Source organism: Pinus tabuliformis, chromosome 1_2 (genome assembly GCF_031772625.1).
Source record: "Pinus tabuliformis cultivar Carrire ecotype Pingquan chromosome 1_2, CPIR1, whole genome shotgun sequence".
Taxonomy (NCBI): domain Eukaryota; kingdom Viridiplantae; phylum Streptophyta; class Pinopsida; order Pinales; family Pinaceae; genus Pinus; species Pinus tabuliformis.
The window spans coordinates 763,658,742-763,802,920 of record NC_142298.1 but is presented as its reverse complement, the minus strand read 5'-3'; the positions used below and the strand labels follow the sequence as shown (position 1 = coordinate 763,802,920).

Genomic DNA, 144,179 nt, shown 5'->3' with positions numbered 1-144,179 from the left:
GAAAAGACAATATAAAAGACTTCAATTTTGACATTAACTTATTTCATATGTGAATTCTAATTATTTCATATAAATATAATTTATTATAATTTAAAATTTAATCAAATTTAAGATATTATAAATTTATTTTTTATAATTAATTATTATTAAAATTTAATTAACTTTAAACCATTATAAATTTATTTTTTATAATTAATTATTATTATTATTTTATTTTAAATTGAATCACTTTACAACATTATAAAATTATTAAAACGGAACTTCATAGGGTATTTCACATCATAGTGAATAATGAGACACTTTGAATATTGGCATAAAATTATTAAAACGGAACTTCATAGGGTATTTCACATCATAGTGAATAATGAGACACTTTGAATATTGGCATTGACTTACAGGGGGATTTTAAATATCTTTTTGGATTGTGTTTTATTATATTTTAAAAATTTAAGTAATTTTAAAAAATTAAAAAAATATGATTTGTTATAAAAATTTAAATCAAAAATTTTCTTTGAAGGGTATTTTAATAGTGTATTTATTTTTCATTAATTTAAAATTTTAAAAATAATATTATAACAAATTTAAATCATAATTTTATTAAAAATTTCAGGTGACTTTTTTTTTTTTTTTTTTTTAAATCATCAATTTAATTTTAGTTTTGTGAATGAATTATTAGTCAGTTTAAAACGTTGACCAAATCTTAACAATGTAATTAATCTGAAAAAACTTTCTTTTACATTATAGATTACAAAATTCTTAAATCTAACAATACTACAAAATCTTTAAAAACAAAATTTAATCCTAAAAATTTAATATCCTCACTTTTATTTTTAAAATTTAAAATATTACAATTTTTTTAATAAAAATTTATATTTTTAAAATTGTGTAGTTCTAAAATATGACAAAATATTTAATAATGAAAATTTCACATCTATCCACTACTTAAGACCATTTACAAAGTAGCTTTTGATTAAATAAATTAACGTTGCTTTAAGGAAATGTCATACTTTTTAAAAATATAAAAGTTTACGGCTTGCCCCTTAGATTGAGGCATTTTGCTGGTATGAAATACATATATTTTTTCTTGATAAGATATATTGTCTTTTGAATGTGTTTACCAAATTCTAAATATTGTAGGCTAAATTTTTTAAAATTGTGTAATTCTAAAATATTACAAAATATTTAATAATGAAAATTTCACATCTATCCACTACTTAAGACCATTTACAAAATAGCTTTTGATTAAATAAATTAACGTTGCTTTAAGGAAATGTCATACTTTTTAAAAATATAAAAGTTTATGGCTTGCCCCTTAGATTGAGGCATTTTGCTGGTATGAAATACATATATTTTTTCTTGATAAGATATATTGTCTTTTGAATGTGTTTACCAAATTCTAAATATTGTAGGCTAAATTTTTTAAAATTGTGTAATTCTAAAATATTACAAAATATTTAATAATGAAAATTTCACATCTATCCATTACTTAAGACCATTGACAAAGTAGCTTTTGATTAAATAAATTAACGTTGCTTTAAGGAAATGTCATACTTTTTAAAAATATAAAAGTTTACGGCTTGCCCCTTAGATTGAGGCATTTTGCTGGTATGAAATACATATATTTTTTCCTGATAAGATATATTGTCTTTTGAATGTGTTTACCAAATTCTAAATATTGTAGGTTTCTTTTCTCAATTTTTCTTTATTTTTCGTTGTATTTGAAATTTTGATATTAATATTAATATTTAAATTTTCAGGGCTTTTTTAAATGGAACTTTTCAAAGCACTTCATCTAAAGGAGGAGTCGGGGGATTAATATGTTTTTCTCAAAATCATTTTTTAAGATTCAAAGTTAAATTTGGTCAATGTTCAAATAATCATAGTGAACTCACAACCCTAAAATCGGTTTTAATCATTTCTGTTGAAAAGGAGGTATTACTCAAATTCAAGTTCTCAAAGACTCCCTTTTAGTGATCCAATGGATTAATGAGGATTTTGTGATTAGACATTTCATGTGTCATCGACTCTTCCACGACATCAAACATTTACAATTATCTTTTCCTCACATCAATTTTCCTTATTTATATAGGGAGAAAAAACTGTGAAATTAATAGGCTACTCAAGGAAGGCCAACAATTGAAAGAAGGCATTTGGGAGATCAAAGAGTCCCTTCAAAGATGATATTCTTCATATTCATGAGTCATCGTTTTAAATTTCTCATTGTATCTAAGTTGAGTTATTGAACTTCTTACATAAATTTGTTCTTAAAAACCCCCCGCAATGTTTAGACTCTCCAAGATTGAATTTTTAAGCTATGTAGATGTATTGATGCCCTAATGTATTGTTTTGATTGGCTATGTTGTAATTAGATGATACAAAGGGAGCTTAGTGGCCCCCAAAATTGTAATATACTTATGAATTTGGTTTTTCCTCACACCTACATTGGTTATGCATAAGAATTATCAGTCTTGTCAGACACTAACACTGATCCAACAAGAGTTGTTTGAAACACCAATCACATCATCATACACATATAATTTTATTACCTCTAATAAAATTACTTGGTTTTATAAAAAAAATATATATATATAAAATAAATTTAATTTGAGAAACTTCTATTTCGACATTTTCTTAATAAGTGGATTCTAATTATCAATAAAAGAGAGTATGTTCAACCTATCTCTTAACATGAAATTCAATACACCTGACGATAAATCATTATAGAAATTGGTTGGGAAGATGTTAACTTCTCCACTTGTTGCAAGTACAATGTTGATAAGACTTGTTCATTATTGCTAAACTATTTTGTAGGCTCCCTCAATTTCTAATAGATGCCTTGCTCTAGTAAATTGATATCGTGGTGGGATAATGAAGACGATATTCAATATAACAAGTATAATTTTTTTTTTCTCTATTTAGGATTGTAGCACCAAGGTGTGATGAACTTTGGCATCGAGAAACAAGCCTTCTTCCAGCAAAGTCAAAGAAATTTATTAGGAAACTAGGCTCGAAGTTCCATCTTTGAAGGAGGTAAATTATTCACTAGTTTTACATTATGTGCTTGAATGGGGAACTTCAACCTAGGAATTATGTTTTGGGCATAATTTGGATTATAGTTCTCACATGCATAAGTTGGGCATTGTGTAGTTCAGGTGGCCTGTGCCCCTTCTTGATTTTGGACATCCTAAACCTATGACCCTTTGTCTAGAGAAGAAGAATTAGACGGAGTTTTGAGAAACACATCTAACTCTCTAAAGGCACAAGGATGTTATAAAAGAGTTGGAGACCTCCTTTTATTAATTTCTTCACAAATTGGGTTAGCAAGAAATTATTTCAATATCAAGGTGGACACCATTATGAGTGTAATGCTCCAACAAAAGATAAAATTAACCACACAAGAATTAATGGTTCAAAAGTTATGCCATCATCAGGAATTGGCTATAGCAGAGCATCCAAGGGAACCACATTCAATGACATCTCTATCAGCCCAACATTAGGCTCACCTAATACCTAAGATAAACACATAGAGTTGTGCGTAGAAGAAGACCTCCTTCCTTCACCATCAACTAATAAGCACTAGGGATGTAACAAATGGAGGCAAAACTATAGTGGAAGTCCTTCCTATTCTTTAAATCATGTTTATATATGTTGTGTTCATTTTGTATGCTTTTGAAATATGCAACTATTTTTAATATTTAAAACCCTTAGTTTAAAATCATTTTGGAAACTATTTGAAAACATTATATAAATAATCTTTCCACAAAATAATTAATGAAACTTTTAAATCTTACAACTATGGCAAAAAAATCTATATGATATTAAGCATATGCTACATTATCTTTTATTAATATAAATTTCTTAATATCTATTAAAAAATAACAATACTCCTAAAAAATATTAAGTAATACTCTATTCATTTAATATATTATTTTTTGTATTCTTCGTTACAAACATTTGTAAAAAAAAATAAAAAATTATATATTTAAATTATAAATTTAAATATATTTTAAATTTTTATCTTTTTATTGATATAAATTTCTTAATATCTATTAAAAAAAACAACAATACTCCTTAAAAAATATATACTAAGTAATACTCTATTCATTTAATATATATTTTTTGTATTCTTCATCATTAACATTTGTAAAAAAAAAAACGTATATATTTAACTTATAAATTTTAATATATTTTTAATTTTTAATAAATAATATTTAAATCAAATAAATTTAAACCTATTCAACAAGAAAATGATATTTTATTTAATCATATTATCTTGTTATATTAAAAAAAAAATATTTCATTTAATCATATTATCTTGTTATATTATATAAAAAAATATTATTGAAAAATAAGAAAATTTTTTATAATTTTTTATATTAATATAATATATATTTTACTAAAATTTATTTTTAAAACTTTTTGAAAAATCTAAGATCATAACATTTTCATTGGGAAGCAATTAATTATAATATACTTTGTTCAAAAATAAAAAATCCATACATAAACCTACAAAATATCCCAAATTAAATTCTCGAATAATGTGGAAAAACATTGAATAATTGAACGAATCTTCGAATCCAATTTTGGAAAAAATATAACTTAGATGGTACTTATCAATAATGATTAAATAAACAATATATCTTATATGTTAAAATATATTCTTTGGACCAAAATTAAAAAATATGTACAAGCATTTATTATCACGTTAAAGGGTTCCTATCGTTGGAGTAAACATCATATAATTTGAGAGAGAGAATCCATGAACGCATGGAACATCCATGAAATGTGTAAAAGAAAAGCTGAAAGGTCATGTACAAACCTACGGAGCATCCAAGAAATTTCTTTATTCATGTCGAAAAATAGTGAACAATCCGACATTTAAATTTGCCAATTTGAGGGGACTTCAACTTTGACATTGACTTGTTTCCTATGCCAATTCTATAATTATTATATTTTACAATTTAAATAATTTTAAAACGTTATAAGGTTATTTCTTATAATTATATTTTATTATTCCAATTATATTTTACAATTTAAATAATTTTAAAACGTTATAAGGTTATTTCTTATAATTATATTTTATTATTCCTAACAATTTGGATGACCTAATTGTCAAAATAAAACTTGATAAGAAAGTTTGCACAATAGTGAACCATTAAACACTTAGAATTTGTCAATCCAATTTGGGCCACTTTTGACATTGACATATATATAATAAAATAATTTTTTTATAATTATAATTTATTATTTTTTAAAATGGGATAAACTTAAAACATTACAATATTGTCAAAATCAAATAAAACTTCATAAGAAATTTTCCACCATAGTAAATAATTAGACGTTTGAACTTGTCAATGAAATTTGAGGCACTTTAATATTTACGTTGACTTGCTTCATAAGAAAGCTATATATATATGTGTTTTATTATATTTAGATAATCTTAAAATATTATAAATTTATTTTTTATAATTATGTTTTATTATTTTTAATAATTTATTTTTAAAATTGTGTTTTATTATTTTTAAAGATTTAAATAACTTTAAAATATTCAAAACTTTCGCAATTTTTTTTTATAAAAAAAATTATTTTTAATTCGAGGTTATTCAATTATCACATTGAATTATAATTTTTTTTAAATAATTTTAAAATATTACAAAATTTTTAATAATGATAGGAATTTTATACCTCTCAATTATATGGAATCTTTTACTAAATAGGTTTTATTTAAATTCTAAAAATTTATTCAATTCAAAATCAAATGGAAAGAAGATATAATTAAAGTAATTAAATGACATAAAAACACATGCAAAAATTATAATACGAAATAGAAAAAATAAAGATGAGATATTTTATTTTTTAAATATGTTTTTTAAATTTTAGTAGTTAGTATATGTAACTTAATTTATATATAGTTGTTAGTATATGTCACTTAGTTTATATATAGGAAATTAAAATAAAAAATAATAAAAAATTAAAATTATATATATCTCATTTTGAAATAACAAGTCAATTAGAGTGTGTAAGATATCATTTTATAATCTGTTTTTTTTTCAATTTCTATAATTTATTATAGCTCAAATTTAATTAAATAATTTTCATATAATTATATTTTTAAATCAATAAATATTTTATGCATAACTAAAACATATTCTGAATGCTAAGATAAAATGTCCATTAAAAAATTAAGTGAATTATTATGCAACTAAAAAATAATACCTATTCTTTCTTTTGAGAAAAAAATAAAATAAAAATAATATTTCTAATTAAAAGATAAATTCAAATTTAAAATATAATTTATCACTGAAAATTAAGAGAAGCCATTAAAATTGAAGAGAGGAGAACAACTTTTAATAGGGAGGATGGATGGAAGTTAAACTGCTCATAGGTCCCTTCTCTTTGTTCTCTCATTTGTTAGTTTTTATTTATTTATTTATTTGATATATACAAATATATTTTTAAATCTTGATTTTGTTTTTATTTTTATATTTTTTAATTTTTTTTAACATATCATTTTATTTATTCCTTTATTTATTTGACATATATAAATATATTTTTATATGTTTTTTTATTATCCCTTTTTCTTTTTTTCTTTTTCTTTTTTTTTCTTTTAAAAAAATCTAATTAAATTAATTAATATTAATATTATTATATTTATATATATTTAAAGAAATTATAATATATAATTTGTTAGAATCTATTTTTAAAATAAAAAATTCAAAATAAAATAAACTAAAATAAAAAATAAAAATTAAATGATTTGATTTTGATCTTGTAATGTTCACATGTTTTATTTAACCATTGGAATTTACCATTTCATCTCTGAGATTTATATATTTCTTTCTCTGACCCTCTGTTCTCAATGTGACTTTTCCAGAAAATCTAAACAATATATCATGAATCACAAAGTCTGAGAAACTAATAACTTGTTATTCTACTCAAAATGTAAAAGGAATTTTTTTTAAATATATAAAAAAGTACTATTGATAAAACAAATCTTTAAAATATATATCATATAATTAATTTTCTATTATTATAATATTTTATCTTTCTAAAATTTTATATTAAAAATTAGAATAATATCAGTTATGAAGGTTTTGTTACATCAATATTTATGTAGAGAATGTTGCACTAATATACATTTCTAAATGTGTAAAAATAAATATTACAATTCTAAAAAAATTGTAAAAATATGTTTAAAAGTTTGTATGCTATTAGGCGTAAAAGACAAAATGTGTCTCTTCACTTACATAATTTGTAAAAGATATTTGAAAAACACTTTCTCTTGTAAGATTTGAAATAGTGTAAGATTTGAAATCCAAAACTTAGTTCACTCATTGACATTTTGTAAAAATGTTACAAAAACACACTAAGAAATTATAAACCTCATTGTTTTGAGAAAAAAAAGTAAACCAATTTATTTATTTTTTGTAAGATTGATAGTACCTTTCTATTCCATTGTCATAAACATCAACATGCAAGTTTTACATCCAAATCCATAAGGATTAGATGGTCTCAACCGGCCCATTAGGAAACCAAGTTTGTTGGCCATCTCACTGCATTATAAGTTGTTCAAAACTTAAAAAGTTTAAGATTGTCTAGCATCGCTATATACATATGCTTGTCTTTGATTTCCCTATTAACTATATACCTAAACATCAAAATCAGTAGAACCATCATGATGACATCTCAAAATTTTAAAAAGAAACATGCAGATTATCAAATTACTCATCAGATGAGTCTATGGGTGTTGAATCTTTAGTGTTGGAGCCTGGTAGTTCTGTTTGAGGGAGGCACATGATGTGTTTCTCTATGCAGTTGAGGCAAGCATTTTGAAGCTGGATTTGATGTTGGATGAGTTGAAATTCCTTGTGAATTTCCTGCAAGTCTGAAGCATCCTTAGATGAACCAACATAGGAAGCCATCATTGCTTTTGCCACAATATTTTTCATTATCCAGTATAAGTACATTGTCTATTGGAACTGGGTATATCGTCCTCTAGAGTGTCCTAAGTTTGCGATTAGAGTCTCCCATTCTACCATATCCATATCAATATTATTTTCTTGTTGTTTTATATCTATCTTCCACTCAGAAATCAATTATCGAACCTATGCAAGCGTATTGGCCCGGAAAGCCTAAGAAGCCTCTTGGGCCAGACTTGAGATACCGTGATACCCTCATCCCCTAGTCTGTCATGGATGGGATTGTCGAACCCCCTATCTAGCTCCACTGTTTCGGCTCCGACCATGACCCCTTGGCAAGTGGCCCCATTGCGAGAGGGTTGAGCCATGGTACTAAGCAATTGTCCACACAGGTGCCCTTGAACCTGATAACCAAGTAACCACCACACTGTTACCCAGGAGTTCGTCCAAGCTTGAGACCAGCTCGTAGAGAGACGACCTAGCATGGCAGACTTACGTGGATGGGAGTAGAGAAACCTTGTAACAATAATGTAACATAATGCAAAAGGAAAATAAGCAGAAATTTCATGCAACCAATTTTTTCTCACTGAGTTGACCCAACCACGAGATAATAGGTCACCCATATTCACCCTTTGTTTACTTAATATCCTTGAGACAAGGATTGTGGTCACACCATGGGAATTCCTCTTCAAATTACCCCATGGCAGTCCAGACATATAATTTAATATAGAGAAAACCACTGGATGAAAAACCTTTATATGAAAAAATTTGATCAAAACCCCAAGTACATTATGGGTATGCACAAAAATTAACGATATCATGATGTCATATGAATCATGAATACTATAGAAATAGACCATTAAATTTCCAGAATAGTACATACTGTCCCCCCAGATTACTAGGGCTTCTTCATGACTATCTCATAGTGCCATCTGAGAAACATCCCTCCAACGAATTAAGAAGAAGCAGGTAAACATAGTGATAAAGGAAAAGTTGGGGCAAGTGAAACGAGCATACATGAAACCATCACATGCGGCATGAGGAGCATAATCAAGCTAGGAAAAACCTTTCACAATCGCCCTTGAAACTTCAGAGAGGCAACAAATAGATATACTAGACCCGATTGGGTTCTCTGTACCATACCTCGGAGGCGTTACATCTAGTCAGACCTCACACCATCTCTCACATCCATATCTATTGTTTTCCACCTTGCGCATGAAGTGAATTAAATGAGGGCCATCATTTGTCCCTCCTTTATTATGGATCATAATGTCTCTGATCATGGCACAGATCCCATCGCCGCCATTTTACCAGCACTAACCCTAATGGGGGGTCCTAGAGTCGGATCTTGTTGAGGAAGATTGTTATCTCTAGCATATGTTTCCAAGATTTGCTTCATATTTTTCATCTCTTCTCTGTTTTCTGTTGGAGCCCATGGTGAATCCAGTACCCTTCCTACATTTTGGCATCCCTAATTCGCTAAGATATTCGCTACCCTCTTGCCTTCTTGTCTAACATGGGAGGGGATTAAGCAATCAAACTTGGTGATAAGGATTCCAATACTTTTCACTAGGCGACATGTTCTCCAACTGTGACTAATATTTTCACTTATGTGGCCTTCATTAAGTTTTTTAAGAGTCCTGATAATGAGACAAGAGTCTCCTTCTATCATCAATTCCTGGTATGCAGGGCATTGAATTCAGCTTTTTTGTTACTGGAAAATATGCAATCTGATGCATATATTATCTTAATTCGATTACGATGATCTCTAAAAATTCCTCCATACCCTGCATCCCTTGGATTACCTTTGGAGGCCCCATTGAAGTTGAGCTTCAAAAATCCCTTTTGGGGGGTGGGGGTAGAATATTGAACTGGGGAGGATATAGGAAATACCATAATTTTCCATGAGGAATATGCTATTATTTGGGGAGACATATTCAATTGATTAAGGATTCGGGCTTCCTAGGGGGGAGACCTGTCAATCATCCGGGTGCCAATGGTCCGCTAGGATCATTTCCCAAATGTTTTGGATAATTCCTTTCCATATCCCTTCATGGGTTAGACATTGATCCTTGAAAATTCTCCTGTTGTGTTCTTTCCATAATTCCCAAAGGAGAAAACCTATTGCCAGACTCCAAGCCCTGTTAAGGACTTGACTCAAGAAAATTCCTTTTCTCCATATATTAATAGTTTCCTGAATATTGTGTTAATCTATGTCTAAATGGCCAAAGAGAGATTCAATTTGGCTCCATAGTTGTTCCACCAGGGGATATGTATTTAGTAGGTGTTCATGATTTTCTTCCTATCTAATGCATAGCATGCAGTAGGAGGGTCTTTGGATGCCTCTCTTTTGAGGTTGGTCCCAAGTCAAAATTCTTTTTCTGCAGACAAGCCACAGGAAATGAGCTACCTTTGGCCATAGATTTTCTTTCCATATCTTTCTCCACATAGAGCCATAGTGGTCTTGGGTGTCTTCTGCTGCAAGTTTGTATGCATTTTGAACATTAAACATTCCTTTAGTGGAGTACCCCCATGTAATAATATCTTGTCCCTCTTGTTTAGCAATTTTCCTAGACTGTAGCTCTTTTTTCCAACCCTGCCATTGATAAGTAAGATGAAGGTTTACCCAATCATTTTGATCTTTCCATTACCTCCAATTTGGGTCATCCTAAATAGGCTTCCAAAATTTATCAACTAAAGAGAAATTTTGATTTCTCGTGAAGAGGAAAATGTCCCCTAGGTCTTGTCGACTGAAGAGCCTCCCTCTCTGCTGCCAAGAATCTTGCTAGAAGAGTGTGCTTTTCCCATCCGAATTTCCCAAAATGTGTGGTGTCTAATTAGATATATGTTACTAGCAACCAAGTTCTAGGTTGATGATCCCTTAGGGATGGTCATGTGTCTTAATTGGTCCATAGATAAGTTTAGCATGTTGTATTTCCTAGTCCATATGTTCTCTTAAAAGTCAGGGCCTCCCTATAACCATCCCCACTAGAGCTTGACCCCGGGCACCCTGTTGAGGATCTCTGAGTCTCAAAGGCCAAGTCCTCAAGCCATTTTAGGCTTTATAACATTTTTCCAAAATACCAAGGCCCATTTCTTGGCTTGATGAGCTCCTCTCTAGGGGATTTTTCTAAAAATATCTGTCATGGAAAGACAAGTAGATTTTGGGGCAGCTAGACTTGAAGGTTGATAAATCAGAATGGATTGGAGAGAAACTTTTAGAAGCAACACCCTACCTTCTATATTTAGGGCTTCGAACACCCATCCATTGATCTTAGATTGAATATTTTGAAGACGTTCCTTTCAGCTGGTGGTCCGTAAGGAGTTAACGACCAAAGGCATTCCCAAGTATTTGATAGGAAGGGATCCAATATCAAAGCCTAAGGTTCTAGCCAAAAAGGTCTGGAAAATATTTCGGGTGTTCAAAAAGAAAATGTTGGATTTGTCATTATTTATCAGGGTTCCAGATGCTTGCATAAACTCATACAGTATGCCTTTTATCTTTCTAACTTCCCGCAAGGAGAATTTACAAAAAAACATATTCGCATCCACAAATTGTTAGTGGGTAATGGGAAAGTTGTTTCCACAGAGGCATAGACCTTTAATTTGGGAGGATTGGTGATCGATTTAATATATATCCTTAGGCCTTCAACAACGAGGATAAAGAGGAAGGGAGACAGTGGATCTCCTTGACGAATTCCTCTTGTAGGGTTAAAAGTTCTTGAGGGTGAACCATTGATTAGAATTGAGAAAATAGGGGTAGAGATGAGGGAGGAAACCCATTGAACCCATATTGAGTCGAAACTAAAGGCCTTCAAGGTACTCAGAATATAGGGTCAACTAAGATGGTCATATGCCTTGGATAAGCCTAATTTTATTAACATTCTGGGTACTTTTAGTTGTTTCAAGAAATGGACAACTTCTTGAGAGGTGATGATGCCATCCAGGATCTAACGACCTTCAACAAAGCTAGTTTTCTCCGGGGATATGAGCTTGGGGATGAGAGGTTTAAGCCTTTTGACAATAACCATGGCTATAATTTTATAAATAAAATTATAGAGAGCAATTGGTCTGAACCTAGATGTATCCTCTGAATGAAAAACTTTTAGAATCAACGTAATGAAAGTAGAGTTAAGTCCATGATTTACCTTTTGAGTCCTTCTTTATTCTTCAACCACATTCAAAATGTCTTTGCCAATGAAGTGTCAAGTTGTTTGGAAGAAATGGAATATCTCTTGGTGTATCATTTCAAATCTCTTATGTCAGAGATGATTCCAGATAGATCAAAGGAAATACAGAGAATAACCAGACATATCCCACAACTAGTCAATAGAGAGCAGAACCTAGCTCTAATGAGGGTGGTCAATAGGGAGTGTTGGAGAGGTAAATCCCCTCTACGGATAGAGGCGATCCCTGCTAGCCCAGAATGGGTCTAGCAACAATCAATCAATGCTACTATGCACGCTCCTAATTGCAAACAAAAGGTAGGCAATGAAGACCTACTTGGATTCCAGCGCTAATGTTTGATGAAGAGACGTCGTTCTCGCTCCTTCGCTTTGGCCGGCCACAATCCTCCATGATCTCCGTGAATAGACACCTGCACACACGAAGAGAAACACAAACACGAGCATGAAATCTAATAAATGCAATTATACGTCAGTCAGAAAGGACATAACTCACATTAACCATTACAAAGACAAATGAGAGTGGAACCATAATAGTAGTCATCTATTATTAATCAATAACAGAGAAGAGTACAACCAAAGTTCTGACGTTGAATCCTTCTCAAGAGGGTCCAGCCAGCAAGTCTCTTAAGCATTCACCCTTGGAGGTAGATCTCCCAAGACAAAAACTCTCTCTCACACAAGCAATACTTCACAACCTTCCTTAAGCTCTCTAGCAATCCCACACTTGTCACACCAACTACCTACTAGCAGCAGCACTCTGAGCACTATCAACTCCACACTCCAAAAACTAGCTGCTCATGGCAATGGTAGAGGCTAAAATAGGAGAAGGAGTCTCCATGAATGGTGGGAGGATGAGCTTATCTCCAAGGAAGGTGGCTCAAATGACCCACTTTGCCAAAGTTTTTCCCATCATCGCGACTATTATTAAAATAACCGCGCTGACTCGCGCCTCATAATACAACGGATGTGCTGCCAGCGTGGAAGCACACGTGTTTCCCGCGCTGGTTGGATTTCATGAACCAACGCATCTTCTATTCATATCGGGTCGCGCTGACATATCCTTCCCTGTTATTCAGATGCGATGTCAACGCTCCAGTGCAGTTATACACCCACGCTGATCTTGTTTGGGCAAGTTTGTTCTAACAGTTGGCCTTCCAGATGACTCCAGACCTGGTTGTTGGCCTTGTAAATGTCACCCTCCCTTCTCTGGCATGTCTGTTTCGTCATTTGAGCCACCTTCCTTGGAGATAAGATCATCCTCCCACCATTCATGGAGACTCCTTCTCCTATTTAAGCCTCTACCATTGCCATGAGCAGCTAGTTTTTGGAGTGTGGAGTTGATAGTGCTCATAGTGCTGCTGCTAGTAGGTAGTTGGTGTGACAAGTGTGGGATTGCTAGAGAGCTTAAGGAAGGTTGTGAAGTATTGCTTGTGTGAGAGAGAGTTTTTGTCTTGGGAGATCTACCTCCAAGGGTGAATGCTTAAGAGACTTGCTGGCTGGACCCTCTTGAGAAGGATTCAACGTCAGAACTTTGGTTGTACTCTTCTCTGTTATTGATTAATAATAGATGACTACTATTATGGTTCCACTCTCATTTGTCTTTGTAATGGTTAATGTGAGTTATGTCCTTTCTGACTGACGTATAATTGCATTTATTAGATTTCACGCTCGTGTTTGTGTTTCTCTTCGTGTGTGCAGGTGTCTATTCACGGAGATCGTGGAGGATTGTGGCCGGCCAAAGTGAAGGAGCGAGAACGACGTCTCTTCATCAAACATTAGCGCTGGAATCCAAGTAGGTCTTCATTGCCTACCTTTTGTTTGCAATTAGGGGCTTGCATAGTAGCATTGATTGATTGTTGCTAGACCCATTCTGGGCTAGTAGGGATCGCCTCTATCCGTAGAGGGGATTTACCTCTCCAACAGGGAGGAAGTCAATGAAGTAGTCAAGGGAATGGAAAAAAACAAAGCTCTAACAACTTGACACTTCATTGGGAAAGACATTTTGATTCCATGATTCATCCTTCAGAGGGAAGATCATGATCTGCTACCGATGCTTAATCATGGCCATGTGGAAAAATCTTGTGTTCTTCTCTCCTTCCCCAGGCCATTGAAATATAGATTTCTATTTCCAAAGTATTTCTTCCCATTTCCTTTTTCCCTCTATCTATTTTAGAATCAGACTTTCTTCTACTTCCAGTGCCTCTAAGTGGCCTTCCAGAATCATTTGTTATTGGATCTCCTGTATTTTATCTGGTAGCTGACATTGTTCTGCCATTATATTCCCAAACTTGGATTTGTTCCAATTTTTTATTTGTTGTTTGAGATCCTTCAGTTTAAGCTAAAAGGTATGCATATGATTTCTACCTTGTACTGTAATAGATTCCCAACAGGCCTCCATCCTTCCTACAAAATCTTGGTCTCTGAGCCAAAAATATTCGAACCTGAATGGACGATTTCGGGGGGCTATCTTGAGGTCTAGTTCCAACCTTATCGACCAGTGATCTAAGGCAGAATAGGGAACGATTGAAGCCTCAAATAATATGTCGTTGCTTACCAAATGTTATGAGACAAGAAACCTATCCAGGCAGAAAGCCACTTGGTGAGCCCCTCCCCGACTGTTGTTCCAAGTGTGAGTTCCATTTATTGCAAGGATATCAACTAATCTCAGGTCATTGATCATATCTATGAATGCTTCCATATAACGATTCATATCTATAAATTCCACCATTCTTCTCCTCCATTGAAGAGATATTTTTAAATTCACCTCCTAATATCCACAAATCCTCCATGTGGTGGCTTCTCAGCTTTCCTATATTATGGAGGAAAGCCACTTTTTCTCCTGGAATGTGGGATCCATAAATAACCAATATGATGGCCCAATCTCAAGTTCCAATATGTCAGAATCTCCCAGAAATAATTCTATGGCAACTTACCCAATCAACAATGTTATCTCCATCGGATTCCAGAGGATTTCTAACCCTCCTACGCTCCCTCTTGCATCTAACACCATGACCTCATAATGGGGTGTGAACCCATTGACAATTTCCTTCATCTGAGCTTCATAAACCTTGGTTTCATGTATTAATAAATTACCCTGTCACTATTTTTAACTATTCCTTGAGATAGCGCTCCTTGCCTCAATTGTTGAGTCTTGTCACATTCCACGAGACAATTATCATTTGGAAGATTTATTAATTTGGTGGAACACTACCGAAAGCAGTACTACTCTTCCCAAGTTCACCAAGAGGTCTCCAATCATTTGAATTAATTCTTGTAAATTTTTCCTTCCTCTCTTCTTGCCCCCTTTCCATTGTATTCTCATGTCTTGGCCTGTGTCTGCCTGAGATCCAGGGTTTCCTTGATGGTCTTCGGTTTCTTGACATTTCTTAGCTCGATGCTTCTGGAAGGTGTCTCTGTATAACCTCTTTTGGTATTTTGGAATGAATATTTCATCCATATTTCTCCATTCATTCAAGAATACTTCGAGAACTTCTTCCTCTATGCTCAGATTTCTCCCTGCACGATCAATCTCCATAATCTCCTAATCTTTGACCCTCTCCTCTTCATCCTGATCTATTGGTTCATCCTAAACCTTTATTTTTGTTTTATTATTTCCTTTTGGCGGGGCCATCCCTCCTTCATTGTGAACCATTTGGGTTGGCTCTTTATGTCACTTGTTGTTATCCACCAACACTTCATATCTGTTATTATTGGCCTCGTTCTTGTGTTGTGGTTTCTGGGCATTGGTCAAAGGAGCTTTTTTAGTCTTTTTTTTATTGGTAATGACTTGGAAACCCTTGTTCTTGTCTTGAGTCTTAGGGTTTTCCTTGGGGTCATCTTGGACCATTTTACTCGATTGATTCTGAGGACAATCTCGAAACATATGGCCATATTCATGGAATTTTCAACACCAGAATGGAATGTCCTCATAGTCCAAGGGTTGTTGCCATACTTCATCCTAATATTCTAGCTCAATGAACTCTAGAAGGGGCTTAGTGATATTCATATAGATGCATATCCTTGCATACAAGGTGTAGCATCCTGTTCGTGTAAAATCAACCACTTTAACAAATTGGCCTATTGAGTTTCCAATTCTTTCTAGGATTTCTAGGTCCCAAAAGTCAACTGGAAGGGCGAACAGCCAAACCCAAAGCAAAGCTGCCATGAACTTTTCCTGATCTGGGTTATAGAATTCTTCCCAGAATTGCATAAATAAACCTACACTGTAAAAAAAAGTATGGCCCATTTTCAAAAATCCTCTCCTTTTCCTCCAAGATGGTAAAGATCACAGTAAAAAAACCTCTAGCTCCAAGCTTTAGGTCTATGTCACCTTGCGGTTGCCATTTTAGTTGGATCCATTTGATGAATGTCAAATCCCAATGAATTTATATATTAATGCATGATCGTTCATAAATTTATGGTATTCTTCCAACTTATTATATGGTATCACAAATCTTGGCTTCTTAGTAGCTCTTGACAGGCATTTCCCTCTTATCTGAACCTACCATTGCACTACCATCATGGGGCTTCCATTGGTACTGCTGTCTTAGCTTTTAGCCCCATGAGATCCACCTTTGGTGCTTGATTCTCCACCTATTGTGTTGCTATAGGAGGGGCTCTCCCCCCCCGCTGGTGCACTCATCCATCAGTAGCAAGCCAATAATTGGAGGTGATTCGTTGGTTGTGAGTGCCAGATTCGTTGCAAAATTATTTTGTAGCAAACCAAAAATAAGTTAAACAATAATACCAATAATATATATATATATATATATATATATATATATATATATATATATATATATATATATATATATATATATATATATATAGTATATTAATTTGTTATTATTATAATTTTTATCTCTTTAGAATTTTATTTAAAAAATTAAAATAATACCAATTTTGAAGCTATTGTGGTTTTAATATTATTATGGTAAAAATCTAATCAAGAGTCATGCACACAATCTAATCCATTTATGTGGAATATAGTGCACAAACATACATTTTCAAATATGTAAAAAATTATGGTAGAAAGCTAATCAACAATCATGCTAAACAACTAATCCATTTATGTGGATGACATTGTACGAACATGCATTCTCAAATATGTAAGACTTTAAATACAAAATAAAAAATTAAGATAATACCAATTTCAAGTAAGTTTGTGTTGTTTCAGTGTTAATATGTAAAAAAGCTATTGTCAATTTGAAGTTTGTGTTGTTTCAATATTAACATGGTAAAAGCTAATATATCAAAATTAGATATTTTGCAACTCTAAAAAATTGAAACATGTTTAAAAATTTTGTATATTTCTAGTCTTATAATAAGAAATAAAATTAAGATAATACCAATTTTGAAGTAAAATTTATGTATATCATTAAATTTACAGTGCAAAATAAAAAATCAAGGTAATACCAGTATTGAAATTTATGGTATTAATCTAATCAATGTTCATGAACAAAAACTAAAAACAAGTTTAAAACTTGTGTATCATTAAATTTAAATCCTAGCATAGATACATCTTAAGTACAGATCTAACATGAGTAGAGAGGGATCAAATCAATGTTCATGAACAAAAACTAAAAACAAGTTTAAAACTTGTGTATCATTAAATTTAAATCCTAGCATAGATACATCTTAAGTACAGATCTAACATGAGCAGAGAGGGATCAAATTTCTTCGTGTAAATTTTTTTAGAGTGCAAAATACAGTGTGTTATTTTTCATTGTTTAAATTGTGTTTTTGAATGCTAAATAGAGCATATATGGGACCAAATACAAATTTTAACCATACATACTTTTTTTTTTCTATATATATAAATATATATGAAGTTCATATCGACATAAATTTAAAACTCTTGTTGAAATATTTTTGAAAAGCATAAGATTTAAACCTCTGATTTACACATGTTTTTGGACTTCTAATTACTTTACAACATATTCATTTTTTTAAAATTATAGGTGACATTATTTTGTATTTAGGACATAATTTTTAATTTTTAATTTTATTTTAAAGGGGCATGGATGGACAAACAAACTTACACATCCCCTCATATTGGGCTGTAGAAACTTACTATTTCTCTCAAACTAAAAAACAACTTGAAACTTACGGTTTCTCTCAGCAAAAAAACAACTCTGAAACTTACTGTTTCTCTCAGATACAAAGTGTAAGACCAACCAAATATTAAGCTTTCATTGTTTCTAAATACATGCTTTTATTAAATTATTCCATGTTTATTGTGAAATTAAAAATAAAATCCATCACCATATAAAATGAATAATTACTATTGATTAAAAACAATGACAAATAGGAAGAGACGTTCTCATCCAAATCAACTGAACTACTTAAATATTTCATTTATTCTATCCAAAATTATTTCTAAAGAAAAGTTACTTCCCGTCCATTATTTAAATGATGGCTATTCTAAAAAATAATAGCTAAATTTCTACAATACTTTTATAGAAATTTCACAAGCACTTTGGGTGCAATACACAAAATTGGTGCAATTAATGAGATTTGGACAAGACAAAAGTGGTTGAGGGCAAGTTTCTGCACTACATGTTGCTACACTTGTCGGCATGTTTGGGATAGTCTTGTGAAATGTTTTAGTCCATGGATCTGCAAATAATAAGAAAATACTAATTAATTGAAATCTAAAAATTCGACAATATTGGAAACAAATAAAAAATATTATAGAGATTCCCAACTTTAACTTCTTCTTTTTTTCAGAGAAAAAAAAAACAGCATAGCTTTATATTAAGAGTATATAAAGATCATCAATACATAATTCGAGATAACTGATATGGCATGGATATGCCCAGACCTCTTCATAAAATGCATACAGATTGTCCATACAGGCAGATTATGCCTATCATCCTTAGCAAAAAAACATTATGTCAGACCAGATCAAAAATACACATAAAAGAGAGAAGAGACATATATAATACATCTCCAGGACCAGATGATCAAAAAAAGCTTGACAGAGATGTGTCAAAACTTGACGAGGCTGTACCATATAGAGATTCATACAAAACATATAAGAAAGAGGGGGCAGATACGCCCAGCCTTGGTGAAGAGGATCCAACAAAAAAGATAATGACAATCTGAAGGGAAAAACCTCATGCAGAACCACAAACTCGCGGCATCATATGGCAAAACATGTTTGACATAGTGGAATTTTGATGATAGGAATCATAGCAAGCCAATATACGCTGAAGAATAGCCTAGAGAGGTTCCTTAGAGTCTTGGAAAATGTGCACATTCCTCCAGTTCCACAGATACCAGCATGTGATAATGAACAGTGATCTCCAAGAAGAGGATTGTCTACTCCACCAAAGAAAACCTTCCTGAACAGAAGAAAAAATGATGTGAGGGAAAACAAAATATGTAGACAAATCATACCAGATTATGAGGGACGAGGGGCACTGAAAGAACATATGCAAATTTGATTCCGAGGCATTGAGGCACATGGAGCATCTACTTGGACCCTGCCAGCTTCTCCTTTGAAGAGTCTCCCATGAGAGATTTTTGTTCCGAAATAGCAGCCAAGAGAAAATGATCATCTTCAGCGGGCATGCAGCTTTCCAAAAACATAGAGGGAAAAGCGGAGGAGGACTTCCAGCAACAACGGAAATCATGTCAGCATAAATGTTCTTGACGCTCACAGGTTTATGGAGAGACCATACCAGACTATCTTTTGTGCCCGTTCGGGAGATCCCCAAACAATCAAGTCTCGTTTTTACCATCACCCAAAGGGGAAGCATCGGACGGGGTAAATGCAACTCCTCCCCATCCTTCCAAATCGGAGAGGAGCCAGACCATCCCTTAATCAACTTATCCCACGTAAAAACTCCCAGCCTATGAAGATTACATAACAGTGGATGGGGGAATGTGAAACCCCGACCAGATGAAATAGAATCAAAAGCAATAAAAATGTTAGATCCAGAATAAAAGGTCCAGCGAAAATTTTTTATGAAAAAAGGATGGACTTTTCTCAGGCTTTGCCATATCATCGAGCCACTTCTGGTGCCAAGGGACCGCTTCCTGTACCAAAAATCTACGCTCTTTCCCTTCAGATATTTTGTCTTTACGATCCTGCTCCACGGCCCGTCCTCATATATTCCTCTATAGAGAGACTTGCAGAGAAGGGCATTTCCAAAGGTGCGAATGTCTATCAAGCCCCATCCACCCATCCTTTTTGGTATAGAAATAGAGGCCATCTTGACAAGATGGATTTTACTCTGATATGCGTGACCTCCCCATAGAAAGTTTGCAATCAGCCTATTCATCTGCTTTATAATACTGCTGGGAAGATAGAAGATGTGAGCCCAGTAGACTGATAATTAACATAGGACAGCCTGAGCTAATATAAGTCTGCCAACAAGTGAGAGGAATTTATATTCCCATCGAGCAATCTTCTTATAAAACCTATCCAGTAGCCATTGCCAATCCCTTTTTGTGTAGCCTTTTGCCTTTAATGAAAAGCCCAGGTATTTGAACCCGTGATGAATTGAAAAAGGAGCTATATCCATCAGGTCTGATATCCAATGAACAATATCCAAATTTACATCATTGTGAAACAGGGAAGATTTTTCCTTATTTATAAACAGACCTGTAGCCTTCTGGAATCTTGAAAGAATATCATTTATGCAAGCCCAGGAGGCCCTGCAGAGCATAGCAAAGATGAGAACATCATCAACAAAAAGATTATGTGAAATGGAGATGTTCTTACAGATCTTAACCGGAAGACATCTCTTATCCTCGACTGCTTTGTTAATCTGGAGACTAAGAGAGTTCATCACCAGAACAAAAAGCAATGGGGAAAGGGGACATCCCTGTCGGAGTCCTCTCTCTGCTTGAAAAAAAGCCGAGGGAATTCCATTCACAATCACCAAATATTTTACGTTCTCCACACAAGACATGACCCAATTGACAGCTTGGGACTTTAGTCCTATCTTTGCCAACAGGATTCTCAAAAAGCCCCAATCAACACAATCATAGGCTTTTTGCAAGTCAATCTTGAGGATAGCCGCATCCAGATTCTTTGATAGCATTTTAAAAAGACTTTCTTGTGTCATGGCGACCACGTCCAAGATGAAACGACCCTTTAAAAAAGCATGTTGGTCTCTGGAAATATAGAAATTTAGTATAGGCTTCATTCTCTCCGCAACAATTTTTGAGATAATCTTAAACATGATGTTGCATAGTGAGATAGGCTGAAAATCCTGAAAGGATTCAGACCTATTCTTCTTTGGAATTAGCGCAATGAAGGTTGAGGTGGTTGCCGAGTGAATGTTTCCAGCCAACCGGGAAGCTTCAACCATGCGCAGCAGATCCGATTTGAAGAGGTCATAGAAATGAAGGAAAAACTCAATTGGCCAACCATCGGGCCCCGGGCTTTTATCCTTTTTGAAGGATTTAATGGCCTTTAGAAGTTCATCATCGGAAATAGGCTTTATGAAGTCTTCATTTGCAGCATCATTAAACATTTCAGGCACCAGCTCTACACCCCAAAGGGCGTCTTGGAAGATAACCTCCCTTCTCCTATATTGATTTTGAAAATACCGCACTGCCTCCGACGTGATCTGATGCTGAGATATGAGAATATTTCCCAGATCATCTTTTATGCTCCAGATAGAGTTTTTTTCCCTTCTTGCGCTTGCGAATTTGTGGAAGAACTTAGTATTTCTGTCACCTGATTTTAGCTATATGGCTCTGCTCTTGAGACGCCATGATTCCTCCTCTTTTAGAAGGATCATATTTTTCCTTTTTTTCCAGCTTTCTAATCATGTTCTTCAGATCAAAAGATAGGCAATTGGGGTCTGCCGACTCACAGAGGGAGTCCAGTTCCTTGCGAATGCAGTTTAATTCCTCTTTATCCATTCTCCTTTTATTTTTTTGCCACTCTTTCGATACTGCCTTCAATCTGTTTAGCTTTTCGCGAAATGGCATGAAAGGAGCCATTTCGGACTCTTGTATGCTTTTCCAATTCCCTGATATGACTTCATTAAAAGACTGGTCCTCCAAGTGTATTCTATTGAATTTAAAAGGGTATCCGGATCTGTTTATGTTCCCATGCCAGTTAAGGAGGATGGGTCTGTGATCAGATGAATGATCATTCTCGATTGATAATACAGGCATACCCAAATTTCCAATAATACTAGCATGTATAATGACTCTGTCAATTCTCTTGGCTATGTATGCCTGCCCAGTCCTGCAATTGTCCCATGTGGGCATCATTTTGTCAGGAGCAATGTCCGCCAGGTCCCTGTAAAGTAATTCCTTCTTTATTCTCTCAGCCAGAGAATCAATTTTCCTGCAATTCCCCCAGCATTCATCAGAACTAAGAGTCAAGTTAAAATCGCCAGCTAATAGCAACGATTCAACCTCAAGAATGTGTGATTCAAAAAGCCTTTCCCAAAAGGGAAGTCTGTTTTTATATGGAGCGTAGACATTCAGCAAGTTGAGAGAAAAAGATTGACCCCTGATTGATGCATGAATTAAAATCCCAGCACAGCATTTGTAGGCTTTTGCCATAATCCAGGCTGGATCCCACAGAACCACTAGACCACCTGACTGACCGTTTGCTTCAGTTGCCACCATATACCACGTGGGAAACATTTTTCTAAAGTAAGCTATGGATACAAAGCTAGGATGCATGGTCTCCTGTATGAATATGATCTTTGGATGGGCCATGTAGAAAACATCCTTTAGCGCATTGAATTTGGGGGCTGCGCCCAATCCCCTGATGTTCATAGAGACAAGGAATGTCATTTTGATGACTCACCAGCCACGCATGCTCTAAGGGGCCGAAACTCTGGTGAATCCAAGACAGGGACTTCCACTAAGGAAAAATTTCTCACATCATGCTCAGAAGCTACAGTTCTCCCTCTAAAATGACGACTACCCCCCCTTGATTTCTTTCTGACAGTAATATTTTTTGCGGATTGAGGACTTATAAAGGGAAGGGGCGGGCTAGACGGTTTATGAATGGTCAGTGGCTCAAGTTCCAGCGAGGTCCTATTGAGGAGTCAGTCGATATCACTATCAAAATTATTAACCAGAGAATCAGAGGGAAACTTCACAACTAGTTATTTTCCAAATCTCTAATATTTCAGTGCAAACAATAATGGCAAAAGGTCTTTAAGATTTGAGTAGAATGAAGAATGAGAGATGTGTATATATAAGACAATATAAGAAAATAACACTCAAATTTTGTTTTAATTTTATTAATTTCTTATTTTTGGAATTGTTTTTCACTAATTTAATTATATTAATTCAAATGAAAGTTTTATTGTATAGTAGCTGTTAAAAATAACTATGATTAATGGAATTGGAATTGAAAATAGAGAAAAAAAAGCCATAGAAAAAGACAATAAAAAATATAAGTCAAATTAAAAAGTAATAAAACTAAAAAAAATAATAAAAAAAACCTTTAATTCATGAAAATAGAAATAATAAAAAAGGAAAAAATCAAAATAAAAAAAGTTAACTAAAAAAGAAATAAAACAAAAAAACAAAAAAATAGTAACTAATAAAAAAATAGAAGTTACCAGACTACACCAATTCAAACAATCACCTTACAAATAAATAAATTTAAATAACAAAAAATGAATTTTTAATTTTAAACTATAGATAAATAACAAAAACTTACAATAAAAAACAAAGTAATACACAGTGAAAAGCAAAATTAAAAACAAATATAATAATTCAAGAGTATTTTTTCGATCTTCCTATGTTCCTCATTGTGTTTGGAACTTTGATATTAATAATATTCAAATTCTTTAGGCCTTTTCTAATGGATCCTCTCATGATGCTTTACCTAATATATTTCTTTTTTTTCCAAAATGATTTCCTTGTTTTAAAAGTTGGACATGGTCATAATTCAAGTGTATTTTTTCGATTTTCCTATGTTCGTCATTGTGTTTGGAACTTTGATATTAATAATATTCAAGTTCTTTAGGCTTTTTCTAATGGATCCTCTCATGATGCTTTACCGAAGGAAGGAAGTTGGGGACTAACATGTTTTTTTTCCAAAATGATTTCCTTGGTTTCAAAGTTGAACCGGGTCAATCTTCAAATAATCCTACTGAATTCACAATTCTCAAATCGATTTTAATCCTTGAAAAATGTAGTAGCCAAATTCAAATTCTAATTAGATATTTTGTGTTAGGAAATTTCATCCTTTATCCACGGTTTTGCAATATCAATAGATATTTTGTGGTAAGAAATTTCATCTTTCATCCACTGTTTTACAATATCAAGCAATTACAATCATCTTCTTATATTCATGTTTTCCCAATGAGTATTTTGTGCTAAGAAATTTCATCCTTCACCCATTATTCTGCAATATCAATAGATATTTCGTACTAAAGAAATTTCATCTTCATTCACTATTGTGTAATATCAAGCAATTACAATCATTTTTTTCTTAAAAATAACATGAGATATTCATGTTTTCCCAATGAGTATTTTGTGCTCAGAAATTTCATCCTTCACCCATTATTCTGCAATATCAATAGATATTTCGTACTAAAGAAATTTCATCTTCATTCACTATTGTGTAATATCAAGCAATTACAATCATTTTTTTCTTAAAAATAACATATTCATGTTTTCTTGAGTAATGGGTTTAAATTTCTCATTTTATCAAAGATGATTTCTTGAATTTCTTAAAAATAACATATTCATGTTTTCTTGAGTAATGGGTTTAAATTTCTCATTTTATCAAAGTTGATTTCTTGAATTTCTTCCCAAAAAAAATTCTCACAACATTTTGGACTCTACAAAATTGAATTTTTATAGATATATTGATACACTATATTGTTATTTATACACTATTGTTATGGTTATTGATTTATATTGTTATTGATACACTATATTGTTATTGATTATTAATTATGAATTAGAATGGTTGGTTTTCTCAAACACTAACCCAATAAAAATTGATTGAAATACCAATCATGGTATTGTATTCATATAATTTTATTACACTTCTAATAAAAATTATTTGATTTTAGAATAATTATAAAATATATTTAATTTAAAATATTTTAATTTTTACATTTATTTAATAAATTGATTTTATTAAATATTGAAGAGTTTTAGCAATGCATTATATTAGATATTATTTTTTGATATTCAAATGGGTTAAGTAAGTCATTCATCTATAACCATTTCCATTAATTTATTATCTTTTTATTTATTTTTTTCTTAAAATTTAAATAATTTTAAAATATTATAAAATTTTAAAGAAAAAATATAATGATAAAAATCCCACAGACATCCAATTTGAAAGACTTCAACTTCTAAATTAAGTCAAATACATCATTTTTAAAAAATTTAATAGTATTCAAATATTATAAAATTAAAAAAGCCACTACTATATGTCTTAAAATTTTTAAATTTTTTTGATAATATTGAAATATTACAAAATTCAAGTCTATTAATCACATATATCCAACTAGAGTTACTTTAATTTCTACACTAATTTATTTAACAAAAAGATTTTAATTATTTTTAAAATTAATTTATATAATAATGATAACGACTATCATGAGTTAAGATTAAAATTAATTTATTAACTTTTAGAAAGGAAAAAAAATCATTTTTGTTGTTTAAAAAATGTTAGAGAAAAGCTTTTCAAAATCATCTTAGTTTTGATTTAGTAAGTTAGGAAGATCATTATTATGATAAATATTTTGAAATTGTGATTCATGTATTTGTTTTTTCATTTTTATCTTTCTTAACATCATAAAAATAACATGTTTTTTTTTTTTTTGTTGAGTCTCAGTTTCACTATACAATTAATGAAAATTGGTTCCTATTTTGTCAATGCTCATTTTCTTTTTATATTAATTAAATTTCGAGAAATAATTTTAATATTTGTGCCGTGAGGTGCATTTTATAGCCAAGAGAATTTTCAAACGCATCACTAATAAGGACTAGCACCAAAGCAAGCAAGACTAGACCAACACCCAAGATAGCAACATCAACTTTGTCAGGAAAGATATCTCATTCTAGTGATAATTTTGCTTGCCTTATTACTTTACACAAAGTTGTCTCTTGAGATGTATAATTCATCATTCTTTTTGTGCTAAACCTTGAGTTGACACGTCTCTTTTAAAATAAAAGTAAAATTTCTCTAAATAAGAAAACAATATCGTTATAATAAATAAATAAAATGAATATACATATGTAGTTAGTTTTAATTAAATGAATTATAAAACTTTAATTATGTAAAAAAATTCACTCTCATTTTCAACCATAAATAAAATATTTGGATGTCTATTTGAAGTGACATAATTGTGTTGAGAGACCCTCTACAACCCAGTATGAAGTAGATGTTATCATTTAATGTTACATTAAAAATAATATTTACATTAACAAATTAAAAAATAGTAATAACAAAAATTATAATGTAAGCCATTAATAAAAGAAGTTGTCTTTAGTGCGACTTTTTGGACTTTCCGGTGCCAAAATCCGGTGGAAAAATTTGACGTGAAACATTGATTTGTGTTATTTAAATTAGTTTTTTGACTGTAAATATGGATTCAACACCCTGGAAAACCCCTAGGGCACTTCGATTGCACAAGATTACCTATTAGGCTTGTGATTTCAATAAATAAAGAGAGGAAAAAAAATATTGAAGATAATAAAATATTTCAATACCCAAAGATAAGTTTTTGTTTTTTTGTTTTTGTTTTTAGCTTTTGTTTTTTGTTTTTTTTTTTTAGAAAAATCAAACTTTTTATTAAGTAAATAAAAATTTATAGTTGTAGATGCCTTAAGCATTCCTGAAACTGTGAATCCACAAGGAAAAACAAAAAGAATCTGAGTAAAACCATGACTGTTACTCAGAAAACATGCAAAAACCAAAAAACCATAACTGGGCCTTCCCATATCATGGAGAAAACAACCCACACATAATAATTGTTTATATGAGATTGTAGTCAATATGTCCACCAAAAAGTAAATGTACTAGCAGTGACAATACATCTGAACCGAATACAACTAATAGCACTGCATCAAAAGTAAAAAGATAAAGTAAAATGAGATTGCCAAATCTTATGGAAAAAAACAAATATCATCTGTTATAGGACTGCTGATCGGACACATGGATCCTCCCATCCTATGATTCTGTTATGTGCCATGTTCCCAAATCCTGTTGCAGACCCTCCTTAGAAAGGATTTCTCCCTCTAAGTTTTGATCCCTGTATATGTGGCAAACAAATATAGAATGAAAACACATTTTAATATGTAATATTTCTTCTATGAGTGAAATCAAATTATGGTTTTGACATCTATGAACTTCATTAAACTTGTTTATAACATTTAAAGAATCACCAAAAAAATGAGCTGTATCAATCCTAATTTCTCGAATCCAACATAATAAGTATTTCAATGATTGGAGTTCAACAAAGTTGTTTGATCCCAATCCAAGGCCAACTGAAGCTTTTCAGATTTTGTGGTCATTTATGTGTATTACCATCCCCACCCCACATCTGTTCTATGCATCAGATGCACCATCGAAATATGCCCAAGGAATATGTGGATTGATTTGTTCATCTCTGATGGTATAAGGGGTTTGATTTGTTGATTGGATGGGGATTAAAGAGTAACTTGAAGCACACTCTACTACGATCAGGGAGGGGGATGAGGGAGTGTCCTAAAAGATGCATTCGTTCCTTTCCAACCATAAGATGCCCCATGTGATTATCAGAGGAATATTTCTCAAATTTTCATCTCGTTTTGAATTCCACCAATTTTTCCAAGCTTCCACAATATTTGACCCACTCCAGTTCTGTCTAATTCCAAGGAGACTCAAGGTAGCCTCCCATATTTTTATAATGAAAGGACAATTTAAGAACAAATGGTATACTGATTCTTCTGAGTTTTTGCATAGTATGCACCAACCAGGCCCGTGTTTGTTCCTTTTTTGAAGGTTGTCCCATGTGGGCACCTTGTTCTTAAGGAGACACCAGAAGAAAAGTCTTGACTTCGCTAGGAATTTCAATTTCCATAGTGGTTTCCACCACCAAGACTACACCTCTTGAGCTCTCATGTCCATTTGATAAATGTAACCATATTTTGGGGAGTATTGGCTTGAGGGTGCGTGTACCCATCGGAGTACATCTGGGCGATCCCTTATCCTGACATTTGTGTAATGTAGTTCTCTGATATAGATATGCCAATCAAATCCCCATTGGGGCTCTAAGTGGAGATCTTTGACAGATTTCCAACCCTGATGCCAAGTTGTAGATATTTCTGCATCTGCAATCTGATTCAGAAAGATGATACCTTGATTATTGAGGGATTCTGTTAGCTCCCTTGGAAGAACAAAACCATCGCTGCATCCCACCCATGGATTAATACCTAATCTGAATTTTTCCCCATTCCCTACATGCCATGCAAGACTGTCTTCAATAATGCTAAAGGATTCCACAGTAGCCTTCCAGATAGTAGATATGTTTTGTGTTTTCTTGTCTATCATGCGCATCCATTCATCGATGGGAATAGGGTCAATATATTTCCTTTTCACCACAACAATCCATAGATTATCCATTGATAATATATGCCAACCAGATTTTTCTGCAAGAGAAGATGCAAAAAAGGGAGGTCCTTTATTCCCCAACCACCCCAGGCCTTTGGGAGGGCTATTTTATCCCAAGCTACCTAAGGAAGGACTGCATCCTCCTTTGATCCAACCCATAAAAATCGACCACACAGTTTCTAAATCTAGGACATAATTCCTTTGGGTACCCAAGTGAGGGCAATCCAGTAAACTGGTATAACAATTAGAACAAATTTAATTAACACCAGTCTTTCAACCCTCGATAGCCACTTGAAACTCCAGTGTTTTATTCGTTTTTAAATTTTGGCCAACAACCATTTCCAGTCATGCTTTCTGTAGGAATATGACTTGAGGTGGAAACCCAAATATTTAAAACTGTCCATCATAGGCTTTGCTTCAAAAGGGAGAACCGAAATTACTCTGTTGATTTCAGCCACAGAGAAGCCTTCATGAACTAAAGAGGAAAAGATTAAGGGATAATTTCATCTGTTGAATATCACCTCTGGATCCGTCACTGAACAGGAGAATGTGTCTACGAATAGGAGATGGGTGATATATAGATTTGTGGCTACTTCAATTCCCTTAACCTCTCCTCTTCGTTTTGCTACAAGAATCAATTGGCTCAGTACTTCAACTGCTAGTAAGAAAAGTAGCGGTAATAGAGGAAGCCCTTGTCTGAGCCCTCTCTAATAGTGGAAAAAAGGGGAAGTTGCACCATTAATTAAGACAAAAAAACTCACATTTGATATGCATCCCATGACCCAATTGATAAAACCAATACCGAAACCCAGGTGAGTGAACAAAAGCGCAGATATAACCAACTAATTCTATCATAGGCCTTTGAGAGATCAATTTTTACTATCATACCTTTCCTTTTTCTCTTCTTGATGCTATGCATAGATTCTTGAGCAACCCCTATAGCTTCATGGATCTGTCTGCCATCAAGAAATCCAAATTGTTCCCTAGAAATATTTCTGGAGAGGATTAGTTTTAGGCAGATAGCTATGATCTTTGCAATGATTTTATAGAGACAATTACAAAGAGAGATGGGCCTGAAATCCTCAAAAAAATTTGGATCATCGATTTTAGGGATTAGTGCCAAGAAAGTGGAGTTGAATGGCTCATAAACATAACCTTTGGTTCTAGATTCCTCCACCACCCTAGTAAGCTCATCCCCTACAAGCTCAAAGAAATGTTGAAAAAATTTGACCATCAATCGATCTGGTCCCAGGCTCTTATATTGCTACATTTTTTTAATAACTCCTTCAACTTATTCTTTTGAAATGAGAGCCATGATAATATCATTTTCCTCCTCTTCCACATATCTAGGGAAACGTTGAGCAACCTAGATGACTTATGCAATTGTAGCTTCTTATGGGGCTCTAAACAGGCCTTTGAAATGATCTCTCGCTAAAGTTGAAATCACGTCAAAAGATTTAGCAATACCCCCATCCGCCTATTGCATTTCCTGCATAGTATTTATATTCTTTCTACCTTTAGCATAATTTTGAAAGAACTTAGAGTTTTTGTCCCCAACAGCTAACCAAATAGCTCTACTTTTGAGTCTCCATTGATCTTCTATATCATTAAGAATATTTCTTTTTGAGGATTCCAACTATTTTATCCTCTCCTTTTTCTCTTCTATCTCATATCCATCCCCCTCTGGGCTTTCCAAGATTCAAGAGATTCTTCAATGAGTTTTAGCTCAACTTCTTCCCTAATCCTTTTATCTTTTTCCCAAGTAATTGTTGCCTATTTCATTCTTTTAAGGTTTTCCATAAAAAGTTGAGTTAAAGAAGAACCCTGGTCAGGGGCCTGTGGACTCCAAGTGGCTTTAACTAATTCGTTGTAGCTATGTTCCTTGAGCGAGGTTGGGTTAAATTTAAAAGGAGATCCATGCTTCCTACTGGTCCCTTTCAACTCCAAGATGATAGGAAAGTGGTCTGAATCACCTCCCGACCCAACCCACTGCCTAAAAAGGGATATTTGGTTTACTAGATCTTCCTTCATCAAGAAACGATCTAGTCTCTTAGCCACCCTCATTGCACCCAAGCGCCTATTCCTCCAAGTGGGTCTGGATTTAATCAAATTCACATCGATAAGCTTACTAATCATCAACTTGTTCACAAAGAAATATGCTAAGGGATCAGATTGAGCCAATGCCCCCAAGTTTCAGACATACCCAAAGAGAAATTGAAATCCCCTCCCACCACTAGATTGGAGGAATTCATGAAATATTTAGAGAATAGAGAGTTCCAGAAAGAGGCCCTGTCATGGAACTGACCGTAGACGTTGAGAAGGGAAAGATCCATACATAATTCTGAAGAATAAACCTTAGCCCCCAGTACCAAATCTAACCCCCAAGATTTTAAAAGCTTGACACTGATATCTTTAAATCCTAGAGATATGCCCTTGGATATTCCCTTTGCATCATAGGTCGTGAAAGACCAACCTGACATCATTTTATAGAGAGGTGCCATCACGATCTCTCCATTTCCAAGGGTTTCTTGTAGCATGATAATATCAAGACAATAATTTTTGAATAAATCTTTTAGATCTAGCGTCTTACAAGTGCTATAAAACCCTCTGCAGTTGAAGGATAGAACAATCATTTGTTAACCACCACAGGGGATTGCACTGCTATAAGCACCCCTTTCAAAGAGAGTTGTTTCCCATCCGCTATGTCCAATTTTGATTTCAATTGAGCCTTAGATAAGTTAGATTTCCTACCTTTAGGCTTTCGAGGCATATAAGGCTCCTGGAAACCCCCAAGCCCTCCTATGAACGCTAAGGGGGGCTCTTTCTTATCATGAGGATGCAGGTTATAATGGGAAGCCAAAGAGGAAGAAATAGGGAGGGATAAAAAATCAGGGCCGGTTGAGGAGGACACAGACAAGTTGAGAGTCAGAATATAGGTAATGATATTGTCCAAAGTAAAAGACAAGTTACAACGAGGCGAAACATCATAATACAACAACCTGGAGGGACTAGGCCTTGGGAGAACATCTAATAAAGAGTGCAATGATGTAGATAAAGAGGATAGGGGAGGAAAAAAAGTACCCATAGACTGGGGAGTAGGGTTGATGATTTCAATCTCATCCTAAGCCTCCAATTGTTGAGAATTCTCTAGTATATCTTGGTTCTTGAGGTGCAAATTTTGATCTTCTTCAACCTCCATAGGTTGAGGAATACCAACCTATTGTTCCCTAATCTCCGCATCTTGTACAATTTCTTCCTCCACTACATTTTCTCGAGCTTCTTCTTTTGGAGCTCCCCTTTGTCGCCTTCTTCTATGAAAAATTAGAGGGAAATCATGTGCCAAATTCCCATGTTTATGGCATTGATGGCATCAGAAAGGAAACTCCTATTCGATAATCTAGGAGTGTGAATACCCCTATAACTGAAGTTCAACTTTTCTTCCAAACCCTCTCTTGGATCTAGTTTTACCAAGATTCAGGCCACAATCCTACTCTTGGTCTCCAAGAAAGACATATCAGCTTCAAGAAAACTCCCCAACATGTTCCCAATGGTCCTAAAAACATCCTTCATCCATCACTGCAGGGGCAACGCCGAACCCAAACTGGTATCTCCTCAAATTTTTCCCTATGTGCATCAAAAATAGGTATCCATTTCTTGAATAAAATTAGCGAGATCCTGAAACACCAATTCTGCTCTAGTACCCATTCCAAAGCCTCACACTTATTGAATCTAACCATAAACCACCCCCTCGCCAAAGTGATCACCTCTGCCTGTATTTTTAGAGCCCCCCTCCATGCCTTTACAATCCACTCAGAAATGTAGTTTGTCGAATAATGCCTTCCCTTAGCTCTCCCTACCAAAATTAATTCAAAATATTCCATAGCCTTATCGATATGAATGTTGACCCCAAGGACAAGATTTAGGCATTCCGTTTTTTTTTTATAACTTTCCCTTTCTTTCTCTTCGAGCCTGTGGTCTAGCCATTTCCCTTCTCGACAGTTATTGGATGAAACTTCCCTTCCTAAGCTGGAGCCTGTTCCTCAATATTACGCCCTATACCATCCTCCTTCGACACATTTTGAATGAAGAATTGCCCAATTTTTACATGTTTCCCCTCCACTTCAGGCCTAAAAATCGAAGCCCCTACCATCGCCCCCAAAGGGTTGAGACCCAGAACTTCACCATGCTCAAAACCCTGAAATTCTTGAGTAAATCTGTGACTTCGATCCTTCTCAGAATCCACAGAGATATCTAGAAATGTTCCTGCCTTTAGCAACAAGTTTTCTCGGAAAAGACCTTCCCCTGATGAGACTAAATGACTGCAAATTTGTTGGGTTTTGAGTGCCTCATCCTCCATCTACCTAAGAAAAATTTTACATCCAAGGGTTTTGTTCACTCTTTGAGCCGAGCCCTTTTCTTTTAACTATAGATCCTTGACCAGATAGGACTTAAGTCCCTCATTCCCCCATAAACCACTGCTTTTGACTACATCTTTGAGCCCTCTCGTGAAACTGACTGACTCTGAAAAAACCAAAGGGGTTATAGGACTTACCAAGAACTCCTTCGACACCCCTACAAACCAGAGTTGTCGATTTCGTTGAAACTGCCTGACCTTCCTGAATACCAATGTCAGAATCCCAGCATGCCGCAGTGGAAGAGATGGGTTTTCCTTCCTCCAAGAACCCTAAACTGCCTCCAGAGTTCCATTCTAACCCCGTTAACCCCATCTTACCAGCTAGGGATCTAGCTGGGAGTTTAACCTTGTCCAAATTCCGTTGAGTTGGCTCCAAACCATAGACTAATAAGATGTCTTCCAGATCTAGCTCCAGGTCGACACAATCCCTTGAGTTGACCATTTCTTCTGCCCGATAGTGAAAGTATAAAGTAACCTCTCCTACAATAGTTATCCCCTGGTAAAAGGCACCTGCAACTGAAAAATAGCCAAGAAAAACACTCTGAAGGTTTTCCTCCCTTGCAGCAACGTGGTTTAGGCTCCAACGATTTCTGTGTTGTGCAAATCCCCATAAGCACTCACCTGCTGCCAAATATGGGAGAGGTGTTGACCAGACCCTGCCTCAAAGAGAATAAACTATTAAAGTAAAGGAAAAATCAATTACTTTTTAATAAGAATAAGGATAATAAATAGAAAATATAAAAATAATTTATTTCTTAACATAAAATTAATATGCCACATTTAACAGATATTAATAATAATAATAAAAATAATAATGCAAGTCTTAAATAAAATATTTCATGAGAAAAGGTAAGTAATATTGATGTGTATTTAAAAATATATTAATAACAAAAAATGCATTTTAATGTGAACAACATGGTTTACAAATAAAATATTTCAATATTCATATTAATAAATCTTGGATTTTACTAAATATTTTCTTAGAAATTCTAATTTTATTTTTTATCCCCTCGAACATTTTATTACACCAAATTTTAAATCTAACCATAATTTTAATAATTTTAATCTTTTACCTTTAAATGATATTAAAAAATATTAATAAATCTTTAAAAACAATTTTTTCTTAATGAAAGTCTCACATCAATTTTTACATCAACTTACTTTGCTTTACAAGGAATCTTAATTTTTAAAATGGTGATTTTATTATTTTAAAATTTGAATGAAAATTATAGAAAACTTTAAAAACAAAATTTCATGACGAAATTATAGACATCCAACGAAATTTCGTATCCAAGGGACCGCCCATTTTTGATAATTTTTTTTAATGAAAGTCTCACATCAATTTTTACATCAACCTACTTTGGGGAATCTTAATTGTTAAATGGTGATTTTATTATTTTAAAATTTGAATGAAAATTATAGAAAACTTTAAAAACAAAATTTTATGACGAAATTATAGACATCCAATGAAATTTCATTTCGTATTCAAGGGACCGCCCAGTTTTGATAAAGTCAAAGTCAACTGTAACAATTTATTGCAGAGGCACACATCTGTTACCAACTTGGGGTAGCAAGAATTGCGGCATTTATTAGATAAACGAGAAGCAAAAATCACAGAATTTGCATCTCGTTCATCATCTTATCTCTAACAGAATTCATGGCTCGTCAGGCTTTGGCTTCCTCCTCTACCACTGCAACTCCCAACAGCGGTTCCCGTTATGATATATTCATCAATCACCGCGGGCCGGATGTTAAAAAAGGCTTCGCGAGCCACCTTCGCAATCTCTTTGAACACTGTAAACTCCGAGCCTTTCTGGACAAGGACGCGTTGGAGGTGGGGGAAAACGCGACTTCTCAAATTGAAGGAGCTATCGCAAGCGCGTCAGTCCATATAGCCATATTCTCCCCCACATATGCAGAATCGCCATGGTGTCTTAATGAACTTCTCCAGATGTTAGACTCGGGTGCTCCCATCATCCCAGTATTCTACCAGGTGAAGCCCACTCAACTTCGGTGGACGGATGGCAGATCAGAAGGCTGGTTGGGTCAAGTCCTAAGAGACGGCAGAGATGAAGTGTATGCTATATCCCTGCGCAAACTCAAAAAGAAGAAGATGCGGGACGCTCAAACTGGGAGAAAGAGACGGCAATACGAACCCAGCACCATTGAAAAGTGGAGAGATGCTTTGTCACGCGTTGCAGACATAACCGGCTTAGAGCTGTCGGAGTGTAACGGGTGAGAATTCTAAATTTCTAACCATCCTAGTGCGAGAATGGCTTTATGTTAAGTTGATATATATAGTTGTATTGATTGATCCAATGAATCTTGATTCTGCAGCATGGATAGAGTATTAGAAATATATAGTTTTATGATGTCTTTCACCAGGAATGCGAAGATCTATTTAACCGGTCATATAAAAACTCGTAAAAATTACAAAATACTGGTTTCATTTATTATATTGACGTTATAGTAGAATTGAATTGATTTGCTCTACCCAAGACGCTACTTTAGAAATGCGTGATCCAATACGCCAGCTACCAGAGGTATTAGAAAGAGGCGAGCCACTTTGAAGTTTTTTCAAGATGGAAATTATGATTAGGGAGTTTCCTTCTATAATGAGTTGATGGTAATTGGATTTCAGAGCAACCACCTCTTTCGAGCGCCCATAACTCTGCCTCATTGTTGGTAGTGATGCCTAATTTGTCACCGTAGATGTTGAGAATTTCCCTACACAATTTCCGAAGACATCACCAAAGCTAGTAGGCCGAGGTTTTCCACGGGAGGGGGGACCAAGCTGATGTGCTAATCAACCGGGGGGAAGCGAAGGATTAGAAAAGGAGATGCTTGATGGAACAATTCCCAAAGATCTTAGTATGATTTGCTCGACAGGAGGGCATTCCCAATCCTCGGGGCCCAAAGAAATGAAGCGATGCTCTCTTGAAGCTGAGAAAGAATAGGATGCCATGTAGCCTGCCACAAAGATAAGGTATTTTTAAATATGCAGGCATTTCGGGTTAGAAAATTGAGAGTTCAGAAAGCGATTGATTCCACATAACAAATCACACTTTATATATTATTATTCATCATCTCAAGTACAAATATCTGGTATGGATGATGACTCCATACTAGCTGGTTCGAAAATAGTTGGTAAAATTTTCCCTATGTGGTTTCTACTGAAAAGATTCTTCTTAAGGACATAATACATCGATTTCGACACATCTAGATCATGACTCCAACTCTTTACATAGAAATCAACAACTTCTAGATTGAGGCATTTGAACTCACAATAACAACTACACATGACATCGAAGCATTACTTCCAACACTCCCTTAATGCTTACATCAAAAACATATATTACAAAAACAATATGATATCTCTCTGACTAGTAATCTGGCAAACACTGCTCTTCCTTCACTACCACATCTTCGAGCTGCCACTTGACCTCCATTTAAAACATAATTGTCTTTGATGTACTTTGCAGAATTGACCCTTCTTGACCTCCCAGAGCACAACGGGTCAGTCTTGATATTCCCCAATTATCTAAGAAGACTGGGTACTGAATGTATTTAGAAGTCAATTATACAAAGTGACCTCTTAAACACATTATCAAATTAACCTGTAAACTGATTTTCTTAACTCTACACTATGTCACAAACTTATAACAACTTATACATAATTAAATTAGTGATATATTCTTGTGTCAAAGTATACATAAAAACCACCAATTTAAAAATATGCTAATCTGTTCTATAATTGATGCTTCATTTGATTTTTAGCATTACACTTATACAATAACATACTATAACTTCAATTCATACCACAATCGTAAGAATCGTAAGACATAAAATCAATACTATACCACAAAATCAACACTATATATATCACCATTAATATTTCTAAATTCAATGGCCTCCCAAGATCTTCACCGCCACTTTTCAACATGACGAATTATGAAAACCAAACCAATCTTAAAAACACTATTCTGATGGCAGAACTCAATGCACAACACTATTTTGCTCTTGAGCCCAATGCACAGTACATTGGAATCAGCGGAGAAAACCTCTAGAAATAACCGGTCCCGAGAAGTGTCTCTGGTGCTGCAGAAGTGTCATATATCTACAAATAGTTCTTTTTCCAGTTTGTTATCGCTCATTCCAACTTGGCCCTCAAGATAACATCGGCGGTCAGTTTGTCCATATATTTGGTGATCTCATTTCACAAGGGCCCCATTCATCTACCAATTCTTTGGTAAATTTACACATGATCTCAACAGAGGCCTTGAGCTTCTCCATATTAAAGGCCGCAACCATTTGATTCTGGTAGACCATCATTAACAGCAAACACGCCTTGCCCGAGCACAACTGACAAGAAAATGAAGAAATGAAAAGTCGTATCCGGCAATGACTTTATGACTCAGGGCCTTTTATTACTAAGAACATTTCATATTGAGAAAAAAATGAAGTGTCTTGTTCGCTGATTTCTACAGAGCGTGGCTAAATCTGGTTGTTCTGGTTGTTGCCGTCATGGTGAAGAGCAAATGATAATCATCACCCTTATTGCGTGGTCTGTCAACCTTCAGGTTTATTTGTCGTTGTTGATGTCCAGCGATTGAAACTCGATGAGATTGCAGCCTTTTAGATATTCGCCGCTAGGTTGAAAAATTTAGAGCGCTGGGAAGCCACACAACACAAATGGTGCCATCCTGAGATACAGATCTAAGGAAGCGATTCAGATTTGCCAAAATCTGCCACGCTACTTTTAGTGAGCCATAAAAACCAAATTCCTGGTGACTGTGCATCAAGTCGAGCAACAACAATGAGATCAAAGATTTTACTGAAAGTGCAGACTTGGTTCTACTTAACGCTAGCAAACTTTATATTTTCTTGCCTCCCTCTGGAACCATCAATGCTATGTGTTGTGGTCTTGGCGTCGACGTTTAAATTTGGGCAGAGGAGCTCCCTTCCTTACCCAGAGGAGTTGCGGCAACGATCCCTTACCGTGGTAGTGGGAAACGAAACTTCCCCGCTAAGGAAGTATGGTTCGGATCCTCACCCTTGCTCGCTCTTAGGCACGCCGCCATGGATTTTGACGTCTACTCACCCTTGCTCGCTCCCAGGCATGCCACGGTGGATTTCCTCAACCCTCCCAAGCACGCCACGACTGGGTCTGCATCCTTCAACAACGGTACATTCCAGCTAGATCTTCTAAGTCTGATACCCAAAGTATTTCAAACGACAACGATGGAATGCTGTCTCTCATGGCCTCACCTTCGGCTAATAAAAAAAGGAATCAACCGCTTGCAGATCTATCCGGCTAGATCTGTCGGATGTCATTCACAGATATCGCATCTTTTAACTATGCAGATCTTGATCTGCGCACCACAAAACGACTGAAAAAAAAATAGCTCTCACAAAACCAGATTGCAGGAGCTTTAACGCAACTTAATATCGCACAAATAGGAAAACACAGCGATTTATTTTCGCTATCTATCCATTAATTCTACGAATATAATTACAAGGAATCGTAAACAACAAATCACACTTCATATTATTATTGATCACCACAAGTACAAATATATAAGACATAACACACTGACTTCGACACATCTAGATCATGACTCCAACTCTTTATATAAAAATCAACAACTTCTAGATTTGTGGCTCAAGGCTGACAATGACAACTACACATGACATGGAAGCATTACTTCCAACATTCTGCTCTTTTCACATGTTCTAAGTGATGAAATCGGGGAATAGAAGTCATGTCTTATTGAGGATGGCACTCTTGAAAGGCGAATCTTTCCCATTTGCCAATGTGTCCACGATGGGCTGGGGTACTAGGTTTGATCATTAGAATGATGTTTCCAATTGGTCCCAGAGCACAGGAGAAGGAGCATGTGAGAAATAAATGATTGTGATCCTCCTCCTGAATGTTACATAACATGCATATGGAGGGACCTTGAAAACCCTGCTTTTGAAGCTTGTCCCAGGTCAATGTTTTGTTTCTAAGCAATAACCAATGGAAGAGAGTGATCTTTGGCCAATGTTTGAGCTTCCAGAGATACTTCTAGATGTGGCTTGGTTCAACTAAATGAGCTTGAGCTAGTATCCTACGATTCTCCTGATGGACCATAACCCCATCACAACACATCATTATCCTCTTGAATTGCAATATTTTGATTAGCAAGTTCTGGTTGCATAATTTGATGCTCTTCGAGATGAGATCACGCGTATGTTGGTGTCTGAATTTTCTAGGAGCACCAAGGTGGATCTAATGAGTTGAATATGAATAATGAGCCACCAAGGTTAGCCCTCATTGATGAAAATTGTTTCTAATGTGAAGAGAGTTTACTAGAGAAGAAAGATTGGGCCATTGGTTCCAAAAATCCTCCCAAAATAATATTGTCATGCCATTGCGAATTTCCTAGAAGCAGTGGTCCTAGGTCTGGTCCTAAATCAAGGATTTGTTTTTCATGTTGCATTCTAGATGTGAGATCTGTGGGGAGCTTATGGCATTTGAACCATTTTGGAGGAGTGATGTCCCTATGCGTATTTTTTGGTCTACATTTGACACCATTTGGTTGCAGGGTCTTTGAGCCACCTCCACCATGTCTTAACACTATGATCTAGACTTAAAATCCCTAGATCTCTTAATTTGAGGCCTCCTGTTGATTTGGGAAGGCACGACTTGTCCCATGCCAACAATGCCCATTTTCTTTCAAGGCTAGATCCCCCGCAAAAGAAGGAGCATTGCAAGTTACAGATCTTATTGAGATTAGCTTTAGGAGCAACCAGGGCTAAGAGAAGATAAGTAGGCATAGATTGCAGAATGGATTTCAAGAGAAAGAAACAACTAGCAAGATTCAAGGCTCAGAAGGTCTAACTTGTAAATTTAGCTTCAAATTTAAGAAGGGACTCTTCCCACATCGATAAGCGAAGGGGATTGGCAGTGAGGGGAGCCCCTAGATATTTGGACAGAAGGGAGCTCTTTTTAGAGCCCAGAAGACAAGAGATATGGATTTGAATTACTTGAGGGGTATTGAAGAAAAAGATTTGATATTTTCTTATGTTAATATTAGTGCCAAAGGCTGCATCAAAGGTGTCTAGAATTTTCTTGAATTAGAGTGCATCCTAAGTGGAGGGATAACCTATAAGGAGTGTATCATCCACAAATTGTTGATGAGCAGAACGATGATGGTTAGAGCCAAGAGGGAGACCTTTGAGACAATGTTGAGAGAGTGTGTGGTTAATTGAATGGCTTAGCCCTTTAACGACCAATAAGAAGATATAGGGAGAGATGGGGTCACCCTGCCTTATGCCTTTAGATGGGGTAAAGGTGGAGGAGGGAGAACCATTAACCAAGACAGAAAAGAAGGCCTTGGAAATAAGAGACATAATCTATGAAAACCATAGGCAATAAAAGTGTGAAGAATATACTACCAACTGACTTTATTAAAGGCCTTGGACATATCAAGTTTTAATATCATCCCTAGTTATTTAGAGGTCTGAAGCGAGTGGATATGCTCCTGAACAAGAATAATGCTATCGAGAATTTTCCTTCCCTCTACATAACCAATTTTCTCACAAGAGATTAGAGAAGGAAGAAGTAACTTGAGTTTATTTGCAATGATTTTAGAGATAATTTTGTAAATAATGTTGCATAAGGCTATAGGGCTAAAATGGGCAGGAGAGGAGGCCTTGGTGTATTTGGGCATAAGTGAAATAAAGGTGGCATCAAATGCTAAAAGTAGGGAGGCTGAGTTATGAGAGTCTTCCACAACTTTCTAGACATCCTTGCCAATAATGGCCCAACAAGCTTGAAATAATTATGTTGTAAAACCATTTAGACCTAGGGCTTTGTCCCTGGGCATGCTCATAACAACCTCTTCAACCCCCTAGAAGGTGATCTCCTTAAGTAACAAAGAATTTTAATTCACATTGAAATGTTTAGGAATATGCTACGTGATTGAATTAATATCCTCCCTTCTTTTTAGATTAGTTCATTAAGGAGAGCACCGAAATGGGGAGAGAGGACACACATAATGTTTTCATGGTCTTTAGTGAATTGGTTATGCTCATCAACAATGCGATTTATTCTATTTTGTTGCCTGTAGTTAAGCATTGATTTGTGAAAAACATTTTGTGTTTGTCCCCTTCTTTCTATCATTTCACTCTTGACTTTTTCTGATAGAGGATTTCCTCCTGCACTAATCATTCCTCTAGTTGTTGTCTCAAGACCCCTTCTGTGGTTGTCAACTCTTCAGTTCTACTTCAAATGTATAATAAAAATTTATAATTACACAAAATTTACAATGGAAAGTGAATTGATTTAATAATGGATTTTTTATTGCAAAAAAAAAATTCAAGTGTTAACCATGCTTAAAGAAGAGAGGCACACCACCTCCCACCTTGGGCCCACATGTAAAGGAAAAATTTATCATTAGACTAATGTTGGATTTAGGGAAAGAGGGTGTACCCCTAAAAGACATATTACTAATTAGTTCTCGAACATGTTAAAAAAGGTTAAGGTTGAATTTTGCTAAAGTAAAGTGGGGTGCATTTTGTGGATCCTACATAAAAAGAATTAGTGTTTATCATTATTTCAACTTAGAGCTAATAAAAAAAGGTGACATACCCCTCAAATATTTTTGGTAAATATTTCATGGGAAATGCTAGTGAAAGGATAATGTATTGGCCTAACTTCTAAGAGAGGGACTTAGACCTCTCGAGAAGCCTAGCACTCCACTTAGATTGCTATATATATATGGTTTAGGAAATTATAATTTTGTAAAATTAACTTAAATCTTTCTTAACCCTAACCCTAACTCTATTAAGTGCCATGAGGAATCAAATCCCTTAAGGTGCGAACCTCTTTAAGAGTGTAAAAATTGAGGAAAGGTTTGCACCTCGAGAGATTTGATTCCTCTTAGTTCTTGATAGATTCAGATTTAAGATGGATTTAAGCTGGTTTTAGTCATGGATGGTTACAAAAAATTTGCTAATGATCAACATTATGCATATGTATATGTGCATGTTTAATATTAATATGACTATTTGAAATTTAATCACTTTATTCAGTTGATTGAAAGTATAGATAGTATTATCAAGAATGATCATTGTTAATCTATCTTCTTTGATTTTGATCATAATAACTTAAATGATTAACATTATGTATATGTTTAAGATTTATCTGACCATTTGAAATTTACTTGTTTTCCTCAATTGTTTGAAAGTATAAAGTATTATCTAGAAGGGTTGATGTCAATCTATATTCTTCAGTTTTTGGTATAGTAACACAATTTGTACATGATCAAAATTTGTTTATATGTATGTATTTGTTATTTATTTAATCATTTAGAATTTACTCATTTTCCTCATTTGGTTGAAATTATAGAGAGTATTATCGACAAGGATCAACATCAATAAATTATTTTTAATTTTTAGTATAATGACATAAATTTTAGATGATCAACATTATGTATATGTAGATGCCTAATATTAATCTGATCATTTGAAGTTTACTCAATTTCTTCAATTTGTTGAAAACATAGAAAATATTAAGTTAGAAGCATTATTCAAAAGTTTCTGATATTGAAATGATGAAAAATGTACATGGAAATCAATTCATATACATGGAAATCAATTCCTGATTTTAGTGTACATGGAAATTCCTATTATCATTCAATGTCAATTTTTATTCAATTTTTTATGAATTAATTTCAATCTACATGTCAATTTCTAAATGCATTGATCTAGAAATGATGAAAAATGTACACTGAAAACAATGTGTTTCCCCTGAAATCAAGTTCTCTTAGAATTGGAAATATTCCTTAACTTGCATTATGTCTACCACTAACATGATGATATTATTCTTACAAATCTTAAACATTGGATTTTTAGATGTTAATAAACTAAATGTTATTCATTGGATTTCATAGGATTGTGACTGCGAACAGTGTTAATCTTCCTTTTCAGTCTCTCTATGTGTTTACTATGGTGTTTTTAATTTGTGTAACCCAACGAATTCAATTGGTGGATTGTGTTCATAAGAAAATGGTATTTTTCTAATTATGATTCATTTTCTCATAATTCAAATTCCATAGTGTGGTTTTCATATGAATGTCTCACTTAATCCTCATCAAAGTACTCTATCAATGTTGTAGATGATTGACATTATGTATATGTGTATACATAAATCAATGCATGTATACTAAAATCAATGCATAGATTTCAATCTACATGTCCATTTCTATTTCTATTCAATGCGAATTTCTATTTATATTTGTATGCAATTTTTGATGCATTAATTTCTATGCAGATATCAAATTTTAGACGCATTGATCTAGAAATGATGAAAAATGTACAGTGAAAACAATACATGTCCACTGTAATTTAGTTTTCTTAGAATTAGAAAGACTCCTTGACTTGCATGTCTATGTCTACTGGCATGATATATTATTATTACAAGTATTAAAATAATATTTTTAGAATATACTAACTCATACTCATGGGCTTTGATAGTATTGTGACTACAAATCATTGTTTGTCTCCTTTTTCACTCTCTCTATGTGTCTATTGCAATGTTGTTAATTTGTGCAATCTACTGAATTTGGTTGATGGATTGTATTTTGCATACAAAAGTGTCACTTATTACTCATCAAAGTATTCTATCAATGCATGCACATTAAAATTAATGAGTTGACTTGATTGTATATGTCAATTTCACTTTAAATTTCTTTGTTAATTACTATTTTTATTTATATTACTATTTCTATTTTCATTATGGGAATTTTGTGAAAAAAATTCACGTCAAAACACAAATAATACTAACAAAATCAATGTTAAAAGAACCAACAAGATTTAAGATGATGATGTCATCCCTAGGGATAAATAGTTTTGGTTGGAAAAGAAAAAAACTACTTTTTAATTGTGTTTTTGGTTTATTTCATTATAGGTTTACTCAAGTGTCAATTGTATATACTCGTTGGATACAAAATTAAATCCTGCATCCAACTAGTATTGACTTTGCATATTTTTTTAGTAGACTCACTCTTCAAAAAATGAAAATACATGAAAACTGTTTTTATTTCAAGAAACACATTTTTCATGTATTTTCATTTTTTTTAGTGTGGGTCTACTAAAAAAATGCAGAGTAGATACTCATGGGATACAAAATTTAATTTCACATCCAATGAGTTGATACTCTTGACATTTGTGTAAACTTATAAAGAGATAAGTCAAAAATATAATTAAAAAATAGTTTTCTTTCTCTTCCTTTAAAAATTCATAACTTTTATTTTATTATTTTCCTTATGAGACCTATTTTAGACTTCAAATTTCCCTAATAGTAATATTGATATTATTTATGTACACATAGAATTCTTTAGCTAAACCAAACCCTAACATATGAGCACCTCAATTTCCTCAATATGTGTAAAATTTGTCCTTATTGTTTTCTTATTTAAAGGCTAATGCAAGATAATGCTACCTAATTATGAAATGTTTAATTGCAATGAAAATATGGAAAAACAAAAAATTGATCAATACAAATAATATTCGAGGTACTTAGACAACATTTTAGGACATGGTGTAAAAAGATGAAACAAAGATAATCGAATTGTCTTCCTCATTATATATAGATTTTATTTATGAAAATTTGGTTTTACTTTAAAAAATGGTGTTTTTTAAAGATTGGTATGCTATATTTTCTTTAAAACATAATGCATATGTTTATGTTAGGCCTTGAGTTTGATATGTATATGATGTTTTTTGAAACAAAATTCCATTGTTGTAAATAACATGTAGTTCTTATGCAACGTTAATTTTCCATAATTTTTAATGTTTATTATTGTTATAAATACTAAGAGAGGAGGTGCGGGGGGTGTGGGCTGGGGGGGGAGGGAAGAGGAGAGGAGGAAGGGTAAGGGGTGTTGATTCGTTGAATCAATATTTCAATCAATTATTAATTTTTCCAATTTAAAATCTGTTATAATTACAAAACATAAACCATGCCAAGACACAAGAATTTTAAAATGAAAAAAATATATATATTATAGCTAAAATAATAATGATGAGGACACCAATCCTCTATAAATTCAGGCTCCAATATGTCAAATAAAGACAACAATCCTTTTGTACAATCCTAAGAACCAACCTAGCAACAACATGAGGACACCAATTGTTGGCAAAGTTGTCATTGATGGCAAAGGTTGTTGAACATATGTGTTTTGAAGGTATAGTGATCCAATGATCCAAGCCATAGTTGAATATGTTTGATGCCAAGTCTATATTGTTGCTAGTATGTGTTTCTTGTTGAAGAGGTATCTTGGACAGATATGTTGTAGATGTTGCAGAGGTCAGAATTGAAGAATTTCTTGAAGAAGTTTTGTTGTAAATGATTGTAGTGTTCCTGTGTTAACTAAAGTTTTTCTGATTGTTGGTTGCTAATTTTGCCCACTTTTTACTCACCTTTTTATCCCTTTCCTGTACTCATTTCATGCCTTGTTTTTTGATTTGTATTCTAAATAGTGAAGGTACACCTATTGTCATGTCTTTGTGAATTTTTAATCAATGAAGCGTAGTCGTAGGGGATTATTTCCTAAAGCGACTTTCTAACTTAAGTTTTCATGCAAATTTGGAGGAATGATGATCAAAGGCATGATTTAGCATATGATGACTATTGAGCTGGAAACGCTATCTTTGGATATCAGTTGCAATGGTGGTTCAACCTATCGACCAACACAAGTGCTATCTTTGTATTTTGTTATATCTCAAGAATCGTTATGTATTTGCAGGAAGACAACTGCCATAATATTAAGCACTGTCAGTTGTTAATGAAATGTATAAGTAGTGATTATGGGGCTGGGAAAGCCACTGCTAGGAGATATACGATATTTCTGAGCTATAACAACAGTCCTCTGTAGTAATATTTTGATTAATACAATTGTTGATCTTTGAAGTATTTTATATATCTCGATCTTGCCACATCTCTAATCAAGGAGTTGGGCCCACCCTCCTCACCAGGCGTTGTTGGATTAGATGTGTGCATACGTTTATTTTCTGTTGTGTTATCTCTTTGTTGTGTAATGATTTTAGTGTGTTGCTGTGAGTCTTAACTTGTTGTTACTCTTATTGTTGTTACAGTTATAACTTGTTGTTACACATTGTTATGTTATGATTAAATGTTCAATGTTGGGTAGGGAAACTGTGGCCTGCATATACCTTGCATGATATCCTTGAAATAACTAGTTGAGCCCCGAGTTGACAATTAATGTGGAATTGGGTGAATTGCATGATTCATATCTGAACACCAACATTTTGGCGTCGTTGTTGGGGAGGCTATCAAAGGCACGAAAGTACGACCAATATTGACCATAGGACCATCCTCTCATCCTGGGGAGGGAATTTTTTCACCCTACTCTAGATCTTGAGCATTAGATTGTTTTTTTTCTTTTGTAGGAATGCTCTCCCGTCCTGGGAAGGGAAGTTTTTTTCACCCTGTTTCAAGTCCTGAGCTTAGAATTTTGTGGTCGGTTTATTTTTCCTTCTTTCGCTTTCTTTTTAGGGGCCATTCTCTCATCCTAGGGAGGGAAGTTTTCACCCTGCTCCAGGTCCCGAGCTTTCAATTTTCTTGAATTTTTTCCTTTTATTTTCTGATTGCATGAACAAAGATACAAATAAAAGGGGTAGAGGAAGACCCCCAAAAAGAGGAAGGAAAGAACTAGGCATAATTACTTATATCCAAGAAATTTATTGCAAAAGTTGAATCAGGAGCATCGTCGCGAGCTTCTATTAGGGTGAGATCTCATACAAGATGTAGAGCACAATCAGTTTCACAACCAGAACTTCCCCCAATAAAAGAAGCACAATTCAGGGAAGAAGAAGTATCAAGTAGAGGATCGGGAGAACTGAACAATGTGAGTTAAGAAGAAGAATACTTGAGGGAATTCACTACACCATTTGATCGAGGGAGTGTTGTTAAACAGACTAAACTACAAATTATAGAACAACCAGAACCTGTCGAGATTCCAAGGAAATATTGGAAGATATTCATGGATCCTGCAACTTCTTTGATGGAGTTCCCAATTGGAGATATCAGGGGTGATGCACCTATGAAGCCTATTTCTTTAACAACATTACCTAACTTTCATGGTCTTTATTTCGAAGATCCAAACACATTCTTGTTTTAATTCGACATTGTCTGTTGGGGGTATGACTATATTTCTGATGCTCAGAAATTGAAGATATTCCCCGCTACTTTGAAGGGAACAAATTTGGGATGGTTCATGGGTTTAGTGGGGAATCTATTACTACTTGGGATGATGTGAAGAAAATTTTCCTTGAAAAGTATCAAGACTACTGCAAATCCCGAGATGTTAAGGAAGAAATATTTAAGATTATGCAGAAAGAAGATGAGAACATGGAGGACTTTGTGGAACATTTTAAACACAGTTTGCAGAGATCAGGACATAGTGATCTGGATAAGGACATCTTGATGGTAATTTTTCTCCGGGCACTAAGGGAGGAATATTTGGAACTTTTGAACGTAGTGAAAGGGAGATATATCAAAGGATTATTTCAACACCATCTACGAATTTTGCATTAAGTGTTCACGTGGAGCTGCAAGGCATAGGCAGGGGATCCGAACCCTCAAGACATCCAGCAGTGGAGTTACGAAAGTAGAAATTGGAAACTTGTTGAACAACTTGAGGACTGATATCTTGAGCACATTATCCTCACATCTAGAAGTTTAATAGGTGAAACATAAGCAGATGGAAGAAGAGAAGACTGTGTCCATTTTATGCCCTCAATGTAGGAAGAAGCACCCGCTGAAGGAATGTCCACTGAATACAATCGAGACTTGTGTAATATGTGAACGGAGCCATTCTACTAGCACCTGTCCATCTCTTCCTAGGCTGAAGGCAGTTTTTCAGGGAGAAAATGAAGAAGTAGATTAGCTATACTTCATGGGATCAAGGAGACCATGATAACACGATCACATAACATGAATCAAGGTATGCCTCAAGACCCTTCTCAGTATTTTAATAATTTGAATTTTAGGCCCCATTCTGCACCTTTTTCACCTTTCCCTAAGTTTGGTCCAACTCCTTCATGGTCCCAGAATTGGTGTTGACCTCCTCCTCCTTCAGGATAGTTCTCCCAACCTATGCCACAATAACAGTTACAGTTTACCTCTAATGTCTCCACCAATAATCCTCCTCTTTGTCCACAATTGCCTGTTCAATCCATCCCAAATTTAAAAAATAGGGGGGCTAAACATGTTGAAACACTCAACCTTTTTGTATACAATATTGCCACCACAGAATGCAATGAATTAAATCTTTAGCCCAGTCGGGTGGCAAATACTCAGACTTCACTAATAATTGTTGAACATACTAATGATGAAGTCTCAAAACCAGAACCTAGGAATTTTGCTGGAACAATTGGGGATGAGTCAACACAAATTCCTATGGAACAACAACCCCCTTCTCAAACAATTGTTACTAGAGGATGTCAGACTAGTCCACCTTATCCTAAGAGACTATCCTTGAGAAAACAGAGTCCTCATCCTGAATTTGACTTTTTAGGGGAATTGCAAAACTTATTTGTCAAAATCTCGTTACTTCAGGCTATGAAGGACGTACCGATTTATGCCAAAACAATAAAAGAATATTGCTCTAAGAAACTTGGAAGAAAACCAAAGGATCCACTCACTATTCACGTTATGGGAAAATTATCAGATATAATGTTGGGGAAGTCTATACCTGTTAAGTACGAGGATCCAGGGAACCTGATTCTTACAGTACAGATTAATGGGGTTGATATCCCAAATGTGTTGGTAGACTTGGGGGAAACAATTAATGTCATAACTTCTACAACTGTGATTACCTTGGGCCTGCGAAACCTTAAACCAACTCCCACCGTCCTAGAATTGGCAGATCGGTCTACTATAAGACCAATAGGGAAGTTGGAAGATATAACTATTTCAGTAGACTCATGGCAGTACCTTGTTGATCTTTTAATATTACATACCCAATCCCTAGCCAGTGGGCATCCTTTGATTTTAGGAAGACCTTGGCTTGCGACCGCAGACGCTTACATTGGGTGTCAGTCACAAGGAAAACTTTAGGGGCTAATATTCGCAGGTGGGCTAATTTTCCATGCTTTTTCCAAAAAATAGATTCGCCAATTTCCATTTTTTCTAAAACTTATTAGCCTAAATATTATAGTATTAAATTATTTTATCTTAAAAATTTCCAAAATTATATAGAGACTATATAAAATCATTAGAAATTTGAATATTTTTATAAAATTATAGCCAATTTTTTTACAACTTGCATATTAAGGTCTAGTAAGAATCGCCAAGGTTTCTAAACTTTAAGATTAATTTTCATCCTTAAAATTTTCCTTGGTCGGTCGGGAAATATGGTAATATCCAATGGGGAATTTACAAAGAATCTTATCCTTTATCCCCCTGCAGAACCGAGTTCATCAGATAAACCAGGATTTACCTTAACACAAAAACCTCTACTTGCGAAAGGGCTCAAACCTGAAAATGAAGAAATTAGACCAATTCTTACTATTGGTGAGGCCCTCTGTTTTAAGGATGAAACGGAAGATGATGCCATTAGTACTTTTATCAGCAGCCCCAACTCCGTTTCTGATTCAACCCACCAACTATTAGAATCTGTTATGAGTTGCAATGTTCAGGAAGCCATTGAACCAGACACTGAAGTTGAAAACATTCTTGTAATTGTACCCCGTAACAATATTCCTGTAGAAATTGAACCATGGAAGTTAATCCTAACCTTTCACCTTCCCAGTCTGAACGATTACTGAAAGTCCTTCAAGAACATAAAGAATCCTTCGCTTGGGAATATATAAACATGAAAGGAATCCCTGCTGATTTATGTACTCATCACATATACATTAAAGAAGAATGTCGACATGTTAGGCAACCACAGAGAAGAATGAATCCTACTTTAAAGAACATTGTCAAAGACGAATTACAGAAACTATTGGATGTGGGATTTATTTACCCAATCTCGGACAGTCAATGGGTATCCCCACTAGTCATTGTTTCGAAAAAGAATGGAAAGTGGTGGATTTGTGTTGATTACAGGGAATTAAATAAAGCAACTCAGAAGGATCATTTTCCCTTACCTTTTATTGACCAGGTCCTTGATACATTAGTTGAAAAGAAGTTCTTCTCCTTTCTGGACGGATTTAGTGGGTACAACTAGATCCAAATAGCTCCTAAGGATCAAGATAAAACTACCTTCACATGCCCTTGGGGAAACTTTTCATACTGAGCCCTCCCATTCAATCTCTATAATTCACCTGCTACCTTTCAGTGGGCAATATTGAGAATTTTTTCTAATCTAGTCAATGATAGTGTTGAAATCTACATGGATGACTTCACCCCATATGGGGATTCTTTTGAAGAAGGTCTAGAAAACTTAGAGAAAGTACTTAAAAGATGTAAGAAAACACATGTTTCTCTTAGTACAATAAAATTCCATATGATGATGAAAGAAGGAATAGTGTTGGGACATTTGCTTTTAGTTGCAAGAATTCAAGTTGATCCTACCAAGGTAGAGGTAATATTAAATTTTCCTACACCTAAGACACCGACACAGGTGCGTAGTTTCATCGGTTATGCTGGCTATTATAGACGTTTTATAGAATTTTTTTCTAAAATAACATTTCCACTTTTTCAATTGTTACCTAAGGATGCAGAGTTTGTGTGGACAGATGAATGTGAAACAACCTTTGTGAAAATCAAATAACTAGTTTGCAAAGCTCTAATATTACGTGGTCCTCACTGGAAGCTCCCATTTCATATCTCTACAGATGCTTCTCACACAGTAGTAGGGGAAGTATTGGGACAACATGATCTGAAATGTTGGGAAAACTTGTTAATGCTATGCAAGCTCCCTCATTAGTATCAAAAATGTGTTTAGGATCATCTCATTTTAACCATAATATGAAGGATTATGTGTGTCAAGTATTGTGTCTTTTATGAGTAAATTATAAGATTAATTAAATTTTTAAAACACATATACATCAAGTAAATTGCAGGGAAGTAAAACACAACAAACTCAAAACACAAAGTTGATAAAGGAGTTCACCCCTCCTGGGCTACATCTCCTTGGTCCTGCTTCAATGGCTAGGCCTTCTTTGGATTAATGGTTAATTATATGATTACATACACCTGTAGTGATCCAATGGCTTTGCAACCTACTCCATTGTTCAGAAGACACCCCAAAAATGACTCTCTAAGCTCTGTGATTGGACTTTAGCTAATCTAGGCTTGACCTCCTCTCGTGGTGGCCCTAGGCTTCCTTAAACTTCAACGTAGAAAAATCACATAAAAAAAGTGCCTTTCTGCCTTTGCAACATATTCCATTGTGTTCAGAGCATCCAAATCATCTAAGATTTCTTTTTTTTGATCCCAATTTGATAAAATTTTGCAAAAGTTATGGCACAATCAATTTCTCCTAGGAATTCTCCACTAAAACTGGAGGAACTCTAGTTAACTCCACTAAATCTGGAGTTAGTGATGAATTTTGGGGACTCTGCCAAATACTCCGCCAACCTTAACTGTGCTTAATTAGTTATAATATCATGTTTAATTAGGGACTAACTGATGATTAGCGCATAATCCGTGCAGTTTTGGTTAACTGTTAACCGTTGGCTTGGCGATTAGTTTGGTGTGATCACAAGGGAGGCAGCAACCATTAACGGTTATTGTTTGCATAGCCTCTGGTTCCTGCATGTTTGGTCACATGGGATTTTAAGTTGGCGGTAATGTCACGGTTACAGTTATGGCTTAGCGCCAGCTTCCGGTCCTTTGGTTGTGTTCACATGGGAGGGTGCTGGCTCCGTCCTCCCCCCAACTGCCAAGTCATAACACAATGTATACAATACACGACCATAAACTATTAAGTCACAATGTAGTGGTAGAACAATAAGACATGTGGTTTGCTCGGGTGAGGTCTTGGGTTCGACTTCGCTGACCTACCCCATAATTTTTCCACTGCAGTGCACCAATAACCCAACCTTTGGGGTGGGACACGTGGTGGCCTTCGGGCTTGCCACATGTCCCCTCCTCATTGGTCCACCTCCAACCAATGAAAACGAGCCATATCACCACACCTGCAGACAAATAGAAATGTGCCACTTGGCGAGACCATATTAGACGTTGAAAATCCCGTTGACCTGCCCAATCACCTGCCACGTCTGTAATATGGATTATTGACTGTGCAGTTTGGAAAAGTAGATAGAATGCGATATCTTCCTCATACCAACTCGGTTTTGAGTGAAACAAGTTGCATTGGGATCATATCGCTGAGACAGACGCCTTCGTTCAGGTTGCCAGTGATTCCTAGCAATTTGATTTTTAAGCTAATTTTTGCCCCTAATCCAGATTCTGATCACTCCTTTCCACTGGCAGGATTTTGGACCCACAAAAGAAGGTTATCTGATGAGAGATGAATACTCTTATCCTTCCTAAGTTCTATCAATTGATTCTACTCAGAAAAATCTCCATGACAACCACTTGGGTTCACTGACATGCCTTTCCTTGCAAAAGGCTTGGCACTTCAACCAATGTTCTCCTTTTGCTGCTAACCCAATCCAACAATTGATGGTTGCTTGCTGATTAAACACCCTGTTGTACCAAAGCAATCCCTTGTTGCTTGGGAAGCTGACTGATGGCCTTCCCATTAAGAATCATGTTCCTCCTTTGCAACACATGCATTTGATGCAAGCTTCTCCTTGGAAACCACTTTTCCAAGTTAAGGCCATCTGATGAGTTCCAATATCAGTAATAATAAGAAAATAAATGACAATTATTTTACCTCCACGGTTCCAAATTCCACGTCTGGAAGAATGCATTCACCATCTCTTTCGCTGAATTTTGGCTTTAACACATCAAATCACATTGTAGACCATTTGATATTTTACAAGGGTTTAAAGTTCTTTTGGCATTTTTGTCTACTTTCACTTCTTGATTCCATCATCCTCCAGTATTAACATGTTGTTCATGTCATGATTTGAGAATAAAGGCTAATCATGAGCCTCTTTCTCAAGCGTGGACCTTCCAAATTTCAGTGACATCTTGTCACAATAAACACCATTAACCTTGAAAAGCACTCATGCAAGAATATAACTTGACGACCTCTTCCTTTTGCTTCTTCAAAGCAACAAATGTCACATCATGTGAACATCGCCATGTACTCTTACATCTTGGTGTATAAACTATTGACTAAAAACAACTTGACAAAACATGTTTCTTCAAACAACTGACTTTCAAGTCAAGCAAAAGGATGTACAACAACTTGATGATTTACAACAAGAATTCCACATTCTCATGACACAATTCGTCACATCTCCCTTTCATCTTTGGAGACAAAATCAACTCTTCCAAGTCGATATAACATATATGTAACAATCAATTGACCACACAAGCCAACACTCATGCATGTGCAAATGATCAACATTCTCAAGTTGACATCATACATGTTAACAAAGCAATCAACCAACACAAGTCAATCACTCATGCATGTTCAAGCACAATGAAACTATTAAAAATTCCACTATTCAAACACACAAACTCTCATGCATGTATACAAATTCTCAACTCTCTCACAAGTACACGAACCCCATTGGTGTGTACAAGTACTTAAAGAGCTGAAATGACCAAATTTGTTGCAATAAAGTGAGTCAACATACTCCAGTTTCGAACACATTCATGGCGTAAACATGCAACTTCAAGAATGCAATCATGTGAAAATTTGTAGTTGCAAATTGCCATCTTTGCTACATCTAAGTGAGTCAACATAACTCTACTTTTACAACATATTGCTTCATGCAATATGTAGCATACTTTCAGGAGAAAAGAAATGTATCCAAATAATAAGGAAATGCATCAATAAGGAAATTCAAATCTTGCCTTATTTGCATCAATTATCAAAAGAAATGCAAGGCATTATTTGGTTAAGAAATCCAACCATCTCTTTCCAAACCATTTCAATGTCACTTCTTTCAGCTGCACTTCATCATGCGTATCATCTTGACCCACATCAATTATGAAATCCTCTTTTCTATTCTTACCAAAATCTCTCTCCAACTTTTTCAAATGTTGTGGATGACCTGTTGGATGCAAAGTCCAAAGCTTGCCTACAAGATGACCCTGCTTATGGCAATGAGTGAAAAATAATTGCATCTTCTTTTCAACATGCTTTCCATTATCCAAAGGACCTTTGGCTTTCTGTCTCTTTTGTTTTAAAAGTTTCTTGTGTATGGCTATCCTCTTCCAACACCTCGAAATAGTATGGTTATTCAAACCATAAAAGGAAAATGTAAATTTTCTCCAAATCTTATGTGAAGAGTTACCATGTTTATCATAATCAAAAGAAACTTGATTAAAGGCAGATTTATACCTTGCACATTCACCTTTGTCGCATTCTTGAGGAGGTGAATTTGATGAGGTAGTGGCTCTCTTCAGAATACCAATAATGGTTTCAATGACCTTAGAGCTTTCAACATCCTCTTGTTTCCCATTTCCACTGGTTGCATGCTTATGAGCATTTTCTTGCAAAGTGGGTATAAAACTTTTGCATTCCTCATGAACACAAACTTCACAAGCTTAAGGTAATGAACATGAATTGAAAGTGCTTCTTGGAACACCTTCACGTGCCTCCTTGGCTTTGGAGCATACTCCAAGATCTGATACCGACTCGATCTGAAATTTTGGGAAAACTTTTTAATGCTATGCAAGCTCCCTCATTAGTACTAAAAATGTGTTTAGGATCATCTGATTTTAACCATAATATGAAGGATTATGTGTGTTAAGTATTGTGTCTTTTATGAGAAAATTATGAGATTAATTAGCTATTTAAAACACATATACAACAAGTAAATTGCAGAGAAGTAAAACACAACAAACTCATAACACAAAGCTGATAAAGGAGTTCACCCTTCCTAGGCTACATCTCCTGGGACCTGCTTCAATGGCTAGGCCCTCTTTGGATTAATGGTCAATTACATGATTACATGCACCTGAAATGATCCAATGGATTTTCAACCTACTCCATTGTGTTCAGAAGACCCAAAAACCCCAAAAAAGACTCTCCAAGCTCTGTGATTGGACTTCAGCTAATCTAGTCTTGACCTCCTCTCTTGGTGGCCCTAGGCTTCCTTAAACTTCAACATAGAAAAATCACGTACAAAAGTGTCTTTTTTCCTTTGCAACCTATTCCATTGTGTTCATAGCATCCAAATCATCTAGGAATGCTCTTTTTTGATCCCAATTCGGTCGAATATTGCAAAAGTTATGGCACAATCAGTTTCTCCTAAGAATTCTCCACTAAAATTGGAGGAACTCTAGTTAACTCCACTAAATACGGAGTTAGTGCCGAATTTGGGGGAATTTGCCAAATACTCCACCAACCTTAAATGCACTTAATTATCTATAATCTCGTGTTTAATTAGGGGTTAACTGATGATTAACACATAATCCACGCTGTTTTGGTTAACCGTTGGCTTGGCGGTTAGTTTGGTGTGATCACATGGGAGGTGGTAACCGTTGACGGTTACAATTTGTGTGGCCTATGGTTCCTGCGCGTTTGGTCACATGGGTTTTTAGGTTGGAGGTAATGCCACAGTTACGGTTATGACTTAGCTCCAGTTGCCGGTCCTTTGGCTATGTTCACATGGGAGGGGGCTGCCCCGTGGGCTGGCTCCCTCCTCCCCCCAACCGCTAAGTCACAACATAATGCTTACAATACGCAACCATAAACTATTAAGTCACAATGCAGTGGTAGAACGGTAAGGCATGTGGTTTTCTTGGGCGAGGTTGTGGGTTCAACTCCGTCAACCTGCCCCATAATTTTGCCACTACAGCGTGTCGATAGCCCGACCTTTGGGGAGGGACATGTGGTAGCCTCTGGGCTTGCCACATGTCCCCTCCTCATTGGTACACCTTTGACCAATGAAAACAAGCCATATCACCACACGTGTAGACCAATATAAATGTGCCACTTGGTGAGACCATATTGGATGTTGACCAACCTGTTAAACTTCCCAGTCACCTGCCATGTCAGCAGTATGGACTATTGACTGTGTAGTGACTGTACTATCTTTTAAAAAAATTCTTCTGTTTGGCAAAGCAGACAAAACACGATAACTTCATCATACGAACTTGGTTTTGAGTGAAACAAGTTGCGTTGGGATCGTATCACCAAGACAGGCATGGTTGTTTAGGTTTCGAGCGATTCTAAGCCCTTTGATTTTTGAACTAATTTTTGCCACTAATCCAGATTTCGATCACAACAAGAGGACAATAAAACATACGTGATTTAATATGTTAGTGAGAATTTGACTCCTACTGAACTCAACTATACGATAATTGAAAAAGAGTTTTTGGCTGTTATTTATGTTATTAATAAGTTTTGGCATTACATTACATAGTATCCCACTTTCGTGCAGACTAATCATACAACCATCAGGTATTTGATGAATAAACCGGTTACTCCTGGTCGTATTACGAGATGGTTACTATTATTCAAGAATTTTATATTACCATTTTCAACAAGCCAAGGAAAGATAATGTAGTTGCAAAATTCGTGTCTAGGTTGGATACTAGTGATGAAGGTGCACTCGTAGAGGATAGCTTTCCAGATGAACATATTTTTGCAATTTCTACTCACACTCTGTGGTATGCAAATATTGCTAACTATCTTGCTACAGGAAAAGTACCTCAACACTTACCATACAGAGAGCAACAAAGGATTATCCATCATAGTGCCCGTTATTCATGGATAGAGGGATACCTCTTTTATACATGACTTGATCAACAAATCCAACGTTGCATAGGTGAAGGTGACATCTATGATGTCCTAAAAGCTGATCACGATGGCCCCTGTGGGGTGCATTTTGCAAATAAGAGGATAGGTCATAAGGTGTTACAGATGGGGTATTATTGGCCCTCTATTTTTCGTGATGCAAGGAAATATGTTCGAGGGTGCGATAGCTGTCAGCAGATGGGACAACCTGGTCAGTCGGATGAGATGTCATTACAACCTCAACTAGTTCTTGAGCCCTTTGAGAAATGGGCTATCGATTTCGTTAGGCCATTCAATCCATCCTCACATCAGAAAGTCGACATTCTGGTCTGCACGGATTATGTGACAAAGTGGGTAGAGGCCAAGGCTTTTGTGAAAACAACCGAACAGGGTGTCTCAGAATTTTTATTTGAATAAATTTTCGCTCGGTATGAAGCTCTTAGAGAGATAGTTTTAGATGGAGGGGCATTGTTCACATCACATCTGATAGTAGGACTTATGAAGAAGTATGGAATCAACCACAGGGTGACATCTCCATATCATCCTCGAGCGAATGGTCAATTCGAGAGTACAAATAAAGTGCTATAGAATATCCTTACAAAGACTGTAGCAAACCATCACCGAAATTGGGCTAAAAAGCTTCCTGAGGCACTTTGGGTGTATAGAACAACATGGTGGAACACAATAGGATTTTCACCATACGAGCTTGTCTATGGGAAATCCCCTTTGTTTCCAATGGAATTTAAAATTAAGATTCTCAGGAGAGCCCTTGAAGTAGGTTTAGATCTTTCAGAAGCCCATAAACATTGACTGGAACAATTAAATGAGTTGGATCAAATTCATTTGGTAGATGACTAGAACACTGTTGCAATTCAGCAACAACGAACTAAATGGCATGATAAATTTATCAAGAAAAAGGTGTTTCAAAGAGGATATTGGGTGTTGCTCTATGACTCTCGGTTCAAAGATTTTAAAGGAAACCTCTACTCTAGATGGATGTGACCTTATGAAATTGACACGGTGTTTGATAACGGGACTGTTAGACTCATAACAATCGATGAGGCACATACTCCCCTAATTGTAAATGGACACTGCCTCAGATTATATCACTGTCCAGTTTCCAAAGAATCCTTTATTAAACATATCTATGATAATTTTGGTTTTGAAATTGTTAGTGTGGATATTTCTTCCTCTGCACCTCTGTATATATATATATATACAATAAAATGTCATTACTACTCTATCATTAATTTTCTTGCAGGTACATTGTTAGTGTTGTTATTCCACTAGTGTTGTTACTCCTATGGTGTTGTCACTCCTTCGGTGTTGTTACTCCATTCATCGTGGTTTTGTCTAAGTACACTTGTGGTATTACTCCTCTAGTGTTGCTAGTTCGTTCGTTGTGATTTCATCTAAGTACACTGGTGTTGTTACTCCTCCACTGTTATTATTTCATTCGTCGAGATTTCGTCTAAGTACACTGGTGATGTTACTCCTTTGGTGTTGTTACTCCGTTCGTCGCGATTTTGTCTAAGTACACTGGTGTTGTTACTCCTCCAGCGCTATTACTCCATCAAGGTAAGTCATCAGGTACATCCCCAACTGATTTTGTGGATTTGATTGACATTTCACCTATGACATGACTAGACATGATCGTGGACGATCATCCCTTAGTTGGGGGGAGGTACTATATTAATGTTAAACATGTCGTATTTAATAGCAATGATGATCTGTCATTATTACTATTGAACCTTGCACCAACTCATACATTCCACATCATCATTTTGATCCCCACCATACCTTGCACATTTATCCATACGCATTGGAACTTGAACTATGTACAATTGTATTGAATTACAGTTCTTTCCAATGTGTTGTAATAATTTCCATTATTTACAATAATCCACCATGGACTTTTCCCATAATATTTGCCTAGATTTCCCTTTCACCGCATCCTTTGCAACCACAATCCCTGTCATCACAACTTTACCAACTAATGCTCTCCTCAACGGTTTTGTTGTTACAGAGCAACTTGCAGAATGGGTGGGCAAGCTATTAGGTATGAACCTGAAGACACAATGCAATTCCGATGCCATCCGGATGCATGGAAGGTTTTTCAGAATGCGGGGTGGCATACCTATTTTGAGAGGTTGTAGGGATTCGATGAAGCCGTTATAGTCAAATTCACATTGAACTTGGATGGGAATTATTCTAGAGTTCATGGGCTAGACATTACTATCATAGAGGAAACTATCTCAACTGTTAGTGGGTTGCTGCAAGGTGGGCAGAAATGGTTCACCCGGAAATCGCCCCTACTAGAATTTCCAGAATTATTCTTGCAGGTAGGAGAAACCATTGTTCAAAAGGGAAGGGGATACGATTAGCAATTATCCCAAAAGGTACAAAGAGAGGCCGACAGGATTATTAAATTAAAATTGTTGAATTTCTCTAGAAGAGATGTTGGTTCAAGCTTAACGGATGAGCAATTTGAGCTGGCTAAAGGCCTTCTAATTGTTTTTAATTATTGTAAAATTATATTGATAATTCATTGGTTTTACTTTCAAAAGCTTGAAGGAATTTGAAGAGCAGGTATAGAATTGCTTTGCGGGATTTGATCCCAAAATACTTGATTTGTAGATATATACTCAATGAAATGTTAATTGGTTGAAACCCTGCACAAATGTTTGATATAAGAAAATAAGTCGAAAAGGTTGAAAGGCTTAATTGGTTTGTGGAAAACCTTGTTTTCTTGGACTGGATCATTGTGCAATTACTTTTCTTTAGATGTTTTGTTTATATCTATATTACACAGAACACATTGAGTGTCTTATTTCATTTTAGAGTAAGTTAATTACCCAAAATTAAGAAACCTCTGTAGATGGCCAAGCATCTACAAAGCTTTCTAGTGACCAAGGCAATAACCACCATGACTATCCCCTACCATTTGACAATGCTTCTCTACCCAACCATATTGAATACTTAGGGAGGGAAAAGCAAGCCAATTACACAAACAAATTGCCTTTGGAAAGAATTATGCACATGCATAGAGCAAAATCCAAATACTCTACCAAGAAGAAAGAAAGTTGTCCACACAAATTTTCATTTTTAATTTATGGGAAACTTATGATTCACTATGTTAATAAATCCAAAACATTCTTAATGTAAATACACGTTTAGATGAAAAGGATAAAAAAATAACATTGTAACATATTATAAGCTCACAGATATATCAAAGTTAGAGATATGTATAGAGTACATTACAACATCACCATTGAAACCAAAAATACTCTTATCATGATTCTGCTCATGAATCACGATAAATGTGTCTCCAATCAATATCTGCTCACCATCATCGGCTCATGCCGATATGATGTCCTTCAGACGGGGCTTGAGCTCATGGTTCAAGAACTCACTGTATTCTAGCGTATCCCCAGTGATCTTACAAAACTCCACCAAAAGCATCGAGTTTGTGACTTCAAAAATCTTGGCATCAATACTAAAATGTCCCTTCTGCCCCTGCTCGAACCTCTGCAATTGCGCCTTAAACTCCTTCGCCTTGTTAAATCTGAATCCGAAAATCTTGGCAGCCTCCTCCAGCTTCGTTATTATGGTCGGAGCCGATTGAGTCCCCATGGAAAATGGTTGCGCTGCTATAGCACACTACACCAGAGTCATGCACTACACCATTTTCCCTGACCTGAAATGCTGGGATTTAGATGCTAGGTATCGGAAATCTCCGCTGCTCAATAGCCCCACTGTACAAATGAACGCTGCAACCATGTAAACCAGCGCCTGCGATATGAGAACCACGCTAAAATTTTCCCTCCCTGCAACCTTTTGGAACATGAGTTGCAATAGGGTGAGAAGCAGTCCATAGCTGGTAGAGGCAAGAAGAGTGAACACAAATCCCATAATGAATTCACAAATCCCAAAATGAATTCATCTCTGCTTACTCCCTCTGGTCTTTCGCTCTTGGATTGGATTCCCAAAAGAACAACACTAAAGGTAAGAAACACAATCGAATTAAAAACACAGAATTCACTATCTGAAAGCAAACCGAACCATATTAAAAAAATATGTACAAGGAACGAATGCCACTGTAAATCCTGAAAAGAAACAGACTGGTGCTTCCAGAGATCTGCCGACGTGTTTGTCTATGAGAGACCCTCGTATGTGCTGTAATGCAATCCAATCGTGCACCATAAATGTTCAGTGCTATAAACTCCACGAACTCTCCCGGAAGCTTAGTGCACATATGACAAGTGGAGAGTTTCCTATTATCAAAAACCAAACCAACCGCAAGAGTTGTTTTCAAATTCTAGTTTCCATTAAAAAAAAAAACTTGTGTGCCACATGTCAATCAGAAAATAAAAGTGTAGACGATTGAATTGATTCATAGGAAGGCCTATCGGCCTAACTAGTCTTCCCATCTACCGCGTCTGCGGATCGCACTTCGAATGTGTTAGCCCTATAGTCGATCTCTGATCGAATCCATAGAAGTTTTGAAGCCTCGATGCCCCCCTCCTGCAGGTTGTAGCTTCTTCAAATCCATTGAAAATGAACGGGACTGCAATGCAATGTAATGAATAACAAGAATCGAGTGGGGAGCGCTGCGCTTCCCTGCCATTTTGTTTTGTTCCCTACTTTCCACCACTCATACAGCTGTGAAATTAAATTAGAAAAAATCAAGCTCTAATAATAACAGCGGGCATGCATGCAGCCCAGCCCGTAAACGGAAACAATACCGGGTAATAATAGAAAGCTTCCCACTCCAAGCATTGTGCCATAAACTCCACGAACTCTCCCGGAAGCTCGGCGCACAGATGTCAAGTGGAGAGTTTCCTGTTATCAAAAACCAAACCAACCGCAAGAGTTGTTTTCAAATTCTGGTTTCCATTAAAATAAATAAAATAAAAAATTGTGTGCCACATGTCAATCAGAAAATAAAAGTGTAGACGATTGTTGATTCATAGGAAGGCCTATCAGCCTAATTAGAAATCCTGGCCACAAACATGGGTCGAGGTCGCGTATTTTATGGTGTGATACATCATTTGTGAAGGTCGGCTCGTTACCCTATTCAAATACCATTTTAAAACTCTTGCATGCCTTCAGTTCTATCGTGTGCATTCTCTAGATATGTCATATTTCTTATGGAATAACCTTGAGTTACTGGCACGGTCTTCTCGTCGACTGTGTCAACTATTAGCGGTACTCACAAACCACAGTCTTGTTAGGATGCCCGTGGTGCATGCAATGTCACAGACTTCCGTGGCTTAGCCATAATTCACTGAATTAGCAGAAGAGGAACTTGCAGCCAAGATGCTGGCAAGAGCATAAGAGGAATTAGTGGTAGAGGAAGAAGTCGCAGATGACACTGTTACACAAGAACCAACGTCAGCTGCCGAACAATTGGAAGAATTGGTGATGGAGTAGGTTGTAGTAGAATCGCCAATAGAGGAAGGGGCTGCAGTCGATGCTGTTATACAGGAACCAACATCGACTACTGACCTGGAAGAAGAAGAAATGGAGGTAGAATGGGGTGCAGGTGACGCTGTAACATAGGAACTAGCATCGAACTCTGACCTGGAAGCAGGAGTAATGGAAGTGTAGTCGACGCTATTACACAAGAACCAACGTCGACTACTAAACTGATGGAAGACTTGTCTACCATGGAGGAAATTGTCGGTGATACTGTTACACAAGAACCAACATCGCCTGCAAAAGTGATGGAGAATTGTTAAAATTGGCAACCAGGGAAAAAATTCATGTGGGTCATCTTATTCATGGCTAATAATATTTTTATTAGATTCCTCTCGTCGAGAGGTGTAGGATTGATATAAAGATCATCCAATTCCGATAAGTATTCATGGAGATATGAATTTATTTTGATTATGGAATTATTATCAAGCCGACCTACAACTCATGTAGGCTCAGAAGCCCAACAATCACATCTATTCACCCACCAACGTTGTGTATAAATATAAGAGGACTTTTCCTCATTTGGACTCACTCATCTCATCACATCTCTCTCTCTCTACTGTGCAGATATGAGTCTCTTCTCTACTGCGCTGAAATGGGTCTCTCTCTCTCACACATGTGAAGCCGGAAGCTGTTGAATTTGAAGCTGCAACTGCAGAAGTAAAGATTGACTTGCGTGGCCTAGAAGATCTCCTCTTTGGAACTGCGTTGTAGGTTCATCTGAACCTCCTTTGAAAGCCGCAACTTTTGGTGGTGGAATGAAGTCAATCCGACGAACGGTTTGCAAGATATCGACTGCCCTAGTTTGAAGCCGGAAACTGCTGAAACTGAAGCTGCAACTGCAGAAGTAAATATTAACCTGCGTGGCCTAGAAGATCTCCTCTTTGGAACTGCGCTGTAGGTTCATCTGAACCTCCTCTGGAAGCCGAAACTTTTGGTGGTGGAATGAAGTCAATCCGACGGTCGGTTTGTGAGATATCGTCTGCCCCAGTTTGATAATGAAGCCGCTAATGCTGATGCTACTGATCTAGGGTTTGCTACTACTGATATGAATCAGATTTATTATACTATTTCTCTCTACTGAATTATTGAAGATAAAAGAAGATTTGATCAAAGGGTTTCCCCACACATTGTGGGGTTTGTCCCTGGCTAGCCGCCACATCTTGTGTCTCTTGTCTTGGCTTGTTTTCTGTCGATCGTTTAATGTTCTATCTGCACTTTACTTTATGTACATGTGATTGCTAATCGGTGGAATATAATAAGAAAAAGAAGTAAACTGTTATAAGCATAGAACATACCATAACTTAACATGGTATCAGAGCTGAGGTGAAGACAAAGCCCGAGCAAGAGCAAGAGCAATCATTGAAGAGAAGATTGGCAAGGCTATCCTAAAAGAACTATGGGGTCCTCAACACTCTTTCCTGCCGAAGACAAGCTCCGTGAGAAAGCTGACTATCACGGATGGAAGATGTCTATTGATCTAACCCTTGAAGATCAAGGAGTGCTGGACCATGTAAGAGGCAATATTGTTGAGCCTTCATCAAATGCATCTGCTGCTGCCTGGAACAAATGGAAAAATGGAGAAGTCAAAACAAAGAAGATCATCCGGGACTCTATCGACAAGCACTTGGTGGCCTACATCTCTGATCTAGACACCTCCAAGGAAATCTACGACAGATTGGTGAGTTTATTTAAAGTTAATGATGCAAATCAAGTTTTGTTTCTTAGAAATAAGTTGAGGGAAATCAAGAAGGGTAAAGATGAAAGTATGCAAGCATACTTCTTAAGAATCACTGAGATCAAGAACGATCTCCTATCTATTGGGGAAACCATTACTGATAGAGAAATGGCACTCACAACTCTCGGAGGATTACCATCTGAATGGTATGTGTTTAGGACTACTCTTCTGAACAATAATGTAATTCCTAGTTTCGAGGAATTAATGGCTAGATGCATTCAAGAACAAACAACGGTAGAAGAGCAGGAAATGCCCTTGCCTAAAGGTCCTCCTGCTGCTTTTTCTTCTCATGCTAAGAAAAGAAATAATTGTGGGTCTAAATCGAAAAGAAAGGCTGGATTTAAGGGTGGAAGAAAAGGACGATGTTTCATTTGCAATAAAGCAGGTCACTATGCAAGGGAATGCCCTGATAGAAAGGACTCTCACCGTGACGATGATCAAAATCCCTCTCATGGTAATCAAAGGAATGGAAAATTCAACAACAAAGGAAAAAGGAATGCGGGAAATCAAGGAAGAGGGCAACCATTCAAGAAGGCTAGAAATTCCAGGTATGAATCTAACACTGTTGACGATAAGCAGGCTGAATATTATCTACCAGCTCCTCTATCTACCTCCACTCCTTCGGACTCAATGGGAATTTGGCTCATTGATAGTGGTGCCTCAAGACACTTCACTGGTTACAAAGAAGTACTCTATAATATGGTAGAGAACGAAACTAACCTGGAAATTGTCCTTGGAGATGACATGATATACCCAGTGAAAGGTGTAGGCAATGTTTCTCTTAAACTGAATCAAGGTAATACGATTCACTTACAAGATGTATTATATGTACCTGATCTCAAAAAGAACCTGGTATCCATCTCGGTAATGGAAGACAAAGGCTATAAGGTAACCTTCAGCGATGGTAAGGTACGCATATGGAAAAATAATGTTAAAGATGCTTTCACTCTTGGGTTTCGAGTTGATTCTTTATATCAAGTCGGTGGAAGTCCACTAGGTGTCATGTCTTGTGACACAACGCTTCAGTCCGAACTTTGGCATCGGAGGTTTGCCCACCTTCATTACAAAGCTCTACCCGATGTAAGACAGATGGTAACAGGGATGCCTGAATTCCAAGTAGAGAAAGAAGGTGTATGTCCGGGATGTGCCGAAGGAAAGCTCAAAAGGGGACCATTCCCTTCAAGTCAAAGCAAGACCTCTGATATATTACAACTAGTTCACTCAGACATATCAGGTATGATGCCTGTGAACTCCTTGGGAGGATACTCATATTATCTCACTTTTACAGATGACCATTCTCGAAAGACCTGGATATACTTCTTGAAAAAGAAGGATGAAGTGTTCCCTTGGTTCCGACACTTCAAAGCCCTAATCGAGAATCAAACCGAAAAGAAGATCAAGATCTTAAGAACTGACAATGGGACTGAATATGAATCTAATGAGTTCCATGATTTTTGTAAAGAGGCTGGCATCAAGAGGGAGACTACTACACCATATGCTCCTGAACAAAATGGTGTGGCAGAAAGGAAGAACCGCACAATTATGGAAGCTGTCCGGGCCATGCTACATGATCAAAGTCTTCCTAAGTTTCTATGGGCTGAAGCTGCAAACACTGCCGTATATGTACAAAATCGATGCCCTCATCAAGCATTGGGTTCCAAGACTCCTGAAGAAAAATTCACCGGTAAGAAACCTGATGTTTCTCATTTTAAAATTTTTGGAAGCCCTGTATACTTTCATGTGCCGAAAGAGAAAAGAAATAAATTGGGAGCATCTGGAAAGAAGGGAATTCTCGTGGGCTATGGTGAAAATACTAAAGGCTATAGAATCTATGTAGCCGGTCAAAGGGAAGTCATAATTAGTCATGATGTCACCTTTGACAAAGATATGGCTCTCAGCAAGGTGATCAATCTTCCGACTTTGAGGAGCTCTCAAGAAGCTTACACCAGGGAACCGAAAGAAAAGGATGATGAATCAATGCCTGATGTAGAAGAACCCATGGATCCAATTGATCCTCCTCCATATGAGCCTTCCTCTTCTAGGAAGAGGCCTTCATGGCTTAAGGGGTTACTTGATGATGCTGAAGGACATGCTGCACCCCGAGGAACCTTTCGTGAAAGTAAGAAACCTAATAGGTATCAAGGATACATGACCATCATGAGCACGATCATACAAAATGAGCCTTCGTCATTCTCAGATGCCGTCAAGCATCAAGTATGGAAGGATGCTATGACCGAAGAATATGAGTCTATCATAAAGAATGATGTTTGGGAAGTAGTTCCCATACCCCAGGACAAGACTGTTGTTACTTCCAAATGGCTTTACAAGATAAAGCATGCAGCAGATGGAAGCACGGAAAAGTATAAGGCTCGTTTTGTTGCTCGAGGTTTCTTCCAAAAGGAAGGTATAGACTATGATGAGATATTTGCACCTGTTGCCAGATATACGACCATCCGCTCGATCATAGCCCTTGCCGCTTCACAAGGATGGAACCTACATCAGATGGATGTCAAAACTGCGTTCTTGCATGGCTCGATCAAAGAAGAGGTCTGCGTGGAGAAACCCGAAGGATTCGAGATTTATGATCGAAAATCTCATGTATGCAGGTTGAAGAAAGCTCTCTATGGGCTGAAGCAAGCACCCCGAGCATGGTATGAGAGGATCGATAGCTACTTGATGAAGCTGGGATTCACTAGGAGTGAAGCCGATCCTAACCTTTAATTTAAGGTTGAAGATGACAAGCCTCTCATACTGGTGTTGTATGTGGATGACCTCTTTCTAACAGGTGCAGACCCTCTCATTCACAAATGTAAGAGGGAGCTGGCCTCTGAATTTGAAATGAAAGACCTAGGACTGATGCACTACTTCCTAGGACTTGAAGTGTGGCAAAAGCCAGGAGAAATTTTCCTATCTCAAGGAAAATATGTGGTGAAGATATTGGAAAGATTCGGAATGGTGGACTGCAAAACTGTAACTACTTCGATGGAGCTTGACTTCAAGAAGTTAAGCGGTAGTGCTGCTGGACTTGTTTTACGAAATGCTATCGAGTATCGGTAACTCGTCGGAGCATTAATGTTCTTAGTGAACTCCCATCCAGATATATGCTTTGCAGTCAACACGTTGAGCCAGCATATGGTTGAACCCCACCACATACACTGGATTGGTGCCAAGAATCTGCTAAGATATCTTCGTGGCACTACCACTTATGGGTTAAGATACATTGCTAGAGATGTGAGACTATTTGGATACACAGATGCTGACTGGGCAGGCAATGTGGAGGACCGTAAGAGCACTTCCGGGTGTTGTTTCTCCTTGGGATCTGCTTCGATATCCTGGATGAGCAGGAAACAAAAGTCGGTGGCTTTGAGCACCGCCGAAGCAGAGTATATTGCTGCTAGCATGGCTTCTTGTGAGGCAGTTTGGTTGCGAAAGCTCTTCAGTGAGTTGTTTGGATTCACATTGGATACCACTGTGATCCTTTGTGACAACCAAAGTGGGATTCGTTTGTCAGAGAATCCCGTATTCCATGATCGCTCCAAGCATATTGATATCAGATACCATTATATTCGAGATATGGTGCAACGGGGAGCTATAAGGCTCCATCATATCGGTACAGATGAACAGGTCGCCGACATTCTGACAAAACCCCTTGGGAAAGTAAAATTTCTGACTTTCCGTGAACAACTTGGATTTGTTCAAAGACCCTCCAATGAGGGTCATGTATGATGCATTGAGCTCTGAGAGCTCCAGGGGGGTGCGGGGTGCTTCTTGGAGCAGCATATGACCACAGGATTATTCACTATCCCCTGGTGGTATACATGTACACCCCGTGGCGACATTGTAGCAGGATTGATGTGTTCTCCTGTGAGGCCTGGATTGATGTGTTCTCCATGGCAGCCTGGATTGATGTGTTCTCCATGGCAATTGTAGCAGGATTGATGTGTTCTCCTGTGAGGCCTGGATTGATGTGTTCTCCATGGAAATTGTAGCAGGATTGATGTGTTCTCCTGTGAGGCCTGGATTGATGTGTTCTCCATGGCAATTGTAGCAGGATTGATGTGTTCTCCTGTGAGGACAGGATTGATTAGTTCTCCTGTCGAGGCATCCTACCCACGTAGTCTAGGACTCATGGGAAGTACCTCTCATCTGATCAATGAGCAGGGAAATGAAGTTAGGGACCATAGTAGTACTGATGGACGCATCGTTGTAACTACCGTACTCCCTACGCTAGGATGACCTCCATTGATCTGGGATCAATGATACTGGTCTGGGACTAGTGGTAGGAGTTGTACCATACTATGACGTTGACTTCGGGTCGGTTGAGACTGGTCTGGGATCAGTGGTACATACTCTGAGACTGACTTTGAGTCAGTGGAGGATGATATTGGTCTGGGACCATTGGAGTTGTACTCACTATGACGCTGACTTTGGGTTGGTTGAGACTGGTCTGGGACCAGTGGTACATACTCTGAGACTGACTTTGAGTCAGTATGATACATCCTCGATCATTTCTTCTTCTTCATAATTCGGACAAAAGCAGAGTAGAACAGAACAATGCAAGAGCAGAGCAGAACAGAACAAAACAGTACAGATTAGTGCAGGGCAGAACAAGACAAAGCAGAACAGGAAAAATAGAGCAGAGCAGGACAAGGGTCAGGCTGTACAAGGCAGTGCATTTGATGGATGAATAGTAACGACCGATAGACAGATTGCAGATGAAGTTCTCCATGGTTGAGAGGGAGTGTTAAAATTGGCAACCAGGGCAAAAATTCATGTGGGTCATCTTATTCATGGCTAATAATATTTTTATTAGATTCCTCTCGTCGAGAGGTGTAGGATTGATATAAAGATCATCCAATTCCGATAAGTATTCATGGAGATATGAATTTATTTTGATTATGGAATTATTATCAAGCCGACCTACAACTCATGTAGGCTCAGAAGCCCAACAGTCGCATCTATTCACCCACCAACGTTGTGTATAAATATAAAAGGACTTTTCCTCATTTGGACTCACTCATCTCATCACATCTCTCTCTCTCTACTGTGCAGATATGAGTCTCTTCTCTACTGCGCTGAAATGGGTCTCTCTCTCTCACACATGTGAAGCCGGAAGATGTTGAATTTGAAGCTGCAACTGCAGAAGTAAAGATTGACTTGCGTGGCCTAGAAGATCTCCTCTTTGGAACTACGCTGTAGGTTCATCTGAACCTCCTTTGAAAGCCGCAACTTTTGGTGGTGGAATGAAGTCAATCCGACGAACGGTTTGCAAGATATCGACTGCCCTAGTTTGAAGCCGGAAACTGCTGAAACTGAAGCTGCAACTGTAGAAGTAAAGATTAACCTGCGTGGCCTAGAAGATTTCCTCTTTGGAACTGTGATGTAGGTTCATCTGAACCTCCTCTGGAAGCCGAAACTTTTGGTGGTGGAATGAAGTCAATCCGACGGTCGGTTTGTGAGATATCGTCTGCCCTAGTTTGATAATGAAGCCGCTAATGCTGATGCTACTGATCTAGGGTTTTCTATTGCTGATATGAATCAGATTTATTGTACTATTTCTCTCTGCTGAATTATTGAAGATAAAAGAAGATTTGATCAAAGGGTTTCCCCACACATTGTGGGGTTTGTCCCTGGCTAGCCGCCACATCTTGTGTCTCTTGTCTTGGCTTGTTTTCTGTCAATCGTTTAATGTTCTATCTGCACTTTACTTTATGTACATGTGATTGCTAATCGGTGGAATATAATAAGAAAAAGAAGTAAACTGTTATAAGCATAGAACATACCATAACTTAACAAGAATCCAATGGAAGAAATTACAGGTAATGCTATTACACAAGAACCAACGTCGCCTGCCAAAGCAATGGAGAAACCGGTGTAAGAAGTGGAAGCCGTAGTCGACATTGTTACACAAGAACCAGTGTCAACTATCGAGCAAGTAGCTGAAATGGAAAAACAGGTGGAACAGGTAGAAAAGGAGAAGGAACGTGCAGAACAGCCAGGGGAAGGATAAAGAATTGAAACAATAGGTGAAGAAAGGATGGAAATTGAGGAGGATATCCCCCGTTCTCCACTTTCCGCCTCCCTTCTAAGAGGGGCAAGGAAATTTCACACTCCTAGACACTTGGTGAAAGAAAATATCTCTACCCCGATACTAAAATTTGTGGGGACAACTAAGGGCGCCATCGTCGATATTGTCACATAAGAACTAGTTTCGAATGGTGGAAAAATTGGGCAAATCAAAGGATTGGTGGTTGACACTGTTACACAAGAGTCAGTGTCAAACAAGGGGCAAGTTGAATAAATTGTGGATGGTGTTGTTCACACAGAGACATTGGAAGAAATCGCTGCTATTGGTATAAATCTACAAGGTCCAGAACTAATTTTTGAGCAATAACTAGGAAACAGAGAAGCCACAGGAAAAAGGTGTTAAAAATTTTACTCCACAAGGGCCGGCAGTGGCTCTGGAGTCATTCAGGGAAGGTGTGGAGGTTTCAAGACCTACAGAAGAAGATGTCGGGGCCGCCTTCCGATTTGAGGAACAAAGAGGGGAAATAAGGTTTAAACAGGAACCAGTTGACGAGTTTCGTGACATCAACTTGCAAAATCCAACACCGGTTGCGAGGCCAGTGGAGGAGGTCATTATCAAGCAAGAACTTATTGAACAATGCGCAAAAAGAAGGGCCCCCATCCAAGAAAGATATCGGTCACAATTTAAAGAAAATATGCAATTAAAATTGGAGATTATTAAGTTAAAGAAGCAAGTGTTATGCTTACAGAGACGAGTGATGAAGCATGAGAGGAATGTCGGTCAGGCTGTTGCAAGTCCTGGAGCCGAAACCACTTCAGCAACAGTACAAACTGAACCATTTTTGCATCTATTTGAGTCACAAGAATTCTTGTTCACCGCTGAAATTCAGAAATGGTAGGCTACCGCATCTCGCCTTCAACAAGGGTCTATCTCTTTGGAAGCCCACCAGGAAGGAGTGAGAGGAATTCAAGAACAAGTTGTGAGAGTAGTGACTGATTACATGACCCAGATGGAGAAAGAAAAACAGAAACATGAAAAGAAAAATAAAAGGATTGAGGAACTCGAAGAACAAGTGCAGCTACCGAAGGCTTACAAAGATGAAATGTTTGCTTTGGTGCAACAAGTAATGGTGTACCGACCTCCTACTCATATTTATGCTCTGTTCCTCCATGAAAAATACATGTTCTTCTATTTGGAGAGCATCCATCAGGAGATAAGTCACAAAATCGAAGATCCGATACAGTTTCTGCGGATCCTGAGGGGTCACAATATCCTGAACCAACACTTAATGTGCGAACTCTACATGCATGATTATTTTCTGGGGACCGATCAATCATTCAATCTAGTGCCATATGTGGGGGATATTCAGTTGAGAGCCTTCACCTCCTTCACGATTAACCAGGTTAAGTGGAAGAAAGCCTTCGACACGTTTGAAGAGAACCAAGCGAACAAGCCACTTGTAGTTCGGGTAGAGCATTGTCAGGCTGTGAATATTTTTAACAAACATCGTACCTTCTTGGGAATAAAGGACAGAAGGGTCAGATGCTGGCAATGCAGAAGTGGTGCACTGAAATGTGTAAAAAGAAAAACTTTTACTTGTCAGGAGGAGGTCTGGGCTGACTATCAGAAACGATGGGTGTTGTCATCAAATGCAATAAGGATACGCGAACCTTTTAAGGCCCCTAATTTTGTTCAAGCTTTGGACAGAATAACACGATATATCGCATGTATTCAGACTTGCAGGACCTGATGGATGGGTTTGAGATTTCTTTTTCCCACTGTTTGGTTGCCAACTAAACAATGTACACCAGCTTATGTGGTACACAAGGATTGGTGGAAGGAAGTCCTTCACACAGATGGATACAAGGTTCCCAGAATAGAAATGGCTGCAAAATATGACCTTGCAAAGCTCCATGCTGACCACAGTGGCTCTAACACATATCTGTGCAGGAGACGAGTTGCATGAGGACATGCAAAAGGCTAGTTGGGGGGAGATGTTGGTTGCTAATTTTGCCCACTTTTTACCGCCTTTTTATCCCTTTCCTATACTCATTTCATGCCTACATATACCTTGCGTGATAGCCTTGAAATAACCAGTCGAGCCCTGGGTTGACAATTAGTGTGGAATTGGGTGAATTGCATGATTCATATTTGGACACCAACATTGATCACGTAGTATAATTCATGTTTCCTTAGTTCAATTTCTATTCAAATGTTCATTGATAATATGCTAAGTTTAGTTTGAGTGTTCAATGAATAACTTTTGTCATTAATGTTTCTGAGTATATATTCTTAGTGATATATTGATGTTGCTAAGTATGTTGTTGAGTATGTGATGCTTGTATATGATAGGGGTTTTGGCGTGAATCACATTATTAATCAATTGTCGACGCATTTCGAACCAACAAGTGTGGTTCATCATCAGGACAAGTTGAAGAACCAAATCATGGCTTGCATGTTAAATAGGGAGAGAGAAGATCATCCAACAACTATATTTGACTAGAAACAACTATAATAGACCAGGAAATGGCTATATTTGACTAGACTGGACCAAAGGATAGGGACAACGACTATATTTGACTTGACTCGACCGAGGGATAGGGATAGGGAGAATTAGTTTAGATAATTTAGTTATTTTATTATTAATAATACCAATGAATTGTATTTAATTATTAATAGGAATAATTAAATACAATTCATTGATATTATTAATAATAAAGAATGTGTATAGGTGCATGAAGATGTTTTTATGTTCTCCAAATGTAGCTACATAAACTAACAGTTTGGATGAAATTGGTTTATCCATGGTTTAGGAAATCATTAGATTTGGTTGATGTAAATCTTTTAATATTATTTAGATGATCATTTTTTTTAATATTTAGAAGTTGAAATAATTTGGAAACGAATATGTGGAATGCAAAGAGGAAAGACGTTCACTTCATATTATTGTATGGAATACTAACAATCAATAAATTGTGTTTATAAAAGATGCAATTTTAGAAGTTAGAGTTAAAGAGTTAAAAAATTGATTGAGTTGTGGTGAGACATAGTTCGTGAGTTATCTGGTACAAAGAGAAAGAGGAAGATGAAAAGATGTGATGCAGAAATAAGGAGCAGGAGCCCAAAGATAAGAAATTGTAAAGAGGAGAGAAACATAGTTCATAGTAGAGACAAACTAGGTAAACCAACACATAGAATCTTTTATATATCAAGGGATCATTTGTTGAAAAGTGGCAGCAAGAAATTGCTAAAAATAGAAGTGCTAAAAATAGCACTGCTAAAAATAGCAATTTGGGTACCAGTGCTGGATTGGGCAACAGGGAATGAAAAATGGAAGTGCTAAAAATAGAAGTTCTATTTTTATCAGTTCAGTGTGGATTCCTATTTTAGTCAGTCCCTGGACTAGAAATAGGAAGTAAAATTTGAATTTGATATTAACGACAGTTTGTAAATTAATCAATTAATTCAATTTGAGTTAATTAGTTAAGGAATTATGAACTTGAAGTCTATGTGAGGACATGCAATAGTTTCTCCTTTGATTGAGGGATTTAACCATCAGTTAAAGGATGAGGATGATTTGTAATTAGTTGGCTCAGTTAACTGAGTCAAGTCCAGTTAGATTAATTTAACAAGTTGTTAAATTAATGAGATTCAGTTTGTTAATGCTTGCATGCATGTAACAACTGGTATTTTCAGATAACTGAATATTATAGCTTAAATAACTCATGCATGTTAGTTCTGTTAGAGACCCAGTTGAGATCAGAGAAGGGACAATGTACTATCAGTTGGATGAATATTTTTCCTATAAAGGAAGCTCATCCATGATGAGGATTTATCTCCTTCAGGTTTGTGTAGTTAGATCAAAGGTTAGTGAGTGTGTGAAGAGGCCAATTCACACAAGTGGCAGCACTGGACCCCAAGGAAACTGCACAAGGAAATTGGAGGCTTGGAGGGCAAAGGAGAAGGTTTGTGAGAAGCCTTTGACTGTCTATGAGCAGCAGAGGGATTGTACTGAGAGCTAGATAGCTTCCGAGCTAAGGCTTTATGTAATCCGGACTATATTTCCACTTGTATGATAATACAGAGCTGAGATTTTAGGCAGGTGCTCTCCCCGTGTAAATTCTTCTGTGTTATGTGTGATTGATTCCTTCTTATCAGTTATATGTATTCTTATTGATGTTGCTCATGGTTGATTAAGCTTCTGCTAAATTTTTTGTAGAAGTAGATCAATTGTTTTGCTTTAGTACATTGCATTGCCAGGTTGATCTACAGGTGGGAAATTTCTACATGGTATCAGAGTTGACTAATTTGTAGAAAATTTTTACAAAATTCTACATGGTATCAGAGCTAGCTGATTTGTAGAAAAATTCTACATGGTATCGGAGCTAGCTGATTTGTAGAAAAAGTTCTACATGGTATCAAAGCTAGCTGATTTGTAGGAAAACTTCTACAAAATTCTACATGGTATCGGAGCACAGGTGATCAAGGAGAGAACAATATACTGAGAGGAGATTTCAAAGTTTTGAGTTTTGGGCCTAGAGTTTGCAGAGCAAATCTGAAAATTTTTGTACAAAATTTTTAGAAATAAATAGCAGATTTGGATTCCTTGCGGAAAAATACCCAAAAAAAAAAAAAAATCGGCTGAATTGAAGTTCAGATGAGGGAGATATCGCTGATTTAAAATCAGCTATTTTTCTAGAAAATTTCGTGACGGCGGGAAAGTGGAAATAGATTGGTGTGCTAGCCAAGAACCTGTATGCACTTGAGGTACAAGATACTTGCAAAGCCTTGAGGAGCAAGGCAAAGGTTAGATACTTGTTGGTTGAGATGGAGAGTAAATTACCTCTCAACATGCAGAGCCAGAAAAAGTCTTAGACAATTGTGGAGGAGCCACGATTGGTGCAGCAGCTTCAGGAGGTTGTGGAGCAGCCACAACAGGGGAAGCTGAGAGGAGATCGAGTAGAGACATCTACTCATGCAGAGACCTCCAGTAGCGGGAAACTTCGAGCCAGGTGGGCAGAGGGATCACATGCAGCCACACCTCCAGGTAGGAGATGGGGCGATGTGGAGTGATTGTCCCAAGGAGGAGGGGCAGGATCCTTGAGGTACCCAACCTCTTGGATGAGACCTTGCTACAGGAGCACCGATGTGGAGTAGCAGGAACTGACTGATTGGGTAGAGACAGATGTGGATGGAGTGAAAGAGAGATCTACAATGCAGGGAATCCCAGGACAGTGCAGAGCATGCAGGCTGCAGCAATGCGAGAAGCACAAGTGTGTTGCACAGTGCAGGGTAGCACAGAGAAGGGTGCAACAGTGCGAGATGCATGGAGATGTTGCAGTAGCGCAGAGGTAAAAAAGGGAGCACTTGTCAGCAGCAGGTAGAGCTTCAGCATCAGAGTATGTGTCTAGCCCAATAGAGAGGTCAGTTGGGAGTTTTTTTGTTCCAAGAGTTGCTGGACCAACCACACTTGGTAGATGTGTTGCATGCAGAACATTCCAAAGGTACAGGATCAGGTTCGAGAGGAAGCCTTTCTTGTTGAGAGGGAGTGTTGAAAAGTGGCAACAAGAAATTGCTAAAAATAGAAGTGCTAAAAATAGCAGTTTGGGTACCAGTGCTGGATTGGGCAACAGGGAATGAAAAATGGAAGTGCTAAAAATAGAAGTTCTATTTTTAGCAGTTCAGTGTGGATTCCTATTTTAGTCAGTCCCTGGACTAGAAATAGGAAGTAAAATTCGAATTTGATATTAACAGCAGTTTGTAAATTAATTAATTAATTCAATTTGAGTTAATTAGTTAAGGAATTATGAACTTGAAGTCTATGTGAGGACATGCAACAATTTCTCCTTTGATTGAGGGATTTAACCATCAATTAAAGGATGAGGATGAGTTGTAATTAGTTGGCTCAGTTAACTGAGTCAAGTCCAGTTAGATTAATTTAACAAGTTGTTAAATTAATGAGATTCAGTTTGTTAATGCTTGCATGCATGTAACAATTGGTATTTTCAGATAACTGAATATTATAGCTTAAATAACTCATGCATGTCAGTTCTGTCAGAGACCCACTTGAGATCAGAGAAGGGACAGTGTACTATCAATTGGATGAATATTTTTCCTATAAAGGAAGCTCATCCATGATGAGGATTTATCTCCTTCAGGTTTGTGTAGTTAGATCAGAGGTTAGCGAGTGTGTGAAGATGCCAATTCAAACAGGTGGCAGCACTGGACCCCAAGGAAACTGCAAAGGAAATAGGAGGCTTGCAGGGAAGAAGAGAAGATTTGTGAGAAGCCTTTGACTGTCTATGAGTAGCAGAGGGATTGTACTGAGAGTTGGATAGCTTCTGAGCTAAGGCTTTATGTAATCCGGACTATATTTCCACTTGTATGATAATACAGAGCTGGGGTTTTAGGCAGGTGCTTTCCCTGGGTAAATTCTTCTATGTTATGAGTGATTGATTCCTTCTTATCAGTTATATGTGTTCTTATTGATGTTGCTCATGGTTGATTAAGCTTCCGCTAAATTTTATGTAGAATTAGATCAAGTGTTTTGCTTTAGTACATTGCATTACCAGGTTGATCTACAGGTGGGAAATTTCTACATGGTATCAGAGTTGACTGATTTGTAGAAAAATTCTAAAAAATTCTACATGGTATTAGAGCTAGCTGATTTGTAGAAAAATTCTACAAAATTCTACATCATTGTCTTCTTTCAGGAAGTAGCGTAAAAAAGAGAAGGTTGGATCCTGATGAAGAGGGAGTTGAAGCCTCTTAAGAAGTAGTAGCTTACATAACTGAAATGAGGTAGGAGCCTCCTATACGTAGAAGCCTGTAGAAAATTAATGTAAAAGAGGGAGTAGGAGCTTCTGAATAAGTTATAGATTGGAAAATAGCAGAGAGGTTGCAGCCTCCAAAAGTTGATGTAATATAGGAACTAGGAGCTTTCTTTCGCATCACAACATTAACAAATTCACGGTTTTTCCTTTTATGGGTTTCCACTTACATATGGTATCTACATGTGTCTCTTTTGAGTGTTGATTCTTATGTTGTAGTTGAATGTTGTTGACATATTAAATCTATTATTCATATAATGCTATGTTGCTCATTTAATAGTTCATATAAATATTGAAAATAAAGTAAACAAAAAATTGATGTCCATGAATGCACTATACTGATTCACCCCCCTCTCAGTATAGTCAAGTTTCCAACACCAATTCTCTTGAGCAAGCCCAAGCTCGAACCCAACAATAGAATGAGGACACCAATCCTCTTTTGGAACCAACCTATCAACATTCCCTTGATATTTTGTACATACCTCTCTTTAATTATTGTCAATTCATCATTTTTACCAAATCAAAGATATGTCTACAAAATACTCAAAAAGAAACTTCAAGCAAGAATAGGTTCTACTCCAAGAGTTCTCCAAGATAGACTTCAAAAAAGGCTTCAAATCAACTCCCAAAACGGACTCCAAAATAGGTCGAGACTAGGGATGCAAAGGTTGAGACTAAAGCTGCCATAAGTTTGAAACAAAGCTTGTCATAGGGCCAAATTTTAGGTAGCTATAGGGCTAAAGTCTAAGGTAGTTTTAGGGCCGACGTTTGAGGTAGTTGCAGGGATGCTTTTTGAAGTAGCTGCAAGGCCGAAATATGAGGTTTTCTACAGTTACAATAGGGAAAAAAATGAGGCTAAAGGAGGCCAAAAACTAGTGTTGCAATAGGGCCAAATTAGCTCTCAAATATGGGCTAATTTTGTTTCATAGTTAGTCCAAAAAATACTTCAAACATTGATAAAAAAAATAGCTTTAAGAATGCCCTAACTAGAACTAGAAAATCCTTCAAAAATTATCTCTTCAATCTTGCTCAACTCCTTGGTTCATGAGGTATGAACCTCTCTAAACTACTCCTCCATAGGTCCAGATTCTTCTTCTTTGCTTCATTGAGTTTATTTCCAAGTTGAGTGAGGAGACAACCTATTTATAGGCCCTTTTAACCCCCAAAGAGGTTCAACTTCACATCTAATAAGGCCACATGTTTCTTAAGAGAGTTGACTTCACTAGGGCCCAATTCCACCTTTTGACTTCAAAAATTCATATCTCCTCAAACGAGAAGAGTTGGAGGGTGAGCCATAACTTTTTGCAAATGTCTTAAGATGTTATTTAAACCTATATCATTCTCTCCTTCATTTAGAGAACTTTTGACATCAATAATAACCATTTTATCAATAATCCCCCCTTTTGTTATTAATGGAAACATTCTAACTACTGTTTCCTCAAGCTGTAAACTTCTTCCATTAGCTATATGCTACTTCCCCTGACTTACTTCTACTCTCCCTTTAACATCAATAGAAAAGGGGTGATTTAATAAGATGAAAGAGAGATGATGCCCAACTTCTACTAAATATATTCAAATGTTTCTCAAGGCAGTATTTTGGTGAAAATGTCTGCAATCTGTTCCTTAGTGCTGATATATTCCATTTTGATATTCTAATTAGCAACTTGTTCTATGAGAAAGTGGTACTTGATCAAAATATGATTTGTTTTTTAGTTCATGACTAGGTTCTTTGAGAGATTGATTGCATTGATATTGTCACAAAAGATAGTGATAAGATGATTTAAAAGAATGTATTTAAAGGAATGCTCTATGATTTTGAAACCTGTAAACCATCACTTTATTAAAAAAAGTTACAGGTTTATGAATGCGAAATCATATTCCTCTTATAATCGATCATCTAGGCTTGAATCTCAACGCGTATGATAAATGGTGGGACAACACATCATATGCATCGAAACACCATAATTGTGAGGTTTTGATTCAATACTATGAATATGGCTTGCACATGTAACAAAGTCAAAGTTACTAGATTTACGTCCCAACTAAATCAAGAATTCATGTTACTATTCCAATTCTCGATTTCAATAGCTCTTAGTACGATGGAATGTGTCAAGATCGAGATTCGAATCCTTAAAAAACAAAATCTTATTAAAAATAGGAAAGACCTTGCGTATATCACTATTCCACGTGAAATAATTTATTTCCAGACTCATCATTCAAGGAAGCAGCTTGTGTGTATGTCTACCAAAACCATCCAAAGTTCAAGGGAGATGTAAAACTCCAATTAACAACAGAAGATAACTCGAGAATTCTATTATATTGATACCCTTTTAATCATCAGAAGTTCACAAGGTATTAGAACAGGATATATGTTTTTTTTTATTAGAGTTTTGTCTTAGATATGGTTCTAACAGAGAATAGTGCAAATAATAATATAATGTACTCATAACAATTTCCAGCAAATATAATGATTTTACATTTTCTACCTCAATCTGCATATGTGTTTTTTTTTTTTTTTAATTAATGTATTTACATATAGCCTCACTATACTATGTGAACCGTGATAGTTTATAGGACATATGTTGTATTTAGTTTTTTGATGGGCTGTGAACCATGCTTTTCCCATGCAGATCATAGGAGCTTAAGGCTATTTTGACATATGGACTTTTTTAGACCATCTTCTAATGTATCTACTATTTGGACTCTTATATCTCTCATATAATATAAAGCTTTTTTCGTTCTGAAAAAAAACAATTTCCAGCAAACAATTAGATGCTCCATTATTGCACAATCAATTCGTCAAGAAGCTTGAGGCTACATGAATGTATCTTAGTTACAAAGAGTTCAATAAGGTTCACACGAAATTCAAAACGCACAAATCAAACTTCTACTATTAGAATCAAATCCTTTGAGCAATGTACAACAAACCCATGAAACAAAGTATAGGGCTTCTTATATAATGAATTCCATATCTAAGAGCAAACCACATATTAACATACCAAATAAGATATATAGATACTCTATTTGAAATGAACATAAATGAAGGGGGCGACGAGTTGGGTTGGTGGGCCCAACTAACCAACTTGTGCCCCGTAAAGAATTTAACTCACATAATGACTCACATAATGACTCGCAACACCAGTAATAAAACGTAGAACCTAGAATGACCTTCTTATTAAATCAATGTTCAACGTTTACATCGTGTGGAGGAAAGGAGTCCCGTGCCCAGAAAAGGGTTGAACCCTCCAACAACAATGTTATAACAACATCACCGTCCCTTTGCACAAGGCTATCATTCAATTTATATTGGATTTACAATACATAGATGCCTTTGTTAGGGAAATTTTTGTTACAAATAAATAATCGAATCATATCTATCTATTTTCCATGAATAGGTCCAATAGAGTTACCATTCCAAACAAAGGAGACTAGATGTGATAATATCTTAACTATTTTCCCTCGATTGATCAACAAAATTCGATCATGGACAAAGAAATTGGTTCCATAAATGTCCCAACTATTTGCTTGTAAAGTCTTAGTTTGAACAAATAAGTTAGATCTTTGACTTGCCAACTGGCCACCTCGATCATTATCTTATGCCTCGACTTGCGATCTAAGTGACATCCTTGGGAATAATAATACACACTCTTTGATTTTAGTACAAGGTCTCCAATACTGCCAACTGGCTATGGGCCCTCATGGCTACCTCCAACAACAAATGGTCTTTGACTAGTGCAAACAGATGAGCTAGTGCAGGTAGTCCATAACTCATGATAAATTGGTGCAGACATCCTACAGAGTGCAAGGATTCGATACATGTTTTAAGACTGTGAGTGTAAGATCAAGGTTTTCCACCACGAGTCAGTGATTTAACCACATTTTAGACCTGAAGACACACAAATCCATCATTAATATTAATCTTAGAGTTAAATCTTGTTGAAACGAGAGAGATGTGTTAGATAGTAAATATTTGCTTTATAATCCATAGAAATGCACAAAACACGATAGTAACCATAGAAAGCATGAGGAATTTTAGAGTAAAAGATGATGTAAAATTAGATAAAAATGGAGGCCTCACATCCCTCATGTCGATAATCTTGCATGTCCTCATACAAGCTAGTCAATTGTTGTATTGTCACTCCCTTGTGAAAAACAAGATTGAAACATTTATAGGTGATCATGCACTTACAATGATAATCCTGCAGCTTTGTGTAAACAAAAATTCCTCTGCTAGGTAGTTCTAAAAGGAGAATGCATGTTGGTTCAAGTTTTGTACTGGATTCTTTATTCACTAAGACTAATTGAAAAGAAAATCGAATGCCAGGGATACCATAGGGATGCTAACAATTTTGTTTACTGCAAGAATAGTGTTGTGTAGTGTTATTTTCCGGAGTCATCGCATTCATGATTTTATTGTATCGACATTTCGAACCAACCTTTGTGGTTCATCATCAGGATCAGATGTGTGAAAAAGTCAGTGAATAATGGATCAATAAATATAGGATAGGGTTGGGAAGATAATGAATGGAGCCGACAAGTTTGCTAATGCTCAGAAATAAATTTATTTTACTTAATTAATTATTAATAGTTTTGATATTTGTATGTTTATATTTTCATGATATTTATTATTTTTATTAATTACTTGATAGGGAAACTAAAGTTTATATAAAATTAAAATTATTTGAATGTAATTTTAATAAAATCTTCATAATTTTTTTTTTTTTAGGGTTCTTGATTAATGTTATTAATTCAACTATGATGCTATTTATTCAAATATTGTGATGTTATTAACCCAAAAGTTTTTGTATTAATTATTTTAGTTGACATTATTTAATACTTAATGTTATTTATTCAAACATTATATGATGTGATAATTATGATGCTATAATATTTCAAATATTATAATGTTTAACTAAAAGTTTCAATATTAATTAATTTGTTGAATTATTGATGTTAAATTTATTTAGTTTTAACATTAAACATCTAAATTTTATTGCTAAGGAAGTTCCTAGGCTATGATGTTAGATTAATATTATGTATTGATCTTTAAAGGTTTCTGGTTAAATATTTATAATGTTTATTATATTAATAATGTTTTTTAGTGCTTGATTCGGTTAATTAGGTTTGAATAAACTAATTAAAATATTAGTTTAATGATTTTAGGGATAGGTGAACAATTAAGAGATAAAGGGGCTAGGGGTACCTAGGGGACAGTAGAATCCCCTGTTAGTGTAGGAATCCAATTGTCACTAATTTTCCAACCGTCATCACGGTTGAGGTTATTGGGGTGTTTTCCTATTTCTATAGCTTCTCTAAATTTTCTATGGTGATAATGATCGATTTTGGCCAAAACACTGGAGTTTTCGATGCAAATGTGATGATTGGTTTTACTAGAGTGCTCAGCCAAAGCTGAGGTTTTGGAGTGGTTATGTTTGATGTCAGCGACATGTTCTTGAATCCTAGTTAATATCGAACGACTAGTCTCACCAATGTAGGATTTTCCACATGAACACGAAACTAAATAAACCCCTTTGTGGTGCCTAGGATCAATGGGATCTTTTACAGATTTCAGACATTTGCTAATTGTATTCAAGGGTTTGAAAGTGGTTTTTATATTATTCTTTTTTAAAATGTGTGAAATCTTATCAGTGGTGCCTAGAATGTAGGGAAGGTGAACCTTGCCTACACAGTCATCCAATGGTTGTTTCTTTTTAGGATTCTTCACTTTTTTGAAAGATTTGATTCCTTGGTGTCTTCTATATCCATTCTTTACAAAAACATCTAAGAGGTGGTTCTTCTCTTGATCAAAATGATCATGATCCGAAATACGAACCGCCCTAGTAGCTAGAGTGTTGAGCACCCCGAGTTTCTGAGCAGGATGATGGTGAGAGTTGGCATGCACATAGTGTTCTGTGTGGGTTTTCTTGCGATAGACCTAGTGAGATATTGAGCCATCTTGGTTTCTCTTGATTAGGATGTCAAGAAATGGAAGACATCCATTCTCTTCTACTTCCATTGTAAACTTGATATAATTTGATTGACTGTTAAGGTGCTCTAGGAATTTGTCCAGGTTTTCTTTTCCATGAGGCCAAATGACGTAAGTGTCATCTACATATCTTTTCCAAAGCTTAGGTTTTAAAGGGGAAGACTCAATGGCTTTGGCTTCAAAATGTTCCATGAACAAATTGGCAATGATGGGGGATAGAGGTGATCCCATGGCCACACCACAAGTCTGTTCGTATATATCATCCCTGAAGCTGAAAAAGGTGGATTTCAGACAAATTTCTACTAATTTAGTTGTGTCAGGATCAATGATTTTGTGGACTATTTCCATTGCTTCATCTATAGGAATATTGGTATATAGTGCCTTTACATCAAAACTTACCAAGATGTCATTTTGGTCTAGTTTTATGTGTTTGATCTCATTAATGAAGTGATGGGAGTCCTTGACAAAGGAGCTAGTGTTTCCTACCATAGGTTTAAGCTTCTTAGCAAGATGTTTCACGAGATGGTAAGTGGGACCTCCAATTGTATTGACTATGGGTCTAATGGGGATACCTTCCTTGTGAATTTTAGGGGCTCCATAGATCCTAGGGGTGTAGGGATTGGTTTCAATAAGATTCTTGATATTGTGTTCATTGCTCATTTTTATTAAGTTATTAACATTTTTGGAGATCTTCCTTATGGGATTCTTTTTTAATTTAATGTAACAACCACTATTGGTTAAGTGGTCTATCATTTTCTCATTGTAATCTTTTGTGTTCATTATAATAGTGGCACCACCTTTGTCTGCTTTTAAGACTACAATGTTAGGGTTTTGAGAGAAAGGTATTCTTGTTTGGAGATATTGCTTCTAGGAGGTTTAGCTTTTCTGAGGATGATGGAACAATCCTATCTAATGGTCTCTTTGATATTGTCAGGTAAATTCTTGATCCCATACTCAATGTTGCATAAAATGTCTTCTTTGGGGATGGTGCATGGGGAAATAGCAAAATTCAATCCTCTTTCAAGCAGACCTAAAGTGACTTGGTCAATCTGGGTATTAGAGAGATTTATGATACTTACCTTCCCAACATTGGATGTCACTGTCTCACTTCTTGTTTCGATTTCTTGAGTTGTGGATTTAGTGTTATTGGGGTTATTGTTCCCGCTGTTCAACATTGGATCGGTGGTTGTTTCATCTGTTTCAATCCCTTCGATTTCTATTTCAGTGGATGTGAGCCTAGTGCCATCGGTCTCATCGCACTTCATAGTAGTCCCTGTGGTTTTGTTGTCTAATTGTGATGTTGATCCTTGATCCTTGATGAATGCGATGACTCCGGAAAATAACACTACACAAAATGAAGATCGCAGAAGCCTCAAATCTACAAGAATTGTGTTATCATTAGAATAGCCAACCATGAAAATTCCCACAAAGCATCTCATAAGTAGCCTTAGAAAGAAGTTTTTCACCATAATATCCTCATTACAAATTAAAGTGACATAATTTGAAAGTCATGGTGTTAAAGATGGATGGAAGTATGGAAGAATAAAGATAACAAAGTAATACCTTACCAAGGTGACCATATTATTGTTATCCAACATATAGTTGAAGCTTCTCTTGTTTGGGAAAAGTGAATCACCTGCACTAAGGGTCCCACATCCATAGAAGCCAAATTATTCCAAAATATAGAACTCCAAAGCATAATACCATAAGGATCTTAAAGCCATTCTCAGAGAGATATGATAATGAGTTGAGGGAAAGACAAAAATAACTGAGTAAATCATAGTGTAAAATTAACTTTAATGCCACAGGCATGGCCCTGCCGCCAACAGACGTCTATGGCTTCGACAGGGATGCTTTTTATCCCCCCAAAATGTCTGTGTCCCATCTATTAGACATAGATTTAGATTACATTGATTTAGGAATTAATTGAAGGCCATTGTCCTAGCTTGGTAACTAGCTAATGACAGTGCCATTCACGAGAGCTAACAAGAATGAACAAGCCGACTTGTGATGAGACCTCTTGTTTTCCATCTTTGCAACTGAAAGCCATTACCCTAGCTTGGTGACTAGTAGTAGTAATTCCATTCTCATTAGGACCCATGATTATGGTAGGTTGGCTTGTAATGAGACCTCCTATCCCTCAATTAATATTTTTTAGAATAAACTTTGATTATGATTAACCTCAGATAGGTTACTTAATAGGCGGGGAGGTAAATCTACTTCTTAAGAGTATGAGATGGTGTGAAAAGTTTTTAGTGGTTATTGGTTGGTCCTTCTACCCTAAAGGATCATTTTAAAGAACACATCTCAGATAATGAACAAAAATTCCTTGAGTTAATCATGTTATGTTTCTCATGAGAGCTCATTAAGGTTTTATAGGAGTGGCCCGCCATAAGAGGTTTTTCAAAAATACCCTCTAAAAGAAACTTGAAAAGATTTCTTAGACAACATCTTGTTCAAGTGACTAGGCCAAGGTTAGGTTTTTGGGCTTATGAATGGAATGTGTAATGGTAAATCCCCTTGACTGACTCCATGGATAATCTCATCTAATAATCAAAGTCACTTTATAAAATATGTGGCATTAAGAGCGATTGCTTCTTATAAATCCTACCACAAGAGTGCATAATGATAAAAATTTCAATCTTTGTAGTTTCAAGAGTGCTATTGTAACAATTTTATTTTAAATGAAATTTTAATTCATTACCCTTATACTACCCTACCCTAATTTAGAGAGAGGAATATCTCCTTCAAGTGTAGGAGTTCCAATGTAGCCATGTGTGTAACATAATGCTAAATATCCTCACACTCAGTTTTAAAGAATAAACTTCAACACATACAAGAGTATGAGAAACCAGTTTCTTTACCTGATGTGGTATCAAAAGTTGTCGAATAATGAGGGGATAAGGTGTGCTAGCAATTATTTGAAACCAGGCTTCAATGGGATCAACATAGTTATGATTCTCCACCCATACAAATCTTACACATCTTGATAATCAGTCTCTTGGAGGCATAAGGAATCTGGTGAAAGACAAAAGAAAAATCACTCAAGTTTGAGCTCCAATATTTTCTTTTCAGAGTGACAAAAATGGTGAAGGGAAGTTCTAGGTTTTTGAGCTTCAACAATAGTTTTAGAATATGTTCCAATTATAGATTGCTCCTTTAATTGTCTTTTAATTAAATCTTCCTGGGGTGAATGTCTTGTAATGATAGGAGGTGTTTCTAAACTCAACCCTTCCCCCATCCTCTAAGATATATCATTACACTCAGTGGGTGATTCAACAGGAAAAATAAGTGTTTTAAATTGTTGTGCAACCTTCTGGTTTGGATTAGGGCTTGGGCTATGGTTGGGTTAAGGCTTAGACTAGGTTTTGGATTTGGATTAGGGCATGGACTAGTTTAGGGTTTGGATTAAGGTATGGGATAGGGTTATAGGGTTAGGATTGGAGTACGGGTTAGCTTTTGGATTAGGTCTAGAGTATGGATTAAGATAAGGGCTAGGGTATGGATTAAGGTAAGGTTTCATAGGTAGTTGGGATCATGAAGGAGGATGACTTGCTGGTGCATTGGGAATAAATTATGGTGGTTGTTGTTGTTCAAGTAATTGATTTTGCATGAAATACTTCCCTAGATAAAAGGCTCCAAACCATTCTTGAGGTCATGGGGATATTTGGCTCGAGAATGAGGTCTAGGGAGAGGGACACTATGCCCATGAAGTAGGATATTCAATTAGAGGAGGACTAAAAGTTTTCCATGGAACTGCATGATTATAAATTTGTTGAGGAACCTTCTTAAGATAATAAGCATTAGTCCAAGTATTAAATGGTGATGGGTTTTGAGTTATACCTAGTGGTTGATTCGATTTCTTACTTGATTTCCAGAGTACCTTTCATAATCCTCGCAATGATGGGAAATGTTCTGTTGCATGAGCCTCTTCACAAATTTTGCAAACTTCTAGGCTACTAAGTGCAAACTTTCCAAGGAAGTGGTTCTTCCTACAGTTGGCATAGTAGATCAACAATGGTTCTTCACCCTTATTTTGTTGTTCCTGCAAATCATCTAATGTTGAAATCAAATATCTAATAATATTATCTTTGTGTTCAAGCAAAATACTAATTTTCTCACTTATGATTTCATCATTAGATGATTTGTATATCTCTGCGACAACATCAAAACTCCTCATTGGAATGTCCCTTAAAATACCATTTTCCTATTCTTAATAAGCCAACTGGTATATAATATCATCACATGGATGAATAGATAAGGGGGGATTCTTACAACATCTGAGAAATTTACAAAAAAATTTAAAAACGTGTAGGAAAGAAACAAAATCTTGCAAGAGAAAACTAGGTGAAAAATCAAACGAAATGCAATAGATCACCAAGGTCAATGCCCTAAGTGCCTCTCCGGCAATGATGCCAAAATGTTGGGTCTAATAAACAACCTAACATTTAATTGTCAATCCGGGAGTTTTTAAACTTGGAGGTGCAACACTATAAATGCTAGAGAGATCCCCTAGCGACTTACAAATCAAATTCCTACAATAACTTGCTCACCAACCTCTTTGTAAATTCCTGCAAACAATGATCGATTTGATTCCTGCACTCAAAAACATTCATTAGAAATAAACTCTTGTCTATTGCAACACCAATCTTGCAGATGAAGGCATTTTAAAGAAGAATTAAGTTATCGATAATTGGAAAGTAAAGCCCAATTATTGAGAATTAAAAGAGAAATCTTTATCTATTAGAAAGAAAACCATAACAACTTCAAACTATTGGACAAAAGATCGAAAACCAAAATAGTCCACACACTCCAAAATCAATTCATACATGATGCAAAACACCAAACAAAACACCAAAGAATGGAATTATTTTATGAATCTACACTCAATTCTGTAATTAACCATCTCTGTGTAGAATCCCTGAGAAAATATTATAGATCTGATTAGAACATAAGTATGCTATCTTTACAAACAAACCATTTCTTCTCTCAGACTCGTACTCAGTCATTTTCTATTCAAGCCTTACACCTTAAAAATAAAAATAAAATATTTTGGAAATAAAACAGTGTTACCATTGAAATTTTACAAGGAATATATTTAAGGGAATGCTCTATGATTTTGAAGCTTGTTAACCATCACTTTATTAAAAAAAAGTACAGGCTTATGAATAAGAAATCATATTCCTCTTATAATCGATCCTCTCGGCTTAAATCGCAACGCGTATGGTAAGTAGTGGTACAACACATCATATGCATCGAAACACTACAATTGTGAGACCTTGATTCAATAATATGAATATGGCTTGCGCATGTAACCGGCTCAAAGTTACCAGATTTATGTCCCAACTAAATCAAGAATTCATGTTACCATTCCAACACTCAATTTCAATGTCTCTTAATACGATGGAGTGTCTCAAGATCAAGATTCGAATCCTTAAGAAATAAACTCTAATTAAAAAGAGGAAACACCTTGTGTATATCACTATTCCATGTGAAATAATTTTTTCCCAAACTCGTCATTCAAGGAAGCAACTTTTGTGTATGTCTACCAAACCCATCCAAAGTTCAAGAGAGATGTAAAACTCCAATTAAAAACAAAAGATAGCTCAAGAAAATTCTATTATATCGATACCCTTTTAATCATCAAAAGTTCACAAGGTAATATAACAGGGTATATGCTTTTTTTTTTAATTAGAGTTTTTTCCAGCAAATAGTTAGATTCTCCATTCTTGCACAATCAATTCCTAAAGAATCTTGAGGCTAGAGGAATGTATCTTAGTCACAAAGAGTTCAATAAGGTTCACATGAAATTCAAAACGCACAAATCAACTTCTATTATGAGAATCTAACCCTTTGAGAAATGTACAACAAAACCATGAAACAAAGTATAGGGCTTCATATATGATGAATTTCCATATCTAAGAGAAAACCAAAGACTAACATACCAAAGTAGATATATAGATACTCTATTCGAAATGAATAGAAACAAAGGGGGTGACGATTCGGATTGGCGGGCCCAACGAACCAACTCGTGCCCCATAAAGAACTTAACTCATAGAATGGCTAGCAACACCAATAATAAAATGCAAAACCTGGCACTACCTTTTTATTAAATCAATGTCCAACATTTACATCGTTTGGAGGAAATGAGTCCAGCACTAAGAAAAGGGTTGAACCCTCTAACAACAGTGTTATAACGACATCACCATCCATTTTCACATGGCCAACATTCAATTTACATTAAATTTACAATATAGAGATGGCTTTGTCAATCCAATTTATGTTACAAACAAATAATCAAATCATATCTATCTATTTTCCAGGAATAGATCCAATAGAGTTACTATTCCAAATAAAGGAGACCGAATCTGATAATATCTTAACAATTTTCCCTTGATGGATCAATAAAATTTGATCATGGGAAAAGAAATTGGTTCTTGAAATGTTCCAAATATTTGTCTGTAAAGTCGTAGTTTGAACAAATAACTCATATATTTGACTTGCTAGTTGGCCACCTTGATCATCATCCTATGCCTTGACTTGCGATCTAAGTGATGTCCTCGGGAATAATAATACTCACTCTTTGATTTTAGTACAAGGTCTCCAAGACTACCAACTGGCCATGGGCCCTCGTGGCTACCTCCAACAACAAATGGTCTTTTACTAGTGCAGATAGATGAACTCGTGCAGGTAGCCCATAACTCGTGATAAATTGGTGCGTGCATCTTACAAAATGTAGGCATTTAATACATGTTGTAAGAGTGTGAGTGCAGGATCAAGGCCACCCACCACGAGTCAGTAATTTAAACACATTTTAGACCTGAAGACACACAAATCCATCATTAATATTAATCTTAGAGTTGAATCTTGTTGAAACAAGGGAGATGTGTCGGATAGTAAATATTCACTTTATAATGTGTAGAAATGCACAAAATGCGATAGTAACCATAGAAAGCATGATGCATTTCATAGTAAAAGATGATGTAAAATTAGACAAAACGGAGGCCTGCCACCCTTTCTGTTGAAGGTACTGGTCTAATTTGGCATATCAAGATCTTGAATCTTGTTTTAATCCTTTCTTCAATCCGCACACATAGTCTTTATTCTCTGACAAGTCAAAGCCTTCTAGTTGTTCAATGTATACTTATTCCTTTAAGGCACCATTTAGAAAGGATAATTTTACATCCATTTGATAGATTTGAAGCCTTTCGAACATGATATTCTAAAAGCATACTTATATCCTCTAATCTGGAAACCAAAGTAAAGGGTCATTCGAAGTCAATTTTTTCAATTTGAGCATGCCCTTTGTACACCAATCTTGCCCTGTTTTTTATAACTTGTCCTTCTTCAGTCATTTCATTTTTGAATACCCACTTGGTTCTGATTATATTATTATCCTTTGGATGAGGTACAAATTCCAAAGTTCCATTTTTCTCAGTCTATTTCATCTCTTCTTCCATCACATTTATGTAACGTGGATCCTTACTTTCTTGAGTAAAATCCTTTGGTTCTACTTGGGATAACAAAGCGATATTCCTATGGATCCTTGCTTGAGTAAAATCATTTGATTCTACTTGGGATAACAAAGTGATATTCCTTTTCTTTGGTTTAATGGTGATTCTTGTTTGTGTTTGTATTCCTGTATCCATTATCTCCAATAATCTAGTCTTTCAGATAATGATTTTGGAAAGAACTTGGACGTTGCCTTGGTTGAAGTTTCTGTTTGTTCTTCTTTTTGTTATTTCAATTCTTGTTCTTGTTTTGCAAAAATTTACTCCTCCTCTGCAAGAATAAGGTCTTCTTTAATTATTAGATTTGCTTCTTCTCGGGTAGAGCCTTGCCTATTTATTATAGGCCATTTTTTCACATATGGTCAATAGGTCTTCAAACAAGATCATTCACATCCTTTGAACACTTTTTCATCCCCCCTACACAAAGCATTAAGTATGCCTCTCTCATATCCCTGAGTTTCTGCTTGAAACTGTGTCATTTTAGTCATTTTTAGGACAAACGCACCCTGGCCCCTCATTGGTCCGCATTGACTACCTGGTTGTCCTACTCTAGGCATGTGTTGATCACCTACAAGTTTCTTAATCTCAGGGGTGCGTTGATTCTAGAAGCACAAGAAAACAAAAAGAATCCTGAAGCATCCTCTTCTAGAAGCTTCCAGGATCTATGTAACTATTTACCTTGGATAAAAGTCTCGAATCCTATCCTGTCCTACCTTGGAGTTTTCATCCCTTATCCCTTGAGCTCATCCTACCATCAAGAGTGGATCTCAATCCTAGATTGGTAAAAGGATAAGAATTCATGAACTACTTCCCTCATCTATATATTTACAACCATCCATAGGTAAGAGATTGGCTTTTGGAGATTGATTCTACCCTTTTGCTACTGCTGTGAGAGATATTATTCCACGCATTAGGGTGACTATAGGCGCACTTTGTGGAAAGGAAAGGACAAGTCAACTTGGAGGAGATCTTCTACAAGATAAACACCTATTTTTGGTTGTAACTCACTCCATTTCTATTAATGCAAATAGTTTTTTGTTTTCCTATATATAATGTCATGATTTCATGTATTTCAATACCATGTTGATCTATTGAATAAAGTTATTAGATCATGTTACATAGATTGTGTAGATTGTTGGCTTGTGTTCTGATTATGTAGGATCTACTTATAGCGATTAGAGCTAGGATTGGAGCATACAAGCCAAGGAAGGAGAAAAACATACAACAGATTTTGAGTAGGATTCATCCCTTTATCTATTTACTTTAAGGAAAAAATCATATTCTTTTTCTTTATGTTGTTCTAGGTCAGTCAATTAGGCCTAGGGAAGATACTTTTGTTTGGAGTTGTAGATCCCATATAACAAATTGGAAACTCCATTGGGGATCGGCGTATTCCCTTGGTGGTTTATTTGTCCATTGTTCTTGTCTTATGTCTTCTTTAGACCTTTACTTTCTCATTCAGTTAAGAACAAACCTAGGAAGACCCTTCACTGAGTTTTAATTGCAATTTTTGTGTCGGAACCTTGCATCCCTTGACCAATGCACCCTCTGGTCTAGAGATAGATCATTTCACCCCAATTTATCCTTGTTTGTGCCTATGTTTCAAAGCACTAGTGCCTCCTTTGCACTTGCGTTGGCCCTTGTTCATGCACACATTTTCTTTTGTCTTGATTTTCTCTCTGATTAACCTTCTTCCAATTGCTCTTCCTTGAGTCTTTGAGTGTCTTGTGGTCTCTCTGAAGCCTCCATTTGGTTTTCTTTCATTTTTTAGTGCCTTTGGTAAGGATTTGTTTATATTTTCCTTTGTTCTTATCATTAGGTCATTTGCAAACTGATTTTGTTTGATCATTGAGTGCTTAGATGAATTGGTGTTTTAGTCATCGTTCTGAAAAGTTTGTTTGAATTAGTGATTAAACTTTGCATCTTAGTTTTCATCATTTTCAAAAATTAAGTGGTTTGAAAAGAAAAATATTTGCATTGGCATTTAGGGTTTTGTGTGTGCATCAACATTGGAACAATTGCATTAAAAGGGAATTGTACTTTGCACATTATTTGTTGCATATTGTTTGTTGCATACTCTTTGTCCCTTCCCTTCCTTAGATATATTTTCATTGAATGAGAAAGATTTCATTTCCTCATGCTAGTTTGCATTTTAGGATATTTAGGTGAAATTCGCAGTGAGCCCAAAAACTAAAACTTAATTGAAGATAAATATTAAAATTCATTGAATCAACGTAAGGAGCATTTGTAACATTAACACAACCACTTAGAGATCTAGGCTAGAGATGTGTTTCGACTTCATTTAACGTAGGAGATGTAGTTTTTTTCCAACGTTGTATCCCAAGGGTGAAATCATGTCCTGCGTATGTAAGTGTATAGGATCGTTATGCATGTACCTTCATGTATATTGGACATTATTCCACACATGAAAAGTAGATGGGAATGCTCTCATCGAATAGTTACACATTAGGAAACACTATTACGGATTGCACTTCCATGTAATGTGGAGTATATTTTGGAAGTCCACCATAGGTTGCTATCCTTGCCATAGGTAACTGAGTCAGCTGCCTTGTATACCATGATACACCGAACACAACATTCTAGGAGATTTCCCACACATACGTTAATTCCTTGGTTCGCCAAGGTGTATATTGCAGCTCATGGTTGCTTGGTAAACCATTTTTCATAGTTACCCCTTTGTTTTATTCTGTGTTGTTAATTTCTAAAATCAATTAATTCACGTGGAAGAACATCCTCCCATTGGAACAACTCCTTAGCAGATATTAGGTTGAGACTAATGGAAATAGTTCTTGAGTCTACCAATCAAGGAGACCCCTCTGGTGGGAATTCTGGTCCTTTTCCTTCTTTTGGAAATATTGATGCTCCTTATATGGAAATGTTTTCACTCCCGAATATACCATTGGTTTGCAAGTTTCATTATTTTCGACCTCTTTGGTTCCGAATGTCTAAATTGATTCTCAACCAAGTTCTCCTCCACCTAAACAATATCAACCTCAAGATGGTCCTAAAATTTACCATTTTCCTTCTTCGCTTGTTCGGTCTTCTTCCTCTTCTTCCTCTTCATCTGGTGAAAGCCTTAAAGTTAGTAACTAGGTGGATAAGAAGAAGAGTAAAATCAAGATTAAGAAGAACAAAAATAAGCAGGGGAGAAACCAAGAAACCATTTCTATGAATCCAACTAGTATAGAGGAACCTTCCAATCAACCCCGCAAAGTTAAATTCCCTTGCATGCTTTGTAAGGGTGATCACCTTCTTAGAGATTATCCTAGTATTCCCAAGGTATTAGAAGTGTGATCCACAAGCACACATTGACCTTTGTCATCAACTTCTAGAGATCATGCTGGTGATAAAACCTCAACTAGTGATAGTAAGGTCCATGGGAAAAAGAGTAACGTCAAATTTCCCTATAATTTATGTGAAGGGAATCATCCTATTCACCTTTTTCCTTATATGGATGAAGCCTCAAAAGTGTTGGAAAACCTTACAGCTTCTCAGCATCGACTTCCAACTGGTTATCAGAAGCTTTCCGCCAATCTGCCACTAGTTGATGAAGTGTTTTATCAGAATTTTGAATCCAATCAACCCCACTCTCTCTGAATGCGGATCCCATGAGTCCGTTCCTAACCAGCCATTGGTTGAGAAAATGGGTGACCCGATTCCATCTTGAGTTGATCTTACTTTTCCCGTAGAGAGCAAGGATCATACCACATAGGTTCTTCTTGTTTCTTTTGATTCTACTAGGAAAGGGGGCCTTTCTCTCATCCCTACGAAACCCCCTCCAAGAAAGCATGTCATTTCCTTTGATTAGAGTCGATTGGCAGAATCTCATATCCCTTCTTACATTCCTTTTAAGATCATGGTAAAGTCTCATTTTAAGGATATCCATCACACTATTATAGGAGATTATGTTAGTATTTTATCCTCCACTTCTTTTCAAGCTTTGGGTTCCCCATAACTTGTGTCAGTTGCTCCGAATCTGTTAGCTTTTAACAGAAGAACTAGTCAACCCTTAGGGATCCTTCCTCAGTTTCTTGTTATCTTGGGGGGAAAAACTGTATGTATTTATGTTATGGTTTTCATGGGCCCTTTGGAATCCAATTTTATCCTCGGGCGAGACTATGTTTATACTATGAATGTAGTTGTTTCCACACTCTTTCGAGTGATGTTCGTCCTGCATGATGGAAGGATTGTGAATATCAATCAACTTTCATTTGTTGGTCCTGATTTGACTGCCAATCATCCTACTTCCCTAAGAATTCGAAATGTGCAAGTGGTATCATTCTAGCCATAGGTTAATTATGTGGAAACTTATCCCATTCACATACCTACTGATATCGATGAGCCTTTCACTCTCTGTTCGACTTCTTTGGACCTAGATCCAGTAGGTGATATGGTGAATCATTTACTAGGGGAATTGGAGCTTGATCTTTCCATTCGATCCTTTGACATGTCTCCCTTCCAAAGAATTTCTCTCCCATCTGATGAGAACCTCTTGGAAGCCATGGTCTCTTGGAGGCTATGATCTAATCCCGGAGCACAATTCCTTTTCTTGTGTCAAGCTCCTTAAAAAATGAAACAAGGTTCCCAGAGCAAAATTCTTTTTATTGTGTCAAGCTCAATAAAAAATGAAACAAGCTTCCTAAGAAGAGTTCTTTTGCTTCTGTCAAGCTTGTTAAAAAATGAAACAAGCTTCCAGAGTAGAGTTCTTTGTCTTGTGTCAAGCTCGTTAAAAACTGAAACAAATTCCCCTTCCAATTCAAGTCTTTGATTAGATCTCATAAATTCCTAGACGAGTCTTTCACTTGATCTCTTAAATGAGCCTTCATTCCATCCACCTATTAGTAACCAATAGTCTACTTAGGTGAATGAAATGAAGCTTGGGGGCATGTACCTCGAATTTAGTCATTAGGATGGGGGCATGCAAACTTATTTGAAGCATGGTTTTTCTCTGTTTCAAGCTTGTGTAAAAATGAAACCACTCTTAAGCATAGTTTTTATCATGTTTCAAGATTGTATAAAAATGGAATCGTATTTAAGTATTTCAAGCATAGTTTCCCATGTTTCAAGCTTGTGTAAAAATGAAACCATTATAATCCTATCTTTCATGATTTCCATTTTTATCAGCCTATTTCTGCCAGATGAGCGTTGGTTTTCTCTTTTCATAGTCACCATTTGCTTGCCTAATCATACACTTTCACTTGGTTTTTTACCCTTGCCTGGGGAACCGCTACGATGAATGGTCTTATTAGCCAGCCCCTTGACCTTTGCATGTTTTTAATAGTTGCATTATGACTAGAACCCGTTTCTACGCTTTATACCACTCATTCCTCCAGGAGGAGTCCTCTTTCATCTCTTTTCAAACTCCCAAGATATGAAACGATTGTCGAGAACTTGTCTTTTCGAACTTGTTAAAGTAAATGAAAATAAGTCTACTCAATATAAGTTTAACCCTTTTTAGACTGAGATAAAATACTTACGAAAAAGAAATACCTTAGTCAAACATGGCTAAGAGGTTCTCTTGGGTACTATTTTCTGCCTTGTTGGACCTAAGGGACTATCTACGGAAAGGAACATGTGGATATTTCTTTTTCGCCTCTTTTTCAAACTCTCTAAATATGAAAAGGATGTTGATTTTTCACCTTCACTAGACTCATAAAAACATCAAACAATGATGGAATCGTCATTCATGACGGGACCAAACCACTCCTTCTCTAGGTTCGTTAAATATTCTCATAGTGATTCATCTAATGGATGAACTTACAGATCAAGCATATGTGATCTTCCTCAATCTTGTTAAAAAATAAAAAGGTACTGGCAAGTATGGTTGATGGAAATTGGGAAAACAGGGTACTCCATTTTGTTAATGGCAGCGAATTGCTCTTGAACACGATACTCTTCCACTTCATCTCTGTGGATGTTTAGTTGGGAAATATTCTTGTGTTTTGGTTTATCTTGCCTTTTCAAAGACTCCATTTTCGGTTTTGGGTCAATGCTACCAACTCCATTCAGTGTCTTCACAGTGTTCAAGAGAATTCATATAGTTAATATATTCTACAATACTCTTAAGCATTCATTCCATGTTTGTATTTCCTGACCCATCTCCGTATCAGCATCACTCTGACCATTCTTTCTCAAATCATCATACCCGTTTCGTGTCGGTGATTAGGGATACATCAAGGCCCTCCTACGATGGGTCTATTCCTATCGACATCAACTCATTATCTAAGAAATTGACTTAGCAACACTCCTTTGGAACCTTGGTGCTTGCATACATCAATGGAAAGTTTCCTTGTTCTCGACGACAGCTTTTCATCATTTCCTTTGACTGAAAGATTCTGTATGGTATTCGACATCAACGCATTTATTCACACCATACAGATTGTACGACAGTACCTTGAGAGCCATTAACATCGTCAGTGGTTTCTCACGTGTTTGTTAACAGATTACATCATTGGCTGGTAGTCAAATGGTGTCTACCATGTTTGACCTCAACTCATTGATTCACATAGTTAGAATCGTACATTGGTTAGTCGTGTGAACAATATTAGGACCCCAAATCTAGTTTCATCCATCTAGGCTGTGATTTTAGGAGTAATACAAGATCATAATGTATGATGGATATGATCGTACAGACAATCAGCTAGTCATGAGTCCACCATTTGTCATCTGTGGACGTGTCTTTTGATCATTGTACATGTAATGTTAGCTTATGTGCTAAGTATGGGTATTCCTCCCTCAACAAATATGTCATGATGTAAATGTATTGTAACAAATGATGCTCTTGCCAGTTTTTCTTGATCTTGACTTGTCACAAGGTAAAGCACTTCAGTCATGAGTTGTCATTTCCTTCTTTGTGCTTTAAGGGGCAATATTTATAGGCCAATTTGTCACATCTAGTCAATAGGCATTCAAACAAGATCATTCACATCCTTTGAACACTTTGTCATCCTCCCTACATAAAGCCCTAAGTATGCCTCTCTCATATCCCTGAGTTTCTACCTGAAACTTCTTCATTTCAGTGATTTTTAGGACTAACGCACCTTGGCCCCTCATTGAGCAGCGTTGAATACCAAGTTGTCTTACTTTGGACCTAAGTTGATCACCTACAAGATGCTCAGTCTTGGGGGTGCGCTGATTCTAAAAATTCCAGAACAAAAAGAATCCTGAAGCTTCTAGGATCTATTGTAACTATTTACCTTGGATAAAAGTCTCGAATGTTATTCTATCCTACCTTGGAGTTTTCATCTCTTATCCCTTGAGATCATCATCCCATCAAGAGTGGATCTCAATCCTAGATTGGTAAAAGGATAAGAATTCATGAACTACCTCCCTCATCTATAGATTTACAACCATCCATAGGCAGGAGGTTGGATTTTGGAGAGTGATTCTACCCTTATGCTACTGCTGTGAGGTATAATATTCCATGCATTAGGGTGACTATAGGTGCACTTTTGGCAAGGAAAGGACAAGGCAACTTGGAGGATCTCTTATACAATATCAACACCCTTTTTTGGTTGTAACTCACTCAATTTCTATTAATGCAAAGAATTCTTTGTTTTCCTATATATGATGTCATGATTTCATGTATTTAAATACCATGTTGATCTATTGAATAAAGTGATTAGATGATGTTGTGTTTTCTAATTATGCAAGTTCTAATTATAGCGATCAGAGCTATGATTGGAGCATACAATCCGAGGAAGGAGTGAAGCATACAAGGGATTCTAGGTTGGATTCATCCCATTATCTATTTTCTTTAAGGAATACATCAACTTCTTTGTATTTCTATTATTCTAGGTCAGTCCACCAAGCCTAGGGAAGATACTTCTATCCACAGTTGTAGATTTTGTATAACACTATTTTTGAATCAATGCTTTCTACTATCTTGCGAATTCCATTGTTGTAGCATTTGTAGGCCTTACTTATTAATGAGTATCTAAGAAAACTTTCCCCATCTACTCTGGAATCAAGCTTTCATAGTGAATTATCACTTATTTTCATGAAGAATTTACTTCAAAACATTCTGAAGTCTTTCACAAAAGTTGTCCTTCCTTTCCATAGTTAATATGGAGTCTTATCACTATTTTACCAAAGTTTTGTGTTGTTTATGATGTATATAACTATCCCTATTTCATCCTTCCATAATTTAATAGGTAAATTGGATTCCAGCAACATCTCTCTTCCAGTCTCCTACACTAATTTGTTCTTTATTTCTACCACTCCATTTTGTTGCGAGGTTTTAGAAATATAGAGTTTCCTTTTGATTCCATGTTTTTCACAAAAGAATTGAATTCTCCTGAAGTAAATTCTCCCCGTCTGTTTGATCTTAAGCACTTGATTTTCAATTCAGTTTCATTTTCAACTGATGCTTTGAAAATTTTGAAACAATTTAATGCTTTTTATTTATATTTAAGGAAAGCTACCCAAATTAGTCTAGTATAATCATATATGAATAATATAAAGTACCTTTCTCCCTACAATTCCAAAGTTCTAGTTGGTCCACATAGATATGTGTGGATAATTCTAGTGGCATGTATGTTGAACATTCTTTTGACTTGAAATTGGTCCTAGTTTGTTTTCCATGTGGACATGATACACAAATAACATTTTCTAGTTTTAAAATTCTTGGCATATCTCTTACTTCTTGTGTTTTGTTGATATTCACCAGGTTATCAAAGATTAGGTGTCCCAAGTGTTTATGTCATATCCAAGTTTCATTTGATTGACTCATGTAACATATTTCTTCTTGAATTTCATTGAGAACGTATACATTATTTGTTCTTATTACCCCTTTTTCTACAAGACTTCCTAGATATGATCTTCTTATCTCACAATATTTGGCATGGAAGATGAGATTTTATCCTTGATCGCACATTTGTTTGACACTAAGGAGATTTTTCTTAAGGCCTTAAACATATAACACATTCTATGCTCTCCCTCTACCATCGTTGAGACTCATTGTGCCTATTCTGGGAATTCTAGTAGACTCGTTATCTCCAAAAGTCACATTTCCTTCCTTATATTTACTTAAAGAGGTGAACTTCTTCTAGTCTCTTGTCATGTGCCTAGAGCATCCACTATCAACAAACCACTGGCTCTCCTTGTTTCAAGAATACATAACCATATCGCATTTCTTAGGTTCACGTTCTTCAGTGTTCCTTGTCAAGAGTCATTCTCTTGACTTTAGTGAGCAATTTTGTGCTTCATGACATAGGTTGTGGCATCAATAACATTATATACTATACATGGAAAGAGGAGCAGAATAATTTTGAGTTTTGATATGGTCTCCACTTTTGATGTCAACAAACTTATTTTTTGGAGGTTGGTGATTAGTCCTATAAGCTTTACAATATTTTTCTTGATGATCAAAGTTTTTACATAAGAAAAAATGACCAAGGAATATAGTTTGATACCTTCTAGTATAATATTTCCTTGATGAGTCATTTCTTCCAAGGGAGGGATGCCTCTTTGAAATCTTATTCCTTCGTTGATCTTTGTTTGTTGTCAGACTACTGTGAGGATTGTGAGGAGACACTTTGAGGACATTGAAAAAACTTCTGGGTTTTTTGGCATTTCTTTTTATGAAGCTTTTTGGATTTCCTTCATGATGAGTACTAGTTTCTTCCTTTTCTAAGCTAGAGGATTCATCTGTATAATTGAGCTTGGACTTGTCATATGGTGACCTTTAATGGTTGAGAATGACATCCATATGTTGGGAGCTCTTCAAATTTTTGTTGGCCTTGATCAAGTCTTTTTTTGGAAATACTGCTTCAGCTTTCAACTTTTCACAAATCTCTTCCTTTTATTTTAGTTTATTGATCAATACTTCTTCTACTCACTTAGCTTCATCTTTCTCATTTGTGAGAGAGATGATTTATTTGGTTAGCTTCTCATTCTTCCTTCTGAGCCTATCATTTTATTCTAAGGTGATGATAAATTTTTCTTCCAAATCACCCATGTATTCTATCCTTTCTTCTTCTTCTGATTCTACTACCTCAATTGAGAAAGCCATGAACATGATTTCTCTATTTTCATCAAGATCTTCTTCGTCAGAGACATCACTATCTTACTTGCAGATTGAATTTTTGTTTTTTGAGCCTCCCCTTTTGAACACCCCTTTCTTGGGTTCTTCATCATCATTGTCATCTTGAAGAGGTCAATTGGCAAAATAATGTCCTATTTTACCACATCTAAAATAAATGAGAGGTAACTTACTTTTAAGATTGTATCCTTTCTTTAGCCTCTTGATAAGGTGTGCCATTTTAGTATCATATTCATTGCTAGATTAATCAACACTCTTGCCTTTTCTTGATGAATTTTGAACTTTGAATGCAAGTTCCTTATGGGTTGGATTTCCTTACCTCATCTCATATGATATGATAATTTTGTGAAGCTCAACCATTGATAAAGTGTCCAAATATTTTAGTTCTTTTATGGCACAAACTTTGGCATGAAAACAATATGGAAGAGATCTCAAAACCTTTTGGACAATTGTATTTTCTTTGACTTCTTTAGCAAGCCCTTTGAGAGAGTTAACTACTTCATCTACTCGGAGTAAGTAGGCAACAATGTATTTTTTCATCATTAAATTTTATACTTTCAAACTATCTTCTAAATGTTTAAAGCTTTACCTTCTTTACCTTGTCATCTCCTTCATGGATATTGATAAGTTTGTCCCAAATCTCTTTAGTTGATTCACAACTCATAACTTTTGTGAATTCTAAATTTGACAGGACATTTGATATAATGTTACAAGCCTTGGGATTTTGTACATATTCCTTCTTCTTGTCTTGGTCTATTTGGCAAAGGAGATGGGATCATGTATCCATATGTAACTTATTTGCAAACTTCAACACCAAGAGACATTAGATAGTACTTCATTCTAATCTTCTAGAATGGAAAATGTGTTCCATCAAAGTGGGGACTTTAACTGCTTCTTTACTAGCCATTATTATTGAAAAAAAAACTTCTTCCAGTTTTTAGGCTCATCTGAAGAAGTTGGATCTGATTCCTATTATTATAAATACTTTGGGGGGGGGGGGGGGGGGTGGGGGTGAATCAATGTTTCATTCAATTATTAATTTTTCAAATTTAAACTTTCTTACAATTACGAAACATAAACCATGTTAGGTCACAAGAACTTAAAAATGAAAAAAGCACTTGGATATTATAGCTCAAATAACAATGATGAGGACACCGATACTCCTTTACAAATTTAGGCTCCAACCTATGAAATAAGGAAACCAATCGTTTTTTACAGGCCCAAGCACCAACTTGGCAACATAATGAGGACACAAATCCTCTTAAGTAGGCTTAGGCTCCAACCTTGCAAAAGAATGAGAACACAAATCCTCTTTAGGCACCAACCTGTCAACAATCCCTTGATATTTTGTACATACCTCTAATTATTGTCAATTCATCATTTTTAACATATCATGGATATGCCAATAAAGTAGTCCAAAATAAAATTCAAGAAAGATTGATTTATACTCCAAGGCTTCTCCAAGATAGTCTTTGAAACAGGCTTCAAATCAGATCCCAAAACAGACTCCAAAATAGGTCGAGACTAGGGATACAAAGGTTGAGAATGGAGCTGAAACAATTTCAAAATATAAGCTGTCATAGGGCCAAATTATAAGGTAGGTGCAAGGCTAAATCCTGGGGTAGTTGTAGGGCTGAAATATAAGGTTTTCTATAGCTATAACATGGCAACAAATGAGACTAAATCAGGCCAAAAAATAGTGTTTCAACAGGGCCAAATTAGGTCTTAGATCTGGGCTGATTTTTTTTTCATGATTGCTCCAAAAATGTAATTCAAACATTGATCAACAAAAACTTCAAAAATTCCCTAATTGGAACAAAAAAATCCTGAAAATTTATCCATTTAATATTTCTCAACTCCTTTGTTCATGAGGTATGAACCTCTCTAAATTAATCCTCAATATGTTTGAATTCTTCTTCTTTGCTTCACTGAGTTGCTTGCCGAGTTGAATGAGAAGACAACCTATTTATAGGCCTTTTTTGCCCCCAAACAAGGCCAAATTCACATCTAGTATGGACGACCTGTTTCTTAAGAGGGCCAACTTCACTAGGACTTAAATTCCACCTTTTTACTTCAAAAATTCATATCTCGTCAATCGATATGGGTTAGAGGATGAGCCATACCTTGTTGGAAAGGTCTCAAGACATTCTTTAAGCCTATAAAATTATCTAGTTGGATAAACTTTTACATTAATATCAATAATTTTATCAACAATTAAATGTTTTTTAAATTAATAAATCTAGTAAAGCCTTGAAATGATGAGGTCAAGTGTCATGCCCCACTATTAGGGTCTTATCATAATCATAATTTTTTTCTACATATTTATGTATTTGCACTAATGCATGCTCTTTTATGATTTCAAAATAGGTCAACCAATCAAATATTATAGTGGAAATAAAAAATCTATGTTTTCAATAAATTTGATATATGTCCAATAGAAAATTAAAAAACAATAATTAATTTCTCACAAAAATACATTCTTATAATTTACACATAGATCTCTATAAGTGTGTGTAGTTTCATTAACAATGAAAGCATAGATCATATACAAAAACATGGTTGAAAATTAGAAAGTTTTAAAAATAGATGTGCTTTGGTTAATATAAACCAAACCAAGAGGCTTATCAATCCAAACCTAAAACCCCAATGACCACTTCATCCACAACATAATTGGATAGTGATCCCACTATTTTTTTGAATTTAGTAAAATGCGCATATTAAAATAGCATGTATGTGTTTATAAAACATGCACATGTTCAAATAACACACATGCATTCAATTAACATGCAACAATATTTTTTCTCCATTTCTCACCATCCTTCACAACTCCCTTTCTTGCTCCTCTCTCTCTCCCTCTTTTCCCGAACCCTCCCCCTCTCTTTCTCCCTTTCCCTCACTCTCTCCCACTTTCTCTATCCCCTTTTCACTCTCTCTTCATATGAATCATTTCCTCTCTCTCTCTCTCCTCTCCCCCCCCCCCCCCCAACTCATTGTTGATTTGTGTAGCTTGGGACATACTCCCACGAGCCTTGGGGTACTAGGTTTTTGAGGAGTTGACCTACAAAAGTGGTTTGTGGGCAATGCACCCAAGCAATGGGTTTTGTACCCAAAGTTTTGGGTTCAAGACCAAGTGAAGAAAATGATATTTTATTCATGGAGGCATGAGGGGCACCTTTGATGGGATAAGGGACACCTAGGGCATCATGATGTGGAAAAAGTAGAATGAAATGGAATTTATTTTTAATGTTAGTGGGTTTTTTTGTGTGTTTGGTTCAAGTCATCTTGACAAATGTGACATGAACCTCAGTGGAGGATGAGACCACCATAGATAACTATAAATAAATATTAATTAAAGCCTCATTTATCACACATCACTAGTGTATTCATCAAAGTGATAACCAATATGACAAGCTACAAACCTAAGGAGGCAAGTTGGAAAGTAAAGATGAGTTTTGATCTGATTTCTTATGTTTTGGTTTGGTCAAGTGGGAGAAGATGACGGACGTGTGACTAAGGGAAAGGTTCTGGGCATGTGAGTGGTGTCTTATCACTATGATAGGCCAAAGTTAAATACTAGGCATAAAGGTAGGCCAAAACCCTCATTTCTATGCACATGATATGGTGTATGGTGCTGGAATGAGGGTTGAATCCCTCTAGTGTATGCATGGGGGATTAGATAGCCAAATGAAGAGATAAATTCAGGTTTAGGAGGTCTTTTATGGATGAAATTTGGGCAAGTTTGTGGCTAGTATAGATTCCCTAAAAGAGTTCCAAATACCCCAGTATTTTGTGCACAAAACCATGACCTTAAGGCCTACTAGAGGAGGCATCTTGAGAGGTAAGAGACTTGTTTTCTATGTGATGAATTTAAGGATGATGTAGTATTTGAAGTTTTATTTGGACAAAGTTTATAGTAGCTCTAGTATAATGAAAAAAAATGGGGTTTTCAATGTTGTGAGGGCTACTTGGTAAATCCATAAGTACAATGATCAAGGGTAGACTTATTACTATTATGAGGGTTGGTAGTTTGTGCCCTAGTTTAGTAGTTTTGGGTTGGAAAATTAATGATAAGAGGGTTGTGTGGTGAAGCCCTAGTTCAACCAATGTAAGTGGGCATATCATTCAAAATAGGATAGATTTGAAGACCCTAAGAGCAATGAGTTTGGAGAAACCTTGTCATTCCTATAGGGAAATTTGGTTGAAGACCAATATCATTCATTCTTGCAGTAGAAAAAGTGGTTGATTGAGGTAGATTGGTCAGTCGAATATGCAAGCATTCTAAATTTGTAGAACTACTTGTGAGTAGTAGAAAACGTGGCAAAGGACTTGCCAGAAGTGTTCAAGGTACATGGATCGAAAGGGCTGAGTTGAGTGCTCCTTCAACAAGTAAGTTAAGTGTACTTTCTTCAGGATAGTTTGAGTGTCATAAGTTGTTGACACAAGCCATAGTTATTCTTTTATCAGAGCTAATTGTAAGGGTTGTGATCCATGGTATGGGAACCCTATGTTTTTTGTACTAAAGTTTGTAATATAAAAAGTTTTGGGTTAAGGATTGTCTTATGTACTACATTGATTCACTATTGTACATATTTCGTTGTGAAAAGTGAATGCGTTATGGAATTTTAGTATGTTTGTGATCAAGATCTTAGAATAAAACTAATTTTGAAGCTAAGAAAAAAATCAACATGGTATATGTTATCACTCAATAATTTCTTAATGCTGTGAAAGAAACCTAGATGTATCCATAGAACAGATTTCAAGCTTAGAAGCTAGCCCTTCTAAACTTAGAGAGGGATCTCTCTATTAGATTTACATTTGTTGATTTTGGAATTTTAAGCTAGATATTAGGTTCAGAGTTTTGTTTTTTGAAATGTTTGGTTGAAACTGCAAGGAAATGCCATTGGGAAATGGAGTCAAAGTATTAAGGTGATAAAAAATACAAATATTAGAAAATATTGAAACAGGGTAAGGTAGGAAGGTTATTTGGATCTTTGAAGCTTTTTGGGGTGAGAGGGAGGAATAGATTCAGTTTCCATTAAACATAGAGCATTTTAACATGAATTCTATATTTAACTTTGGTTTTAAAACATATAGATTTCTTATAAGTTAGGATAGAGCGTGATTCCTATATTTTTGCACCGTTGCAATCAGGATGACAAAATATATGCTCTGGTCTTCATTTGAAAGCATACCGATCACTTTGATTTTGAGCTTCCATAAGCCCTCTTTATCCCGTGTGTGTCCCTGGAGCCACCTGGATCAATCCTCCCCACTAAGGAGCTTTTAGTCCTCCAAAAGCATGAAAAATAGTCTGCAACTTCTTTGTACCTTATTTGCACTTACAAATGTCTGATAAGTCACCCTTCCTTCTCCTTCACCTTTGTCCTTCAGAGCCATAAGCGATGAGCCGACACCTGCAACCTCTGCAAACCTGTAGTACATTGTTTTGCAAATTACATGTCTACTTTACAAGACCAACTAATGACCCAAGCATCCCATACTTGCCATGATTTTAAACACATACTCGGTGGTCAAGTTTACATCATAATGGAAACAATACCCCAACTATGAAAACAAGGACAAAATATCATTGTTGCATCAACAAGTGATGGAAACCACATCATCACTGCAACAAATGATTTACACAAATAAGGCAAAACACTATTGTTTCTTTAACAAGTGATGGAAAACACAACATCACTTTCATGGTTTAAAATGCAACACAAAATAAGACCTGACATCATTGTTTCTTAATAGGTGATGGAAAACACATCATCGCTTTTACATTTTAAAATGCAACAAATGATTTACAAAAGTATGACCATGACAAGCTAACATATCTAGAAACCATTTCTCACTTATCAAGGTGAATGGGTCACCTTCTTGTGGTTCATTCACTGGTCAAACAACTGTTTCATCTGGTTCATGCACCAACGCTTTGTCTTTAAGGTACTGCTCTGGATGGAGCCTCCAACATGTGGCTTTTTGATGGCCACCTCTGTCGCAATGACTCCAATAGGTCTTCTTCCTCCAGATTTTCTTTACCTTCTTCTTTGCCTGTTGTTGAGAGGGTCTTTCATGCCTCATCCTTTTTTGTGCTACTATTCTTTTCCAACACTCAACAAATGTATGGTTATGTAAACCACAAAAGGTACATGTTTTTCGATTCCATGATTTTCATTCATCTTTAACAACATGATTATAATCAAAATGAACATTCGAATATTGGGACTGGTTATACCTTTACTTGTTGTCTCTGGTGTCATTATGGCGATGAGAGCTTGCCTAACCTCTTTCCCTGCAATGGGCATTGCCATGAGATGATGGGGATGTGTTCCCATCATTCTCTTTCCTCAACAAATCGAGGTCTCTACACAACCCCCAAAGGTTGAGTAATTTCTTAACACCAAGTTCTTTTTCCTCCTTGTACCTCATCCTAGTAAGGAGCCTCATGTTTTTCCTTGTAATTGGGATCTCCAAATCTCCAACAGAAATCATACTATGTGAAGACAAAACTGAAAGGAAATCAACATCTTTTACCTCCATTGTCGAGTTGGAAATAATTGATGAGGGCCTCTCATCATTTGTTGTTGGTGGTTTGCTCGCTGTCTTGACGGATTCCCCAACTTCTTTCCTGACATACCCAAGTCCTGCTTGATGGGGTAATTCCTCTACTTTGATGGGGTTGAGCAATGCCTTGGCCATTAATTCCCAAGCCTTTTCCTTCATACCCCATTTTCCTTAATAGTTTGGAGCCAATTCCCATGGTATGATTTTCAAAAACAGCGAAATCATCATTAGGAAACATACATGAATTCGGAGAATTACTTTTTACCTCACATGGGCCACACTGCAACTTTTCCAAGGCCTCATCCTTAGCTTGCAGTTGTTGTAGCAAACTTTGTTTCTCCTCTTTCTCTTCATGTAGGAGCATCTTGAATTCAACATTGTCTATTTGAAGATTCTGGTTGTTGTGCTTTAGTTCGTCCAGGGCCTCTTCCGTGGCTTGCAACTGAAGTTGCAATCATTGCTTTTCCTCTGTCTCTTTTTCTAGAGCTTTATACATTATTTCCACCTTTTGGGAAATTATCAGATGGTCTTGAACATCGCTTTGTCATCCTCCAGCATTGCATGTTCCATTGTTCATGCTCGCAATTCACATCCACACAAAGACCGCTTTGATACCAAAATTGATAGAAGTTGAGTCAACTCTTGGATTTAACCAAGATATTTTTCTTTCGTGATGTGATTAGAGTTGCATTTAAAAGAGCATAAAGGAACATATATGCATGCTATAGAGAATAAGGAACATGACAAGAATCAGCAACATAAAACAAGAGACGTTGATAATGGAGTTCATCCAGGAGGGACTATGTCTTTGGGCCCCAGTGTCAAGATGGTGTAGGACGCTACATTAAGTGCTGTAAAGAATGATGATGTCAATGAATGTGTTTTCTCTATCATGCAAGGAATATGCCCTCACGCAGGAGTGGATCTAAGAGATGTTCCACTGTAGGAACTCTCATTCAAAAAAGGACTCCTATCAGTATGACATAATGTCACGTATGATGATAATGAGCATCCCGCTAACATGGCATCAAAGGGATCTCAATTCAAGCATACATGGTGACACATGAGTATCCTGTCAACATGGCGAAAAAGGGATCTGAATCAAAACATGACAATAAGTACATCTCACATCAAGAAAAAAACAAGATCCCACATCAAACATCAAACAGGGATCTATAGAGCACAATGCATCTCAAGTAAAGAGATAAAGAAGTACATGTTCACATTGCATATACCTCAAATCAAGGAGTTATCTGAAGAAGAGGATGATAAACTGCTGGATCTGGTTGCACCATCAATCTCGTGGCGTTGTATCTCATGGAAATGATTGCTTGCACATTGAACGCTGACACTTGCACTCCACTTTGAAAAGTGTCCGAAAAATGGAATGACCAAATGGAAAATCTAATCACACCATCAGATTCGTGGTGTCGAATAGTGTAAAATAAACTGTGAAATTTCTGAATTTTGACAAAGTGAAAATCTGGGGCTACAGGAATCTTTTAGATTCCTCCTAGATTCCTCAAAGATTCCCTTCTCCGGGTCATCTGAAGGTATATTTCTCAAATCAAAATTCTGTTTACGTCATCAGGTTCCTTGCAAAATTCTGAGAAAAATGAGTATGAAGTTGGCTGCATTTTGTCTCTGGTGAATTTCAGCCTCCAAGGAATCTGGAAGATTCCCTCAAGACTCTCGAAGATTCTCCTCTACTGGGAATCTGAAAATTTGAAGCTCAAAAGGCGAATCCAACCTTGCCATTGTGTTCCCCGCGAAAATTTGAGAAAAATGACTATAAACTGGGTTACATTATGAAAAAAATAATTTTTACCTCCCAAGGAATCTTTTTGGCATCTTAAGATTCTCTGGAAAATTCTATCTCAAAAAATGTGTCATCATTTTTCCTCCTGGAACTGCGTCATGGTTCCATCTTTGGCCTAGCTCGCGGTTTCGCTGTTCCATTCTACACTACTCATTTCGTTCAAATCCTCCTTCGTTCTCCCTTCATGCAAAAGCGAGGAAGGGTTACATATATGTTTTCGGGCAGAGTTTACCAAAGAAGTTGTTTAGCTCGTTGGAAAATATGGAAAATTTGTTAAGGGGAGGTCGGGGGATCAAATCCTGCCTCCCCATAGAATCTGCGTGCTTAATTTTATTAGGCCGCGTTTTTAAATTTTGATATCGGTCAAGGCCCCCCTTGGGCGGCCCACCCAACAAACCGTGGCTCTGAATATAACATATAGGGTGGAGTGGTTTGGGTGGCGGGGTTCATAACCTACCCCCAACCATAAACATTTATATATTTATATGGTGGAAAGGGTCTGTTGGGGTCATCACTGCCGACCCTATATATATATATATATATATATATATATATATATATATATATATATATATATATATATATATATATATATATATATATATATTTATGTTGGCTGGGGGGTGTATTTAATAAAAAACCAATTGGCTATAATTTCCCAAATTTGACCGTGGGAGACGATTTAATGTGCCACAATTTCTCCTAGAAGTTGGATGGAATCTGGTGGCCGGATTTCTGCGAAAGTGTGCCTTCCTTAAGCATGCAAAGTCACCCGATCAACCCTAAACTTTGACTGCCTCTAACTTTTGCATATGAGCTCGATTTGACGAACCGTTCACACCATTGCAATTATGACGACAAAATCTATGCTCTGGTCTTGGTTCTAAAGCATTCTGAGCACTTTGATTTTTTAGCTTCCATAAGCCCTCTTTGTCCTGTGTGTGTCCCTGGAGCCACCTAGATCATCCGCATACAAGCCAATTGCCTTAACCACATGCACTATACATTGTTTCTTAACATATCATGTTTTTGACATGGTTTTCTGTTGAGATGGTTAGCGCATTGGGAGTGGGGGGTTGGGGTCTAGACCTAGCCCTGGTCACCACACTTGGGGGCAGGACCATGGGCAAGAGGCTATCCTTGTGCCTCCACTAACCATTACATTTCCGCCATATGTTAACGCTGCTGGAGCCAACTAACAACGGTCTTTAAACAATGCAGAGTTTGTTTTGCCAACGTTAATCATAACCATCGGGGGCTGGAACTACTGACGTTTAATTCAACCTCACTCATGTGACCAGGTTCACTACGGTGAGTGCAATGGTTAGAGGGATGGGTTGGGGTAGGAGTTAAGAGCCTAACCCCCAGTCACATGCGTGCCCATGTGGCCACAAAATTTGGAGTTAAGGCCTTGGTGGCTAAATTAATGCTCCGATAATTTTGCCTGGAGTTTGGCGGAATCGGTGCTCAGTTAGCGTAATTTTTGGGCAAAATTGTAGGACCATTACCAGATTTTGGGGAAATTGTAGAGCAACTGGTAGAAAATCTAGAGAATCTCATATCTTCTTCACTTTTTGGTTGTTTCAAGAGCAAGAAGAGGCTAGAAAAGCATTTTTGGGTCTTCTGAAGCTAATGGAATAGGTTTTAGAGCCATTGAAGAAACCATGAAGAAAATTTTTGCAGGTTTTAGTCTATGGGTGCTAGAATCGACCAATGGGTTGAATCAGTTTTTGAAGTCTTTTGAGAATGGAGAGGACCTTGGAGAGGTTTTCCAGCCTTCATATGTTTTCTACAACAACTGAGACATCTATGGTGTAGCTCATGTTTCTCTTTTCTCATTGTGTCTTTGAGGAAATCTCTCTTTTATTAGTTCAAGTGAATTGTTGTACTTCTTATGCTCATTGACAGATGGAGTATGCGGTCTTGATTTGAGAACCCTTTTCTTACTAATTGTTTCATGACTAACTGTAGGTTGTCATGTTTTTAGAGTGAGAATTCTTTGCAGAAGAATGTTTCCTTGAAGGGGAAACTAGCCACTCTTTTGGTCAGCACACTTTATGTACTCTTTATCACTGAAGTATTTTGAGCATAATGAGATTGGGTCAAGCCATTGGAAGCTGGACCAAGGATATGTAGCGCAGGAGGGGTGAACTCCTTTATTAATTGTTGAGTGTATTACTGTTATGTTGTTGTTCAATGTTTTACTTATGCTAATTTACTTATGAAATTTACATAAAAAAAACTCATGTAAAACTTGCAATTACTTCATAATCCTCAAGAACTTTTTTTACTATTCTGAATTGGAATTTAGCACAACAAACTCTAAATTTCCCATTCGGATCACTATGTTTGCTTTATTGGTATGTTGATATTACAACCCTATACAAAGGAGATATGGTAAACATATTTCTCTCACTCTCAGTTATAAATAAAATATTTCCATGTCCATATGAAATGAGATAATTGTATATCATTTTTTTAAGTAATTAAAACAAAAAAAAAACAAATAAAGTTGGTATTATTTATATTTTCATATTTCAATTGGATATGCAAATAAACCATTTATATTGATGTTAACTAATTTATTTTAATATTAACTTTAGAAAAAACATAAACATGTATGTCTATATATCAAGCACAATAAAATATTTCAATATGCAAAGAGAATAAGTAATTGAAAGTAATAAGATGCACAACAATTAGAAGTCAAAAATGGGATACTCGGACAACATACGCACTAGGGTTTCCACTGCCTTCTGCAATGTTAACATCACCGATGCATTTGATTTGTAGCATGGATTTGGTGGTATCAACATTAAGAGATTGGGGGACATCTTTCTCCGCCATCTATATGAATGCATTGAGCACATGAGTGGAGCACGAGCAATGGTGACAGAAAGTATTATGCGAAGGAGCCATTTGTGTGCAACATAATTTGACGATTCCATCGATATTTGGTAGGAGAATTGTTTTATGAATAGGGATTTTTCCTATCGACCTTCAAGCCAAGAGGTGGGGATGGTCTTTGTCCCCCCTCTGTCTCCCACTTGTAGGTCAGTCACGTGAGAATTTGTGGAGAAACGTGGTTAAGGCGGAGAAGCTCACCTTGACTTCGGTAATGGAGCTTTAGATGTATCTTTAGACACATAATTTTTTGATCTGTCCACCCTTGGTTGTGGAGGATTCCTTGAGTGATGAGGGGTTTTTGGTTACGAAAATTGCAATAATGGTAAATATGGCGGCAAAGCATTTGTTGAAAGGTCGGTAAGAAATTCTTATTGAGGATTTGGTAAAGCACACAAAGTGTTTGACAAAAGCCCTTGGTCAATGTTGGAACAAAGAATGAAGGGAGTTGGGGACCTGAAGCAGCAAACATTTCCATTTTTTGTTCGGTCCATGTCTAACAATTCATTTTGTTTCATGGTCTTAGCATCAAAGGACGTGGGGGCTTTGGCTAATAGCATCCATCTGCAGACATGTATCTGAAAGGAAGAAGTGAGGCTTCTCTACAAATGGAGACAACTAAATTTGGGGAATGCTCTAAGAGATTATGGAAATACGAGGGATTCCATTATTGTTATAGTGGAAATATTGAGGGGATATTCTAGAGGTGGTGGGGCATCTCCATTATCTAAACCTTCGTCCTTTAAAGATGTCCTAAAGCTAGAATCTAGCTCTCAAACACCAAAGAATCTCTCTGGTCAAACTTTCATGGTGGAACATTCAATAGACACACCATCGATTGAGGTGAATGAGATATTTACAATGATGAAGGTAGAAGATTAAAAGACGTGTGTGAATATATGTCATTTCAATGGTTTTGGCCCTCAGTTTCTGCACTTTGGGATGGGGTTCCTCAGAATTGGTCTCATAATTTAGAGTTGTTTTTTTGTTTGAAATGATCTTTTGCAGTAGTCTTCAAAGATCTTGAAGACTGACATAGGGTTTTTGACCAAGGGACATGGTTCTGGGGTCGAGCAGGTCTCTCGATACAACCATGGTTTCCAAACTTTAACTCTCTTTCCATGAAATCTATGGCTAGTTTGGTATGGGTATGGCTCCCAAACTTACACCTCCAATGGATTCGGCTAGACATCTTAGAAAAAATCGGTAATTCATTGAGCCGCTACATCAAAATAGACAACGAAAGATTGACTTATTGTTCATCACATTTGTTCGTATATGTGTTGAATTGGAACTAAGTAAAGGACTTCTAGATAATTTTATCCTCAAGTGGGATGGAAATAACTTCTCTTAGTCATTAGACTATGAAAACACAACTTCCAAGTGTAGAATCTTTTGGTAACTAGGGCATATTCAAAATGTTTTCCCTTCCTCAAAGGGTCATCCATCTCCTAAGAGCAGTGAGAACCCAATCAAGGTTGGCGTGACCAGAAGGTCGTTTCAAGTTGAAAGACCTTGACAAGTCAAAAGGATAACACTCATCAGCATAATCCACCCCCTGTCTCCTTGACTTCTTAAGACCCAAAACAGTCCATTGTGGCTCAAACCCACTTCTCAGCAAAGGAGAATCTTGAAGCTAAGGATAAGGAAACAACATCAACAATAATTGTGTTGGCAAGTAGCGGGCATAAACACACCCATGAGTCTAACCATTCAAACATTGATAAAGAAATTTCATATTCGGCAGATTCAAGAGTGATGGAGCTATCTCAAAATTATGAGGATATGGTCTTCTCCTCAATTGTAAATGATTGATCTACAGGTTGGGTAGATATTCATAGAAAAATGGAAAAAAGAGAAATCCATGAAAAATTATGGTGTGTAATGCCAAAAATGCTATGAAAATTTTCGCAACTTGATGTAATTTACTTTTTTTGAGTTAATATAAATTAATTTACAAATTAAAAAGAAAGTAAAAAGATGCAAGTAATTGAGGAGAAGACCATATCCTCATAATTTTGAGATAGCTCCATCGCTCCTGAATTTGCTGAATATGAAATTTCTTTATCAATGTCTGAATGGTTAGACTCATGAGTGTGTTTATGCCCGCTACTTGCCAACACAATTATTGTTGACCATTTTATTTTATTGTTGAGGATATCATTATTTAACATTTTGACCATTTTATTAAGGTTAATTTTGTATGAAACAAATATTTGTTGGAATTGCATGTTTAAGCTATTTTATTCCATGTATTCAAGGGATTTTGGAGGGGTTGAATGTATTCAAGGGATTTTTAAGGTTTGCACTATAACAAATTGTTTGCACATTGAGAGATTTGATTCCGCTCTGCTCTTGCTAGATCCATGGTTAAGTTGGATCTATACTGGGTTTAATTGTTTGCACCTCGATACCTCTCCATGTTTGATAGATCTAGAGTTAAGATGGATCTAAGTTGGTTTAATTATTAATTATAATATTTATAATTGTAATTATTTATTTTATTTTCTTAATTTTCTTAATTAATTTATTTTTTGTATAATTTGACCAAGTCAAAATGTTTATATAATATAGGAAAGGACAACATCTCTTCCATACTACGCTGGAAAGCGCCTATTATAATTATTTATTTTATTTTATTTTATTTTTTAATGTAATTTTACACAGTAAAATTGTTTTAATTAATTATTATAAAAATAATAATTATTTTATTAAATTATTTTAGTTTCTTAATTTTTTTAATTATTTATTTATTTTATTTATTTTTTATTTTTTAATTTGGCCAAGTCAAAAAGTTTGCATAACATAATAGGACAATACAACATCTCTTCCTTACTAAGTTGGAGAGTGCCTCTTGATGCAATAATTATTAGGTGGGACAATAGAGATCTAACCTCTATGGAATATTTTGGAATATTCTTAGCAGTATACATAAATCAAATGTTGAAATTATCTCCAAAGTAGTTATGCATTTTTTTTAATTAAATTCATTAATTAAAAGAATGTCATAAGAACAAGTGTCATATGTAATGAGTTATGATTTTTTGGGCATATGGTATTGATAAGCCATGATATTTGCCCATGGTATTGTAACAAAACCTATTTATATATTAAGAATTTCCATGATAATGTGGAGTGAATCTCTATCATGATTAAAAATCTTGCTACTATTTTTTTAATAGATATGCGTTAACTTATATATTAATTTTTTTATCATTAATAATCATAGTAATAATTTTTAATAAAGTTGTAATTACTATATGTCAACATTTTTTAACACACACACACATATATCCAGAGGGGCAGCTCAATCCGTAATCCGATATATATATATGTATGTAAATGAGTTGTAAACATTTCAATGTTGGCTCAATTAATAAAAAATTAAAATAATAACAAAATAAAATTCAATTTGTTATATTGTAATTTTGTTAAGATAACTTTGTCCCAACCACTCAAATTAGAAATTAGAAATTATGCTCTGTGAAAAAGTACAAAAAATTATAATTTACATTGGTGAATGATAAATTAATAGTGGTCAACAATCAAATCAAATACTATAGTCTTGCTTTGAAAGGAACTAATAATTTGAGATGTGAAGTGGATAAATTTTGGTGGGTAGTAATCGCTAATAATTTTACACATTTACAATTTTACTCCTACATAGGTGACGAAGAAAATATAAATAATGGTGGGAAATTATTCTTGATAATTATATTTAGTTACTTCTTATTCCTATCCATTTTTTAAGTAAATATTTGCTTAAATTATGGTGGGAAGTAATTGATGGTAAATAAGTTGTTGTTGTTATTTACACTAGTTATTTTCAATTATTTTATCATTGCATTAAAAATCACTAAACAAATATCTAAAAATCATTCATGAATATTGTAACAATATCCCTAAGTTATGACCTAAAATATGTGATGGAGTTATGCACATGGCATTATATTATGCAAAAGCTACAATAAGGCCTTCAAGTTATGGTCTAATCACATGTTTGAAAATTGGTGATAAGTTATGCACATGGCATTATATTATGCAAAAGCTACAATAAGGCCTTCAAGTTATGGTTTAATCACATGTTTGAAAATTGGTTATAAGTTGCATTGATCAATGATGACTAAAGTAACAATAGCATACTATTAATGATTTGGTAACCATATTTAAATTTAATTAATAAACACATAAAAACTTAATACTTACAAGATAACAAGATTTTTAAACATGAATATTCACCCCCACTTACCATGGATATTATTAACTTATAAATAAGCTTCATTATAATACCATGGGCCAATACCATGATTTATCAATACCACATGCCCAAACACCATAACGCATTTCACAATCAAAATATTTTATAAATATTTTATTTTAATTAAATTGTGTCAAGCTAGACTCTACAGCTGAATATAGGAAACATGTGTAAATGTTATATATAAGTGTTAGTCCTCATATAAATAGAGAATGTAAACCATTTTTAAATTTTTAAATATTGACCTATGAGTATAGATATAAGAACTCTCAGTTTGATTTATTTTAACTGTGTCGGTGTTAGATATATAATTGTTAACCCTAATATAAATATAAATATAGAACATAAACAACTTTTAAAAACATGAGTATATATTTGTGGAGTTGTCTATAATGTGACTTTTTGGAGATTCCGGTGACGGAATCCAGGGGAAGAAATTGAGGTTAAATCTTGATTTGTTGCAGTTAAAATGGTTTTTTAATTGCATATTTGGATTCAGCACCCTGGAAAACCTCTGGGACGCTTTGATTGTGCAGAAACTAGCTATCAAACTTGCGATTCCAATAAATTGCTGCCGAATTTTGATCGGAAAAACCCACCGGAAAAACTTCCAAAAAGTCGCATTATAGACAATTACTATATTTGTCAGTTATATTAATATATATATATATATGACGTCTCAGATCGATGCTTGCCTGGCCCAGTGGTTCGCACAACATTTAAAAATTCTTTAACGGTTGGACATAAATTCTTATGATTTAGAACTTGTTTTTGTGATAGTGATCTCGTTGAATTGAAATTGAACTTTGAGATGAGTCAAATCCTTTCTGCTACTTCAAATATATATTTAAGCTCAACTACTTTATTCGTTGTAATTCATTCACGTGCCACTTTCATGTACACAAAGTACTTCGATCAATCCCTTATCATTTTTTCTCACATAAAATGCTTCGATCAATCTGATCAAAGAAAAACAAGTAGGAGGCGATGGCCACTCGGCAATTTCAAAAAGACAATTGAAATTCAAACAAGGATATAGCATAGCTTCAATTTGATGGCAGTAAGTGTAAGTGTCTATTTGATTGCAAGTGAAGCTGAACGTCTCTAGGTGTTCAAAAAATTTGCTTATTTATGTACTAGAATGTATTGCTTTTAATAAGATGAGTTAAGATGGATCTAGACTGGTTTTATACAGCTTGAGTGGGCCTAATGGTTAAGAGCATGTGTTTCCTCGTAAGAGGTCACAGGTTCAAAACCAAAGGGGGGTAGAGTATGTATGCCTTCGTAGACTTAGCAGTGAAATCGCTGCGCGGAGGTGGGTCCCTTGTCCCACAAACAAGGGGGTCTCATACACCAATTTGGTGTCTGCCTTGGCTGTGACCTTAAAAATGGATATTATTATTATTATAACTTTTTTTAGTTGAATCTAAAAGAAAAATTGTTATAATTATTTTTGAGATATATCTAAATCTTCTATCCTCACTACTACTAAAAATATTCAGTGATATTCCACAAAGTTGAAATCAAAGTTTTAATAACATTAATATAAGAATATTTTTTTATAATACCAACCTAGATCCATGTTAACTCCAATCTACCAAGTGCCAAGAGGGATGAAATCTCTTTTCACTCTAAATGAAGTTTGCACGGCAATAGATTTGATTCCTTTTGACATTTGTAGATCTAGCAATAGATTTGATTCCTTTTGATATTTGTAGATCTAAAATTAAGATAGATCTAGGCTGGTTTAGTTAACTTTTATGATTTTCTTAATTTTAGCAAACATAAAATATATGATAAAGTGTGTATTTTAATACTTATTATGAATCATTTACTAACCACTTAATTTATAAAATTGGACTAATTTAACTTATTATATCAATTTATTTATGCTATAAATTTTAGTTATATTATACTTTCTAATATTATTAATAAACTACCATTTAAATTTATTCAATTTTTAAATATTATTTTATTTTATTATTAATAATAATTATTATTTTAATTTTTCGTTAAGTATTTCATAATCAATTTAGTTTTTTAATTTGAATTACATATAACTATTATACTGAAACATTATTAATCATTTTATTTATTTTAAAAATTTAATACATATATAATTATAATTTTTTACTTATAACTATAATATCTAATTATCTATTTTGTAATGGTGTTTTTAAATATCTTTATATTCGTTATTCCAATATCTGAGTCTAAAATGTAATCATTTCTTAAATGTGTTCTCAAAACATATTTACATCACATTGGATAAATAGGGATGAAGCGATGCTGGCTAACAAGATTGTTCAACGGGCGAGGGAATTGTTGAAAGAAAAAAAGTCTCGCAAGGGTATGTATCATTGCATTATGTATTTTAATTTCATTATATTTTGTAATGTTACTTATCAGACCAATATTTAGATCTACTTAATTTTTAGAAATTCAAGCTTACATACAAATTCAGCACCATGGAAAAGTGGTGAGAGGCTTTATCATATACTGCAGATATAGGTGGTTTATAACCAAAAGCGTCCCATTCTAAATTTCTAACCATCCTAGTCCCATAAATGGCTTTAAGTAAATAGATAGTCGTATTCATTGATCCGCTTTATCTTAGATAGTTATATTCATTGAAAAAATGAATGTTGATTATCCAACGTCCATGTATACATAGTTTTACTATGTTTCTCACTAGTTTTATTGATTGATTAAATGGATCGAAACTATGTAAGATATTTTCACATTATTTTTTTAAAATATAAAATAATGCTATCATTTGTTATTTTAATTTTATGTGTAATGGTCCGTTCTGATGGGGTTAGGTGGTTTTTTTTTTAAAGAAAAAACATTTTTTATTGAAAAAGAAGTGTTTACGATGTTTTGAATATTTATTCAAAGAGTTATAATTTTATGTAAGTATATAACAAAACAATAAATAATTGAACCAAATTGTAAACTGCATTACTATAATAGGGAAAATAGTTATAGAGAAAAGGCAAGAAATGTATTTATGAAAAAAGCATCCCAAAAAACCTATCAGGGAGAGAACATCCATAGGAAACTTGAGAGGAAATTGCTAGAGAGTATGGAAAAAAATAGAGAAGAGAGAGGCCAAGGAAGTTAGATCTCAAAAGAACCATCTCCACAGAATGAACCATTAACTAGGTGCTCAAAATACATGAGCCCCTGAAAGATAGAGGAGCCTCGCTTGGATAGTGCATCAACTTCTGAATTTTGTTTTGTGTAAACATGTTCGAAGGAGAGATCAAAGAAAAGACTGGATCTTCTACATCTAATTGCATAAAGAAAGGACCTCAAGATATCCATTAAATGATGGTTAATGTGTCTCCATCGATCATGAACTTATCAATATCAACCCAAGGGAACATTGCAACCCTCCCCAAAGCGCCACCATTTCAGCCATGCAATTATTGTCGAAACCTCTGAACCAAAATAAGCGATATGCAAGGGAGAGATTTATCCTAATAAGGAATCCACAACCACACTGCCCACCAAAGGAGGCCCCATTGAAATATCCAATAGGTAAAGTATCTATCAGGTCAACAAAGGATAAGGAGTGAGAATGAGCCTTGGGGAACCAGGGACCTATCTCCTAAATGTATGCAACTATCATCAGGATGGAGATCCTAACATCAAGAGGTTTGTCCTCGAAAATACAACCATTCCTGGAGTGCCATATCCCCCACAAAATATATAGAGGCACATCTTTGTAATCTCTCTCTAGATGTCGAGGAGATGAGGCAAGAAACTATTGATGTACGATCCACCCAAACATTAACCTTCAACAACCTGGAGACTTCCTCCCAAATGGATATTGCGAAGGGGAAATTTAAAAAAATATGTATGCTGCCTTTCGAGTCCAGCCCACAGAGTTGGCATCTCCATGGCCCCTAAAAGCCTCTCTTCGTCAGGTTATCCTAGGTCAGAATTAATATATGGATAGTTAACCACTTGAAGCACTTAAGCTTGAGAGGAACCTCCCAATTACACATCTAAGCAGTCAAGTCTGCACAGGGAATCAGTCGGTTTATCTGTGATATATATTAGTATACTTCTTCGGTAGAGATACGCCTAGTAACAACATGTCTGCCCATACCATTCTGTCCTGTTTTGGGGATAAAGAGATACCAGTCTGGCACAATTGACTACGATTACGTTCCCGTTCAACTTCAAGGTTCTCTGGAAGGCCAATCTGCCAGGCATGTGGCCAAGTAGAAGAAGAGAGTAGTGAAAAGAAGCCTTCACAGAGGCTAGTGAGAGTGTGAAGCCCTTGTAGTTTGAGCATGAGTATGATGGGTGCAGAAAGGACGTGGTTTCCAGGAAGTCCCTTAATTGCATCTAGTCCTATAAGAATATTTTGTCTGTCACCCACCTGTCAATGAAAATTACCACATAACCAAGGGTTAAAAATCATCAAGCTCCACCAAATGATAGATGCTTTGGAATTTTATAGCTCCCTAGCTGCAACCCAATCCTCCAGGATTTGTTGCTGGATATATTTACCAAAAATTATATCTTGCCAAAGACCCTTTTCATTTAATACACACCATAAATTGTGTATAATAAGGCAAGGTTAAACCACCTAGAGTCTCGAATGCCCCATCCTCCCATACGAACCAGTCTAGTGATGGTTTCAAGGCTGATAAGATGAAGTTTTTATTATTGCCAACGCCCAACTAGAGAAATTTCGCAATAATTGCATCAATTCTATGTATGACAACCTGGGGGATGTATAATAAATGCATCCAGAATACCGGTATACCTTGCAAAACAACCTTCACCAGAGTTACCCTGCCCCCATTAGTAAGGCAGTTACAGTCCAAACAGGTCAGTTTTTTTCAAATTTTGCAACTAGCCAGGACTAGTCTGTGATGTTATAATTGGAGGGTTTTAAATAGCGGCCGGGTATTTAAATCGGACATACATGGGTCAAATTTAACCCCAAACAAATAAGAAATATGTTGGGGGTTACCTCTGAAGCCCCATCATCAGAATTGATCTTCGATTTGTCTTTATTAATGATAAGGCCCATTGCTTTGTCAAAGTTGTCGAATACCTGGTAGAAAACCTCCCACTCTGAAAATTTGACTTCCCCAGACCAGAAGAAATTGTCCACAAACGTGAGGTGTGATGTTGCACTGTCCCTTAAAACCCTACAACCTGTTATTGAGACAGCCTCCTTCTCGACTTTGATACCTCTACTGCGAGCGTCAATTACTAGGATAAACAATAGAGGAGAAAGTGCACATCCTTGTAATAGTCCCCTATGAATTGTAAAAAATTTGGTAGGCACACCATCAATGAGAACAACCATGGATGTCGAAGTTATGCAAGCCATTATCCCTTTGATATGCCTTTGTGGGAAACCAATTTGATACAGAATCATACAGAGGAACTCCCAGTCCACTCTTTTATAAGCCCTGTTAAGATCGATTTCATAAGGCATGCTTTAAGCTTCCTTGTATTTATATAGTGAATACACTCTTGGGCAATTGCTACCGCGTCCTGTATTCTTCTATCTGAAAAAAATCCAAATTGCTCCAAAGTGACATGCGAAGATAGAATCTTTTTAACTCTGTTATGCAGGAGCTTAGAAATCATTTTCTAAATAAAATTGCATAACGAAATGGATCTATAGTAAGAGAAATGAAGATTGGTTTTTTAGGAGTTAAGAGTGATAAAAGTGAGTTTATTGCACCTGGAATTAGCCATAAGCGTCTTGATTCTTCCACCATTAGCATCAAGTCTGGGCCCATAAGGATAAAAAAGAAGAGAAAGAGTTCGACAAGCCAGCCGTCGGATCCCATGCTCTTGACCTTTTCCATTTCTTTGAGAGTTTGAAAAAGATCATCCTCTGAATCCATGTCCGCTATCTCATCTTCATTTACCATTCTTAGAAAAAGATTAGTGAACTCCATTTTCTCTACTATGCAGTCCTATTCTTGTTCCCTTAACTGCTTGCTAAAGGAAAGGGATGCCTCATTCTTGATATCCTTAACTGAAGAAAGATGTCTACCTAATTCTTCTTTGATAACCCATATGGAATTGAAAATTTTTCTTTTAGATGTAACCCTATGATTTTTTTTTGTATTTCTATCCTAATGCCGGAGCATCTAAACTTCCAATTCAAAATATATTTTGACTAGAGTAGGGATCTTTTTATTCACCAAGGGAATTGATTCCCTAACCGATTGTATTAATTATTTCCCTATGATTTTATGAAAACTCATATGAGCTGGAAAATCTCTAAGATTTCCAAAAGCTATAGAAAATTGTGGTTGTTAGGATAGGATTAGTTTTATAAAAGTTATGGATAACTAAGATTTTTTTCCATAAGGCAAAAGCTAATTTACCTTGAAAAGCATGAGAGATTTAGTGGTTGTTAGAATAGGATTAGTTTTATAAAAGCTATGGATAACTAAGATTTTTTCCATAAGGCAAAAGCTAATTTACCTTGAAAAGCATGAGAGATTTAGGGAATAAATTATGAAAGCTTTAGGGAATAAATCATGAGAGCTTTTTGGAATAAATAGTGGAGTGATTTTAGGATTTAGGAAAGGTTGATTTATGAAGTGCTGTTAGGATTTAGAAAAGATATTGTATTTCTTACTTCTATTTATTGTAAGCCTATGGGAAATGAGAACTAATTGCCAAATGAATGTATAATAAGGTCAAACATATACATATGAATTTAGTTTCAGAATGGAATTTTTTGCATGCTTATGGATTATGGAGTGTATCTTCATATATGTTAATGAATGTCTTTATATGATTGTAATAGCCAACTAGCTTAGTAATCATATTTCTATAGAGTCCTTAGTATTCTTATGATTGCAGGTTCGTGGAAGTGAACATAACAGGAAAAGTCAAATTTTCCTGCATCAAATGGCATCAGAGCTGGTATGCTCTTTTGAATTGAGGATTGCACCCAGAAGAAGGATGCCTTCCAACAAGTAATAGTTGGGTAGAAGTTGTCAAAGTGAAATTCCATAGTAAGTGTGGGTATAATTTCCAAGAGAAGGTTCTAAGGAGAGAACTAGAGAAAATACCAAAAGGTTAAGCTGGTGAAGATAGCTTAATGAGTTATTGAGTAGCAAGAAGAGGAGACTTGCTACAAAGGAGAGGCTTGGTTACAGTTCATTGTTGATCATGGATAAGGTGACAAATATAGAGAGAATGATGACCATAGAGGTTCATGAAAAAGGTTTAGGTGGAAGCCATAGCATAAGGAAGGAAGATGTCAAGATAAAATACATCAAGAAGAAAACGAGTAATGAAGAGTTTAATAGAGAACTCACTGAGATTAAAGTACAATTTGATGTAGTTATGGAACTTCTACAACAAAAAGTTGAAGACCAAAAATGCAGATGGATTATTAAGAAGAAAGTTAAATGGCTGGTTAAGAAGTTGTGCGCATGAAATCAAAGAAGATGGATGAGGCATCTGATCAGAGATTGGTTAAGGATGCTTGGAGAAAGTAAGGAAAGAGAGATGGAAGTACCAAAAAAGAACTCAAGACCTCATGTTTTTAAAACTAATGAATGTTTTCTGTTTGCAGGGAATGAAGAAATGACAACTCAGGATTCTATCATTTCAATGGAGGAGACAAGATTGTCATATATAACCAATAAGGAGTGAATATGTGCAGATGCAATGTGTGCAAGTAATGGAATTTTCAAAAAGGACTAGGATGTGCAGAGAAAAAAGAGTTGGCTTAGAGATACTTCAAATGATAAAGTAAAAAACCCATAGGGAGAGACTGGGCAAAGCTAGAAAGGAGTGGACATGCAATTTATTGTTGTTGAATTGAATTTTTTATAATATTGGTTGAACAATCTAAGGACAAAGAGTATATTGAATTGCAACAGTGCAAGAAATGATAAGAATGAGTTTCCCATGGAAAAAATGCAACAAGGGGACAATAATGATGATGCGTTTCGCAGAAAATGTAGAGAATGATGGAAGCAACTCTAGACAATTTGTATCCTGGTAATCTAGTGGAAGGAAACAACAAATTCCAGCAAGGAATGGGTGACTTGTGCCAAAGGATGATGATTAAAGTGTCCCAGAGGAGCCATGTCATAGGAAAGAAAGGAGATAACAAAGGTTTGGCGATGAGAGAGTGAGTATACATCAGCAAAGAAGGAGGATAATTGCAGCATAAGTTTGGAAGCCTGGAAGAATGAAGAAGATGACAATAAAGCAACATTAACATGACAAGGAAAATTACCAACTGCAAAACAAAATTTCTGATCTAGGAAGATTTGCTTCATCAATACATGTTCTGGAGACTATGATTCTTTTTCACCTTAGGAGTTTGATGCAGAAGCATCCAATATTCCAAGTCAAAATAAGAAATTTTATGAAAACCCATATGAGATGGAAAATCTCTAAGGTTTCCAAAATCTATAGAAAAGTGTAGTTGTTAGGATAGGATTAGTTTTATAAAAGTTTTGGATAACTAAGATTTTGTCCATAAGGAAAAATATAATTTACCTTGAAAGGCATGAGACATTTAGGGAATAAATTATGAAAACTTTAGGTAATAAATCATGAGATCTTTCTGGAATAAATCAGGGAGTGATTTTAGGATTTAGGGAAATATTATTATGGAGTGATTGATGAGTGATTTTAGGATTTCAAAAATATATTATATTTCTTAATTCTATTTATTGTAAGCATATGGGAATTGAGAACTAATGGTCAAATGAATGTATAATCAGGGAAAACATGTACATATGTAATTGGTTTCAAAATGAAATTTTTACATGCTTATGGATTGTGTAGTATCTTTGCATGTATGTTAATGAATGTATTTATATGATTGTAATAGTCAACTAGCTGGGTAATTAGATTTCTGTAGAGTCCTTGGTATTCTTAAGATTGCAGGTTCTTGGAAGTGAACATAACAAAAAAATTCAAATTTTCCTGCATCATATCCCCACCTTTGATCTTAAGCCAGTTGACTCTTTATGTGCCACTCCTTGTCTTGAAGTTTCAAAATTTTGTTTTTTCTTTCCACCAGATTCAAAATAGCCTTTTGTTATTGTTCTGAAAAGTATCCAGGTGTTGTGGGGTCCATGAATAGTGTAATCTCATCTTCAATGGAATTCAGCTCCACCGAGAGGCCTTTTTTACACTTGGAAACCAAATCTCTCATCTCTAATTTTAACCTCTTTAATTTTTAATTTATCAACATTAACAACTTGTTAATATTAGGTGCAACAGGGGAGTTCCCAGAGTGATGAACCAACTCATTGAAATCTGGTTTGTTCAATCACATGAGGTTTAATTTAAAAGGTAATGTATTTAGTTCCTTCTCGTCACTCCATTCCATGTTAATAGCGTCACGGTCTGAAATTTTCAAGAAAAAAGGACAAATATTGCATCCGCTTCATTCTCTTTACACAGAAAAGAATGTACAAAAAACTTGTCAATCCTTTTTGCTATTCTATCAACCCCAGAACGCTCATTTCTCTAGGTCAGGCACAATGGATAGGGAGAATTATCCCTAAGCATCTTCCAATTAAGGATATCTTTAAAGAAACCTGCTAATGGATCCATATTTTCTTTGTGACCCTAACATTCTCCTTTCTCCAATATGAAGTTTAAGCCCCCTGCAACAATCAATGAGTGAATGTCTAGGATCCCTGTTGTGTCAACCATCTCGTAAAAAGTTTTGTGGTTGTTGTAGGGAGCATAGATATTGGGAATGTAAATTCGGTGATATTTTCCCTTGTATAAGCCGATGAAAATATTCCCAACCTAGGACCTGAAGGCATTAAATGTAAAATGCCTAGGATTCCACATCGCTTCATGCCCACAAAAAGCTCCATTTTGACTAGAGACACAAACTTCCCATGAAGGACATATTTTTAGCAAAATATCTTGAGTCTTTTCCTTTGTGATTATTGTTTCTGTAATAGAACAATTGCGAGATTTTCTTTATTATGATTTTTTTTGTAGTTTTGTTTCGTGGTCATTTTATCTTAGTAAGTAATTGTTTCTGATTTGAATACTATTTCTTCAGTTGATTCTAATTTTTTGAATGAATTCCCATGTGGGAAGGGGTGAGAACCCCTCCTATAAAACAACAGTGAGTGTGGAAACATAATCTATTATCAAGGGCTCAAGTACTTCGCACGATGCTGGTAATAATTGTGAAACGATCCTGAGTACACAATGAAAATCTTGATTCACAAGAAAATGCTTGCCTAAGGTTGCTATAAACCTTAAATATGAGGCTTGGGCCAATAATTTGGAAGGCTATATTTAGTTTATGAAAAACCACATTGGTATCTGCAAGTTTATTGGATTATGGTTGGCAGAGAGGGATTTGGTTAAATGGATCCACAACAAATGGCAACCGAAAGGCTAGATAAATTTTAAACTGGGAACCAAGGGTTTTTTCATGATTATTTTCTCTAGTTTAGAAGATAGGGCCCATGCGCTTGAAAACAACCGCTAATTTTTTAACAATGCAGGGATTTTTATGAGATTCTGGGAGGAAAGTTATAGCCCAAAAAAAGAACAGTTCTTAGTAGCACCAATGTGGGTTAGGGGTTTTATTTACCCAAGGATTTTTGGGATCTAAAAATTCTTGAGGGTATTAGAAATTTGATATGCTTGTTTGTGAAGATTTTAGAGGTTACCAGACACGACCACTATACTTCTTATGCTAGAATTTGTGTCACGTGAACATTTCATAACCACTACTAGAGTCTATTGAAATTTCTTACCAAGATGAAGTTTGATGCAAGATCCTAGATTACAAACATGTGCCCTTTTGATGTCGTTGTTGTCACAAGTATGGGAATTTGATTCATGATTTTCCACTCTAACAGATAGAAACATAAGAAGAACCTTAGAAACTTGATGTTGACAAGTTTCAAAAAGTTGCAGCTAGAAAACGAAATTCCAAAAATACACTAGACACTTTAAGCACGTCCGTTAACCCAGGAGAAAACAAATATGCTACACTCTTGAACCATGGAAAAAATATTGAGTTTCCAGATGATTTGATGAATCTAGACTCATATGAGGTGAATAAACCATTCAAATATTCTCCGAATAGGAAATCCCCGGGCATGCCCCAATAAAACCTTCATGCCAAGGAAACACCCATGTAATATGATGTTGAGATGGATGCATAGGAGGAGATCAATATTTTGAGCCATGAGGAAGTGATGTTGGTAAAACAACTTGAAGAATGGAAGAAGAAGGATCCCAAATCTATCTCAGATCTCCAAAAAAAGTAGTATCATTAAACTCACCTCAAACTTAAGACTTAGTCACTAGCATTAGAGGGTGTGCCTGAATCAGTTGTAAAGGGTTTGGGTATCCAATCTCAAAGAGGTAAAGGGAAAGGAAAGATGCATAAGGAGTCAAAGAAAATCTTTAGGCAAGCCACCAAGGATTTAATCCAAAATGTGGGTGAACATCTAATAAATATTTGGCAAGTGAAAGCATTGCCAAAAGTATTTTCCTCCTCCAAACACTCTTCTAAATGAAAATCACTTCTTAAAAATTTTGTGGCCTTAAAATTTTTGGGTAAGAAAAGGTATCTTAGGGATTGAATAAGGAAGAAATAACACTTTATAATCATGATTAAGGAAACTACAATTTCATGCAAAAATGTTCAAGATATCATAAGAAGATGCTGGAATGGTTGTGAAACAATGGTTGTGGATGCTATAGGTAAAGCAAGAGGGATTTCCATTCTTTGTAACCCTCTTCAAGTAACATTCCACTAATGAATCACATTACCTCGTATCCTTTCAAGATGATTCTATTATGTTAGAGAAAAAGAGTTGGGATGTTTATCAACTATTTATGGACCTAATATTCCCATGGAAAATTTTTCCTTCCTGACAGATATCAAAACTATCTAATCTCCTCATTAATATGAGCTCTAGGTTGTAGGTGGAAACTTAAATATTATTAAATATTTGGAGGAGAAGGGTGGAATCAGTAGGCTTGATCCTGAGGTGCATGTAACAACACTTTTTTTCACCCCTCATGCAAATATCATTTTATGAACTATTATGTAAATAATGGATGGGTTGAGGAGTGGACACAGATTCAAAGCTTGCGTAGGAGGAGTTTCTTGTGTTGAGTGTAAGCCCAACCACTACATTTAATTTACCACCTATCTCCATGAAGAAATTATTTCCTTTCTAGTACAAGCATTGAATTGTGTATGGGCTTCCTGAGCAAAGGACAAGCCCATACAATTCTGGTTCTTATGGAGCATGTGGAGTGGTCAACACACAAAAGAAGGGAGGTGAGGAAAAGGGACAATGGGAGATGGTATGCAAGAGGAAGAACATACATACAATGAGATAGGGGAGTAAGAGAGCTCAAGAATAAAAATATAGTGAGTGTTGATTAAGAAGGGTGCAGAGCACGAGATTGGTAGCAGATATGGATTTTTAAGGGTGAAATGACCTTTCCTAGTCTATGTTATATGATCATGATAATGATCCCTATGTTTTGCTAAGGCTAGTGGTGTGCTCCTATGAATTTCATTAGCTAGTGAGATTTCAATGGTGTTGAATCACTCAACGCTTGCATTAGGGTTGATAAATCACGAGGGTGCTTTCTAGAAAGATGATAAACCACCACATAATGTATTCATTCTACTAAAACTGAATAGTGCATCACTGAGACTTAGGTGTGACCCTGTATTTAATGTTTGGTTTGGTTAAAGGGTCATTTTGGTGCTTACTATTGGAGGTTTTTTATAAACCACCTGAATAGTGGGTTCTTGCCTTTATTATCTATTGACTTGTATTGGTTTGAATTCTCTAAGAGGGTTACTATGGTGCTACTACTAGGGGTAGTTAATTAACCACCTGAATAATGGTATATTCTTCTTTATTTCATGTCTAACCGATTATTGGTGTGAATACCCTTTAACACTTAACTCCTCAGACTCTGAATCCGTCTCAGGGTTGGTTAACTGCAAGAAATATTGCAGTATAGTTGGCTTATGGTTGGGTGGAGAGTTGATGCCCCTCCCTCAATTTCTAGTCATTTAAGTAAATCACATAAGTATATTTACTTGTACATATGTTACACTGTATATGATAAATGATATTTCTATGTGTTAAGACAATGAATGTGTATCAACACTATTATTATTGTTTTTATTGATTAGATGCTATTCATATGTTCTCATGGTTATGAGGAGCTACGGGGCCTCTATGTTTGTTGATACTTTACTGAGTTACAAAGTTATTTACGTGGTTTGAATGAATGATCGATGTGCTCAGTTAATTGTTATCGTGTGTAAATTACATCATTTGTTATGCAATGAATATCATAGGTCCATGTTTCTTATAGACTGTTAAAATTATATGGTTGGTGTTGTGTTAAGGAAGAATATAATGTCTAAGATATCATTGTTGGAATGAGGGATTCATCCCTGTATGATATTTCATTTGGGGCAACACTATTTTCCAAGGAAATTTTGGGTGAATTCCTTAGAATTTCTAAGTCAAAGTACTGCAAAGAACAAACTTGTATTCCAATTGGGGACCTTTTGTTAATGTTAATTAGTCATGATTACCTTAATGGTGGGTTTAACGTTAGTCTAATGGTTAGAGATTAATATCACCCCTATGCCATTTTGTTGAGTGTTAACTCCTTTGAAGTTACACGATAGAAAAAAGGAGCGACGTCAAGGATTTGTGTTTGACGATGGGAAATTTCATGACAGTGCCTTTCGTTTAGCACTGGCCTTTGGTTAAGCTTCTTTGGACTAGAGCATAGTTGAAAGAGAGCATGAAAGGAGTCTCTTCCATCCATAAATGGGAACATGATTTTGCACAAAGGTATTATCCCTGTGGGACCCTTAATTGAGAATGAGGTGGTGGATGCCACGAAGGCTGGGTAGAGCTACGTGGATGCCACATAAGGATTCTAGAGGAAATGGATCAAATGGAATGGGAATATGACTAATGTCGAATGTTGTTAGTGTGACATATGGTAGGTAGAATGGACCTTTTGGATGGCCAAGGGGTTGGTTTTGGATGACATGTGGCAAGGTGACATCACCATGAAGTAAGTGTAACATAAGAAAGGCGTAGAGGAGGCAGGGTGATGTGGAGTTAGACATTATGGGAATTTTGAGGTCTAAAATGGGCCTCCTAAGGAAAATAATAAAATAATAGTTATGGATTTTTAAATTTAAAAAAGAAGGAAACTACCCTTTTTATTGTATTGTTATATTATATACTTAGGTTTACTCAAATGTCAAGAGTCGACACCCATTGGATGCAGAATTAAATTCCACATTTAATGAGTACCCGTTATGCATACTTCTAGGTAGATCCACATTGAAAAAAACTAAAAATACATGAAAATAAAGTGTTGAAATCGATGTGAGTCTGCTCAGAAGTATAAGAGTGGATGTGGATTTATACACTTGAAATTTGAGTAAAACTATAAGGAGATTAACCTAAAAATACAATTAATAAAAGGTAGTTTTCTTCTTTTCCCTCCAAAACATGCTTTTTTCATGTATTTTCAGTTTTTTTCAATATGAGTCTTCTAAGATGTGTTCAAGGTGTGTACTTGTTGAATGTGGAATTAATTCCATATCCTACATGTTTCCACACTTGAAATTTGAGTACACCTATAAGGAGATAAACAAAAAATACAGTTAAAAAAATAATTTTCTTCTTTTCCCTCCAAAATAGTTTCCCTTGGGGATGACATCATCATCTTGAATCCTATTGGTTTTTTTTAAGTTAATTTTGTTAGTACCATTTTTAGGACCATTTTAACCTTAAAATTACCCTAATGCGATACAGACTCTATGTAGTTTCATGGATGCACAATTGGTTCCATGAGTTACGCCATGTCATCTCGGATTTGTGCTTTTTGGAAAAAAAAATTAAGTGGTGCCCTTTGCATCTTGGTGCAATACAGAGAAGACACAATATCAATATTAGCATTTGAAGATGAGAAAGTTTCCGTTTTCACTTTCTATATAGCTGCAGGTTCATTTTTGGTATCTCTGAATATGGGTAGTGCTATAATTTTGGGTAATCTTACATTTCTTCTAGTAACTAGTTAACCCTCTTGTCTCAAATGACACAGTCATAAAGCTTCATATTATTGTTGATAAGTGCCCTAATACCTACAAAACATACACAATAGTATAACATAACAACATTTGTGAGACTCTGAGCCAATATATCCATTATAAACAAATATACCATTTCATTTTGTGAATCAGAAGCATATATTTATCATATATAACCTATGTGAAAGGTTATCTTTGTATAAAAATTTTGTAATAAATAATATTATAGCTACTAATCAGAACCATTCACCATAATTATCGTTACACATATATACAAAATCCAACATAGCGATAACCCTGCAACATTGAATAGCAATTTGATTTTATTTAATAGAGTGAGAAAATACACTTATCTGCATTACTCAAGCTTGCTAGAAACTGAATAAGGGAGATCCACTCTCCACCCAACTATAGGATTATCTTCACCGCAATATTTCTTGTATTTGGCCGCCCTAGAGCTAGATCCAATCCCTTAATAGGAATCTTCTGTTAGGGTACTACAATATTAAATTAAGTGTAGAGGATGTGAAGACCACTCTCCTTCACATACAAGGTTCAAGTTTCTTATCTTCTGTCACCTCTTTCTATCTTTTCCTCTATGTTTGTTTTTTAATCTCATTTCCCTTTTTGGTTTTCTACTCAACTACATGCACTTTACAACTTTATTTATTCCCTCCTCTTTACTTGCCACCTTTCAAAAATAAGTCCCCTACCCTCACACATGCTTCCTACCATGAAAATATGGGTCCCTTCTTTAGGTTTTGGTCAACCGGAAATCTCCAGAAAGGGATACATATCCCATACCTCATGATCAGTTTGGTACCACTTCTCCATTCTTCTCATAATTGTTGTGTTGTAACTACTACAACCCACATCCAAAAATTTTCCTATGCCTTGATTTTGGAGCTTACCTTTTGTCCACAAGGATCCATCTTTCACTGTCATCAAGTATTCCTTCTAATTTTGAAGACTTATATTTGCATGCAATGCTTGTGATGTCTTTATAAGGTTGTTTTGATATTAGCTAAGCATTTTCTTCCATCTTGAAACTATGAAATCCCCTATCTATGGAAATTGTGCTAGGTCTCAAGGATATGGATCATTAGGGGATTTTTGGGGTATAAAATGGGCCTCCTAAGGAAATTATAAAATAATAGTGGAAATAATAAAATAATATTTGATTACATCATCAAATTTTAGAGCGAGAAAAGAAAAAACTAATTTTTCAACTCGTATTTTCAACTTATCTCCCTATGGGTTTACTTAGATTTCGAGCAACAACACTCGTTGGATGCATAATTTGATTCCTACTCCAAGGAGTACCCATGTTGCTTGCTTTCGATGGAACCTACTACACGAAAAAATGAGAAATACATGAAAAACATGATTGCAATCATGTTTTTTCATGTAGCAGGGTCCATTAAAAGTATGCAATATGGGTACTCCTTGGATGAGGAATTAAATTTTGCATTCAATGAGTACTCCCGCTCGAAATTTGAGTAAAACCTTAGGGAGGCAAGTTGAAAATGCGAGTTGAAAAAGTAGTTTATTATTTTATTATTTTTTTTACTTTTTTACTTCAAAAAAGGTGAATCATCCCCCACGGTTGACATCATCATCTTGAATGCTATTGGTTATTATAAAGTTTATTTTTGTTGTACATTTTTCTTAGGAGGCCCATTTTAGACCTCAAAATTCCCCTAATGAGTGCAATCCTTTAAGATAGGCAACCCTTGAGCACAGAAATTGCGTTGAGCCTTCTCCCGGAGTCAAAAACTGTGTAATTCACTGAGGCAGTGAACTATGCAATCCATTGTTATTGGGAATTGTGTAGTCCCTTATGCCAGTGTGAATTGGTAGTTTCCTAGAAAAATATAAGTTCTCATCCCTAGAAAATAGGGATTGCATAATTAATATTCGACAAGTGGCACAAAGTTACTAACTTTTATCTTAAGACAAGTGTCACTTTTTCCTTGATTTTAGGCATGTCCTTCATAAACCCTAACACGATTAGATCTATATAATAAATGCCTATAAATCTCATTTTCACATTCTATCTTATAACTCTAGAATTCACAATGAGATTAAGGAGCTTTCGAATTAGCTTGTGGTGCTTTTCCAGATAAGTTTTTCATGTGTCACTTTTGTCGCCTTTTTATGTTCTTTTGTCACTTTTTCTTTTATGAGTGTTATTTTTCCTATTTATTTTCATAGTAGATGGTATTTTAACTTTTATTAGCTTTTCACATTTTAAAAGTGGCGCATCGACTTCTTGTTTTTTTCCTACCAACAGTTGTTGTTGTTGGGTCATTTTGTGCATGTGTGTTTTTTCTTTTCTATGCTTATTTCTGGAACTTGGTTTTCACTGATCTAACTTCCTTTGAGGCTGATATACATTCCTTCTTGACCCAGCACTCAGATATGATAATTTTCTCTCTCTTTTCGGGGAAGATCTATGCAATCATTGTTAGCAACTTCCCTTCCCAAATGCACAATTAACATCCTCAAGGCTCAAGATTCATGCTTGGCCTGTGAGACTCTGCAATGAATAGTCACTTACTTTCCCAAATATGCATTGCACAGTTCTACGCCTCAAACCTAGCCACTGAGACTACCCAATGCATAGTCCCCTCCCTCAGTCAACCCAACTGAGACTACACATTGCACAATCTCAAGCCTCAAGCTCCTCCCTTTCACGCTGTGATTGCGAACTGTGCAATTCATGCGCTTAGTCTACCACCTTCAACCAAAAAATTGTGCAATCCTTCTCTCTAATGCCTGTGTTGCTACTTTAATCTTGTTGAATGAACTAATTTGCTTGATCTAATTTGTATTCACCATGAGTGCATCTTGTAGTATATGTAGAAAAAAAATTTCAGCTTATCTCTCTTTAATGGAAACATAATTAGTGTAGATACAATGAGTTTACAGGGTTCTAACAGTAACCAAATCCCGAATTCTGACAATGCTTTACCAAAAAACATTAACACACAACCCTTCGTGAACAACACTGATACTATTAACGTTTTATCTAGCACGCACTCCAGAAGGCAATCCAATTTTAATTACCAAACAGATCTTGCTCACAGATCACCAAGAGGTAATAGCGCAGAACAAGATAAAAGAAGCACCCAGAAAAGCAGCATCGGTATTTCAACAAGAGTAAACAGCGTAGATATGGAGCATGATGACAATAACATGCAAGAGTATAAATCTTTGGAGGGAAACAACGAAGATATAGCTTGCAAAAATTCCAGCTTCCCTCGTAGGAATAGCAGCCCATCTAAAATTCGAACCATACATCCTAATCAAAGTCTGAAATTAGATAATGCCTAGGTCAATAACTTATCAGATGTCCACCTAAATCATGCAACTGAATCCATCCTGAAAAAAGGTCTAAATTTTGCTATAACTCCTAATAAAATACCTGTGGAGGAGGTCATCAGTAATATTGAAGTAGCTATTAAAAACCTAGATATAGCAAAAAGTGAAGAAATCAGACAAGACATTGCTAAGATTCTTAGAACTTCTAAACCTCCTGCATCTAACATATCCTTAGAAGAAAAAGAGCCTTAAACAACCTCATAAAAAATAAAAACATAGTCATCCTAAAGGCTGATAAGGGCAACGCAACTGTAATTATGAATAGAACTGATTATGACAATAAAATGGAGGAACATCTAAATAACAGTGGTTGTTATAAAATCACTAATAAAGATCCCAGTGAGAAAATTATGCGGGAAGTAATTAAGAAAATCAAAGAATCATCTCTGGATGACATCAAAAAAAAGAAAATCATCCCTAATAGTTCCATTATTCCTAGAATCTATGGTGCTCCTAAAGTCCATAAACCTAACATACCTCTCAGACCTATAGTCAATACCATAGGTTCCCCTACTTATCTTTTGGCAAAACATTTGGCCAAAAAACTTAGACCCCTGTCTAGTAATACCCCTTCTTATATTAAAGGCTCATATTCTTTTGTTCAATGGATTAACAACATAGAAATGAAGGATGATGATCTTATGGTTAGCTTTGATATTGTATCTCTATATACTATGATTCCTATTGATGAAGCTATTAATATCATGAGAAACATCACGGATAAAGAAATTGTGGATCTTCTGGAGCTTTTCTTAAAATCCTCTTACTTTAGTTTCAAAGGTAAAATTTATGAACAAACCCATGGTGTGGCTATGGGCTCTCCTCTATCCCCCATAGTTGCCAACATCTTCATGGAGCACTTTGAACAGAAGGCTCTCAGGTCATTTCCATACACCCCTGAAGAATGGAAAAGGTTTGTTGATGACATATTTGCCAAATGGAGTCATGGAAAAGAAAAACTTGACCTATTCCTCAATCACTTAAATAAACTTTCTGACCATATAAAATTTACTATTGAAATTGAAAATAACAACTAGATTCCCTTCCTTGATATCCTTCTAACCAAAAAAGATGGGTCACTTGGTTTCCAAGTCTATAGAAAGAAAACCCATACAGAACGATATCTTCATGCAAATTCTCATCACCACCCTAAACAAAAGATTGGCATCATTAGGACCTTAACCACTGGGGTGGCCAAAATATCTGATCCTAACCATTTAAATAATGAACTCAACCATCTTCACAAAGTGTTTGAATTAAATGGCTATAATAGGAACACAATTAAGAAGCCATGCACCTATCATTAAACAAGAATAATAATGATATCAAAGATCAAATTTCATCAACTCCTAAGGTCTCCCTTCCATACATAAAAGGCACCACTGATAAAATTACTAAAATTCTTAATAAACACAATAATAATGTAGCCTTCACCCCTACCAACAAAATCAAACAATTATTCAACTCAGTCAAGGATCCCATAAACCCTAACCTTCCAAAAGGTGTTTATGTTATTCCTTGCTCATGCGGAAAAGAATACATAGGTGAAACAGGTAGGTCTCTTAACATCAGAATTAAAGAACACACTGCTAACTTAAGAAGAGAAAGGACCTCAAAATCAGCCTTAGTAGAACATGTTCACTCTTCCTCTCATTATGTCTGCATGGAAGAAGTCAAACTAATTAGAAAAGAAGACCACTATCTTAAAAGGAAAATCAAAGAAGCCATTGAGATAGAAAAAAGGAAGAACAACTTGAACCGAGATGATGGATTAAAACTAAGGAACACCTGGAAACCCTTGAGATCTTGAAGAATCAATAATTAATTCATATCCTTTTTAATAATTTAATCCCTCTTCTCTCATTAAAATATTAATTAAATATAAATCAATTCATCAAGGAAACATTATCTAACATCCTCAAACAATAAAACATAAACATAAATAAACATATAAATCAAATAATTGGTTATTTCATAACTAATCATTTGATAACATTAAAATAAATTAAAATCATAACTTATTAATTACAATAGCATGTTAACACTTGTATTTAAATTAAGCATATAATCGTCTCATATTAAAGCAATTAGAAAATAAACAATAGGAATTATATATGAAATTATAGTGAATTAATTAAACAAGTTAGCTAATCAATTAAACAAATTAATTAATTAGTTATTTGGTTTAATTAATTAATTACACAAACTAATTAATTAATTAATTAGGGAATTAATTCAAACAAATTAATTAATTTAACAATTAATTAATTAATTAAACAAATTAATTGATTAATTAAACATATTATTTAATTAAGTAAACAAATTAATTGATTAACTAAACAACTTAATTAATTAAGTTAAGAAATTAATTAAATTAAAAAAAAATCTGAATATTATAAAAAATTAGAGATTGGTCGACCTAATATCTTAGATTAATTTCTTTCATAGCCTATAAATATAACCTTAACTATAGCTCATGGATATATCATTAATATCTCTTTAATTAATTAATTAGGGAATTAATTAAAACAAATTTATTAATTAATTTAACGAATTAATTAATTAATTAAACAATTAATTAATTAATTTAACAATTAATTAATTAATTAAACAAATTAATTGATTAACTAAACAACTTAATTAATTAAGTTAAGAAATTAATTAAATTAAAAAAAAAATCTGAATATTATAAAAAATTGGAGATTGGTCGACCTAATATCTTAGATTAATTTCTTTCATAGCCTATATATATAACCTTAACTATAGCTCATGGATACATCATTACTATCTCTAGAATATCTATTGTCGCAGCCCTTGATGATGGACTCACTTGGTAGTCTGAAACGTTGGGTTCATAAAACTCTATAACAGGTCATTCCTCCTCTATTTAAAATTATCTCTCTTTTATCAGTTTTCGTCATCATGCCTCCAAAAAGATCAGCCTCAAAAGACACCACAGAGAAAAACATTGGTAAAGTAGTTGAGAGAACCCCTGTCACCTTGCATATTATATTAGACACTCAACTCTTCATAAAGAAAGATTCAGATATCACAAGGGACACCGTAAAAGATGCATTCAAAAGCAACTAGTTTCAAAGTAGATCTAGAAGGCAAACACATTTACATAAATTTCCAGAAGTCGGGATTTCACAAAATTGCATGTAGGTTCTCGGTCTTCCCTTGTGCAAACATCATCAATTGGATCCTATCGCACATAGATTCAAAGAGAATTATTCTCAACAATTTTAGTGGACAACGCCTTTCCTCATACATGGCACATGATTTTCAGCTGATGTATATTTTACCTTTGCCAGAAGCATACACGAATTCTTATTTTTATGCAATCACCGGTTATCTAAGCACTAAAGATGTCATCAAAGTTTGAGTGAAAGATCCATCCAAATTCTTCCAGACACCCAACAACACCTACAAGACCAAATATCTAAGAAAGCTATTTGAGTACTTGATAGTTCTATGCTATCAGATCTATGGTCAAAAGAGTGCTGAGACCTTTGTCGAAGGATGGGATCAGATTGTAAATGAAGGGAAATTGTTCAATTGGTTGGATTTATTAGCATAATAGTTAAATATCAATGTGAAAAACGCAAAGAAACCTCCTAAGGGTAAGCAAGCCAGATTCTACACGTCTGCATACTTGTTGGATGGGATATGTGCTCAAAATTATTTCCCTGGCATTAACCAGACTTGATCACCAAAAGAGCTTGTTATTCATATCTACTACAAGTTTCTTTTGGAGGCCATCTATAGAGGAGTCATGGAGAAGTTGACTGATAACTTCATCATAGTATTGTATTGGATGATATTTGAGGAAGAGCCATCTTACATGTCTCATGAAGTTATGGAAACAATAGTAGAACTTGTCGATCGATTTGCCTCACGTGATGGCACTTACCTTAGGTTGTTTGGTTGTTAGAAATCTTCACATTTACTACCGATGTATGCCACTGACAAATTATTCATGTAGGAAGTTGCATACCATCTTTTGACAGGCTTATCAGGAGTCTTACAGAGCAAGAATAAAGCACCTTGTCCCACTCTTCGTTTATAGATAGGATCATATGACATTAATAATATTTAGGCTACATAAACCAAAGGAAATTATTTAGAGAATTTCAGATTCAGTTTTATGGAATACCACACATATGATCTTAGAAGTGGTTGCAAGAAACATTGTGCAAAGATACACCTCAATTGGCCAAGCAAGACTTATTCTATACCACAGGAGGAAAATATCAAGAATTGTTATAATGCCTCTAAGCCCTGTGCACCAGTCAAATTTGCAAGTCCATCGCATGTGACTCTACAACAGGAAGCCACTCTAGAAGCAGAACCATCATAGAAGTGAAACCTAGTGCGCGTAAAGTCTAAGAGGAAGGTTGTACACAATCCAATGGAGGAGCAGAGCCGAAAATACAAAGCAGATCCAATTATCTTAAAGTTGAATATAGTAGAAGAAAGAAGAAGGAAACAAAAGAGGCAAGAAGAGGAGTCAAGGAAAAAGGAAGAATAAGAGCATAAAGAGCAAGAAGAGAGGCGAATTCAAGAAGAAGAATTAAGGAGAAAAGAGGAGGAAGAAACAATACTAAAGAAAGCCTAATAAGAAGAGCGGAGTCAACTACTTGAAGAAGAATGCAAGCAACATCAGGATAAGGGACTTGCCTAGGAGATTGAAGACTTGATCATGATTTAGGACATGGAGGTAGAGCTAGAGCAGTAGAATCAGGATGTCAATCTCGTGCCTTGTGCACAATAGATCATGACTTAGTCTCCCTCTCCTCCAACAGAAGGGTAAGCTCCAAATGATGAAGAGGAGATTTCTTCTCTTGGTGAAGGTCTGATTATGGATATCTACAACTTTACTTATGATGAGATTTAGAAGAAATTTGTTCAAGCTAGAAAGAAGCACTTTCCAGATGATCTCGCACATCCTGATTTTATGAAGGAGAATATGAACATAATGGACACAAGGAAGAATCTTGAAGTTATTGTTGTAGCCAACTTGGCCTTCGCAAGAGCTTCCAAGTCAAACATAAAATATTTGATGACCAAGAATAGAAAAATGGTGAAGAATCTAGAAGCTACAAGGGAATATATTGAAAAACTCTAATCATAGGTTTGGAAAGCAGCTCCCGCATAGATGTACTTAGAAGAATTGAAAGTAGATATACTTGGTGCAGTATCAGCATTGGGAGAAACTATGAGGAACCTCTATGAGGAGTTAGTCACCATGCATAAAGCAGTTGCCCGCCTACACGACACACATTAGAAATCAAGAGAGAATTAAAAATCTCTCAAGGTTGTCCATGCAACTATCATTGTTGTGCATGAGTGGGTAATGAAGTATAGAGGGGCACCACCTGAGTTGGTGAAGAAGACGAGACATCAATCTATGTTGGAAAATGCTAAAGTTTGGATGCCATACAAGAAACACACAACCTCGCACCTTCATCACCAACATTTTTTCCTCTTATGCATGATTATACAACAATGTGGATTCTATGGCGAAATCCCATAATATCCCTTCCATTGACGCACTCATAGAAGCAAAAGGAGTAAATGCATTTAGATAGGAAGTTGAAGAATACTTGGACCAGTTTAGGGAGATTACTACCAGAGGGGACCTGGAGGTCAACAAACATGATACGCAAAAGTATATTGGTGGCTCTGTCAAGATCAACACCATGTTCTTCTTATTGAAGAAGGAAACACAAATTGGCTCCAAGACAATATACTTGCATGCAATTGAGGCTAGAATCCTCTTCGAGCCTAATCCCATTGAAAAGTTTGAGGAAATCATTACACAATACAAAGCTTGGCATCACTATGTGACTGAAGATCTACAAGTTGAAACTATCAAACTAGAGTTTCCTCAAACTCAAGCTTGAGTTATTGTTTTGTATTATTAGGTTTTTTTTGTTCGACTCTACCCATTTTTTTCTTATATGGGTATTTGTAATATTGTATTTCAAATAATCTGTAAGTGAAAGTCCAGGTGTCAATTGTGGAATAGGAAAGGTTAGTAGTTTGGAAAAAGATAAAAGAAGTCAAAGAGTCATGAGGGAAGTCCAAAGGTTAGTGAAGGAAGATGAATAGTTATCTCATATGTTATAAATATACCCTCATAACCCATCTAAGGGGATTTTGGCTTAGGATCGAAAGCTTGGGAGCATTGTTGAGAGCCTTGGCTTCTCCTTTTAGAATAATAGGATTATCTTTCTTTAGATAAGCAAGTGTTGGATTCATGTTCCACTGTTGAGGCTAGTGATTTGTCATTTGCAAATGTATGTTTGGAAATTTCACTTTTAATAAAAGATCAGAGTTGACACATCTTCATGCATATGTCATGGATGTAGTAAGACTATTCTTGTTATGTTCGCGATATGTGCTATTTCATTTACACTAACGCTTATGAATTATTTTGGATGTGTGTTGTTATGTTTTTTTGATCGTGGCTATCTTGTGAACTATTTTGTAGGTGTTATCACCTGGATTGAACCTCAGAATAAAGGAAGGCAATGCCAAGGTAACCACAAACCACGCTTAGCCAAGTAGCTATCCTTACTAGGCTGGGAGAGGGCTCTCTCCATAAGGATCTTAATCAAGATGATTGGATCAAGTAAAATATTTTACGCTAGGTATAATAGCATGAAGTTTTGATTGGATTTTCAAGGGGTTTTGCTGGATCAGGAGGAGATGGACAGTTTAGGTCTAGGGAACTAGGTCGGAATTGCAGGGTGTTTAATGGGGCAAGGTAGGCATAAGCTTTAGCACTCAAGAGCTTGATGAGGTGGGATGTTTTAGATTGGTGAGAAGCTAAGAAGGGCATGTGAAAACCATGGATCCTTCCTAGACTGCAGAAAACATGAAATAGTGAATGGTTTCCCAAGGCAGAGCACTGATGTAGTGAATCTAGCCTATCAACTTGAAAACATTCAACTAGAAGCAATGAAATGATTAAAGAAGCATACAAAACACATTAACACATGATTATAGAAGAAGAAACTGTACTAAAACTCATACCACATGTATCCCATAAAAATAGCTGCAATTCTTATTAATCTCCTGCCAAACTTGGTTTTCACTGATATAACTTCCTTTGAGGCTGATATACATTCCTTCTTGACCCAGCACTCAGATATGATAATTTTCTCTCTCTTTCCAAGGAAGATCTATGCAATCATTGTTAGCAACTTCCCCTCCCAAATGCGCAATTCACATCCTCAAGGCTCAAGATTCATGCTTGGCCTGTGAGACTCTGCAATGAATAGTCACTTACTTTCCCAAATATGCATTGCACAGTTCTAGGCCTCAAACCTAGCCATTGAGACTACCCAATGCACAGTCCCCTCCCTCAGTCAACCCAACTGAGACTATGCATTGCACAATCTCGAGCCTCAAGCTCATCCCTTTCCTGCTACGACTGCGAACTGTGCAATTCATGCGCTCAGTCTACCACCTTCAACCCAAAAATTGTGCAATCCTTCTCTCCAATGCCTGCTTTGTTACTTTAATCTTGTTGAATGAACTGATTTGCTTGATCTAATTTGTATTCGCCATGAGTACATCTTGTAGTATAGGTGGCAAAACTTTTTCAGCTTATCTCTCTTTAATGGAAACATAATTAGTGTAGATACAATGAGTTTACAGGTTTCTAACAGTAATCAAATCCCGAATCCTGACAACGCTCTACCAACAAACATTAACACACAACCCTTCATGAACAACATTGATACTATTAACGTTTTATCTAGCATGCACTCCAGAAGGCAATCCAGTTTTAATTACCAAACAGATCTTGCTCACAGATCACCAAGAGGTAATAGCGCATAACAAGATAAAAGCAGCACCCAGAAAAGCAGCATAGGTATTTCACCAAGAGTAAACAACGTAGATATGGAGCATGATGACAATAACACGCAAGAGTATAGATCTTTGGAGGGCAACAACGCAGATACAACCTGCAAAAATTCCAGCTTCCCTCGTAGGAACAACAACCCATCTAAAATTCGAACCATACATCCCAATCAAAGTCCGAAATCAGATAATGCCCAGGTCATTAACTTATCAGATGTCCACCTAAATCATGCAACTGAATCCATCCTGAAAAAAGGTCTAAATTTTGCTATAACCCCTAATAAAATACCTGTGGAGGAGGTCATCAGTAATATTGAAGTAGCTATTAAAAACCTAGATATAGCAAAAAGTGAAGAAATCAGACAAGACATTGCTAAGATTCATAGAACTTCTAAACCTCTTGCATCTAACATATCCTTAGAAGAAAAAAGAGCCTTAAACAACCTCATAAAAAATAAAAACATAGTCATCCTAAAGGCTGATAAGGGCAACACAACTGTAATTATGAATAGAACTGATTATGACAATAAAATGGAGGAACATCTAAATAACAGTGGTTGTTATAAAATCATTAATAAAGATCCCAGTGAGAAAATTATGCGGGAAGTAATTAAGAAAATCAAAGAATCATCTTTGGATGACACAAAAAAAAAGAAGAAAATCATCCCTAATAGTTCCATTATTCCTAGAATTTATGGTGCTCCCAAAGTCCATAAACCTAACATACCTCTCAGACCTATAGTCAATACCATAGGTTCCCCTACTTATCTTCTGGCAAAACACCTGGCCAAAAAACTTAGACCCCTATCTGGTAATACCCCTTCTTATATTAAAGACTCATATTCTTTTGTTCAATGGATTAACAACATAGAGATGAAGGATGATAATCTTATGGTTAGCTTTGATATTGTATCTCTTTATACTATGATTCCTATTAATGAAGCTATTAATATCATGAGAAACATCACGGATAAAGAAACTATGGATCTTTTGGAGCTTTGCTTAAAATCCTCTTACTTCAGTTTCAAAGGTAAAATTTATGAACAAACCCATGGTGTGGCTATGGGCTCTCCTCTATCCCCCATAGTTGCCAACATCTTCATGGAGCACTTTGAACAGAAGGCTCTCAGGTCATTTCCATACACCCCTGAAGAATGAAAAATGTTTGTCGATGACATATTTGCCAAATGGAGTCATGGAAAAGAAAAACTTGACCTATTCCTCAATCACTTAAATAACCTTTCTGACCATATAAAATTTACTATTGAAATTGAAAATAACAACCAGCTTCCCTTCCTTGATATCCTTCTAACCAAAAAAGATGGGGCACTTGGTTTCCAAGTCTATAGAAAGAAAACCCATATAGAATGATATCTTCATGCAAATTCTCATCACCACCCTAAACAAAAGATTGGCATCATTAGGACCTTAACCACTAGGGCGGCCAAAATATCTGATCCTGACCATTTAAATGATGAACTCAACCATCTTCACAAAGTGTTTGAATTAAATGGCTATAATAGGAACACAATTAAGAAAGCCATGCACCAATCATTAACCAAGAATAATAATGATATCAAAGATCAAAATTCATCAACTCCTAAGGTCTCCCTTCCGTACATAAAAGGCACCATTGATAAAATTACTAAAATTCTTAATAAACACAACATTAATGTAGCCTTCACCCCTACCAACAAAATCA

At 35.7% G+C, this 144,179-nt stretch overlaps 1 protein-coding gene across 1 annotated transcript; it reads left to right on the top strand.

Moving 5' to 3' along the window:
* The first annotated feature begins 34,727 nt into the window (after nucleotides 1–34,727).
* On the top strand, nucleotides 34,728–123,765 carry LOC149208058 (toll/interleukin-1 receptor-like protein). The gene is made up of 3 exons (XM_089398225.1): nucleotides 34,728–35,307; nucleotides 118,383–118,456; nucleotides 123,686–123,765. The coding sequence occupies exons 1-3, from the start codon at nucleotides 34,730–34,732 to the stop codon at nucleotides 123,763–123,765; spliced, it is 732 nt and encodes a 243-aa protein (XP_089254351.1). The 5' UTR covers nucleotides 34,728–34,729.
* Nucleotides 123,766–144,179: the final 20,414 nt, after the last annotated feature.

Coding starts and splice junctions, on each gene's coding strand:
- LOC149208058 (XM_089398225.1), top strand. CDS start 34,730: ATGGCTCGTCAGGCTTTGGCTTCCTCCTCTACCACTGCAACTCCCAAC. Junction 35,308..118,382: donor GAGCTGTCGGAGTGTAACGG/GTGAGAATTCTA, acceptor TTGGATAAATAG/GGATGAAGCGATGCTGGCTA. Junction 118,457..123,685: donor AGAAAAAAAGTCTCGCAAGG/GTATGTATCATT, acceptor TTCTGTTTGCAG/GGAATGAAGAAATGACAACT.